The sequence below is a fragment of the Pongo pygmaeus genome, chromosome 12, assembly GCF_028885625.2.
Source record: "Pongo pygmaeus isolate AG05252 chromosome 12, NHGRI_mPonPyg2-v2.0_pri, whole genome shotgun sequence".
Classification (NCBI taxonomy): Eukaryota; Metazoa; Chordata; class Mammalia; order Primates; family Hominidae; genus Pongo; species Pongo pygmaeus.
In genome coordinates, this window is record NC_072385.2 from 39,365,938 (window position 1) to 39,484,644 (window position 118,707).

A 118,707-nucleotide genomic window follows, 5' to 3' on the forward strand; every position below is an offset into this window, starting at 1 on the left:
TGTGTCTGTCTGTGTTTGTGTGTGCTTATACAGTTAATAAGTACATTGCATTCTATTTACTGTAAAGTTAACAGAAGTAAATTCTCATTGCCCAGAATGGGAAACCTAGTGATGGTATCTAAAATATAAAAAATTACCTCCTAAGTAGGAAAGAATATTATTCCAAATGATGGAGACAAATGATAAAGGTACAAATCTTTCCAACTGGGAACCTGCATTACTTACTCATTGAGGATTATTAATATAGACATGTTTAAGACCTTCTCCAGACTTACTGATACTCTTTACTTGATGATCTTGGTATATTTTTGGTATACTATTAAAATATGAACGGTAAAGTAAGTCTCAGGATTACAATAAAATATTTTTCTGTAAGGATTCTGTTTAGATATTTTATCCCAAAAATTTAGGTTAATTTTACTTTATTTTGCATGCCACAGGAAAAAAACACACTTCCTTCTCAGTTGCATTATTTTGTAATGAACTCTCCTCAGATATTTCACCTTTGAAAATTGTCAGCAGTAAGGTAATCACAGTCATTTTAAGTCTTTGTCATTACAGATGGGTTTTTTGTTTTGTTTTGTTTTGTTTTGTTTTTACTCTGATGCTTCCCTGAAAACACTTGCAAATCACCTGCAAGCCAGAGTCTTCATCTTCAAAAAAAAGAACTTTCTCAGAGCTCCAATGTAAATAACTATACCAGGTACTCACAGGCACAGGCATTTGATGGGATCATCTGGAAAAATTTGAAACTATAGACTGGACTGGGTCAATATTTCCAGAACACTAGTCGAGAAGCAGATGAGTTTTGAGACTGCTAACCCAAGATGAGCAGATCAGTAAGTAATTACATAGGACTGAATGAACAGATGAAGAATGATTGTGAGCTTGCTTGGAATATTGCTGATGCTTTATTGTTGCACTTTGTAAATACAAGGAATCTTTTATCTGTTTTCGTAGGTCATCTATAACATAACAACTTAATGGACTTTGATTTTGCTAACAAAAATGAAACATTTATCGTTTTCCCCATGCCTGACCTTCCAGAACCCAGAAATTCTTATTTTCATGGCAATATAGTTATTTACATACATTTAGTAGGAGTCTGTTCTGGTTAACAGGATATAACTTAAAACATTGGTTCAAGGCCTTGCCTGAGACATTATATTTTAAAATGATAATCACTTACCCAGGTATGACCAGACATTTTTAAGGAACTAATGTTGACTTAATAAAGTCAGTACATTCAAAGCCCTCTTGGAAAAGCCATACATGACTTATAAATTCCCAAATGTATAGGTAAAAAATAGAGATCATTTCCTGGCAGTTTGAAGAAATTTAACATATTTTATGTCCTTGAGAAGAGAAGAATTCACCCAAAAACTAGAAGTACTGCTGATGAAGTGTAATGGCTTGGTTTTCAAGAAGGTTTAAAAATCTAATCTAAGATTCCTTATGGAAATTTCCTACAAAAAAGAAAAAAACAAACAAACAAACAAAAAACACTTTAAAAGTCCTTTATGGCAAATTGTCCTTTTTCCTGTATCTGTGAAATACTGAGGCCAAATCTAATGAGACCCGCCATGGGTTATTAGTTCGTGGTCAAGAATGATCTTTCTTTGAGATTGCCTTTGATAGAAAGGAGATATGGGGGTGACTGTAGGGATAAATGTTGTCTTTTAATAGAAGACTAACAAATTCGCATTCATTTCCTAGGGATGCTGTAACAAGTACTACAAAGTGAGTGGCTTAAATTTATTCCCTGGCAGCTCTGAGGGCTAGGAATCTGGAATTGTGTCAGCAGGTCCGTGCTCCCCCTGAGACTTAGGAAGAATGCTTCAGCGCCTCTTCTAGCTTCACATGGTATTCAGTAACCCTTGGCTAGTTTGACTTGTGAGACGCATCACTCTCATCTCTGCCCATCATCACATGGCCTTCTGCCCTGTGTGTGTGTGTGTGTGTGTGTGTGCGTGTGTGTGTGTGTGTAACCTGTTTGACCTTCTGTGCATTTGTGTCCAAATATCCTCTTATTTTAAGGACACTAATCATTGAATTATGGCCCATTCTAATTCATATGGTCCCATTTAACTTGATTACATCCTACAAAGACCCAATTGTAAACTAAATTATGTCCCCCCACCAAATTCATACTTTGAAGCTCTAAATCCCAGTGGAGCTACATTTGGAGGAAGAAAGTGATTAAGGGTAAAAGGGGTCATAACGTTGGCCCTTGGTCTAATGGGATTAGTGACCATCTAAGAAAAGATACCAGAGAGTCTATGCTCTCTCTTCACAAGCATACACCAAGGAAAGGCCATGTGAGGACACAGCATGAAGGTGAACATCTGTAAGCCAGGAGAAAAGCCCTCACGAGGATTAAAAAAACACTGATGATTTCGGGTTTCCTAACTTGGACTTGGATCCAAATTTTCCTTCTTTTCAAACATCGATGAATATCAGCTCAGAATTATGTTCTTATTAGGGTTCCTTCAGGGAAAAGGGAATCTGCTAACTAGTCAGTTCCAATAACTGATGCAAGATCATCTTCTGACCATAGCAAACCTAACAAGCTTGCTGTTTTCTCTGACTCAGTGGGGCATAGACCTCCTAATTACTGAATAATATTGCTCCGTTTTTTTTTTAAGTCGGTGAGATAAGTTTGCAGAATCAAAACAACACTGTTGCAAAGTAGGTATCTTCATGATACTATCAGCTTGGGGATATAGATGATCTTTGGGCTGCCCTCTTCCCTTTTATCATCTCCTTATCCATACTGCTTTTTGAACTTTCTGAACTCCTTAGCAGGTAGGCACAGTAACTTTAATGTGGCTTGGACTTCCCTTCCTCAAGAACTGTAAGAAGTACATTTCTGTTGTTTAAACACACCAGAATATTGTATTTTAGTGCAGACTAATACAGACACTACTTCTAAATAGGATGATGTTTACAGTCACCAGAGGTTAGGATTTGAACATGTTTCTTGGGGCACACAATTCAACCCACAACATCCTTCAGGGATATCAGATTCTGATCATATTCATTATCTTTAAGCTACTTTGAATATGTTTAAAAACGTAAATAATTGATGGATAAGCAATCTGTCTTGATTTCTCCCACTGTGAAAACAAAAGACAGTGTTATTTCCTACCTGTCACCTTGTACACACTATCAAGCTTTACCAAGTTTTCAGGACTTTCAGTTTCCTACAATATCTGTTTCCAACTGTCCAGACCAACATTTTAAATTTTTCTCTCTCCATCCTGACTCAGCATTACTGAGAACCATAGCCTGACCACACAGATCTCTATCAAGGCTCTAGGATACCCCGAAGCTGGCCTCTTCCCCAGGATCTGAAGAAGTCCCGAGAGTTGAAGCCTGACAACTTACTGAACCTGGAAAAAATGAAAACCACTTAAGACTGTGCTGGATTCACCCACAGACAATCCACTGTGTGAGCTCCCAAGGTGACTGTCTGGTGAAACACTTGCTTTTTTTAAAAAAAGGAAACCATACTGTGGACAACATCACCCAGAGCATTGGCTCTTCACGTCATGAAACTCAACAAGCAATGTGTATAATCCAAAGATTTCCATCCACAGACCTCCTGGGATCCAGTAGACTGGATACCCTTGGGGTTCAACTCCTGGCTGTTTATGTTACTACAACATTTTATGCTATATTTATATTTTTCACTTTAGGCATTCCACTTTTAAAATGCCTCATCTTAGGGACCTAAAACAGCTCACCATTGCTAGCATGCTCAACAGACGTTTCCACTGGTTTTCCAGGGACAACGCTCAGGAAACTCTGGCCCTGAAGTCTATTGCACTCAGCCATCTACAACTTCTAATTTCCTTTATCCCCGAGTTGCTCAGGGACAGTTTATCTGAGCCTGTATTTAAAATGAGGAGAGACTGACAAAGCTGCTCAAACTACATTTGACATAACTTGAGGGTGGATATACTGTGATGGCTGGCCTCAGTTTTATATGAACTTCTCTCATTATAACTTCTTTTGCTCTATCTCAGGGACAAACCTCTGCCCATGTACTTAAATGAAAATGAACATTCCCTACCTTCCTGTTATTGGAACACTTGACACAGTTCCTTAAGTATCAAGACCCCTCAGCATTTTTTAGTTTTTCTCTTCCCACAGTCATCGATCTCATGTCTTTGCATGTAAAAGCTTTGCTTGACCACCTATTCCAAGAGATGTTCTGGCATGGACCCTGAGCATTTCTCTGTTGCACCAACTGCTCTTAATAAAGTATTTTCTTTATTAAGAAAATCCGGAGATGTGTCTGTGCTTCCTTGACAGTAAATACAACTAATAGTTATCTTCCTAAGCTGCTAAGGGTGTACTGGGATAGAGTGGGCAGTTTCTGGGGGAAGGAGTAACAGAGTGTGAACATGTTAAATAATGTTCCCAAGGCTACAATGCTAATAAGTAATTGATTTAGGATTTATAATTTTTAATTAATATATCTAACTCAATAGCCCATCTTTTCTCAATATATTACGAGGAAGGAAGGCAGGAAGGCAGGAAGGCAGGAAGGCAGGAAGGCAGGAAGGCAGGAAGGCAGGCAGGCAGCTTGTCTTTCCCTGGGCCATATTACCTATAGTGTTTCTGTAATTGGTATGAGCCCCATCATTAAGCTTTTGAGCAGCCTGTCTCACTGAGTTTCCAAATGAAGTTGTGAGTCTCCCTCACAAATAATGAATTAACCATAATCACTGTATCAGTCTGAGCAGCCAGGAAACAGAAACCACAGCAGCAGTATTTTAACTGAGGGACTTTGATGTAAAAGACGGTTAACTAGATGTGGAAGAACCAGAAAGCAAAATAAAATAAATCTCTGGGGTACTCTAAAAGTAGCAACTGCAAGAAGCAGCTGCCACACCTAAGGGTGGTAGAACAAAAAGAGGGAGCTGAATTAATAAAATTTAAAAGCTTAAAGGAAAAGTCCCCTGGGATAGTAACCCTGGGCTGGGCAGGTTCTGACCTCTCCGAGTAGGGCCATGAGGAAAGCGTGCACTTATTGACAAACCCACTCACTCAGTCTAACTGCTGCTACAGGAAGGCCCTACTTCAGATGCTGTGACCAAGATTTTTGGGTATCACTCACAAGTTTGGAAGAGAGTCTGTCCTCTTTGCTCCAGCCTCCCAATATCCCTCTCTGCCTGTGTGGGCAGGGCCTGATTGGAGCCAGCTGGCAAACATAATGTAAAGTGCAGAGTCCTAGCTCCGACCTCACAAAGCAGAGCAGATGGGTGGTTTGGAAGCTAGGAAATGATAGGTTAATAACTGGCACCTTCACATTCCCCAATGGGTGAGCCTTCAATGAACTATACAAACTATTACCAGAATGTAGTGGCTTACAATTATTTACTATATTTTATCATGATTCTGAGAGTTGGCAATACGGGCAGTTCTGTTGGCCTCACCTGGGGTCACTCATGCAGCTGATTGGGATCCAAGGTGGCCTCATTCAGACTTTGGAATGCTGGTGCCAGCTGTTGCTGATGGTGTCTCACTTCTTCTCCTAGAGCCTCTCATGCTCCCATTGGGGTTACTGGGCTTCTTCCCAGGAGGCTGATGGGGAGCTGATGTTGGCATTGTAAGAGGTTCTAAGCAGAAGCTGCAAGGCCTTTGAGGCCTCCAGATCACACATCTCTCCAGCACATCCTATCAGATAAAGCAAGCCACAGGCCAGCCCAGTCTCAAGGAGATGGAGAAAGAGCATTTATCATTTGATGAAAGGGGAAGGAAAATCATTTTGCAAATAGAAGTGATCCAGGAAGGTAGACTCCTGGGAGCTGTGACTGCAACCATTCTCACAGGTGGAAGACCTTTTATTCCTTTAAGTCACCTCCTATTTTCTCCTCATCTCTTCAGCCCACCATCAGCCTAGCTCAGCACTTGAATGCAGAATGGTGCCTCCTTAACCCTCCTAAGTATCAGCTGGTCTCAAAGACACACAATCCCTGAGCCCCTGTTGCAGTCCTTTTTTTTTTTTTTTTTTCTAGCCTCCTTACTCCTCCCTATAATGTAAAAGCTCCTCTCTGGCTGACCTTAGAGACACTTGCCAATCTCATGTCTAGGGTCCTCCCTGTTGCAACAGTCCTCCTCTCCTCCCTCCTACAATCTGTTTGAATAGAGGCTCTATGCCCAGATTTGTTTTAATTGGATAGTGTCTGCTTGTTACTCGCAGCCCTGACTTTGAATGTACCATTTCCAACCTCCAAAGGAATACTGGGTAGCCTATTCACTGTAACTTGGTAAATGTGACAGGCTCATAGTGCTCAATTTCAAATGCAGGACATATGCACCCTATGGCCAGACATTCCAAACTTATCTCATTCCAGTACTATGCCAGGTAGTATGTCCCAAGGTGGGGGTGGATTTTTCAGCTGCAGATGTCATGGACTGCATCTCTTCCAAGAGCCTGTGTTGTGATTCGCCCATTGCATGTGCACTTACTACTGACACCCCCATGGGGAGTGTAGGTTTCACAGACCACGTGGCAGGGAAGCATCCACTACAGAATGAAGCTACTGCAGAGCCCTTTCCTGTCCCAAGGACCTGCTCCTAGCTGCCCATGGTCTAAGTCATCTGATGTAGAAGGTGTCATCTCTAGATCCCAAAGGACCTATCCAGGTGATCAACTTCCTTCTTTGTGGCAGGAGATGCAAGATGCAACAACAATTTGCTTGAACTCTGTAAGAAACATTCTACAAATCCTCTGACTTCTGGACACCTCAAAACTTTATTGAAGTGAGAAGTCCCTGAATCTTCTCAGAGTTTAGCTCCTGCATCCACCCTCTGGTATGCATGTGTCTTCCCAAGACCTCCATGGCTTCTTGCTTATCCAACCCAATCAGCATGACATCTCGACAAAGTAGACCAGCATAGTGTTCCGCACATGCACCAGATGGCTTTGTTCCCAAGTAGAGTAAACATAATTCTAGGGCAAGACTAGTAGGAACTATTGTCCTTTCCACATGAATTCCAATAAGACTTCTGTTCTGATCAGAAGAGAAGAGTGTATCCAACAATTCAGGGCTGTGCACCGTGTGCCCAATTGGCTGTTGGAATCGATTCTAAAAACAACTCTGTGTCTGGAGCTGAAGCTGCCATCAGAGCGGCAACTTGGTTGGTTGAGATAATCTTCAGTTCTCCTTCAGGAGACAACTTGCTACTAAAGCGGCTGCACTGAGGAGTTAAAAGGAAATGATACAAACCCCCACCACTCCGCATCCCACCACAAGCTTAAGGACTTTTAAAATGACACTCATCTCTTCAACACAACTCCAGCCCCCTACGAGCATGCACTATTGTTATTGATTTGCTATGTAGGTGACTTGGGTGGCAGTTTCAGCTGGTTCCACATGTCCTTCTTACTTGACAGGCCAAGGGCGCAATGCAGGAGCTACCCCAGTGGTCAAGTATATTAATCGAATTATCCAGTCAGGGACTGGGAAGAGAACTGCTGGGATGGTCTGCAGAATTTAACTGGAATTCACCCAGGACACTAATTATTACATAACCCTATAAGCTCCCACTTTAACAGGGGGCCATGATGATGCTTTGGCTCTTTGGGTGTCAATGTCACCTTAGACCCAGGTCCAACTGTCCTCAAATGTCAAGGGTCAGCAAACATATATTATAAAATGTTAATTGGTGAGTACTTTAGGTTTTGCAAATCATAACATCTTAGTTGCAATTATGGACTCTGCAATTGTAGCATGAAATCAGCCATAGACAATGTGTAAATGAATGGACATTGCTGTTTTCTAATAAAACTTTATTTGCAAAAACAGATGTCTGGCTTGATTTGGTTCTCAGTCCACAGTGTGCTGCCCCCTGCTCTAGGCAATCTCTTCCCCTTAATGTTAAGTCACCCAAGTAAATGTCTCTAAGTTCTATTTGAAGAAGAAGTGTGTACACACAGGATACCACAGAATACTTCAAGGTTTCAAGGTCCTTTCTCCTAGCAACAGAAATATTTCTTCAATCACTGCATTCCAGAAATGAAGACACAAAGACATCATGAGAATATAAAACTACACACTAACATCGCTTATGAATATAGGTGGAAAAATCCTCTACAAATACTAGAAAACAATCTAGCAGAATCGTAAAAAGAATTATATACGATGACCAACTGAGATTTATTCCAGGATTCGACAGAGGTTCAATAAATGAAAGTAATCAATCAGTGTAATATTCCACATCAATAGAATAATGGATGAGAACAACTACATAATCATATTGACTAATTGAAAAGATACATGTGAGAAATTCAATATCTCTTCATGATAGAAACACTGAAGTAACTAGGAATAGAATATTCAGCAAGTATAAATCCAAAGAGAACCACACGATGACACAATATAATTGAACTGTCTAACATCATTCACAATGGGAGAATTTTTTTTACTTGTAACTTTTGTTTTTATTTTATTTTTAAAATTATTTTTAATTGACAAAAAAGTATATATTTATTGTGTACAATATTATGTTTTAAAAATGCATACACTGTGGAATTGCTAAATTGAGTTTTTTAATATGTGCATTACCCTATGTGCATATATTTATTATTTTGTGTGTGTGTGGTGAGAACCCTTAAAATTTACTGTCAATGAATTTCAAAAATACAATATATTGTTATTAGCTGTGATCCACATTGTACAATAGATCTCTTGAACTTACTTTTCCTAGCTAACTGAAAAAATGATAATCTTGGAAGTAGCAAGACTAAACAATTTGCTGCATATGAAGGGCCTCCTTAAGATTATCATCCAATTTATCAGCAGAAACTTTCCAGGCCAGAAGGAGGTGGGGCAATATATTCCAAGTCCTGAAAGAGAAAAATTGTCACCAACAATACTGTGCCTAGCAAAACTGACCTTCAAACATGAAGGAGAAATTAAAGCTTTTTCCAAATAAACAAAAGCTGAGTTTGTTCCCATTAGACCTGCTCTGAAATAAATAATCAAAGGAGCCCTTCAAATTGAAAAGCTGGATGCTAGACAGCAACATAAAGCTGTATAAAAATATAAGGTTCTCTGGTAACAATAAATATATTGACAAATATAGTAACTTAGAGTTTTATGTATTCAAAACATATGGTTTGGAATTACTTATGTTTAGAAGAGAAGCAGAACAGAAAATTTTGTAAAATTTCAGAGCTGCTCAAGGTCAAGAGAACCCACCTCTTATATCCATGTGACCTGGAAATGAGACTTGGAGTCAAAGGAGTTCATTTTGGAGCTTTAAGGCTTGACTATCCTGCTGAATTTTGGACTTGCATGGGGCCTGTAGCCCTTTCGTTTTGGCCAATTTCTCCCATTTGGAATAAGTGTATTTACCCAATGCCTGTATCCTCATTAAACCTAAGAAGTAACTAACTTGCTTTTGATTTTACAGGTTCATAGGTGGAAGGGACTTGCCTTGTCTCAGATAAGACTTTGGACTGTAGACTTTTGAATTAATGTTGAAGTGAGTTAAAACTGGAAGACTGTTGGGAAGGCAAGATTGATCTTGAAATGTGAGGACATGAGATTTGGGAGGGGCCAGGGGAAAATAATATGGTTTGGTTGTGTCTCCACCAGATGTCACTTTGAATTGTAACAATCCTCACATGTCAAGGGCAGGGCCAGGTGGAGATAATTAAATCATGGGGACAGTTTCCCCCATACTGTTGTCCTGGTAATGAAGAAGTCTCAGGAGATCTGACGGTTTTTTCACTGGGAGTTTCCCTGCAAAAGCTCTCTTGCCTGCCACCATGTAAGATGTGTCTTCGTTTCTTGTTTGCCTTCCACCATGACTGTAAGGCCTCCCAGCAATATGAAACTGTGAAGCCATTAACCCTGTTTTCTTTATAAATTATGCAGCCTCAGGTATGCCTTTATTAGCAATGCAAGAAAAGGCTAATACACTGCATGAACTATTTATATGTAGAGTCTAAAATAGTGAAACTCATAGAAGCAGAGAACAGAATGATGTTTGCCAGTGGTGGAAGGAAAGGAAAATGGGAAGATCTTGGACAAAGGTTACAAAGTTTCAGTTATGCAGCATGAATAACTTCTGGAAATCCAATGTATAGTGTGTAACTTTAGTTAATAATACTGTATGACACACTCAAAATTTGTGAAAGGTCACTCTCATCACACAACAAAGAGAGAGAAAAGAAAATGGTAACTGTCTGATGTAATCAATATATTAATTATCTTGATAGTGGTGATGATTTCAGTGTATATTCTATCAAGACATCAACTTTTATACATCTTAAATATATGCAGTTTTAATTTGTCAATTATACCACAGAAAAGCTAAAGTAATAAAAACCTAAATGGAAGACCTAAAACTGTAAAACACCTAGAAACAAACATAAGGGGGAATACTCATGATACTGAATTTGGCAATGATTTCTTGGATATGACACTAAAAGCACAGTCAATGATAAGCAAACAGAACTACGTCAAGTTTCAAATCATTTGTCTATCAAAGGTTATATTCAACTGAGTGAAAAAGCATGGGAGAAAATATCTGTAAATTATATGTGTCATAAGGAGTCACTATCCAAAATACATAAAGGAGCCATACAAATAAATCCAACAACCCAATTACAAAACAGACAAGGGACTTGAATAGACATTTCTCCAAAATGAATACAAATAGCCAACGAGCATAAGAAAATACACTCAATGTCAAGCAAAACAATGACATATCACCTCACACTCAGTAGGGATGGTGACTATAAAAACAAAACCCAAAACAAAAAATGGCTCCTCAAAAAATTGAAAATAAAACTACTATATGCTTCAGCAATCCCATTTCTGGTTAGAATTGGAAAGAAGGGTCTCAAAATAATTAAAAGCAGGGTCTTAAAGAGATATTTTCTACCCATTTTCAAAGCAGGATTATTCACAATAACCAAATGGTACAAAGAACCCAAATGTCTATCAAGGAATGAACAGAGAAGCAACATCTGTTATACACATAAAATAGATTATTTTTCAGTTTTATAAAGAAAGAATCCTATCACATAGTTACACAGATGAGCCATGAGGATGTTACTCTAAGAGAAATAGGTCAGTCCTAAAACGACAAATATGATATCATTCTATTTCTATAAGGTATCTAAAGTAGACAAATTCATAGAATCAGAAGTTAAAATTGCGGTTCCTAGGAACTGGAAAGAGAAAGAAAACGGGAATTACAGTGTACACTTAAAAATGGTAAAGATGGCAGATTTCTTTGTGTCTTTTTTTAACCAAAAATAAACATAAGACTCAACAATGCTATTCCTAGGTATATACCCAACTGAATTGAAAAATAGTTCTCAAATACTTGAGCACAAATAGTCTGTTCACAGCAGCATTACTCACAATGACCACCAGCTGTAAACAGCCCACATTCCTGCCAATGGATGAATAAATAAACAAAATATGGCACATGCAAAAGAAACATTTTTCAGCCATAAAAGACTTAAAGTGCTATAACACAAAAGGTTACATATTGGATGAAACATCCCAGATAATTTGACTGATTCTGTAGAGGCATAAAGAAGGTTGGCAGTTACCAGATGCTGTGAGACGAGGGGTGAAGAGGGAGAGCTTCATCGAGATGGCACTTTCTTTAAGGGTGAAAACATTTTCTAATATGAGCTAGAGGTGATGGTGGAATGTACTAAATGCCACCAAAATGTACACCTTAAAATGGTTGATTTTATATTATATTAATTTTAATTTTAAGATTTTAATTTTTTATTTTTAATATAATTTTTTAAAGTTTTTTTTAAAGTTTTACATTTAAAACTTTCAATTAAAAAATAAACATTATAGGAGAAAAGATGACAAAATATATCCTAGAAAAAGTAAACACAATTCCTGAAAAAATACATGTTGTTGCTTATGATCAATATCTTTTTGCTTCTCATAGTTTGTTCGAAAGTTGCTACACCCCAAAGCTTATGGATAACTTTAAAAGTTTTTTTTAAAAAATAAAGAAGATCCATGTCACCCCCATGTCTATTTTACTTTCACTATCTGGTATCCAGTTAACTTGTGGTGATGACTAGTAGAGGGCACAGAGGGAAAGGCCATTGTGAAGCTTGGGGTGCCTACTTTCCATGCGGTAAAGAAGGGTAAAGTCTATTTCCTATTTGGTAAGATAAAGATACACAATGTTCTCAATGTTCAATTAATAAATGTTTGGAGCTATGTACCTTTTTGTGTGCTGTTCTGTTTCAGGAAATTTCCCATGACTCAAAAATGTTATCAGATGACACTACCCTCAAAAGGGACAGATAATGTTGACAGACAACACTGTTAATATAGACAATCTTGCATGAGAGACTGTGACTTTGAAACTATGAGGACAGTCTATTTGGAATCATCTATTTCTCAATTATTTGTATTTCTACAGATTAGATTAGAATAATAAATCTAAATACATAACAAGATTGTGTAGTAAGCCTCTAAGTGTCAAACACATTGACAAAGATTCTAACAAAATTAATATTGTCTATACTACATAGTTTATTTTGCTGAAAAGAATAGAGAGAATAATAAATTATATTTTTATCAAGTTGCTTAAAGACCGCTCAAAATAAATAAAATGTTCAAATATATGAAATGTTACTGACATAGTTAAGGTCTCTTTTTTCCTCAAAAACCAAAAACAGATTCTTTGGAATGACTAGTGGAATTGTAAAATATCTTGTAAGATTAACTGATAAATGCCAAGCACAAACAAAATTTTGCCAGTAATAAAAAGGAGGGCTATCATAAATTCCTGCAAACATCAAAGTAATAAAAGAATGTTATAATGGAAGCTATGCCAGTATATTTGAAAATATATACAAACTGGAAAAATTCCAAGAATGTATAATTTTTCAAAACTAACTCAAGAACAGATAGAAAATATCATCTTCTATTAAGTTATGGAAGTTTCCACTTGCCCCAATTGAGGAAGGAAATTAAAGAAGTAAAGAAAAATAAAAATTAAAAAAAAAAACAGAAAAGAAAAACAAGTCTTCTGTATTAGTCTGACTCATCCCAAAGGCAATAACAGGCAAAGCCCAGACCCAGGCAAAGTCTTTGATAACATTATCAAAGAAGCCAGGGCTCAAAGAAATGTGCTCTAGAGACTCTCCAGCACTCCCTCAACACAGGAAAAATAAAACAAATTTTCCTTTCCCCTATGATATGAGTAAACTTATGAGTTTATAGATTTCCGTTTTCTGTAACTACTAACTTCCAGTATTCTGTTTTATCTAAGCAGCACGTTGAAGGTTATAAGACATGCCTGAACAGGCCTGGGCTGCAGCCATCGAGGCCCCATAGTGAACATTATGAGATAAGCCCATGCAAGGCACTAGAGCAAGCCTAGATAACAGCCATCTGGGCTGCATAGCAAGAGCTGCATGTAATCCAGAGTTATGAACCTATCACAATTTGATTAACTGCCTTTGTTCTGCCTCGGTATTCTTGCTTTTGTGCCACTACACTTCACGCCATTGTAAACTTCTTTAAAGCTAGCCTACACCCTTTTAGAAGTGTGTATAAAAGTCAAGTGCTGTCTTTGTTCTGGGGACAGTTTTTGGATGTTAATTGACTGGCTCTGAGTGCTCTCAGTAAAATCCTCCTCTTTCATCCTGTCATCTCTCTGGTCCTCCTTCATTCCCGCGACAAGATGTTCACCACTACCTGGCAGTTATAGAAGTGTGTCAATTTTTCCAACCAAAATAATTTAAAACAATTCACATTTTTAACATTTTCATTTCCTTGAAGACTCATGCTATTGAACATTTTCCCATATGTTATTTGGACATCAGGTTTTCCTTTTCTGTGAATTGCTTACATGCATATTTATTGATTTTTTTCTTAGTTTATATTTTTGGTTTATAAAATATTTTTATACATTATGGATACTTATTTATGTGTGTATGTTCCAAATATTTGTTTTTTGATTATCAAAACTAATATAGAAGAATATTTTTTCTTTTATTACATGGAAATTTTATATTTTATTAATAATTTCTGCCAAACCTCATAGTAATACAAAGATTTTGTGTCCAAAAGTGGTAAAGATTTACTTTTTTTATATTTAGACTTTCATTTCTGTTTTGGATTAGATTTACCTAATAAGAGTCTCAACCAAAATCATATAGCAAGCAGCATATAGGAATCTAGATGCATTCACATTAAGATCAGAATTAAAAGAGAAGAGGCCAGAAATGCTTACAGGACATGGAAAAATTGAGAAAATAATAATTTTTTCAGGGAAAGACAACAGGCTGATCCTGGTTATATTGATGTAAGATAAATAGTAGGGCTGGGTGCAGTGGCTCATGCCTGTAATCCCAAAACTTTGAGAGGCCAAGGTGGGTGGATCACAAGCTCAGGAATTTGAGACCAGCCTGGCCAATATGATGAAACTCCATCTCTACTACAAATACAATAATTAGCCAGGTGTGGTGGCATGTGCCTGTAGTCCCAGGTATTCAGAAGGCTGAGGCAGGAGAATCACTTGACCCAAGGAGGTAGAGGTTGCAGTGGGCCGAAATCGCACCACTGAACTTCAGTCTGAGCAACAGAGCAAGACTCAATCTCAAAAAAAAAGATTTTTTTTTCATAAAAAGAGAAAGATAAATAGTGGGCCCTAAACTAGAAATTCTAGCAAGGTGGAAACCTCAGGTACAATTCTAAGCCTTTTGAAGTTGTTAAAATTGAAAAAAGCTAAAATGGAATAAGACCTAACAAAAGATACCACATAGACAGGGGATCAAATTGTCAAATATGTGCAGTGAAAAGAAACCACAGGGAGAGACAAAGAGATGCAAATAGACCAGGTGCTCTGCCCTTGGATCTTAACACATGCAGTTCCTCCCTCCAAAAGGAGACCAGAGACAGCACAAAACAACAGGCATACAGAGATGGTTTTGTGACTATTACAGCATCTGTTAAGGCAAGGGAACTCTGTCCAATAAAACCTCCCAGTTCTTCCTACACCAGCCCCTGGGAAAATTATCAAAATTGTTCTTGGCTTCAGGTCTGCCATGACAGTGTGACCAAATGATCCAATTGGACGGGGACTGTCCTTTTAGCTAGAAAACTCCCACTTCTTACCTTGACAGTCAATGTAATCAACAGAACCTCTTTTCACACTCACATTTTTCCTGTTGTGATATGTTCACCCCTTAAAGAAGGTCTACAGCAGGAGTGGTCATGTTTCACAGTGAGAACATTCTATATCATGCATATGTAATGGAAACTATAAAGGGAGCATTTTAATCCTCCTCCTCCACCAGGAGTTTTCACAAACAGACCTCATTTAGGTTTTCTGCAAGACATCAGCTCAGCAGCCAAGTGTAATCATGATATGAACCACCACACGCCTGGCATCCTTTGTCCTGGGCACTGTTCTGATGCTTTACATAATTCATGTCACATGATTCTTAAAACCAGCTTGCCAGATAATGGAGAACACAGCCATATGGCTTCAAAGTCACGTTCTAAGGGTCTGTTTTAGTGCTCAATCATCAGGAACAAAAGTTTAGAAAGAGATTAAAAAGCAATGACTTTGTCTCAAAAGTATAACTGAAATTGAAGATTGGGAACGGTCTCTGGGAGTCTTGCAAAACAGAGGACAGACCATGTAAACATGGAATTTTAACAATGAACTCTGTACAATATTTACTTAACTCTAGTATACTGAGTGTTACTATGTATAATAAAAAGAGTAAAATCAATAATTAGATCATCTCAACAGATGGAAATTTTATTAAGCACCAGGTGAGGGGTGCAAGATCAGAAGCTCTGGAGACCGTTCTCCCCTGCCCACACCCACTGACAACCACAGTGTGTCCCACTGCATCCACTAACCCTGACATTCTTGCCCTGAAATACACACACACACACACACACACATACACAGAGGGGGACATGGAGGTTTCATGGTTTTATTATAGGCCTTGTTGTTTCCTAAAATGAACTTTCTTCTACACCAATTTTAACTATGGATTCAGTAAAGAGGCAGTAGAATATATTTTCTACAGGGTCAAAGGGAACAGGATGAAATAATTGTGCAAGTTCCTGTCCTGAGAGCTGGTCTGGGAAGACCTTCAGTATAAATATGGGCTCCCTGGGATAATTAATTAATTATTGGTTTGTATTCCCTCATGTTGGACCTGTTCATTTACATTCTGAGTAGCTGGTATCAAAAGAGGAGCAGGGACCCTCAACTTTGTGGTATCTGCAGAGAGCCAAGCCAGGACTAGATTTGTACCTTGGTGAGTGCATCAGGATCCAGTGGAGGCAGAACACAGCAGCAGGTGCAAAGCCCTGCCCTGGCATCCCCCTACTGCAAGCCTTACCCCAGCCTGACACACCCACCCCACCCATCCTCCCAGGTTTATAAGCTCTGGACAGTCAGCACCATCCTCACCTGCTGTGCTCCTGCTTGCACAGTGTCCTGGAGCTGGACCTGGCTCTGGGTTTCCAGGAACCAGTTTGACTAAAGGCAGCAAGCTGCTTCCTCTGGTGCCTGAGATACCAGGTAAGCCTCGCCCGCTTAGAGACTCTCATCCTAGCGTCTGAAGACCACCAGGCCCTGGAAAAGGGTCGAGATATTCAACCCTTGTTAATCATATAAAAAATAGCTTTGGGGTCTTCAGACTTTGTGGCTCCAAATAAAACTCAGGTAAGTCGTGAACTGAATGCCTCATGCATCTTCAGATGGTATTGGGTCCTGAGGTAACACTGAAGCAGAAGTCTAACTCTATTTAGACATCTTTCCCTGATGGGCTGAGAGAATGAGATGCTAAATGCATTCAATAATTTTGATTTGATCTTTAAATACCTGTAACCTTATTGCAAATAGTAGAGTGAGTATAGCAATTCCCATAAGTGTGGTGGAGTAGATAATTTCCATCTAAAATTTTACTTACCAAGATATAGAATTTCCCTTTGGGGGTCTGTGAACTTTCTTGGTTTTATTTTCCCAAACAAAGAAATCTCCAAGTTATGGGCACCCTACTTACTTTTATTACTTGGCAGAATTTGCAGGATCATTGCCCAGAACTAGCATATTGATTTAGATTTTTACATTACCCATCCCTTTTTGTTTCTTCCAAGCTATAGGAGATACCACTTGATTCACAGGAATAAGCAGGGTTCATCTAAAATGTAGGCAAAAAGCTTAAAAACAATGAAAGAGACTAGGATTTAATGACAAATATATGATAACATTTGGAGCACAATTTCTCTCTCCAGTCCTCATTTTTTGTAAAAACAAATTATGATAAGACCATGTGTGCTGTGGGTAGAATACACTTTAGTCTTATACTTGGCCTGATTATTTGCATAATATGCAGCAAGAATGGTTACTTCTACATATGCCTTTTGGATTGGCTTTGATGAAACTCTGTTCCACAAGGAATTTCAGATAAGACATTTAAAGCCAAGCCCAGCCATGGGTTTGTATCCTCCATGAGTTCTGTGAGTCTTTCTCTTGAGGTCCCAAGATCAACGTGGGGTTCCCAGACCTGTTAGAAAGTGACATTCCTGACTGACCAGAGGTTAGGAACCCTGTGCCACACTGTGTAGACAAGGTATGAGGCCAGTTCTCCCCAAGAGGCTTTATTGGCTCTGCATGTCACGCTTGATTCCTTAAAGGGAAACACATCCTTTCAGTCAAGGCTTATGTAAAATAACCAGTTTTTCCAATTGTGCCCTGTTGACAAAGAAAAATGGATTATTATCACACTGATGCAAACAACCATATTGCCATAAGTTAAGAGTACTCACAGATAGTCTCCAAATTCTAGAGGAACCAGGCAGAGAAAAATAAACATACTCCAAATTTGGTTCACAGTATGTACCTTACTCAATTATTAAAAGTCATAAATGGTTAAAAATAAGTTTACTTGATGCTACAAAACAAAACAAGGATCAGCAATATTCCAAGCAAAAGTTTAAAAGCTTGCTTTGACTTTTTGAGTGCAGTCCACTTAGTTAACTCTTGTCTTGCTTGACATTTAAGGAACAAAGCAAGAAAACAATTGTCTGTGAATGACAAAATTTCCAGAATAGTTACAGTTAAAAACATGACTGGGGCAGGGCGTGGTGGCTCATGCCTGTAATCCCAGCACTTTGGGAGGCCCAGGTAGGTGGATCATGAGGTCAGGAGATTGGGACCATCCTGGCTAACATGGTGAAACTCTGTCTCTCATAAAAATACAAAAAATAAGCTGGGCATGGTAGTGGGTGCCTGTAGTCCCAGCTACTCAGGAGGCTGAGGCAGGAGAATGGCGTGAGCCTGGGAGGTGGAGCTTGGAGTGAGTAGAGATGGCGCCACTGCACTCCAGCCTGGGTGACAAAGTGAGACTCCATCTCAAAAAAAAAAAAAAAAAAATCACTGGAAAACCTGGTTAGTAAGCAATTTTAATTATATACCATGTGTAGATCCTAGGACCCAGACAGAAATGCAGATAAAGTTTGACTTTTCAGTGTCTAACTCCATGTGTCCCAGGCCTTACTTATCTGTAAAGCAGGCAGTATACAACCTGGGAACATTTAGCAACCCTGGTATCTAAGTTATATGATTCAGACCACCTATTGGCATTTTGATGACACTTATATTCTACCAATAATTCTTAAGAGTATTTTTAATTCTTAAAGCCATGTGAACTAAAAACATATTTGATTTAAGCAATTATTTTTATTTAAGCCAATCAATTAGAGCTCTTTTTGCAGACATTACACACAATACATATATAGCAGCACAGATAGAAGATTCAGCACGTTTTAAGATTTTTCATTTGCCAGTTTTTTAATTGGATTACTGGCTTTAGGTGGAGCCCTTGGAGGAGCAGGGTCAGGTACCATGCATTTTTTAGGGCCTAACAAGAAGACACAGCTGAAGGCAATTAGCCCATCCCCCATAGGAGTCTTAATTTTTAGTGGAGTGTGAGGATGTTTTCATATCTTTCAGGTGGCCAAGAGCATGCTTCTCTGATTTATTACTACTACTAGCCATCCCTTACAGTGTATTTTCTACCTGGTTATTAAACAGCAAATCTCTCTCATAATGTGAAGTAATGTGAAACCCCCAAAACATAAGCAGTGTATAACACAATACATAACAGAATAGAGTCTTTGATTTTGAGAGGAAACTATCTAATTTTAATTTTGGGGGTTTCGTGGGAAAAACAGAGGGCTTTTTATTTTCCCCAAACAGGGTCTCTGGCACCTCCTCTGTTTTTTCCAAGGAGTCCCATGCTACCAGAAGTTATCTTTGGGCCTCTCATGCATGCATTAGGAGTGGTAAGACAAAAAATAGAGAAAAATAATTCAGTCGACTGAGAGGAAAAAAGGCTTTTTCCAGAAAAACTTTTAAATATACCTATAACTTGAATATCCACTTTTAATTAAGTTGAGCACTCTTTAAGAAAATCCTTTTAAATCCCTTTTTACTCGACTTTAGCCATGCCAAGCAGTTAAGATTTTTGACTTTTCAATTTTACAAAAAGTAACCTTACAGGTGAAACCAATGAGCCCTAATTAGGTTATGATTTAACCGTGAGTGTGCAAGGCATTTTCAAAGGAGGGTAAGCAGCTTTTGAAACTATCATTGCAAAATTGTAACTGAGACAGTGAAAGAGATCTGACCTAAACAGCTCCATTTTGTTTCCAGCGCCCAAACTGTCCTTCCCCATACCTGCGCATAGGCTTCACCAACTTTGGGAGGAACCTGGTTTACAGTTTATACTTTAAAACAAAAATGGTAACAGCTCCTTCTTAAGATATGCTTCCAGGGCTGGGCGCGGTGGCTCACGTCTGTAATCCCAGCACTTTGGGAGGTAGAAGGCAGGTGGATCACGGGGTCAGGAGATCGAGACCATCCTGGCTAACACAGTGAAACCCAGTCTCTACTAAAAATACAAAAATTTAGCCAGGCGTGGTGGCAGGTGCCTGTAGTCCCAGCTACTTGGGAGGCTGAGGCAGGAGAATAGCTTGAACCTGGGAGGTGGAGCTTGCAGTGAGCCGAGATCGAGCCACTGCACTCCAGGCTGGGTGACAGAGCACGACTCCATCTCAAAAAAAAAAAAAAAAAGATATACTTCCCTCTTGCCTGGGGACAAGACCAAAAAACTAGCCAGAAGTCTTGGAACCATCCCTTAGGAGTCATGCAGCAAGAGACTATGAGATTTTGGCCCTCCCTAAACTGCTTTCAAGATCAGTGCTTAAGCTATTTTGTAATCTCTGCCCTTGATGAATCAGCTGGCACCATCCAGATTGACAAACTGGCTTATATGATTTTTTGGACCTTACCCAGGAACTGACTTAGCACAAGAAGACAGCCACCATTGTAAAAAGGCAGAGAGTGAAATATATTATTGCCATGTAGTTACAGGTCATGTATCCAGACATGAAACAGATGGAGGCCTGTAGCCAAGTTTGTTACTGTTATGCTGGGCTGCCTTGAACGGCAGACTTGTGGGGTCCTAGGCCTGCATCCTAACCTAAGGTACCCTTTCTTTGACAGAACCATACAGAAAGACATGCAAAGCACACCAAATTGTCTACAGGTTACGTTCAACCTCAAAAAATCCTTTTTCATTAATTATAAATTCACAGAGAATATAAACAATGATCCTTATTATCCCCTTTACTGGCTTGCACAGGGAGAGAGAAGCCAAAAGCCCAACTGGTAAGAAATTTTTACCCTTTTGCCAGCATATCACTCTTCTGGGTTCCCTTCCCCCAGCTCAACTCTAAGCCAAGCATTTTAAGGTTTGGAAAATTAACTTTTCCCAGGTTAAGGGAACATTATAAAAGAGATAGAAGCCATTATAAACCACAAAAGAAGAAAAAATACCATAGAAAGGAGTTCCAATTATGGTTGTTATGAGGTATTGCCTCTCTTCCTATTGGGAATGGTGTTTCACCTATATTTTTGCCTTCCCTATTTTTTTCTTTTCCATTTTGGCATACTATAGGAGACATATTACTTATTTCCAAAATTCTCTTATGCTTGCAGAGCTGCCTATTTTAGGTACAGTTAGGATTTGGCTTAGGAACAGCATACCTTTCCTCGATGAGAGGGCAAATAACTGAGTTAAATTTTGGAAAGCTTCTATATAGCTATCAGGGTGGTCAGAAAATCGGCCTAAGTCTGCCTTTATTTGTCTAAATTCCTGCAATGAGAAGGGAACTTGAAGGGCCCCCAAATAAGGGAATCCTCAGATGGTTCCCCAGGAACTTGCTTTTCTAATTTTGGGGAATTATTCTCTTTGGGTCTGTCTGATATGATTGCTAAAAGAGCTGGGTTGATTTTGCAATACTTGCAAAGGTCTAATAAAAAGGCCATACTCTTGTGCAAAAGAAAATAAGCCACTTTTTCTTCAAAGTTTCAACGACGAAGGAGTCACAGTGCTTCAAAATACACTCCAGGGGAGTGCATGTTGTAGATGATCTGTTACCCATCTAGAAAGAGAAGTGAGAGTAAAAGCATCCTTTTAGTCTCCTTCCTTTTGATATGTGATCCAGGATGGAGATGAAAACAGTAGAGGGCATTCCCCAAATATTTTCTCTCTTTGGCTCCTGAATCCTGGCACCCATTTAAATGTGCCACCCATGACTGCAGACATGACCCTCCAAGTCATGGCCCCAGAGGAATAAAGTTTCGGGCCTTCATTCCACTGTCCACAAGCAGTCTTAGTCTTCTGCCTTTTATTTTCCTTTGACCTCCTAGACTTGTGTGGCCTGTGTGCCTTCCAAAAAAAAATGAATTTCAAGAAAAATCACGTAATTGGGCAAGGCCCTTTTAAGGGAGGGGCATGCTAGATTGAACTCTATATCCTGCTATGATGGCCTATGCTAAAGCATTTCCCATAGAAAAAGGGTTCTGGTTAACTTTTGGACTGAGAATCCCTTTACTAATTAAGCACTGTCTGAAGAGGAGACAGAATAGGTGCCTTAAAGGAACACCGGAATCGAATGGCAATTTTCCTGCCAATAGGACAATATCAAGACTAAAATTTGGCTATAGAAGACATTTTACTGCTAACTGCTAAAGGCAGAAAATTCCCATTCCCAGAAGATGCCTGGAGCCTGATTTCTAGCAGTGTGAAAGGAGGCTGTGGTGTTACTGTGAAAAAAGAGGAACAGTGTGCCTCATGTAGAGGATTTTTTTTCCCACTAGGTGGCTTAGAAATATCATGTGCTCACCAGAGAAATCATAGAGAGAGAGACGTTTATTGAGTTACTGCCTGCTGTGATTCGTGATCTTTTCTAACAGACCTGTTTCCCTGAACTGTAAAGGTTACTGAACATTAGACACACAGAGAGGGTGTAAGAGACCGCGGATAAAAAGAGAAAGAAAGTTTGGCGACAGGATAGCTGGAAGAGAACCTGAGATTAAAGGACAGATTTGAAGTTGAGATTCACTCCATGCTTGCCAGCCTGATAAATGAATTCCCTTTCCCGGCCAATGCACCAAAATGATACAGCTCCAATGAGTGGAGGAACACCAGGGATCTTGTCTCACACCAATTAGATAAAATGACACGGACACACGTGGGGTGGTTTTAAGGAGCAGAGAGTTTAAATAGGCAAGAAAGAAGGGAGAAGACAGAGGAAAGAAGCTCCCCTGTACAGACACAGAGGGAGAGAGGCTCCAAAGTTGAGAGAGGAACCCCCCCCCCACACACCTAATAATTTCTTAGAAGTTTGTTTTGCTAAGGTTAAGGATGCATGCAGGAAAAAGCGACATATAACCACAGGAAACACCTGTTGCCCTGTGGTCCATGCTTTTTCCAGAGAGGGTGTTGGGGCTTCAGTATTTAAAGAGAAAACAGCAGGCAGCAGGGCAAAAAGGAAAGAGAAAAAAAGGAGAGTAGATAAAAGAAGCAAGAGTTGCATTCTGTTGAGTCTTTTGATTAGTTTCTCTGAATCCACATTTTTCAAGTGAAAGGAGCAGGTGGCAGAATAGTCAATGATGCAGTCATTTCATGAATCTGCCTTTTTACATAAGTAAAATGGGTGAATAAAATGATGAGTGAATAAAATAATTATACAGTGTAGGGAGCAGCCAGATAAGCATTTGTTTCAGGTGAGTGGAGGGATGACTTTCAGTTATGTCCTTTGCCTGTGAAGGCAACACTTAATTTGCATTTTCAGGATGAATTTCAACAGAACTGCCATAGAGTAAAGATCTTGGAGACCACAGGGAATTTTCCTCTTAGGAAAATGTGAGGGAAGTATGTAACTATCTACTCAGGAACAAAAGGGGAGAGAGGTCTGTGTGACCAATTTCCCTTTGCCTGATTTTTCCCTTTGGCTTAGTGACTTTGGGATTCTGAGGGTTTTTTTTTCCTTTTCACATTTTCCCCATTTTTTTTTTTTTTTTGACAAAGTTCCACCCTTGTCACCCAGGCTGGAGTGCAATTAATGGCACAATCTCGGCTCACTGCAACCTCCAGCTCCCAGGTTCAAGCAATTCTCCTGCCTCAGCCTCCCTACTACAGGTGTACACCACGATGCCCGGCTAATTTTTGTATGTTTAGTAGAGATGGGGTTTCACCATGTTGGCCAGGCGGGTCTCAAACTCCAGAACCCAGGTGATCCATCTGCCTCAGCCTCCCAAAGTGCTGGGATTATAGGAATCTGCCGGCATGCCTGGCCTCTCTTTTTTTGTTTTTTTGTTTTTTTGTTTTCTTGTTTTTTTTGAGAAACCATTTTAGAAGAAAATAAGTCTCTGGCCCCAGGTTCTAATCTGATTCCTTGTCACTAGGATGGTTTATTACCAGAAGTTCAGGCCCCACATTGCTAGGAAGGCTTGTTCCTAGGACATCATGTCCCATGTTAACAGGAAGGCTCATTTCTAAGAAGTCACGTCCCACAGAAATAAAAGAAAACAGGGAGGAATGGAAGGGAAAAATGGGAAGAGCTGAGAAAGGGAAAGAAATAGGGACTGAGGCCAGATTTACAGTGATAAAAGGAAATCAATCATGGAAGCTGGTTCTAACTAAGCTACTGCCTCCTCCATCCAAGCAACTGGATACAATTATTACTCTAACCTTTTCAGTTACCTAGTTGTAAACATATACCTGACTTCAATGTAAACATTGCAAGAAAAATGAGACAGACATAAATTATTATTACTATTCCTATTATGAGCATAGCTTTGCCATCAACTTCCACAGGATCCAAATCAACCACTCAACCATTCAATTAGTGAGAATTTTGGAACTGACAGTTTAGTTATTTGAGTTTTCTTATTAGTCACAGTTTGGGTTATGTTATTTGATTCTCCTGGAATATAATCACAAAATTCAGTTCTCGTGATGGTGCAGGTTCCCCCTTGGGTTGCGGTGAGTATATCTAGAGCCATACAGTTTCCTCATAAGTGGGACCTCATTGTTTACCAAAAAGATTCTCATGTGGTTATCATCCAGGGCCTTCTGGGAATAATTTGTTAAGGCCTCTGTATGCCATATGACATTTTCAATAGCTACTTCTGATACAAGTTAGAAGGTAAATTATCATACTCTTGGAATGAATACAGAACCTGTCTAGCAATATTGCAAGTGAAAAAGATTTGCTGGTTTGGGCAGTCTAAATTACTCTTCCTTGTCCCTAAACATAAACTAGGGAGTATCATCCTAACCATTCTGGGGGTAACCACAGCCATAAGTTAATGCCACATAGCCAATAGGTCCCATGTGGATTCAGCCAGTAAATACCTGGTCACTGCACCCAGTCAGCGGCATGCAGTCAAGTGTTTTGTAATATAATACTGTGGTCACCACATTCTCTGGGTATCTACCCAATATGTCTTGTACTGTTTGGCTATTGGTCCTTGGTGTGGTTTCTTTCTTGCCAGCATAAAGGGGCATTTTGTCTGAGTTGGCCAAACTAAGGGGTGAACTAGCAAAACCCATCTCAAATTTGCATTATCTCACTTTGAAAACAGGAAGTTACCTGACCTGAAAAGGTTATCATTACCTTTTCCTTTAGATGGGGGATGCTAAGATGAGAGCTAGTGAACTAGTCCTTTCCATTGGATAGCTTTTCCCATGTCCTTTGCTCTTCAGTGTGTTATTAATGAGCCAATGACATAGATTGTCTTTTGTTATTCTGGTACCAAGACTACCAGACCATTCCTGTGAAGTAACAGATGTTTGCCACTCTATCCAGTCCTGACCTTGGAAACACGATACCCATCATGGCAGGTTGGAGCCACTGGAAAAATTCATGAGTCTGCGTATCCAACAGGCAGCTTTTTGTAATCTCTTTGAGTAATCCTAAGCCCATTGTAGAAACAGATTTGTTTCATGGGCAATGTGGGGGGCAGTGGCAAGAAGGCATACAGACAGAGGATAAATAGAAGCAAGGTTATGAAATTTATTTTAACTACTAAAAGAGACATTAAAACAGGTGTCCTGTTCTGCCTAAGATAGCAATTGCCAACATCCCTAGGACAATAATTATAGTGGCCATTACACAATGAACATAGGCATTCATTTGTATACAGACCTGGTCCAGTGTCTTGTGTTAAAGCAGATCACAACAGCTGTCCTCTGCTTCTAGTTCCAAGTTGAAGTTTGTGGTTGTTTAATAAACTGGGTTGAAGATCTTTGGTGGGAGTCACAATCCACTTGGAAGTTTGTGCCTGTTGTTGGTTATTCTTGAAAAGGGACGATCATGAGAGATCTTCCTGCCAGGCCTCCCTTTTCTGTGTCTTCTGGAGGAAAGGCTGCTGTCAGGACTGGCAGAGAATGAGCAAGATGTGGGGTTTTTGAAGTTAGACTCCCTGATACCTCTGGTTGAGCAAATGGCAGATGATGTGTGAGAGATGGGAGACCGGAAAATGGAAGGAGGAGATAAGAAATCTAATCTAGGAAGCTCAGAAAGATCAGGATAGAGTGAAGATGTAAGTGGAGGTGGGGGAGGTGCTGGGGGGAGTAGGTGAACCTGAGGATGTGTTTAAAGGGATGAAACATTGGAGTTCTTGGTTAGCATCTCTAATCTTTAAGAGGTTTGCTGGCTTCTGGTAAAGAGCTGAGGTGGTCTTTCCCCTCTTTTCTACTCTCCAGGTACCATTGAAAGTAGCACTCTCATTCTGGCTGCTTAATTTTTGTGCCTGTGTTTTCCATCTTAGTTTGCAGGATACTAATTTGAGCATTTCAAAAGACCCCCATAACTTACAATCTGTTTTGGTTGTAGTGGTCCACTTAGTTAAATGGCATGATGATTTGCCGTAAGTATTTTGCATATAACCAGTTCTACTCTCTGCTGCTATGAGTTCAACTCTTTTATCTCCCACATGAAGGGAGATCATATGGTATTTGTCTTTCTGGGCCTGCCTTATTCCACTTGAGGCTGATTTGAAGATAAATTTCCATTGCTTGGGGAGATACTCAATTGCAAAGTCTTTCCTTCAGGACCGTTGGGAACCTGAGAGCAGTAAAGGAAGAGCTGCCTACAGCAGGTTCTGGTGTTTCTCACCACCCAGCAGGGCTGCCACAAATTCCAAGGTTCCCTCTGCAGCAGGAGGAGAAAACGCCCTTAGGAACCTCCAGACAGGGGACATGCCCACAGACCATTTCTGCATATCAACTTTGGGACGTAATTGTTCTGACTGGCTACTTCCTAATTTGACAAGTTTCAACACCACACGCTGTGCATTTATTAAAACAAAACACCACCCTCGACCACTGTTCTAGATAACAACTTCCAGGGAGTCCAGCTGGAGGGGAAGTCAATTTTTCTGGCTTCCGACAGGCCAGGAGGGGTCAACAGCCCCAGCATCCCAGGTCAGGCACCTTGATCCAGCACCCCTGGGTGGCCAAGCACACTGTTGCCTAAATGGGTTTGCTCCTGCTTAAGAAGCTCATATTCTACCTGCTGGGCTTGCCTCTCCTACCATCTAGATATCTGGGCCTCTGAGCTTCCTGGGTGGATCAGCACAAGAGAGAAACCCTCATTCAGAGCAGATTTTGGGCCTGGGAGTGGTCTATCTGACCAAAACCAGGACATGCCTCTGCTTAGTCTCGAGGGTACTGAGTCAGGGGGTCATTGCCTCTGATTTGAAGGGAGGAAGTTCGTTGTGATCTCAACACTTATCTAGGGCTCTGTGCTCTGGGGAACACATGGGAACCTTGCAATTCCTCCCAGCCTGACCTCGGTGATGCTGTCCTTTCCTGCTTCCCTGCCCTTCTCTGCTGGCTCCTGTCAGGGTATTATCTGGGCTCCTGTTCCTCTCCTGAAGCCTCTTCTTTGCTGACTTCTCAGCTACTACCATCTCATTAAGACAGCTCTGAGTTTATCACTGGGGACTCCAACATCAGCCTCTACAGAGCACCACACCTTCCTGATATCCAGGAACTACCCCATGCATGCTTGTCCTGCATGTTCTGCATGGAATTACTTTCAAAACAGAGTTCCTCCTGTCCCCACACCAGCCCGCCCTTCACAGCTGAGCTGTGTGCCTGAGCAGAGCCTCTCCCACTTACTCCACCTGGCTGACTGTGGCCCTTGTTTACCAGCTAGAAAAGAACCGCTCACAGCAGGTGTCCCTACATTTCAGCTACAGCTGCCTCTTGTATTTATTTCCAATGTGTCATCAGGATACCTTTACATATATTCCATTTTTACACTATGTTTTCCTTGCTTGTTTGTTTGTTTTGTTTTTTGTTTTTTTGAAACGGAGTCTCACTCTATTGCCCAGGCTAGACTGCAGTGCTGCTATCTCAGCTCACTGGAAGCTCCGCCTCCCAGGTTCATGCCATTCTCCTGCCTCAACCTCCAGAGTATCTGGGACTACAGGCGCCTGCCACCACACTTGGCTATTTTTTTGTTTTCTTAGTAGAGACTGGGTTTCACTGTGTTAGCCAGGATGGTCTCATCTCCTGACCTCCTGATCCACCTGCCTCAGCCTCCCAAAGTGCTAGGATTACAGGTGTGAGCCAACGCTTCTGGCCTACACTCTGTTTTGAAGTGTTTACTCCACTTTTGTCTTGGGGGACAAGGAATACAATTCTGAGCAATTTATAAAATGAATGGGTAAAAATTATTTCTTTATTTTCACTGACTTCTAAGAGACATGAAGCCTTCCCGTTAATTATAAATATAATGTTAGCAGCACCTGTGACTTCATTCCCATAGAAAGCATAGATATGTCTCACCACATTACAATTATAAAATACTATTCAAGTTCATGACTACTTTAAATTATGGTTGTTGTCATAGACTGGCTGCTAGATCTTGTTATTTAATATATAAATAAAGGAGCATTTAGATTGCTATGTTCAATATATTTCTTTATGTAATATTTTGATAATTATATGTCAATAATTTTCCCTTGAGGTTCCATGTTGTGTGTGTGTATATGTGTGTGTGTGTGTGTGTATATATATATATATATGTTTACAGATGTGTGTATGTGTTTGTGTGTATGCATTTAAATCATTATTTTGATAAGGCTGCATTAGACTTCACCAGACTACTACAGAGTTCTATGACACAAAATAATGAAAATCCCTTGTATTAGAACCTTCCAAATTTATAATTGATTTTTTTCTCTAGGATTTCATTCAATGAAATGAAGGCTTTTGCCTTTGTTCCTTATCAAAGATAGTCCCTGATAAGGTCTACACTAGTCACCACCTCTCCCAAAGAGAGGCATTCCTGAAGTCTGAACACCCTTGTTCCTGAGCTGTCCCGGCCTACCTGGGAGAAGGTGGGACATAGAAAGGATGCCAGTGCAAACATTTTCACAACTCTTTTCTAGGTGGGGTTGACATATTCTGACTTTTTGAGGTATTTCTCCAGAGTAAGCATCGTTGGCACATGAAGTTCCAATCACTACTCTTTTTACTCAGTGGAAGTATGGAAAGCCAGATTAGAGCAAACAGATGCCTCTAAAAGATTTGCCAGCATCCCATTTTCTCCTGTGTGGCAGTGGGTGGAGTTCGCTCTTTCCCAGACAGGCACTTTGACTGTTGTGTATAATTTTGGTTAACAATTCCCAGTCTATTCTTCCCACTGTCCTGGGAGAAAGAGTGAAATAATTGCATAACATGGCAGAGAATCTCGAAACTTCCTCAGATTTCCCATAGCTACCCTCCTCCTTCCTAGTCCGTATGTTGTAATGACGCTTTTCTTTACCAGTTATATTCACAGACTTTCATATAGTGCCTGGCAAGGTGTGGCTGTGAATGAGTGAGTAAATAAATGGATGAGAAATGAACCCGTAGGAGAGAGAAAGTGGACTTTTGGCTATGATAATTTAGAAATCGAGATTTTATGCACAACCTCTTGCCATAATATTCAGAAATTCTGGAAAGTATATGACAAATATCTCCTTAAATGAATGGCTAAAGTCAACCGCATAAAGAAACAGAAATCTCAAAATGCCAGTAACAAAGAACTAAAAGCCAGAATGGAAGGGTGTAAGCTGCTTCTGAAACTGCCTGGGCTGTGAGTCAGAAGGGGATGAGGAGTGTGGATTCCTGGTGCCAATTGTTTGGTTACCTTGAACAGTGCTTCTCCCACTTTAAGGTGCACCGAACCCCTGGAATCTTGTTAAAATGCAGGTTCTGAACCAGTAAACCTGAGACAGGTCAAGATTCCACATTTCCCCACAATCTCCCAAGGGATGTTCTTTGAGTAACAAGGGCAGGCTTGGCTGTAGTGAGCAAGTGGACACAGGAGATGAGACCTCATGCCCAAGCAATTCAGGGATTGAAACTAACCTCCCTACATTTTGCTGGAACCCTCACATTTGCATCATCACCGAAAGTATGAACTGCGAAAAAAGTGTTGACAGAGCAAGGAGATGGCAGTTTCTGTACAACACTTGTTGTGTCTCTGACTTCTTTGGTTTCTTGATTTTCTAAACTTAAAATATGACTTCATTTCTCCCTAATTAAGTTGAATTTCCTAAAAGTCTCCCTATGAATTTCTCTTTTCGGATATAAAGCTTATGAATTTCTCTGTTTGCTTCTTCTCTTGTTCCAGGTTGTATGCTATTTATTTATTTATTTATTTTTTCTGAGACGGAGTTTCACTCTGACACCCAGGCTGGAGTGCAATGGCATGATCTCAGCTCACTGCAACCTCTGCCTCCTGAGTTCAAGCAATTCTCCTGCCTCAGCCTCCTCAGTAGCTGGGATTACAGGTGCCCACCACCACACCCAGCTAATTTTTCTGTTATTAATAGAGACAGGGTTTTACCATATTAGCCAGGCTGCTCTCAAAACACTTGACCTCAGGTAGTCCACTGCCCCAGTCTCACAAAATACTGGGATTGCAGTCATGAACCACCATGCTCAGCCTGAGCATGTGTTTTACAAACTCAACCATCTGCCTCCTCCTGTCTAGTTAAAGTTACTGTCATCAACAATAACAGCAATAGCAACATTCATGGCAGTTATTTAGTAAAAGATGACATTTGGTTAACATCTGGTTCATGCCAGCATTCTGCTAACTTCTTTTCATCATTTTCTCTTGCAATCCTTTTAAATCCTATGATAAAGAATAAATACTAGCCTCATTTATAGATGAGTAAAATGATCCTTAGAAAAATTAAATAGGATGAACTTCTAAATTCCAGTCCAAGATGAAAGAAGCTTGAAGGAGACTCCTGTCTCTAGACCAAGAAAAAAATTGAACTGAATATCTAAAACTCCTCCTAAATTTATCAGAGAATCATGTTTATGGGGCAAACAGCTGTGCCAAAAACTGGACAGACATGTGAATACAGAGAATCTCAGCTGAACAGAAGAAGAAGCCCACAGCTACTGTAGGTGCAGGGATTGAACAACTTAAATTGTAATGAATAAATTGTTCTTGGAGGCTCAGGAGGCACTAGCTTGAGGGTTAATAATGTTTGTAGTGCTCAAGTGGGGGTGCATAGAGAATACATTCATGAATTTCGCCTCTTAGAGCCACACCAGGTACTCACTGCTAAGATTGGAGAAAAATGCTCTCATGCTTCTGGTAGAAATTAGGGAACTATAACCATTTTTTGAAATATGCCCAGAGGATTCCATTTTCACTAACAAAGGTCTGCTCTCAAGAGAAACTGTTTTATGAGAGCCAAAACAACATGGGGAAGAAATATGTCCATACCAATTCAACTCAAGCCCCTCTCATCCTCCTGTCTCACCTAAATGAGAAAGAGAAAAGTTGGAAGCATGTGTGAAGGTCAAACACAGCAGCCAGGCCCTCTGAAAGTCTGAGATCTGATCACAGATCTATCAGAGGAAGGATATTTCTCCTTCTTCTGCACCTCACCACGTTAGTGGGCTCATCCATAAAAAGAGGGGATTGCAGCTAAAAGAGCTGCAAACCTCAGGCCATAATAAGATGTAGTCTCTAGGGAAACCCAAAGAAAACAAAGGAGATAAAAATAAGAACACCCAAGGAAATTTTAGCCTCTGACATTAGAGCCACAGCAAATAAGAATCACAGTCTAACTCCTAGACAGATAAACATAAACATCACAACGAAGGCCTATTGACTTCAGTTTCTTTTACACAATACACCATGCAGATTTCAACAAAAAATTACAAGCGTACTAAAAGGCAGAAACACAGTCTGAAGAGATAAGAATCTGAACCTGACTCAGATAGCATAGACAGATTGGAATCATGAAACTAGAAATTAAAATAAGTATAAATAAATGCCAAAACCTTTAATGGAAAAGGTGAACAACAGGCAAACACAAATGGGCGAAGGCATACAGTGATGGAAATTCTAAGAAGTAATCAACCAGATATGCTAGAACTAAAAGTTAAAGATGAAAAGGTAAAAGAAGACAACCTGATATTTGCACCCAGATCTGGACCACCGTAAGCAAAACCGTACTTGTGAAATGCCAGATTCCAACCTCCTCTCAAAGTTTGACTGAAAGAGTGCTGCACATGGACACAACTGAGAGCAGGAGACACAGAGTGAGCAATGGAATGGTGCCCATCTTGGTAGGTTCACAGCCAGCATCAGCTTGGAATTTCTCATTGAAGTCTTCAATTTTTTAAATTTCAAATCCTAAGAAACAAATTTATCCTAAAGAGTGGCAGCATTAAAGGATTTTTCTCTCCCACTGTGTAAAGTGAATGGTGCAGCACATTGACATGCAAAGTGCCCTCTAGATCTCAAGTCCAGTGACCCCAGGTCCAGTCCCTTGCATCTCCTAACTTCAAAGCTGCTGTCACTGAGCACCAAGCTTAAGACAAAGGCACTGGGAGAGCCTCCCCTCAGCAGGAGGAACAGTACCATGGTGGGTCAGCGCCAGGCCCTATAACAGGACAGGGAGCCTGAAAGGTTTCCATACCTTCTTTTCAACGTGGAAAAAATACAGAGGAAACCAAATTAATCCAACAGAAAATAAGCAATGTGAAATAAAGAAATGTTAGGGCCTCAGGTAAGTACGTCTTCATCCACAAGCACTATTAGCTCTTAAACGACTGCTGCATCAGCTCACAAAATGATTTGACCTGCTCTGTGCAACTGGGCTCTGTACTGTTTTCTGTTAAAAAAAAAATTGTTTCTGAAAACTGAAACAGCTAATTTAAAGAATGTCCATGTTTTCAAACTGCTTTCATTGTTATAAGAATATGTTAAGGCAACACTGACTCCGTCTGTGCTCATAGAATCTCCAGGGGACTCAGATGAGCCATGGACATCCTACTGGCCCGAACCCTATTAGTTTTTTTTAAAAAGCAGAATAGTACCTTCCACCATGCTCTCCCTGCACTGAGAGGATGCAGGGACAAAGATGGCCATGGGGACCAGGACAACTTGGAAAAAGCAGGAGCAAAAAATTGTACATGGGTCCCTGTTGATCCTCTTATATAGGATGTTTATGAGTGGTTTTTTTGTGTGTGTTTTTTTACAGTTATTTAATATTTTTTTTACTGGCAAAACTGTTGTAACATACAAAAGTGTAATAAACAAATTTCATATTCACCCAGAGTTCTGAGACCTATATATGTCATCAAGATTTATTGAGCATCACTCTAGCTACTTCTATAAGTGTATAAAGAGCTCGAAGGAGAGCTATAAGTAGATACATTCCTTTATTCGACAAACCTTTAGTGAGCACCTGCAGGGAGCTAAGCACTGTGTTGGGCACAAGGCAAAGGATAAGAAAGGACAGGACAAGAAAGACCCTGCCCTCATGGCCTTAACAAAATAATATCAGGTTAATGGATGAATATGATATAGTAAGGGGTATATGAAGTAGGTGCTGTGAGGACCTTGGCTTTTACTTAGAATGAGAACGGAAGTCACTGGAGGGTTACAGCAATGGAGAGCTATAACATAACATATACTTTCATGATTATTCTGATTGTCCTATGAAGAGTAACTATGGAAAGCCTGAGTGGGTTGGGGCGGGAACTCTTGAGGCTATTTCAACAATACATGGAGAGATGACAATGATAGAGGTTTGATGGGAGGTAACAAGGTGGCCATATCAGAAAAATTTTTCTTTGGAGACAAAAATATGTACACGTGGAACTAATCTCCCTTCAGCTTCAGAGAAACCTAAGGATTTGACCACAGGTTGAACTCCTTGGAATACTAAGCTGAAGAAGATACATAGTCTACCAGGTCACAGGCAGATGAGGGCTGTGCTGAGGTCACTGTGTGCCTAGTGTCACTATCATGGCACACTCTTCCTGGATTCAGGATAGTTTACTGTGTAACTGGTAATACATGAGATGTAGCTACACTGAAGAATGGGGATAAATCACTAGCAAAGTGCTAAAACTAAGGGCTCTCTAGCTAGTGGCTTCCCTGAGCTGAAATGGTGGGCACTTCCTTACCTGATCTCACTTCTCATATCAGGCAAATACCCAGGCTTAATGACTGGGAAGATTGGAAGCTCTCCTAGGAAGTCAAAAGAACTATGATGCTGTTGCTATACATGCCCTGTTCTATGTCCTATGTTGTTTCTCAAAGCTAAGAAAAGTTGATGCTTGGAAAATCTGTTGTGTCTTGTGAGTTTGACACAGTAAAATCTTGAATCCCTCTTTGTTGTACAATTTTATAGGCAGAGTTTGCAGAGTTTGATGATAGATTGGATATAAATTGTGACCAAAAGAAAGGAGTCAGAGATGAGGAGGTCTCTAGGGTTTTCGGCCTGAGCAATTGAGAGTACAAAGCTGACATTGACCAAGATGGAAAATACACAAAAGGAACAGGGAAAGTAGGGCATAGAAATCATGATTCCAGATCCACCTGTCTTAAACTTGTCAATCTAAGGTAGTGAAAAGCGTCAGAATCTAGTTTAAAAAGAGTTTATTCAAGTGCAGAGTTTCAGAACAAGTTGCCTAGTAAGCACAGATTCCAAAGAATGGAAGTCAGTGTTGTGAAGCATAGATGTTTGGGATCGTTTATATAGACAAAGTTTAGGGAAGCTTAACAGAATTCCAACATCTTTGTATGTAAGGCTAAATGCATAGTTACAATGATTTGATTAGTCAACATAATCTTTTTCTTTTGAGAAAGGTATATTGAACATTCTACAATAAAGATGCAGCAGTCATGGGGTCTTGTGCACCTTCTGGTATAGGACGATGAAGGAGACAGTTATAACAAAGATTAATAATTGCAAGTGTGGAGGTCTGGTCTCTACTTCTTCCTAGAAATATAAGAATAAGAATAATGAAGAAGATAACTAATACATAAGTTGAGAAGCCAAATAGCATCATGCTATGTGACTCAGAATCCAGAGATTAACTTACCTCTTGGCATAATAAATTTAGTGTCCTGAAATTTTATTTTCTTTTACACTTCCCCCTTTTCTTCAAAATCATTTGAAGAACGCATTGGAGAAGAATCATGTATATAGCTTGTGTATTTAGGTAAGAATCCCACATCACGAGGAAGGCTCATTCCTAGGAATTTATGTCCCATCCAGGGGGAAAAAATTGGAAAGTACCAAGGCCAAATTATAAAGCAAATAAGGGAAAAGTGATCCTGGAAACTGATGCAGGCTACATGACTACTTCTTCAATCAAAATAATTATTTGAGCCACCATTATTCTTGCCTTTTCCATTGTGCTTTGACTCGATTGCAAACAAATTTAACAACAATGTTGACAAAAACAGGACAAAACACAATGAATGATTGTGTAATTCTTAGAATAAGTAATAGCTTTCACTGCCAATTTTCTCAAGGTCCAAAATAACTACCCAGCCAATAGCTTGGAGAGGGTGTTGGGTCTGAAAATTTAGTTTGTGTTTTTGTATCAGCCACTAATTTAGTGATGTTATGTGATTCATCTGAGATATAGACACAAGCTTCAGTTTTTATGGTAGAGCAGGTTGACACTTGGGCTGCAGTGAGCATATCTAAAGCAATATGGTTCTGTAATACAGCCTGCCTTATAAGAGCAACTTCATTATTTAATACTGAAATACCCATGTGGCTATCATTTAGGGCCTTTTGTGTATAATTGGTTAGAGTCTCTGCATGTCAAATAACAGCCTCAATACCTAGTAAAGAAACAAAGATGGAAGCTAAATGATTATATCAGTGAACACAAGAATGAACCCAATGAGATTGTAAATGAGAAAAAAAGTTGCAGGTTTTGATAGTATACAACCTAATCAAGCTTGTGCCCACATATAACCCAACCCAAGGAACACTGTCCTAACCATCATGGGGGTAATTGTGGCCTTAAACTAGTGCCACATAGCCAAAGGATTTTATCTGGAACAAACCAATAAATACTCAGTTGTTGTGGTATGCCAATCAGTACTTTGTAATATAGTTGTGTGGATATATCATTGTTTGGGTACTGTCCCATACCTCTACTGCTACTGGGCCAAGTATCTTTCTATTCCCAATGTAAAGGAGCAAGCTGACTGAGCTGACCAAAGCAGTGGGTAAGCTAGATGAGACTACCCCAAGTTTGTGTTAAACCATTCTGAGATTGAATTATTTTATCTTTCAAGTGAGGCATTGTCATTCCATCTCTCAGTTGGGGCAGTGACTGTGTTAAAGCTACTGAACTAGTTTCTTTTACCAAGAAGATTTTCCCATGCCCTTTATTCTATAAAGTGTTATTAATAGGCTGGTGATGTACATTATTCTTAGTCATACCAGTGTCAAGCACCAATGACTACTTTTAAGAAACATGGATATATTTCTGATATTCTATCCAATCTTGTCTTTGAGAGGAGACAGCCACCATGGGAGGCCAGAACTACTAGAAAGGGGCATGAGATTACACACCCAACAACCATGTTTTTATAGTCTATTAGTGTAATACTGGGCCCATTGCTTTCTAATACTAGGCCTATTGCAGAAACACTAGCTTTGTATGCAACAGCTAGTAATAGTAAAACCAAGGCATGTAATGAAGTATGAAAGGAAAGAAGTTTAGTAGGAGCTTGTAAAGGAAAATCTTTCACATTTATTAAAAATTGTTACTATTAAGCATTCGTTCAGATATAGGCCTAATACAGTCTTGGGTTTTAGCTGTCTCTATCAGATATCGTCACCTTCTCAATCTGGTGTTCACGTATTACGAGTCAGAGGTCACCTTCTGGGGAAATAGTACACTCAGGAAATGGAACCTTCTCTTGATGAGAAATGTGGATCCAAGACCATACTCCTTCTAAATTAATAGCAAAACAATTAGTAAGAAACACTTGGAAAGGGCTCTTTCATTTTGTTTCAAGAGAGTCTTTTTTTTTTTTTTTTTTTTTTTTTTTGACATGGAGTGTCTCTCTGTAACCCAGGCTGCAGTGCAGTGGTGCCACCTTGGCTCACTGCAATTTCTGCCTCCCGGGTTCAAGTGATTCTTTTGCCTCAGCAACCTGAGTAGCTGGCACTACAGGCATGAGCCACCATGCCCAGCTAATTTTTTTGTATTTTTAGCAGAGATGGGGTTTCACCATGTTGGACAGGCTGGTCTCAAACTCCTGACCTCAAATGATTAACCCACCTTGGCCTCCCAAAGTGCTGGCATTACAGGCCTGAGCCACCATGCCTGGCCTCAAGAGAGTCTTCTAAAAGATGTTTCCAGTAGACAAAAATCTCCTGGTTGAAGATGAAGGGCCTTGAATCCTTTGTGTCCTGGGAACCCACAAAGAAAATAATCTTTCACTAGGTTGCAATCTTTAGTTAATTGTTTCACAATGTTAAAACAATAAAGCAATATGCCTCCCGTTAAATTAAGGAGTTAGTTTCCTAGGAACAGATACATAGATCTGCCAATTATTATTCCAAATGGAGACATATCTTCCAATGTTAACTAATTTTTCTCAGTCCATTCCAGAGGGTCTGGCTTGCCTTATTTTCAGAAAGTGTATAAAGTTTGAGTTAAAAAAAAACAAAACTGGAATCCAATTTCTACAAGTATCATACTAGTTCCCAAAATCCTCTTAGTTGCTTCTTAGTTTGGGGGACAGGGAAGGCCAATATTCCTTTTCACCTAAGTGGATAAAAAAGATCCTCCTTTGATATTAGGTGACCCAAATATCTTATTTCCTTTTTAAAACGCTGAAGTTTTTTTTTTTTGAGAACTTGTGTCCGTTTGAGGCTGATTATTATAATATGTGAATTTCATCTTCTATATACAATTACCAACCCTCTGAGCAGAGACACAAATCATCTATATATTTTATCAAAATGGATTTCCTAAGGAAGTCAACATCACAGACATCTCCTTTTAATATTTGTGAAAAATAAGTTGGGCTCTCAGTGTATTTCTGAGACATGACTTTACATGTGTGTTATCTCTCTTACCATATGAAGGTGAAGAGAAATGACTGTTTATCCTCAGGAATTCTACTGAATACACTATATAAGTCCATCACAGAAAACAATTTGCCTTAGGTTGAAATGGCAGTAAGCCACAAATAGGGGTTTGGAACTACTGGATGCTGAGGAGAGACTATGTTGTTAATTGCTTTCAAATCCTGTACAAACCTCCATCCTCTATTGTTTGATTTTTTTATGGGAAAGATTGAAGTATTACATGGGCTTATACAGGAGATAACCAGATTTATTTTTATATAGTTTAGAACTATAGAACTCCTTCTAAATCTTCTTCTTTTAAAGGCTATTGGTTAAAGTTTGGAAAAGTTTTGATGAGTCCATTTGAATTTTGACTGGAACAACTAAGATTTTTTTTTCAATACCAGTGCATGACTTTGACAATTGATCAGGTGTTATCTTTAAGAGCTTTTGTGATTCTTCATTATTCAACAACTTGTTGCCCTCTATGGCAATAGGAGTTGCAATTTGTGAATTTAAGAGGATCATATTCCAAAACATTCATTGTATCTGGTAATTTAATTTTGTCTTCTAATTCTAATCACATTTCCCATTTTTTTGAAAAAAAAAAAAAAGAAAGCATGGGCATTATGTAGTTGTAAGAAGTCTATCAAACGAATGGGGGCTGAGGAAACTAAGACAAAAACCTGAGTTCCTTGTAAAGGTTCTAGCTGAAAAGCTACAGGCTAAGATTTATATGCCAGTATGGGGGTATTAGTAACCCAACATTTGAAGTGTTTGTTTGCTCCAAGGAGTGAGTCCTTGTAATAATGTGGGATTTACTACATTAAACCTAGTTTCAGTGTCAACAAGAGCTTGTGATTGTTCTCCATTTTAAACAATTTATATTTCTCTCATAGTGTTAGTAAGGAGGAAAAGAAAGTCTTTCAGTTGGTTAGAGAAACCATATCTTATCTCCTCTTCCTTTGCCTGTTGTTTTTCCCTCCACTGTAGTTTCTGACAATCTTTCTTAAAGTGTCCAGGTATTTTACGGTAATTACAAAGCAGAATGTGAAGTCCACTAGGAGATTTATTGGAGTATTTTGGAGATTCAGACTGGGTGGATAGTTGTTTTAGTTGCAAGTTCCTAATCTTATCAGCCTTATTTTTGTTTGTTAGTTTACCTTTTCTCTCTCTCTGTCTTCTTTAGTTAAGGCATGAGATAATTTATCAATAAGAGTAACCAAATCATAAGTTTGGGCAGGAGCCCAATGAACTTGTTATCTTTTTATTATTAATGCCAATTCTTTATGTAACCTGTTTAAGAAATTGGAATGGAGGAGAGTATCATTTTGATGATGGGCATAGCTCTTTTCAGAGAATCTTCAATATTGTTAGAATATTTTTCAGATTTATCAAAGTATGGCATTATTGACTCACCTGGATTTTGTTGACATTACTGTATTTTATCCCGGTCAACCACTCTTTGCAATACTACAGGGATGGCTTGGAGCAAAGCCTTTACAAACTCACAGGCATGCCTTTGGTCTTTTGAAAATTTATAAAAGCTCTTCAACAAGCTTCTCCAATTTTCCTTAACTAGGTAATCTTCAACTTTACTTTCTAATATATGCAATTGATGACATAACAGTCATGGGTTTTTGGGCAACATTTGATAGAGTTAGGTACAGGACAATAAAGAAGAAATTTAATCTATAATAAAGATCAGTGATTAGAAGTGGGGAGGTCTGGTCTCTACTGTCTTACAGTAATTTACAGAATTTACCAAAAAAATGACAAAGAGAGTTCATCTATAATCTAAGAAGCAAAATTGTAAACATACTATGTGACTCATTCTCCAGGGCTAAATTTGCCCCTTGCATAACACATTTAAATGGTCTTGAAATTTTATTTTCTTTTCCAAACCTGAGGTACTCAGCTAAACATGGTGGCCTGCTCATGTAGCCCCAGCTGCTCTGGAGACTGATGCAGGAGGATTGCTTGAGTTTGAGAGGTCGAGGCTGTGGTGAGCCATAATGGTGCCACTGCACTTCAGCCTGGGTGACAGAACAAAACTCTGCTTAAAAAGGAAAAATAATAGTTAGAAGTTAAATTCACTGAATTCTTCCATGGTTAATCATTTTGTTTATTTTCTTTATATTTGAGATGCAATGTGGTTACATATAAATTTCTTCAGCTGCACTTTCTTTCCTTGAGGTTTAAATACATTGATCCACTGCCTCCACCACTACATATTAGAATAAGAAAATCCAAAACCAGCTTAATTTTTTCTCCTCTTAAAAGGCTAATTTTTTCTGCATGCCTCTTTTTCTGCATGCCTCTTTTTTACTTTTGACATTTGGTGGCTTCACCAAGACATCACTTGGTGGTGTTCTATCGTGCTCCTCTAGGATGCCTGCAGACAATACTGCTTCCAAACTGGACCTGGTTTACTTCCTTGAGGATGGCCTGCAACTGCCATTTCATGCCTGAAACCTCCTACCCATCCGCTCTGTCAATATAAAGCAAATTCATCTTCCAGTTTTCAGCCCAAACATCACTTTCTCCAGCAACACTATCCTGACCCCTTCCACACCCATCACTGCTTTGTGTCCTTGCTTCATACTTTCCATCGTGCTTCTATATCCAGGGTATTTCTTGGTCTTTATGCAATTACTTATTCATTGTTTATCTTCATGACCAGGCTATAGATTTGGCGAAGGTGGTGGCCAGGTCCATTTTGCTCACAGGTCATCCTCAATGTCTTTCTTAGGCCTAACATACATCTATGTTTGCATGGTGTAGCTGCTTAAAAATATCTGTTGAATGGAAAAGTGAATTGGCATAACTATCAAGAACATCCTGCATCCCTAGTAATTACTAAGACTATTGATGATTTCTCTATCATGAAAAATGTCAGTATAAATTACCAACATTCTTTATGCCATTGAGTTTAAAATATTATAATTAATTATCTGATATCAACAGGAAGAGTCAAAGTTACTTCAAAAGTAAACAGCAATGTTGGGTCTAATTGACTTTGATTTTATGAAATGAGGATAAATTAAAATATTTTACTAATGTTTTCATTCTTTTTCTTAGACAATAACTACATGCTTTTAAATTATATATATATATATGTTTATTGTGGTCTCCTCAAAATGCTGATATATCATAATGATATATAAAATTTACATTCTTTCAGGTAACTCTAATGCTCAATTTGTTTAGCTTTACTACTGCTGTTAAATAAATTCCAGGCCCTCATCTAATTATTCTCTTGTTTCTTTTACACTCACATTTTCAGTGACTGACATCTTCTCTTAGATTCCTCAAAAGACATTTGTCTTGACAGAAAACATTTACCAAATTTGAGCTGGCAATCTAACCTCCTTTGAAATATTATTTTACCTAAGACCCAAACTATTACCCTCATTGTTCATTTCAGTAACACTGTAACCAAGCAAATTTCATTCTTTACCTGAAGAGGAATCTAATGGTTACTTAACCTCTGTTAGGAACAGAGACTTCCTTTAATCATCTGATTTAATTGTGCTTTGTGATATTTACTTTAAAAAAAATTAACTCCCCAAATTTCCAAACTGGCTATGCTGTCACAAACTTCAATTAACCTTTGACATTTATACTTCTCACATAAATTAAATTAGCTCAAATGTTTAAATTAATTGATGGAGCCCAAACCTGCTAACCAAAAATAATAAAAGAATAAATATCTATGTTCATAAAAGAACTAGGATTTGGGGAAGTCCAAATCTTCCAAAAACTTTTTAAACAAAGATTCCCTGGCTCTCAGGAAATCCAATAAAATAAATGTCCAATTAGAAGACCTTCATGTGTTTTACTATTATATTATCCTAGACAGTAGCCATGATTCAAGCAACAAATTGCATCAGAAGTTTGCCCATGTGACCAGATACACATTGTCCATGACATTGAAGGAGCATTGATGGGTAATCTTAAGCATCTGGTCAAAGATGCTTCCAGAGCATGTCCTGCCTGCCAATGAGACCACCTGGGCAGGACTGCAAATGTGAGACACTGTCAGGAACCCAAACTTACAGGATTCTGAGCACAAGTGGGCTGCATACATTCTCTTTATTCTGCTTAATGTATATTCTCTGGTGGATTGAGCCTTATACTTGATGAAGGACAGCTCCTAGTGTAATGATGGAAAGAAATTTTTTTTTATTTTGCATTCCCAACTTGGGAAATTAAGCAAAACTGACACTTGGTTCTGCTTCCAAAAATGATTAAGCATCACAAATACCACATTCACAGAAAAAGACACTTTGCACCTTGAAATGAAACCTATAACAGGTTATTCCACCTGGTTCTGGTACAAAAAATAAGTGAAATTATGTGTACTTCTTTGGATTGGATACAAGAGGAAAGGTTGGTTGAGTATGAGGCCAGGAAGCCACCTCAGGACTGCAGCCATCCACTGCATTTGCATATTCACATAGTCAGAATTACCCACAGTATATTCTCAAAAATTCAATTTCTATGAAAACTCTATTTTTAAAAAATAAAAGACTTATAGGACTTGAAAATGCTACCAACTAAATTCTCTTTTTAAGGATTCAGAATCACCACTGATGAGTTCAATATCCAAGACATTCTGCAGGAAGGAAGCCTGTTTCACTATTTCTCAGAAAGCCCTCAAGTTCATGTCCCCATGGAATCTACTTATTTCAGAAAACTGATTAACAAACTACAGAAATACATTTCTCTGGATATTTTGACATATGTTATTTTCTCTCACAATGAAAAATGGGGGATTAACATTTATTCAATGTCAACTATGTTAAAGGCATTGTACAATGAGAGTTTATGTATTTTTGCATTTATTATGTCACTCTCACCTGAAATACTTCTTTAATCTCAATGCATAAATTCTTTTATTCAAACTAATATACATCTGATCCTGAAAGGATTCCTTTTTTCCTTCCAAATGGGACAAAGAACCTCTATGTGTACAGCAAGAGTAAATGCTCCACGTATTTACTCTATTAGTCCACTTTCATGCTTCTGATAAAGACCTACCCAAGACTGAGCAAATTACAAAAGAAAGAGATTTAACATCAACATACAATCCCAAGTGGCTGGGGAAGCCCACAATCATGGTGGAAGGCAAGGAGGAGCAAGTCATGTCTTACCTGAATGGCAGCAAACAAAGAAAAAAAAGGGCTTGTGCAGGAGAACTCCCTCTTATAATACCATCAGATCTAGTTAGACCCACCCACCACCACAAGAATTCCATGCGAAAGACCTGCCCACATGATGCAATTACCTTACACGAGGTCTCTCCCACAACACATGGAAATTCAAAATGGGATTTGTGTGGGGACACAGCCAAACCATATCATTCCAACCCTGGCCCCTCCCAATCTCATGTCCTCACATTTCAAAACCAATCATGCCTTCCCAAATGTCCCCCAAAGTCTTAAGTCATTTCAGTATTAACTTGAAAGTACACACTCTAAAGTGTCATCTGAGACAAGGCAAGTCCCTTTCACCTATGATTGTGTAAATGAAAAGCAGGTTAGTTACTTCCTAGATACAATGTAGGTGCAGGCATTGGGTAAATATACCTGTTCCAAATGGAAGAAATTGGCCAAAACGAAGGGGCTACAGGCCCCATGCAAGTCCTAAATCCAGTGGGGCAGTCATATCTTAAAGCTCCAAAATGATCTCCTCTGACTCTATGTCTCACATCCAGGTCACCCTGATGCAAGAGGTGGGCTCCTATGGTCTTGGGCAGCTCCACCCCTGTGACTTTGCATTGTACAGCCTCCCTACTGGCTGCTTTCATGGGCTGGCCATGAGCATCTGCAGATTTTCCAGGTGCACAGTGCAAGCTGTCAATGGATCTACCATTCTGGTCTGGAGAACTGTGGTGGCCCTCTTCTCACAGCTCCACTAGGCAGTGCCCCAGTGGTCTGTGTGATGGCTCTGATCCCACATTTCCCTTCTGCACTGCTCTAGCAGAGGTTCTCCCTGAGGGCCCTACCCCTGCAGCAAACTTCTGCCTGGGCATCCAAGTGTTTCCATACGTCTTCTGAAATCTAGGCAGAGGTTCCCACACCTCAATTCTTGACTTCTATGCACCCACAGGCTCAAGACCATGTGGAAACTTCCAAAGCTTGAAGCCTGCACCCCCTGAACCCGTGGCCTGAGATCTGTGTTGGCTCCTTTCAGCCATGGTTGGAGTAGCTAGGAAGCAGGGCAACAAGACCCTAGGCAGCACACAACATGGAGACCCTGGGCCTAGTCCACAAAACCATTTTTTCCTCCCAGGCTTCCAGGCCTGTGATAGGAGGAGCTGCCATGAAGACTCCTGACAAGCCCTGGAAACATTTTTCTCATTGTCTTGGAGATTAACAATCAGCTCCTCATTACTTATGCAAATTTCTGCAGCTGGCTTGAATTTCTTCCCCAAAAATGAGATTTTCTTTTCTATTGCATTGTCAGGCTGCAAATTTTCCAAACTTTTATGCTCTGCTTCTCTTATAAAACTGAATGCCTTTAACAGCACCCAAGTCACCTCTGGAATTCTTTGATGCTTAGAAATTCATTCCACCAGATACAGTAAATCATCTCTCTCAAGTTGAAAGTTCCATAGATTTTTAGGGCAGGAGCAAAAATGTCACCATTCTCTTTGCTAAAACATAGCAAGAGTGACCTTTACTTCAGTTCCCAACAAGATTCTCATCTCCATCTGAAACCACATTAGCCTGGATTTCATTGTCTATATCATTATTGGCATCTTTGTAAAGGCCATTCAACAAGTCTCTAGAAAGTTCCAAACTTTCCCACATTTTCCTGTCTTCTTCTGTTCTAATCTCTGCCTGTTACCCAGTTCCAAAGTCAATTTTACATTTTCAGGTATCTGCAGTAGCACCCCACTCTACTAGTACAAATTTATTGTATTAGTCCCTTTTCACACTGCTGATAAAGACATACCTGAGACTGGGCAATTTAAAAAATAATGAGGTGTAACAGACTTAAAGTTCCATATATCTGAGGAAGCTTCACAGTCGTGGTGGAAGGCAATGAATGGCAGCAGGCAAAGGAAAAGAGAGCTTGTGCAGGGGAACTCCCCCTTATAATGAGTGGGGACACAGCTGAAACATATCAGACCCCAACTAAATTCCAAGTTTCCAGAGTTAGTAGACATGAGAGTTTTCAGGTACATGGGTACAAGAGAGTTTTTTCTGCTGTAATCCATGGCTGATATTTCAAAAATTATTTCATTAATGAAAAAAACACAACATGAAATTATGATTTTGAAGATTTTCTCTGTGAAAACTATTCAAGAAAATTGAGTATAGAATGCTCCTTAAAGCCATTGTTTTGAATTTTCTTCAATGTAATGGTCTCACTTCTAATTATACAAAATAATATCTTGAAGACAATGAAGCAATATATGACACATAACCCATTATATTCCCTATTAACAAGTAATATGGTTGTTAGGTCATGCCGTAGGAAAAAGACTATTTGGGTATAAATCTCAGCCCCAACAGGTATTGATTATTTTACTTTTATCAAATTATTTAAACTTATAATGACTTAAGTTTCCACATGTAGAAAACAGAAAAAACTATTACCTATTTTATGTGGTTGCTATGAAGATTAAATAATTAAGGTACATAGAGTAAGTTGTTAGCATGTTATATGTTAGCTTTCACTTATTTTATGCTATTCTAATCAAAAGCAGTAAGATGATAACCCATACTATGAACCATAAAACAACATTTTTAAAAATTTTAATTAGTATTGATCTTACCCATCCCAGATTCCCAATGGCAAAGATTGAGAAAAATGCTCCCACTATGGAAAAAAAGCCAGAAATGTTTAACATCATGGAAGTAGATAGAGTCCCTGCGTTGAAATTATCAAAAGAATGGTGGGAAAAAGTCTGTAATTTCCAAGCCAAGCCTGATGATCTTATTCTGGCAACTTACCCAAAGTCAGGTAAGGGTATCAAAACATAAAAATATTCAATATTTTCATGTGAAATTATTGCATAATCTGTATTGATCAATGAAGCATGATTGGGATTTGGAGATAAGCAATTCCTCATTATGGAGATCTGTTCTTTGGTGTTGCAGGACATTTAGCATTCCTGATCCCCAGGGCAACAATTTCCAATAGCACTCTCTGAAGAGAACAGAAAAGATTTCTAAATGCTTTGGTAGTAGGGCAGATAATGCTCCCATTCCAGAACCCATAGCATACATCAAATATAAGGTCAACAAATTGAAAGACCTATGGCTTTTTTAAACATCAACCCTCAAGACAGCCTTCTAAAAACATGTCCTACTCCAAATATTAACCTATTATCTCAGATATTAAACACAAATTGATTTTCTAATCCTCTAAAGCTCTTGGAGGATGTCAGCCATGAATTTTCTGCTCTGTACCAAATTAGTCTCATTCAGAAAAGCCCAATGATTGACCTTGATTTATAATGCCTTAGATTTCTAATTCTTCTCTAAAAATTACTAGACTAGAATACATGCTAGTATCAATGGGCACACCTAATGCCCAGAACTCACTTTTGATAGGCCATTCTCCATCAAAGTGAACCACAGCTATTAGAAGAATTGATGATCCCACTCTTGGGAATAGAATATGCAAGGGGAATGTACTACATCTTGTTTTTGAAGGAGTAAGCTACCAGTATATATTCCCAGAATTGTTTGTTTTTATTAAATGTCTGAAAAAATAAAGCACACATAATAACAAAAAAATTAATGGGGACATGTAGAAGGACACAAGAACCAATGTGAAGGGGCTCTCACAATGGCCACATTTGGGACAGTTTGAGCATCCAAAAGAATGATCTCTAACTGATTGGGAGAACATTAAATAAAAACCTCCTGGTCAGCCATGCTGAAGGGACAAGATTGGATGTGTACTCCAGCCATAATAAAAAAGGAAACTGGATAAAATATATGAAACCACTGGTTTCTGACCTTGGATGACAGTTGTCTCAATCCTCAGACTGAAGATGCTTTCTGAATAGGGTATAGTTATAGGGTGCAAAAGAAAAAGCCACAGCAAACTCATTGAGGTCAAGAGCCAGGTATAGGAGTTCTGAGAGGTTGAAGTGGCTGCTATTTGCAGGAAAGAGTACCAGACAGAAGGAAACTACACAAATAAATACCTTTAGATATCTTTAGAGAGGACCCTTTTAGTCTATTGTTGAATGGTAGACTGCATTTGCATAAAGCCTAGCTCCATGAGATCAGGCAAGGAACTACCAGAAAACTATTAGCCATATAATTCCTAGAGATTATACAAGCATGAGAGACTTTTGTGCTCCAATCAGGATAGGATGGACAGAATTTTGGTTCCCATGACATTAGTCCTCTGTTATTACATCTGCTGTTATTTCACATTACATTCCCAAAAGGATTTTGCAGTTGCTATTAAACTATCTAATCAGCTGATATTAAAATAGGGAGATTATTCTGGACTATCTTGATGGACCCAGTGGAATCATGTGAACAGGAAGTCAGACAGATGTGGCAGAGGAGAAAGTCTGAGAAATTTAAAGTGTAATAAAAGTTCACTGCATGATTATAGATTTAACAATGAAGAGAGAAAGTATCAACAAAACAGTTATCTCAATACTACAGCCACAAGCAACTGAATTCTGTCGGCACCTAGGAGCTTGGCAAAACACCCTGAAGTCCCAGATGAAAATGGCAGCCCTAGCTGATACCTTGATTTTAGCCTAGTGAGAACCCTAAACAGAGGACCAGCCATGTTAAGCCCAATTTCTAATCTACAGAAACTATGACCTAATATTCAGGTATTGTTTTAACTTAGGAAGCTTGTGGTAATTTGTTAACCACAAAGTCTTCAACCTAGTATTCCATATACCCAGTAAAAATAATATATTAAAATATTACTAAAAATAAAGTTTAAAGACTTTTTCTCTGACAGCAAAAAGCTGAATGTGTTGCCCACACAGCTGCACTAAAAATAAATAAATAAAAAGTAATATTAAAGAAATTTATTCAGAGTAACAGAAAGTAATAGTATACAAAACTCTATTATCTTTCAAAATTCCAGCAACACACAGTTGGAATATGACATTTTAAAAATACCATTGATAAAATAAATAGCACCTGAAAACATGAAATATTCAGAAATGAACTTAACAAAGCTGTGCATGATTTGAAAGTGAAAACACTATGAGGAGAAATTCTATAAGACTTAAATAAATAAGGAGGCATACCCTATCTATGGGTCAAAAGGATCAATATTTTTAAGAAATCAACTGTTTCAAAATTAACGTATAAATTCAATTCAATCTCAATCACAAACTGACAAATTGATTCCAAGATTTATATGAAAATGTCATTAAAAGCCAATATTTTTGATAGAAAGAGTAAAGTGGCGGGGTTTATATTAGCTGATTTCATGACATTTAACTCAGCTTCAGCATTCAAAAGACTGTGGTATTGTTGTAAGGATAGACATAAAGAATTGACCCTTACTTGGTGCCATATGCAAAAAAGTCAAAGTGCAATGCATCAGACCTCAAAAAATTAAAATTAAATCTCTAAAACTATGGAAGTATAGATAGGAGAATAGCTTCAAATTTTAGGTTAGGCAACAATAATTTGGGGAAAAAAATGGAAAGCACTACCCTTTATGGTTTGCATTTAACGTAAATTCAATATAAATTAGACTTCATCAAATTAAAACTTCTGTTCTTCTAAAGACCCAGTTAGGAAAATAAAAATATGTGACACAAATGGAGAGAAAATATTCACAATACATATATCTGGCCAGAAGGTATAAAGAACTGTTACAACTGAGAGCAAAAAACAAAAAAAAAATGTATTAAAATGGGCAAAAGATGTAAAAACGTATCACTAAAAAAGCTTTACTATTAACCAATAAACACAAGATATTCAACATCATTTATCATGAGAAAATGTAAATTAATACTATAATGAAATACCACTACACACCACTTCAAATGGCTAAAAACCTGAAAATACTAAGTGTCGATAAGGACACAGAGCAAATGAAATTCTCATGAACTTTTGAGGAGAACCTAACATGGTACTAATGTTGAACAGTTTGTTATAAAAGTAAACATGCACCTACCACACAACCCAGCAATTCCAATCCTAGAGATTCACCCTCACCCCCAAAATAGAAATCTATGTTCATATAAAAACTTGTACACAAATACTATAGCAGACTTATTCAAAATTAGCCCAACACTGAAGAAAACCTAAATTTGTATTGTCATATAAATGAATAAACAAATCATTGCTTATCCATAAAATTGAACTGTTCTCACTAATAAAAAGAAATGAACTACAAATATATACAAGAACATAAATGAATCCCAAAATAATGAGGGTGTGTGAAAAAATTCAGACACATGAGGACAAACTGTATGGTTTCATTTATATGAAATTCAACAATGTGTAAAACTAACTTGTATTGACAAAAACATAGATCAGCAGTTCCGTGGAGTCAGAAGTGAGGAAAGGAATGACTGATTGCAATAGACACAAGGTTCTACTCTTATCTATGGTAATGGCTACATACATTTGTCAAATTTCCTTAAACTACACATTTATAACAGGTTCATTCTATTCTATGTAATTTTTACCACATTGAAGTTTATTTCAAAAAACATGATTCCATAATGATGAAAGATACAAAAAGAAAGAAAAACTTATGTATTATGATTGAAGATAACTGTTATTCATCTCTTAGACTAAAAAGAAGTAATTAAGAGAAAGAATTTAGAGGAATTGTAGTTCTTCCCTAATTTATGAGGGAACGTTCTTTATATGAAGACCTACCTAATAAATAGAGGAGAAGTGAGGAGATTAGAAAATAAACAATTTGAAACCCATAATAAAAATTAGGTAAAGTAGGATCATTAATGAATGAATCTTAAAATAATTAGATAAAATCTGAGGAGAACTGGCTGGTCACATGGTACTGAAATGTCACCATACAGTTTTATTCCTAAAAGCAAATGGAAATATGGGCCTTTACAATGAGCGACCTGGTGGTCACCTACAAAACTGAATGATGAACAGTAGTATCACTAGTAGTGAGGCAATCAGACATATGTACTTCTTGGCATGGTGCAAGAAGTACCAAGCACTGCCTGAGAAATCTGCCAAAAATGTTCACCAGAACCTAATCAACACCTGGATTCCAGTTTATGGCAAATAGAGGAAATAGAGGAACAAAAATGTACTGTGAAGAAATAATCAGACAAATCCAGAATGTGGGGAGTACTATAGGACAGCTGGCTGATTAGTTCAAAAACCAATGTCAAAGTAGAACAAAAATCAGTATCATTAAGAAAAAATATGGAAGGATGATTCTAAGCTGAGACAAAAAGGATAGCAAAAGTAATGCAGCCAATGCATCTTAACTGGGCAAAAGTGATCAATAACATTATGACACAATGGAAAAAAATTAACATAGGTTGAGTATCTCATGTTATTAAGGATTTATTATGAACTAGAGGTGATGAGAAACATTTACCAGCCATGATAAGAGAATGTCATATTGGAAGATACAGCATTTTTGGCATGAAGTGTCATCATATAGGAAATGTAGAAATGGTTCACTCAAACATGATAGTTGAGAGATTAAATACTAAAAGATGATAGATAGATAGATAGATAGATAGATAGATAGATAGATATAATAGGAAGATAGTAGATACATACATATATACATACACACATACATACTTAGATACATAGATAGATACATAGATACATAAAGAAACATGATAGATGAGATAGGTAGATAGATGATAGACAGATAGATAGATAGATAGATAGATAGATAGATAGATGCAGATATAATACAACAGTTTTCATTTCTGCCTTGGCAACATTGATCTAATTTTAAAGTGCTCTCATGTTGCTGCCTTTCTTCAAAATATTCAATAACTTAGAATGAAAGTTCAGTTGACTAAAATTAAAGAACTGTTTCAAATATTTTCAGGTACAACATGGATGCATGAAATTTTGGACATGATTCTAAATGATGGTGATGTGGAGAAATGCAAAAGAGCCCAGACTCTAGATAGACATGCTTTCCTTGAACTGAAATTTCCCCATAAAGAAAAACCAGGTGAGTAATATGCACCAAGACAGAAAGGACTTTCACTTCAAGTTTCCAGAGCAATGTGTACTGTCTCTGATAGAACATCTGAGGCAGCCAGAAGTAACCTATATCTTTCATGAGGTCTATTTGTTCTCAGGCCAACAATCAAACTCTAGATTGGGTCTTCAGGGCTTCCTCCTGTTCTTAGCTGGTGGCCTTTATCTTCCCAGTAAGATATTCATTCTCTTTCTCATATTTCTCCTACCCAACGTTATGATAAAGAAGACTCCCTCTGCTTTGTATTCTCCTTCATATGTTTGAATCAGTGGAAAGGCCAGAAATTAGCAATCAGCTATTGTAAAAGGACAGGTATGATTTCTGAAGAAAAAGGAGGAGAAGTAGGGGGGACACACCATGGACATTCCCAGAATTAACTGGGGGAGCTGAAAAGGTTTCCTCAGAGTGTAAAACCCAGGGAGTAACATGAAATAAAGGCAGACTTCCTAGAGGTCTTTCTTTCCAAGAATGACAACCTATTGTAAAAAAATGGATGTGATTTCTGAGAAACAAAAGAGAATGAGAAAAAGAGAAAGGAAAAAAACAACCAGATATAAAACAAACATTCCCAGAATTAATCAAGGGTGAAAAAGAGCTTTCCTGAAAGTCTAAAAGCTGAGAGAATAAGAGGAAATAAGCAAAAGTCTCCTAGAAGGTTAGGCAGGATTGGATGCTTTGTATGTCCTTGTGGACAAAAAATTACTATTTCCAATGGATATAAACCAAAATATAATCACTCTATAGACAAAGATACAAATAGAATTCAAGTATTTTGGCAGAGTGGCAAGAATAAACAAAGAATATAAATTGTTTCTTGCTAGATTTGGAGTTCGTTCTTGAAATGTCCTCACCACGACTGATAAAAACACATCTCCCTTCACATCTGATTCCACCATCTATCTGGAAAGAAAACTGCAAGGTAAAAAGAGCGGGCTTTTCAAACTTCTCTTAGCTTGGTGATATAAACTATACAACTGAAGATGTCTTTCAAAATAATATACTTTGAAAAATATTTTCCAAAATATAATTTCCTATTTTTCTTAGATGGAGTACTTAAAATCAAGGATTACATAAATTTGAAATCTGCAAACATCCGTGTTTTCTAAAATTAATTGTCCTCTAATGCTGTTTCATGAAAAATTCTTGGTAAGATTTTCCAAAATTGAGTCTGTGTTGCTACAAATCAGAGAGTGTATTGGAAGCTAGAATGGAGGGAAACACATTTAAAAATAAAACCCTCTTGCTTTGCTCTGCCAAAGTACTAGAAGATATTCTCCTGGCCTCAGAAGCAGAAGTATAGAATCTGCTCTTGTCAAGGCTTCCACACCTCCATAATCTACTCAATAAACTAAGCTCAAACCTGTCTTCATTTTTATCCCCCTCACCTCTATGTCTGATCTGTCACAAAGTCCAGTTCATTCTTCCCATCCTTCTAATCTGTGCACTACACTGCATCACTACCACCTGTACCCAACTCAGCTCACTGCTCTCTTTTGCCTCCCACTTTGTCGGCCTGCCTCTAGACCTGCCCCCTCCAACTCCTCCTCCATATAACCTCTATTCTTCCTAAAACACAATCTGACTAAGGCATTTCCCTACTATAAACACTTCCACAGGTGGATGAAGATGCCTCCATATCCTCTATATGACTTCCATGCCCTTGACAGTCTGCACCCTGCTCCATCTCCTCCCCAGGGTCTTCCCATACCTGATCCTCACTACAGTCCTGAAATCCTGCAGGTCCTTTCACACATGGAGCATCCACACACTTTCCACATCCTCTCATCTGACTCAAGCATCTCCTCATCTTTACTTGCATAATTCCTACTTGTTCTTCTGGTCTTTTCATAGAGGGCTCCTATAGAAAGCTTCTGTGACCCCGTGGCTGGGTGAGTTTCATGTATCTATATTGGGGTATCTGTGCATGTGTTTCCCTCATCATTTTGTTCACCACATTGCATTATAATTTTCTCTCTTCTTACCTCATTGATCAGACTGTGAGCTCCTGACAGGCAGGGACTTGATCGTGCCCAATTTGTCAAGTTAAACAGTGTCTGGCACATAGGAAGAGTTAACATCTGTTCTGCAATTGTTGACTGAATGATACTGAATTTCCAATCATCACATCACCATGCCTCTCTGTCCTAACCATGTGAGATGTGTGTGTGTGTATATATATATATATATATATATATATATATATATATACACACACACACACACATATGCTATATATATATACACACACACACATATGCCATATATATATACACACACACACACATATGCTCTATATATATATACACACACACACACATATGCCATATATATATACACACACACACATGCTATATATATATACACACACACACACATATGCTACATATATATATACACACACACACATGCTATATATATATACACACACACACACATATGCCATATATATATATACACACACACACGTATGCTATATATATATATACACACACACACATATGCTACATATATATATATATATATCACTCTAATCTTTGAGAACCACTGTCTGAAAAATTCCTTGTGTGAGTCTCATACAAATATCAAGGAACTAGCTCTGGACTCAGTGTCCCAATTTTTCTGACCAGGCATGACCCACTCGTGTACGAAGCATGCATTAGTGGTAGTGCCTCCATTCCTCTGAGGGTCATTTACTTCTTCTATTGAAGTATACCACCTGTTCTCTCCTTACCTAAATCTGACCCTAGTAGGAGCCAAATGAGATGGTATGCACAAAAATGATTTCTCACTCTCTAGTCTTTCCCCTGTTGTAGGAATCTGGAAAATTTCTCTCAACTCATTGAGACACAGCTGAAACTCACCATTTCATGGCCCGTTCCCTGAATGCCCAGGAATGCTTTGTCACTGGCTCCATGACTACTCAGCATATCACATCATATTCCAACCATGATTGACAGTGCTGTCCTAATAATGTGTTCATCTTCCTGCATAACCAGGAAGAGTAGTTCCTCGTAACCACTCTGAAGTGGGGCGCTCTCGTTTGTCTTTGTGTTCTCCATGGCTATCAGGGTTGCAGACTCAAAAAGACTCCATTTATTTAATGTTTTAATTCATAACTAATGTATCTAATGCTATAAACTTATAGGATATAGTTACCATTGTATTGAAACACTCACTTAAGAGTATTTCATGTCAGTCTATTTTTCTCTCCATGGCTTCCTTTCCTCTCCTTGATTTCAGATTGTCTCTGTGGCCAGAAATCCCAAGGATTGCCTGGTGTCCTACTACCACTTTCATAGGATGGCTTCCTTTATGCCTGATCCTCAGAACTTAGAGGAATTTTATGAGAAATTCATGTTGGGAAAAGGTGAGTTCAAACTGATTTTTTTGGTACCCTCTTTCAGGTGACTCTAACAATAAGCACCTCTGTAAACTGCAGGAGAAGGTTACAAAAGGCCATCCTGATTGAGGAGGTCCTATCTTGATGATCCGGGACTGGAGAAGCCAGGTAGAAGAGCTATTTTTCCAAAATTGAATACAAATGTAAATTGAGGTCAGCTGGGGTCATAAGTTTTGGGACAAAGGTAAAAAGCCCCAAATCCTTGACTTGAGTTTCAAACAACCAACTTCAAAATAAGAAGAGGCAACATTTCGTATGGAAAGACCTGACAGTGGGAAGGCATGAGATGATATCCTGTGGTTTGATTTAGCAGTGTTATTGGATGGCCAGGCCATCACGTATAGTTACAAAAGTCATACACTGCACAGCCACAGAGAGCCTTTCTCATAGGTCATAGGCCACAATCTTAAACCTGTTCACCTGCAGGAACCTCACATTAGAATTAGCAGCCATGAACCCTCACCCACTTACAAACAAGATCACACCTTCCAGAGAAGCAGTGAACACATTAGGGACATACTTTTCAAAATAGCAATTGACTAGATTTGACCAGGTGTCAAAACAGATTGGCAAGGATCTCAAACCCTTCACAGAAGAATATCTTATGAAAACAACAATCTCTAGACAGAAGAAAGACAAGAAGGCTACATAAAGTGATTTAGGATGTAAGGATCATCTTTACATATTTGTATGAGCATTAATGCAGAAGCATGATTATAATATTTCACTATAACTGCAGTGAGCAGAACCTAGACAAATGGATAAAAATTACACGGTGTCTCCACAATTTCATTAACGTGTCTCAAATAATTAAAACTTCCATAAGCAAAATGGGTGAGTTGTGATGCTGAGAGCTACCAGTCCTGGAGCACCCTAACTATCCCTGCGCAAGTGTGTTAGGGACCTGAGCTTCATTATAACCAGTCCTGACATATTCATATTCATATTCTTTTGAGTAAAAAGAAAAATCAAAATGAAGTGACTTCCACAACATGACCTGAATAAAAACAGATATCTGTGGAAAAGTCAATAAATAATAATTTCCATCAAGCATGTCTCTCCAGTGAATCAAGAGAGATAACCTCATTAGAACATTTTCTCTAGAAACATAAATTAAAAAGGACTGACAGATGGAAATAAGAAAAATAACAAATCTACATAGGACTCCAGGTGAATAGATTTCCAATATTTATGCAGAGAAGTTTTGAGAGCAGGAAAAGTAGGAGGAAGCAGAGGAAGAGAGGATCCAAGCTTCATTTCTTATATGATTTTTCCCAAGGCCTACGTTTTATTACTGTTTTTTGTGTCAATTTGGCTTGATTGTGACACCTACTTATTTTATCAAACAACAATCCTGTTCTTTCTGTGAAAGTGTCAGTTGTGTAGTTGTGATTTACATCTATAATCAGTTGACATTAAGAAAAGGAGATAATGTTAAATATTAATAATATGGGTGGTCCTTATGCCATCACCTGAAGGTCTTAAGAGAAAAAAAAAAAACCTCAGGTTTCCAAAAGAAAGGATTCTGCCTCAAGGATGTTATATCAAATCTTTCCTGATTTTCCAGCATCCCCTACAGATTTAAAACATGCCAAGACTCACAACTGCAGGAGTCAATTCCTTTAAATAAACCATATATACATAATATACATTATATATGTACATTTATCTATATATGCATATTACATAGCCATTGCTTAAAATAAATTATATGTGTACACATATATATTATGCACATATATAAAACATGCACACACATACATATACATGGATGAGTCCCCTTTATACTTGGTTTCCCTTTCTGCAGTTTCAGTCACCCAGAATCAACCCCAATCCAAAACTATTACAGTATTTCAAGAGAAAGAAGGATAGAGAGAGGGAGATTACATTCACATAGATGTGAATATATTACAGAATATAGTTATAATAGCTCTGTTTTATTATGTTTTCTTGTAATTCATTCACAGTGCCTAATAATATATAAATTAAACTAACATACACATGTATGTATAGGAAAAAACATATACACTATTATAATATAATTTGGTACTATCTGTGGTTTCAGGCATCTGCTGGGGGTCATGTGATATATCCCCTGTGCATAAGGATGAACTAATGTATTCTCTGGATTTGCCTATTGCTCTGTTTCTCTGGAGAACCTGGCTGACACAGATGCCAGTCACCATGACACATGCTATGGTTCAAGTCACTGCAAACTTACATCTTTGTTTGTCGTGATTCAAAAGAGAGCATTTCACACACTTGCTCACTTGGTCTGTGGTCATTTTCCTCTGGATAATGTTTTCCATCATCCTTCAGACAAATCTTCACGTCCACTTAGCACAATGCTTGCAACATAGCTCACCCTGAATAAAGATAGCTTCTGTGTTTATAATGACTGCCCAGAACCAAACCAGGAAGCTGCCAGAAGTTACAACCTATCAGGGACACTAAAACATCCCTGGGATAAAATATGGTGCTGGCTAACTCAGGTGTCCACTCATTCTCTTACCAACTGGTGAAAAGAAAATGCATCCCATGTTTACCACATAGATGCAGCCTCAGCTGGAAATAGAAGTTCTCCTCAAGGGCACCTCTCTTTCTGCTGCTGCTGCATCTCTTTCCGAACAGAAACCTGCAAACTGCATAGCACAGCTATACAGGGAAAGCAGCAGGAGGACCCTATCCCTTTATCGGATGGCCTGAATCTTAGTTGAGTTTGAAACTAAACACGGTTCACCCAGAACAGGGGAAGTATTTTATTGCCTAATATTTTAAGGCATTTCACAAGACATAGTCAACGTGTGCAAAGTCACATATAATAAATGTGCACTCATCATTTTTTATGGCTGCATAGTATTCCATGGTGTATATGTGCCACATTTTCTTAATCCAGTCTATCATTGTTGGACGAGTTAATGGGTGCAGCACACCAGCATGGCACATGTATACGTATGTAACTAACCTGCACATTGTGCACATGTACCCTAAAACTGAAAGTATAATAAAAAATAAAATAAATTAAATTTAAAAAATGTGCACAATAAATCTCTGCTTTACACCATAAATATAGGCAAATTTTCTCAGTAGAAAATTATTTCCACTTCATTAAGGAACCAGAATGAAAGTTACAGAAGCTTATTTCAAAGGAGTGCTAATTTATTTTATAGCCTTGGGTTTTGTCCCGGTACTGGGAACTAACAGTGCTCTGACTTCTTCCAGTTCTTAATGGGTCCTGGTTTGACCATGTGAAAGGATACTGGGCTGCAAAAGACACACACCAGATCCTCTACCTCTTCTAGGAGGATATAAAAAAAGTAAGTGGCACTGAGACTTATAGGTCAGACCCAGAAACCCTCCTGACAATGTTATTCTGTTAAACAGGGTGTTGGTTTAATTGGCCAAGATCTTCTTCTACCTTTCCTCTTCACTATGCCTTTTTCTTCCATGGTCAGAATCCAAAACAGGAGATCCACAAGGTGTTGGAATTCTTGGAGAAAACTTTGTCAGATGATGTTGTAAACAAGATCATCCACCATACCTCATTTGATGTAATGAAGTATAATCCGATGGCCAACCAAACTGCGATACCATCTCACATATTCAATCACTCCATCTCAAAATTCATGAGGAAAGGTTGGTGGCATTTCTTTCACTGAACTCAATTCTAAAAAATTTTCTGCGCAGTATTCCATGGTGTATATGTGCCACATTTTCTTAATCCAGTCTATCATTGTTGGACATTTGGGTTGGTTCCAAGTCTTTGCTATTGTGAATAATGCTGCAATAAACATACGTGTGCATGTGTCTTTATAGCAGCATGATTTATAGTCCTTTGGGTATATACCCAGTAATGGGATGGCTGGGTCAAATGGAATTTCTAGTTCTAGATCCCTGAGGAATCGCCACACTGACTTCCACAAGGGTTGAACTAGTTTACAGTCCCACCAACAGTGTAAAAGTGTTCCTATTTCTCCACATCCTCTCCAGCACCTGTTGTTTCCTGACTTTTTAATGATTGCCATTCTAACTGGTGTGAGATGGTATCTCATTGTGGTTTTGATTTGCATTTCTCTGATGGCCAGTGATGTTGAGCATTTTTTCATGTGTTTTTTGGCTGCATAAATGTCTTCTTTTGAGAAGTGTCTGTTCATGTCCTTCGCCCACTTTTTGATGGGGTTGTTTGTTTTTTTCTTGTAAATTTGTTTGAGTTCATTGTAGATTCTGGATATTAGCCCTTTGTCAGATGAGTAGGTTGCGAAAATTTTCTCCCATTTTGTAGGTTGCCTGTCCCATTTTGTAGGTTGCCTGTTCACTCTGATGGTAGTTTCCTTTGCTGTGCAGAAGCTCTTGAGTTTAATCAGATCCCATTTGTCAATTTTGGCTTTTGTTGCCATTGCTTTTGGTGTTTTAGACATGAAGTCCTTGCCCGTGCCTATGTCCTGAATGGTAATGCCTAGGTTTTCTTCTAGGGTTTTTATGGTTTTAGGTCTAACATTTAAGTCTTTAATCCATCTTGAATTGATTTTTGTATAAGGTGTAAGGAAGGGATCCAGTTTCAGCTTTCTACATATGGCTAGCCAGTTTTCCCAGCACCATTTATTAAATAGGGAATCCTTTCCTCATTTCTTGTTTTTGTCAGGTTTGTCAAAAATGATGAGTTCGTGTCCTTTGTAGGGACATGGATGAAATTGGAAATCATCATTCTCAGTAAACTATCGCAAGAACAAAAAACCAAACACCGCATATTCTCACTCATAGGTGGGAACTGAACAATGAATACACATGGACACAGGAAGGGGAACATCAGACTTCAGGGACTGTTGTGGGGTGGGGGGAGGGGGGAGGGATAGCATTGGGAGATATACCTAATGCTAGATGACGAGTTGGTGGGTGCAGCGCACCAGCATGGCACATGTATACATATGTAACTTACCTGCACGTTGCGCACATGTACCATAGAGCCTAAAGTATAATAATAATAATAGTAATAATAATAAATAATAATAAATAAATAAATAAATAAATTTTCTGCTCTATAGGCTAAAATAATTTTCAACCTAATTTTCAGGAAGAAATAACTCATTTCAGTTAAATTTTGAACCTCTGCTCCCTTCACCCTGCCTGTTTGCTGAAAGCTAATGTCAGTGGTTCTGAAACCTTAGTCACATTAGAACCCCTGCAGACCTTGCCAAAGCTTTGATTGCTGGTCCCTGCTCTGAGATACTGATTCCATAGGTCCAGGAGTAGCCCTCAAATTTGCCTTTCTCCCAAGTACTCAGGTGATGCTGTTGGTGCTGGTCACTTTGATTAGAATACCCAGCTCAATCATGAACTTCCCCTTGAAGCCTCATGCATCCTCTGAGCAGCTTTGAACACTCATCTTTAGTCCATCACTGTAGTTCAAAACCCTAGCTAAGCACTTAGTACTTAGATTTGTAACTATTGGTATTCATGTCTGTCTCCAAAATTGGACAATAAACTGTCCTGAAGAGAATGCTTTGTTCAGTATTGTTCCACTAGAACCTAGTATAGAGACTCATACCTCAAAAAAACTCCATAAAGGCCTGTTGTGTGAGTGTATGGATAAATAAACATTATTTCTGTCCTCAACAAGTTAACATTCTTGATACATGCAAAAATAGCTGCAAAAAGTTATAAACAAGAAAGTAAAGTAGAAGCTATACTAGGAATCCCCTAATACCAGTTCTCCTGACTGTATCAAAATTACCTTTAAAAACAGTGACCCGGCCAGGCGCGGTGGCTCATACCTGTAATCCCAGCACTTTGGGAGGCTGAGGCGGGCAGATCGCAAGGTCAGGAGGTCGAGACCATCCTAGCTAATATGTTGAAACCTCGTCTCTACTAAAAATACAAAAAATTAGCCGGGTGTGGTGGCGGGCACCTGTAGTCACAGCTACTCAGGAGGGTAAGGCAGGAGAATGGCGTGAACCTGGGAGGTAGAGCTTGCAGTGAGCAGAGATCATGCCACTGCACTCCAGCCTGGGCTACAGAGCAAGACTCCATCTCAAAAACAAAACAAAACAAACAAAAAAAAAGTGACCCCATTCCAGAACATTCCAATTAACTAGTTGCAAGTTGGACTCTAGAATTTGATATTATGGGCAAGCATTTCAGATTAATCCTCTTGTCAAAGGGTAGGAAACAAGTAGAAATAAAGTACTAGGATAATTTAGAGAAACAATTCATTAGTATAGCATTTGTTGGGCTGACAAGGTACAACAGTGTGCAGAAGATCACTTGTATCTAAGTGTCACTTCTGGTGGATTTACTCTTTAATTTTACCCAACAAGTAATATCTTCTACAGTGAGGTTACTTACATCTTGTAAGGTCTTTCACTGTCCCTCTTAGAACAAGATAGGATGTCCCCCAGGAAGTCCATGATGGTAACCAGCTGTAGACTTTGGGTTGGGTACACTAGAGCCAGGAGTGTACCCTGGAGCAGAATATTGACACCAGTGGGGCACCTCAGTGTGGCCTGCCACATTTCAGGAAGGAATGTAAGGATGCTGTCTGCCTTGTGGTAAGAAGGCCAAGTGGAGGGAAAATAGTGGAAAGACCAGGGGGAGTGGGATTGAGGGACGTCACTCATGGGAGAATCATGTGGGTAGGCTTAGGAACCATTCACTATAGAAAGGTTAGGTGGAATGGGTGCAGAGTCTGTCATGAACTTCTTTGATGTCCTACAGGGATGCCTGGAGACTGGAAGAACCATTTTACTGTGGCTATGAATGAGAAATTTGATAAGCATTATGAGAAGAAGATGGCAGGATCCACACTGAACTTGTGCCTAGAGATCTGAGAGGAACAACAACAAAATAAGAGACAGAGACTATGTCAACTATTTTGCCTTTTATTCTGTTGGGCAAGGAACTGTGACTGAACTACTCCAGTAAATAAAATAAGAGAATTAGAGAGCAGAGTCTGTCTACATAAGTTTTTTTTTCTAAGTACTGGTATGTTTTACTGTGCATGACAGTTGCATTATGCATTCCCATGTGTGATTCCCAAGTAGATTTCACAACAAAATCATGCATAGGTTTCACAAGCCCCATTATTAAGAGCAAATGTAACAGCTTAAAGTGTACATTCTATACTTTTATGTATAAATAATACCTTCCAAGAGAAAAGAGCTGATAAGTACGTTTCAGAGTCACCATTTCTGTAATAGAATGATATAAAAATAAATTACTATTGCAAAATAGCAATCAATTGCAAAATGATTACTCCTCTAAATTTGGCTTGTAACTAATCTTCTTAATGAAAAGAGTTTGAGTTGGAGAAATCAGGCAGTGAGTACCCCTGTAAAAAATCTTCCCATGATATAAATAAAATGCTTAATGTACCTAATCTATAAATTGAGATCTGGGACAATTGTACCATGACTATGCGTTGCCATTCTGTTAATAAAGAGTCTCTGTTGCATCTGTTGCATCACTCTAACAATAGGTATGACCTCAGATTTAATATAAATTTAGTGCTTCAACCATGCATCAATGAAGACCTGGCTTTTTATATGACCAAGTACAATTGTCTTATTAGAAGAGAAGGTCCTGAGAGGCCTTAGTGAGTGGGTGGATGCCAACAGGGCTGATGGTCTCAGAGATGACAGCATGGAACATGTAAGAAAGGGGGGAAATTTGGAAAGACTGAAACTCACAAAAAAATTAAAAGAAATGTAAAAAGGTATTTCAATTAACATCTTGAAAGGGAATCAGGAACAATATACAGAGCTCCCAATGCACAGAGAAAAGTAACCTCCCTGTGGTTGTGATCATTGTCTCCACCTTATCGTAGTGACAAGGCAGTGATATTGTTACCCCAGGCAAAGGGGAAATGACATCCTATTCTCTAGTCAACTGGATGGAAGACAAACTCAAAGGTAAAAAATAGATGATGAGATTTTAAGAAAGGAGAGCAGCTGGTCCCTAAGGCCTGCTGTAAGGAAGCAGAGAGGATGAAGATGGGGGGATTTGAATCAGCCCAGAGGGGACCCTGGGGTGAAAGTTCTCCATCAGGCATCACCCCACTGCCTCCATCCAGCCAGGTAACCCAACCACCTCAAATACTATCCTTATATTTAGTTGGTGATCCAGAGAAGACATTTCCTCTAGTATTCCTTAAAGAGATAGCAAGAAAAAAATAGATTCCTTGATCACTCCTGCCTTGTCAATGCACTAGAAGGTTGGTTCACAGGGCTACTGTTCTTTGCAATTGGAGACATGAGAATCCATAATGAGTAGAGAGCTCTGGGCCCCAGGTACTGTCAGAGTCCAAAGTCGACCTCAGAGAGGAGGAGGCAGATTAAAGGAAAAGCAAATTTCATTTTCCTTCTCAGAAATGATTTTCTACTAATTGAAAAGCAATTGAATGCTTTTAATAAAAACATTTCCTGTACTACCCTTGGACACAGAGTATCGATGACCAACTATACAAAGGTTATTTCCTTCATGCAATGGATGATACCTGCCTGCCCTTGCAGGTATTAAGGGGTATGATGCTGAGAGTCCAGGTGTAGAAGATGGGATCATGGGTTTTGGGCAAGGCGTTTTGGATTCTTAATGTTAAGAATTGTAAGGTTTGAGAATGCCTTGATGAAAGTTCATAAAAGCTACAAGCAGAGTTGCTGTGCATTTCTACATGGAGGCTGTGAACTGCTCTTCATCTTCTAGAGCCATATTTTGGCTACAGGCTGCTAAGATTCAGACAGTTGACAGATATAGTGTGCCCCATGGCCTCCCCTAGAACTTTCCCCAATGTGACTGTTCCTGGACTAAACTGAGGGTTGGGCTGCTATTTCCTGTGGCCCAATAACAAGATGCCGAAAAACTGGGAAGGAAGAGAGTTTTTATTTCTGTAACTGGTTACATTCAGAGGGCCTGGAAATTATCACCAGACCAACTCAAAATGACAAAGTTTTTCAGAGCTTATATACCTTCCAAGCTATATGTCTACACGTAACTGTGCATTCCATTTAAAGACATATGCGATTATCTTATTTTAATTTATAACTAAGATCTGAGTCCTGAAGACCTTCCTCTGGTGCCCCATGAAATGTGCTTAATTTAAATGGGTCTCCAGGTGCTGGGTTGATCACCCTTATCTTGTCTCCTGTTAAACCATTGAGGTTTGGGGAGTTCCTTCAGAAGTCCAATAAATGTGTTTGTGGAGGCCTGGGGAGTTTATTCAGAGCCCCAATAAAACTTATATAATCCTTAATGGGTACTGTTATGAACTCCTTCATTATTTTGTCATGTTGTAAGGCCCAGGAAATGCCTAGGCAAATCTCTGGATGGGCTTTTGTTACATTTCAGTCTTTGGATAAGGGCACTGGCTTTTTTTAATATTTAACTTAACCACTCATAGAATACTGAAACAGTGGTGATGGAGGCCTGCATTAATGCAACCTGCCTGCCACAATCCCCACTGTCAATTTGTGCATAATTCCTATCATACTTGTATATTAATTTATCACGAGAATTGTAGGGATATGGGGCATTGTAATATTTCTGGCTACTTCCTGCTGAGTGTCATTGTTACGGGGTACCAAATGCAGCACTGCAGTTGGGGAGGTCTATTTGTTCCCATTAGCACTCTTTGTTTCAGGGGCTTAGAGGCAGCACCTGCTGAAACATTTAGTCTTCAGTTCACAGGGGTTTAAGAAAGCACGGCTTAGGTTTCAGTGATTTCCAGTTAGGAAAAATGGGGAAAAAAGAAAAGAAAAAGAAAAAAATTGAAAACATTGCTTTGGAGACTTGTAGCCAGAAAAATTAGAATTTAATCCAAACTGTAGAAAATAATAAAAACTGAAAAACATTAGGCAAGACTGGAATTTAACAATGAGTATACTATAATTTTGAAATATAGTTTTTTCTCTCCAATTTTCCATTTTTATTAAAAGGCAAATTATGGTAGGACTGGTTTGTTTATTATGCTTGGATAGGTTATTAGTATGAAGTCCAGAAAGAATAACAATTTTTCACATAGGCCTTTTAAATTAGCTTTGAGGAAACTTTGTTTCATAGAAGGAATCTGAGATAAGAAATTTTTAAAGCCAAGCCCAGCTATAGATTTGTACCATTAAATACCTATGAGTTTGGTGAATTCCTCGCCTCTTGAGCTTCCAACTTGGAGTTCCCAGTCTGTGAGAAAGTGACATTCTTTACATAGCACAGGTCAGAAACCCTGTACAGGGACTGTGTACACAAAATATGAGGCCAGTTTTCCAAGGGCTTTATTGGCACCACAAGTCAAGTTTCATTCCTTAAAGGAAAGCATGAAAATCCAGTCAAACCCGTGGTAAAAAAAAAAAAAAAAAAAAAAAAAAAAAAAAAAAAAAAAAACCAGGATTTTCGATTGTGTTCCATTACAAAAGAAAATGCATTCTTACTTCATGTGTGCAAATAACTATATTGCCATAACTTAAGAGTACTCAGTTTCCAAATTCTGGAGAAAATCAGGTAGAGAGAAGAAAGTATGCTCCAAATTTTGTTCATGGCAGTATACTAAGTTGTTCAAAGTTGTCAATAGCTCAAAGGAAAAGTTTCTTTGACTTTGAAAAGCAAAACAAAGGATTAGCAATACTTTAAGCAAAATGTCAAAATGATCACTCCAGTCTCCTATTAGTTCAGTTCAGGCAGTTAATTCCTGTCCTGCTTGATATTAGTGAACATTTTAGCTCTTCAAATGTCCTGAACATTTTTCTTCTATTCTGATGTCACAATCTCCAAAGTTATCAGAAACCTGCATTACACCTGTTAGAGCTTTATAGCTGATTATAAAACCACCTTCTAAAGAGGACTAAAACAAGACAGCAATTCTTTATGGGTTGTAGGGAGACCCCCTGAAACTACGGCTACAGAATAAAAGATGAAATGCTCCTGATTATTGTAAATACAAAATTGCATGCAGGATTGTGTAAAGACAATGCCAGTTGGGACTGTCAGAAGGAGCCAACAGCACGTGATGTGCTTCCCCCTGCAGAGAGCCTACGAATGGACATGCAGTCAGGGAGGTTTCACATCACCAAGATTCCTATCCCAGAAAAGCAGATGTTCATAGCTCTGGGAATGGAATGGGACCTTTGTGGAGAGCCTATAAATGTATTCATGGCTGGTGCCTGGCCATATGGATAAGATAAGGCTATAAATGCCCTCATCTTGCCAAGACTCTTCTAGGCCTCTTTAGGGTGAAGGCATATTCCCTTCTGAGAATTTCTGGTCTAACCAGTTGTCTAGCTCCACATCCTGTTTCTGTGGATTCTTTGTAACCAGCTTTTGCTGCAACTGTTACTGCTGATTAATATCTTGCTAATCATAAGTTATGGAAAGATTGTGTTTCTGTTTTAAGGCTCTGTTAGAAATTACTGATGCACACACTATATTGTAAATTCTTACCTCTGTATACTGTACTTCTACATACAAGTGTTATGTTAAAGAATTACTTCATCCCCATGTGACCATCTCACCTCATAATCAAATGACCCTAAATCCCTCACTAACCTATACCCGCCCTCACTAAACTTAATAATAAATGCTGGTATCCAATGCATTGTTGGCACTGCGGGACCAGAAGGCAGTGACCCCCCTGGACCCAGCTTTCAGTATCTTGTGTGTCTCTATTATTTCTCAACCTGCCAATACACCTAGGAACAAAGAGAGAGACCCATTGCATTGCAAGCTGCTGGCCAGATCCTGCAATATCTGGTGCCATAAATTTATGGGGACGTGATTTACTGCAACAATGGGGGGTTGAGATATCTATCCTTTTATCAAATTATAGTGAAGCTAGCAAAAACATAATGTATAAAATGAATTTTGTTCCTGGAAAAGGATTGGGAGTTACTGCAGAGGGAATCAAAGAGCCCTTGAAACCCTCCCCAAAACTTAATAAATCAGGACTTGGATACCCTTTTTAGGTGTGGTCACTGCTGAGCCTCCTCCACCAATTCCTTTACAATGGATGTTTGAGTCACTTGTTTGTGTAGAGCCATGGCCACTGTCCAAACACAAGTTGGAGGCTTATGAAATTGTTAATGATTTACTACAAGCAAACACTATTGAGCCCTCCTTGTCTCCGTGGAACTCGCCTGTGTTTGTTGTACAAAAAAAGTCAGGAAAATGGAGGATGGTAACAGACTTAAGAGCTGTTAATGCAGTTATGAAACCTATGGGGGCATTACAACCCAACATTCCCTCCACCTCCATGATTCCTAAGGAATGGCCTTTAATTATCATTGACCTTAAGGACTGCTTTTTTCATATTCCTTTAGACAACTCAGACTGTGAAAAATTTGCTTTCGCTACACCTTCCATTAACAATTCATCTGCCCCAGCTAGATATCAATGGAAAGTTTTACCTCAAGGAATGATTAACAGTCCTACTATTTGTCAGTTGTTTGTTGGTACTGTGTTACAACCTATCTGACAGACTTTTAAAAATAATTACATTCTTCATTATATGGATGATATACTAATTGCTGCCCCCACTAAAGATGATTAATTCAATGTTTTACCTCTTTAAAATTAGCTGTTGTCAATGCAGGACTCCCCATTGCTCCTGATAAAATTCAACAAGCCACTCTTTTTCTGTACTTAGGAATGCAGCTAGAAGCTCACTCCATTAAGCCCCAAAAAGTCCAACTTCATACTGACAATTTAAACACCTTAAATGATTTTCAAAAATTACTAGGTGACATCAATTATCTCAGATCAACCCTAGGCATCCCTACTTATGCATTATCTCATCTATTTGCCACATTATCAGGAGATACAGATTTAAACAGTCTTTACTCTCTATCTGAGCCAGCAAAACAAGAGTTGTCTTTTGTAGAACAAAGAGTGTGAGAGGCACAAGTCTCTCGTATTGACCCAAATTTGCCTTTACAATTTTGTTTTTCCTTCCATCCACTCTCCTATGGGACTTATAGTACAAAATGATTCTCTAGTTGAATGGGTATTTCTTCCTGATTCAGCCTCTAAAACTCTTTCAATATATCTTGATCAAATAGCCACTTTGATTGGGTTAGGATGTCAACATATCACTAAAATTTCTGGCTTTGATCCAAACATTATTGTGGTCCTTTTGTCAAAAAATGAAGTTAAAAATGCCTTTTCTACATCTTTGTGCTGGCAGACTAATCTGGCTGACTTCATTGGCACTATTGATAATCATTTACCTAAGTCAAAATTCTTTCAATTTCTAAGAAATACTTCCTGGATTCTACCAAACCTTACTCATTCATCACAACTAGAGATAGCCGTTACCATTTTTACTGATAGATCCAGTAATGGAAAGGCAGGGTATGTAGGACCAAAAGATAAAGTCATTTCTACTCCATACACTTCTGCTCAAAAAGCCAAGTTGTTTGCTCTTATCTGTGTTACAGGATTTTGATCAGCCTCTTAATATTGTTTCTGACTCAGCATATGTAGTCCATGCCACTAAGGCAACAGAAAGAGCTATCATCAAAAATATTGCTGACACTAATCTGTTTTCCTTGTTCTCTTTGTTACAAAAAACTGTCAGAAACTGAAACCACCCTTTTTTCATCACTAGCATTCATTCTCATACTAACTTGCCTGGACCTTTATCCAGTGGTAATCATAAAGTTGATACTCTAGTTTCTTTAGCCATTACAAATGCAGAACAATTTCATCACTTCATGCATACTAATGTCTAAGGTCTTAAACATAAATATTCTCTCAGTTGGAAACAAGCTAAACAAATTGTACAACACTGTTCTCAATGTCAGGTTCTTGTCCCACACAATCTCCCGGAGTTAATCCCTGAGGCCTTTCTCCTAATGTTATCTGGCAAATGGATGTTACTCATCTTTCTTCTTTTGGAAAATTAGCTTATGTACATGTCACAGTTGACATCTTTTCCAATTTCATCTGGGCTACCTGTCAAACCAGAGAAGACAGTTCTCATGCCAAAAAATGCATGTTTTCATGTTTTGCAGTTATGGGAATTCCTAGTGAGCTCAAATCAGACAATGGTCCAGCATATTGCCATAAAGCTTTTAAAAATTTTCTTGATCAGTGGCATATTAAACATATTACTGGTATTCCTTATAACCCACAAGGCCAAGCTATTGTAGAAAGTAGTAACAGAACTTTAAAATTACAATTACTTAAACAAAAAGAGGGGGATAAGGAGTTGTCTACCCCTCACATACAACTAAGCTTGGCATTGCTCACATTAAATTTTCTTAATATTCCTAAATCTAGTTCTGTTACTGCTGCCAAAAAACATTTCTCTGGTAACCGTCCTACGGTAAACCAAGGTATGGTGGAAAGATGTTCAATCTAACATGTGGTCACAAGGTTCTATTTTAACGTGGGGAAGAGGCTATGCTTGTGTTTCCCCAGGTGAACATCAATCTCCTGTTTGGATTCCTGCTAGACGCCTGAAATTTTGTCCTGAAAATGCATGCAACAACGAGACACAGAAATTTCCTGAAAAAGCACCATAGCAGAAAACAACTAACACATCCAATCATCAAAAAGAAGAAAATGACCATGCTAACTCCTTTACAACAGACAATCCAGTCAGCCATCCTGAACCACTTGTCTCTGGTGATCCAGGTCTGGCTCAACCTCTGCCTCCTCCTGATGACACTGATCCTTCTACCCTCTGTCACTCCACAGGCTGTTAAAAACTATACATATTGGGCTTATATTCCTTTTCCTCCTCTTATTTCAGCCATGGCATGGATGGACGCTCCTATCAAGGTCTATGTTAATGATAGTATCTAGATGCCTGGTTCTGTAGATGATCGTTGTCCTGCCCAACCTTCAGAATAAGGAACCCCTTTCAATATCACTTTAGGTTTTAGGTATCCACCTTTGTGCCTGGGACCCACTAATGGATGTCTCTCATTAGATATTCAAACTTCAGTGGTCACACTACCATCTGGTCACTCTGTGCCTCCTTTAGGACACTTGGTATCAGGGCTCTCATTAAAACCTCTAAGGCAGATCAAAACAGGAATTACTGATTATATTCACACATCCCAATATAAGCCTTTAGGACCTGCATATCCCCTCAACTTGTCTTCAAATGCTGACAAATTAATATGGAAGGATTGTGTTAATTCAGAAGGAACTGTGTTATTTAATTCTTCTCACTACACCATTGTTGATTGGGCTCCTAAAGGTCATATTACTAATGATTGTTCTCAAGGTCACAGAGATTGTCAACATTTTCTCTATGATATTACTTATCAAAAAAGTAGTGACAACCCTCCCCTATTATATCATAGATTTAACTTCTTTTTTCCTCTTAGGTGGAAAGGGGCAGGGGTTGCCCCTCCAAAGCCAAGGCTCATTCCCCACTTAGGACCTGAACATTCAGAATTATGGAGATTAACAATAACTATGACTGGTATGAGAGTTTGGGCTGGAGAAAGTGTTATAAGTAAATCCAGCTTGTCACCTTGAAAACTAAGAAAACAGATTGATTTACACTACTATTTCCACACAGCCAAAAATATCACTATGGCAATCATCAAAAGGTCAATTCAAAGATGGGACAGTAAAGATTATGAGGACTTATACCACCCCATTGCTAAATTCCCCTCACCACCTCCCATACAACCTATTGCCCCCACCCCACTTTCACAAAAAAGAGTACCATCCCAAAATATGTATACTATCTATATGGAGTCCAACAAAACTGTACCACTTAAAAGTTGTGTTAAACCACCATATATGTTATTAGTAGGAAAGATGCATATTAGTTCAAAAATCAACATAATTACCTGTGTTAATTGTTACTTGTATACTTGTATTGACTCATCCTTTAATCAATATCATAGTATTTTAACAGTCAGAGCCACAGAAGGTATTCATTTTGTTCATTTTGTGGATGAATGTTCATTTTGTGGATAAATGGAAAAAAAATTCTACTCAAATGTGGAATTACCAGTCAGGTATTGATCAAAAATTGGCCAAATTAATGATCTAAGACAAACTGTTATGTGGATGGGAGATAGAATTATGAATTTAGAACACAGATTACAAACGCAATATGACTGGAATACTTCTGATTTTTGTATAACTCCATTTCAATATAATGAGTCTGTTCACAATTGGGAATCAGTAAAATGCCATTTACAAGGAAGTGAAGATAATTTAAGTTTAGACATAAGCAAGCTAAAAGAACAGATTTTTGAGGCCTCTCAAGTACACTTAACTGCTTTACCCAGTGCTGAAGTTTTAGATGGTATCTCTGAGAGATTATCCAATCTCAACCTCATTCAATGGGTAAACTCTTTGGGAGGATCCAGTATTGTTAATTTTGTTCTGTGTATAATTTGTGCTATTGGTTTATTGTTCATGTGTAAAATTGGAAAAAAAATTCTTCAATTGAATCGTGATCAGTGCCAAGCTATGACTGCTATCGTTCATTTAAATCAGAGAAAAGGGGGAGATGTAGGTAGACCCCCTGAAACTATGGCTACAGAATAAAAGATGAAATGCTCCTGATTATTGTAAATACAAAATTGCATGCAGGATTGTGTAAAGACAATGCCAGGTTGGAATCCCAGAATGAGCCAACAGCACGTGATGCACATCCCCCTGCAGACAGCCTATGAACGGACATGCTGTCAGGGAGGTTTCACATCACCAAGATTCCTATCCCAGAAAAGCAGATGTTCATAGCTCTGGGAATGAAATGCGACCCTTGTGGAGAGCCTATAAACGGATGCATGGGGGGCACCTGTCCATATGGATAAGACAGGGCTATAAATGCCCTCATCTTGCCATGGCTCTTCTAGGCCTCTTTAGGGTGAAGGCACACTCCCTTCTGAGAATTTCTGGTCTAACCAGTTGTCTAGCTCCACGTCCTGTTTCTGTGGATTTTTTGTAACCAGCTTTTGTTGCAACTGTTACTGCTGATTAATATCTTGCTAATCATAGGTTATGGAAAGATTGTGTTTCTGTTTTAAGGCTCTGTTAGAAATTACTGATGCACACACTATATTGTAAATTCTTACCTCTGTATACTGTACTTCAACATACAAGTGTTATGTTAAAGAATTACTTCATCCCCATGTGACCATCTCACCTCATAATCAAATGACCCTAAATCCCTCACTAACCCACACCCGCCCTCACTAAACTTAATAATAAATGCTGGTATATCCAGTGCATTGTTGGCACTGTGGGACCAGAAGGCGGTGGCCCCCTTGGATCCAGCTTTCATTATCTTGTGTGTCTCTATTATTTAGCAACTTGCAGATCCACCTAGGAACAAAGAGAGAGCCCTGTTGCATTGCGGGCTGCTGACCAGATCCCGCAATAATGTGTGACAAAAAGTTTTAGGGTAGCCATATTGTGTTACAGACACAATTGACAAGGAAACCTGTTATCTCTGTGACACACAATAATTTTAACATAACAATATAATTATTACTAACAACATACACTAAGATATATTGGAATTATAGGAGTTCCCCATAACTTTAGAACACATACAAATAATGTATTTATACAAATATAGCCCAAAGAAAGCCAAACTCCATTTTATATTTGACAATGTTTACCATATAATTTTTTTTACCAAATAAGCCAAATTTCACTTTCACATTAGTGTACTATTAATGTTAAACCCACTTCTTAATAAATCCTTATAGATGTATTTACCCAATTTTAATGTTTGACCATAAGGTAAGATTTGTGCACACTTTTTATAGCCCTTTACAATTTTTGTTAAAGAGCAGGTTAGTGCTCCAAGAGAAACCCATTGTGCTTTTATTTTAATGCTCAATTTACAGAAAAACTGGAGATACCCCTTTAACTTTAGCCAATATGTTTACACCCAGAATTTCCTTCACAATTAACCTTCCACAATTTGTGTAAAACTTTACTTTTATTTTATCCAACTCAAAATAAGCTTTTAACTTTTTAGTCTAGGCAAAAACCTACATTCTTATAACTCCTTATGATCTTTTTACCAAAAGTATATTTTAGTTTCCTTATACACCTTGCATGTAAACAGTTTCTTTAATAGTCACAAATACACACTACACTATTAACTCTTAGCAACCTTTACTTGTGGTGAAAACCTTGGTATTTATGTGATTTTAATTATGTACTAGGTGTGGAGCCTGGGACCTAGGCAGAAGTGTAGATAAGGTCTGACTTATTACAGAGTCTAACTCCATATGTCCCAGGTCTTACCTAGCTGAAAGCAAGCAAGTTGTACCGCTGAGAGTCATAGTAATGTTTCATAAAGCATTTAGGAGGCCTAACCACCTTTAAATTGTACAACATTTCCTGCGTAAATTCCTTTTCATAAGCCCTTTCATGACTTATACAATCTTTGACATGCCTTGACTTTCTGATTTGTCCTAAACATCCCTCTCTTTAAGGAACCACTTATTTTACTTTAGGACAATAATTTACCATACAAGATCCTTTCTTATATACATTCCTTTTTCTTTAATACCTTTTTGCGTAGCTACGGGGCATGGCTAATTTAACATGTTCACAGGCCTTATCTAGAATTTAACACTGCAAACTAAATTGAAAAATTTTTAGTCAAAGAAGCAGGTTATGACCTAAAGCATTTAGCAAACCTAATATTTGACCTGCATAATATAGACCAAATGTTTACATTTTGAAGATAGTTTTATTTTACCAATAATCTTTAAAACTCTCTTTATTTTTATAACTTTCCTTATATCTCTTTCATGTCCTGGTTTCTTTTACCTGGTTTTATATAGAACCAATAAATAAACTTTGAATTAGACAAAAATTAGTTACTCTTTAAAAAGGACACAATTTTTAGAAAGAATGTTTTCCTACAATATATTTTTATTGGAAAATACACAAATAATGAAATATCTGTTGTTTAATATAACTTTAGATTCTAAATTATAACAAGTTTCTTTACGAGCATTTATCTCATTACATTTATTTAATTATTTATTTTAACCATTTACCTAGAATATTTATGAAAACTGAGATAGTCATCATTTAAAGTTGTGAAACCACCATTGCAAAATTATAACCGAGACTGTGAAAATGATCTGACCCAACTGACTCCATCTTGCTTCTAACTACCAAGCTATTCCTGTTTATTAACATAGTTTGTGGTTTAGCTTAGAAACAAAGATGATAACAGTCTTTTCCCAGAACAAACTATTTTTTGTCTGTGGACTAGCCTGCCTAAGGCCACAAGATTAGAAGTTAGGGTATTTCAAGATATGGCTATCTTCATTAAAACAATATCAATTTTTCATTTATTAAAAAATACACAAGCAAAGATTATTCTGTTTTGGGCTAAGTTACAGTTTTGTAGACTCTGTCACATTTTGACACCTTATAATATTTGGCAGAGATAAGTATGAAATTGCTTGATCAATGAATGCAAACAAAAATGTATGCTGGCAACTCTTAAGACATTTCTAATATTACTTTATCAATCATTTCTTAAAACTTGCTTATTTATTAAAGATTTTACTTAAGTTACATAAACTTGGAAAAGCTTTTGACTACTCTTATTTTTCTCTGTTAGAGTATTTAAGTGCTTTTATTTTTCTCTGAGCCAATTAATTAAATCTCTTTTATATTTTTTAGTAGTGAAACATGGTGTACACAAGACAGAAACATATAGACGTATTAGGCAAGCCAATAGAAGTACATTTTATAAATCATAAGACCTCCATTTTCTTATTTTTTAACTGGATTGTTGAGCTCTGGGCAAAGCCCACACCAAATCCTGGATTTTCAAAAAGCGAGAATTATTACGAGGCTTGACCATGTAATACTTTCACAGTGCACTTAAAAAAAAAAGTTTTTTCCAAACAAAGACATTTCTAAGTATCTAAATTATAACTTTCTCTTAAAAACCTTACAGTAGCTTCTGTTGCAGTAGCTATTAATAAAGAAAACAAAATTCAGTCCGCCGAGATAAAAAAAAAAAAAACCCTTTGCTCAAAAAGACAAGGCCCTAGGAGAGAAATAAATGAAAATAAAAACATAAAGCCCTTTTAAATACAAACATGAACACATAAATATACACATCTTGGATGTTAGCTTTTAATTAAGCTGAAATTTAACCATTGAGCTCCTAAAGAAATTATTTTTCCTTCCAAGGGGCCTCTCAGCAGGAATGGACCCAATACTTCCCATTTTCAAGTTCACATGGCATTAAAAGGGATAAGACAGATACATAAACAAGTCAAGACAAATTTCAGACAAACACAAGGGGGAGTGCACTCAGGCAAAACAGACTCAAAACCAACTCAAAACCGGATCTCAACCAAAATGCAAAGTGGGTGTATGGATGAGCCTTATTGCTTCCCTTGGTGGTACCGGACAAATGGCTTAACAAGTCCAGACAGGAAAACAATAGTCTCCCAGCATATGATACGGTTAACTCACTTTTTGAGCTTGTCTGTACCTGGTATCTGTTCTTCCCCAGTAGTGAAAGGGACATGCAATTTTGTGCATGGGACAGCCTTTGAGAGGGTTCCTGGAAAATCTCACCAACAGCTGCTGGGATCCTCCTGAAGACTGTCTCACAGCAAGCTGCTGGCCACTGAACACAGCACCATCCCAGTCTCTTCTGGCTGGCTCACTGAATTTGTTCCTGGACCAAACTGAGAGCTGGGCTGCTATTTCTCTGGCATAATAATGAGATGCAGATGAACTGGTGAGGAAGAGAGTTTTTATGTCTGTAACTGGTTACATTTGGAGGGCCTGGAATGTATCACCAGACCAACTCAAAATTACAAAGTTTTTCAGAGCTTATGTACCTTCTAAGCTATATGTCTACATGTAAGTGTGCATTCATCTAAAGACATAAGTAATTAACTTCTTTTAATTTATAAGTAAGGTTTGAGTCCTGAAGACCTTCTTCTGGAGCCTCAGGAATTTTGCTTAATTTAAATGGGTCTAGGTGCTGGGAGGATTACCCTTATCTTGTCTCCTGCTAAATCACTGAGGGTCGGGAGTTCCTTCAGACTTCCAATAAACTTCTTTGTGGAGGCCTGGGGAGTTTCTTCAGATCCACAGTAAAACTTGTATAATCCATTTGGTTACTGTTAAGAATTCCTTCATTATTTTGTCATTCTTTAAGGCCCAGGAAAGGCCTAGGCAAAACTCTTGATGGGCTTTTGTTACATTCCAGCCTTTTTATGAGGGCACTGGCTTTTTTTTCTTAGCTTTTAATATTTAACTTAAACAGTCATTGAATACTGAGACAGTTGTGACAGAGGCCTGCATTAGTGAAACCTGGCCTGCCACATGGCCTGCCATGAGGAGCAAATGAGAACACCACTTTTCCCATACCATTCCCAGCAATTAATATTATCAATGTTATTTAATTTTTGCTAATCTGAAAGCCAAAAATATTCACTAATTTTTGTTTTGTGTTTATATTCTTTGGTTTGTTCATATTATTGTGTACCATTCCTGCTTTGGAGTTTCTGTGCATGTGTGTGCAGGTGTGTGTGAGGAATTTTCCTGTTTGTACCCATTACCTGTAACCTTTGGAGATGGTCCTCCTTTTATATTGATTTGTACAGTACAAATATGTTTATATCAGTGTGTATCAATTTAATTTCACCTAATTTTCTTTCTTTATATTTTAACTTTGTTTATTCTACATGTTATCATGCAAAATAATTTTCTCTTTCCAAGTTTGCAGAATTTAAAATCAGATTCTAACATCATTTTCTTTTAGGATTTCTGGTATTTATTTCAAGATTAAGAAAACATTTCTCTATCTCTTGGATATTTGTAGGCTAAATATTCAATCCATTCCTAATTATGTAGATATCCAGCTAATTTTTTTCCCAATATTCCCAATAACATTCCTGAAATAACCCCTTATTTCCATCCAATTTGAGATTCTATTTTCATTCTTTCTAAAGCTAGGAATACGTACATTGTCTTCCACAAAGCTACTTATCAATGACAATGCAAACCTTTAAATAGAATAAATTTTCTCTTCCTTTATTTTTCTTTTTCAAGTTGATACTTATAAAAATTATTGTCTAATATGAATTTTGGAATGTTTGTCAAGATTTTGGACAATCACAATTTGATTGCAATTATATAATACACTATTTCTATTTTAGCCAATTAATTGATACATTCTTGATATATTTACAACAGTAAATCTTCATTTCCAGAAATATGGAATATTATTATATATTTTTATGTTGTAAAAAGTTTCATTCTAATAATATATTTTGTATTTATATAAAGATTTTTGTTAATGTTTCATTTTGTATTTTTGTTGCCATTATATAAGTAATCTTTCCTCTATTTTCCAACTCTTCCCTTTAGTGTCAAGGAAAGTGATTTGATTATATATACATTTTTGGGTGTGTATGTGTGCTCATAGACACACAATATACATGGACATGGACACAAAAAGAGATGTATGTATATATAGTGACTACAATACCAATCTCCTTCATCAGTTCTAATACTTTTCAGTTGTTTTTATTTTCTTTGGACATAAGCAACCGCATTTGGGTATGCCAAGAATCCTTCATAAGACAGGAAGTTGCCTGTGATTGGTTTATCTGAGAGGTGAGGTTTGCCCCAGCAGAGAAATGGGTACATGATTTGAGACAGGAAAGGGAGAGAGTGAAACTCAACCAGCGCCAAAGAGGGCAACAAAATTTGAATCCTGCAAAGAAACTCTGGGGAACCTTGCAAAACACATGCTTTGAGATTTTCATACTGAAGGGTTAAAGAGGCAGAGTTCATAAGTCATTACTACCTGAAAGTTACTTCTAGCGAGAATAACTTCTGGGGCACTTCCAGCCTGACACAATTATAGGTAAAGCAGCTTTCCAGAAAATGCCCTCAGACACAGGACACCAACACTGGAAGTTGTTAGCAGAACAGAAAGGACTGGGCACTCGCCAGTGTCTACTACAATCCCCTTTGCAGCAGAGAACCACCTACATCCCAGGTAAAATGGACCCTGCCTTTTCATTCATCTAGGTCAGCAGCAGTTTCTAGACATTAAAAAAAAAAAAAATCTTGGCCCTCAAGATAGCTAATGGGACAAGCTACAGCCCCTGATGCTGCAGTTTGTCCCTAGCACATAATAAATCTTTCTACTCTCTCTCCTATGTTGCTCCTCAACTTTCTCTTAACTTCTGCCGAGTGAAGGTGCTTGCATAGTAGGATAACACAGACCTGCATCCCTGAAGAGTCTGAGCTCCCTGTTGACTTTGTCTTTTGAGGCTGTGGTTGTTGCAATTGCCTATTTTTTGTTAATACTGGAAATGGAGGCACCAAGAGGGGCCTCAGTAAATCTCCCAGCTCCAGACATATTCTTCCCAGCCCCCATTATGTGACACCAAATCCATCACCTCATGGTAAACGGGGGCAGCCTCTGTTAACATAGTAACTTCTGCCTTTGCCTGCTGTTTTACACAAATAAAGAGGCAAAATTGAACTTGTAGCAATCCCAGGTTTAACAATATAAAAATGTCAGTTCTTCTGAAATTCATACAGAAATTAATGTAAAGCCAATTTACAGCCAAATATACTAACATTATACTAAAATATATTTTTTGTATAGAAATCCAAATAATTGATAATATCAACAATTTTTAAGGATGCTGGGAGGTGTTGCAGTCTTTTTAGATATTAAAACAAATTATAAAGCCAGAGTAATTATGGTGTTGGCATAGGAATAAATAAACAGATAATCAGGGAAAATTTTGAGGAAATATATTAGTTTCATGTATTTTAAAAATCTGTTTAATCTTTTTTAAGTGACAGGGTCTACAGTTTTATATATTTTACATAAGTATTAAATTTAATCATTAAAAATAATTATTTAGGAGGAGAGCAGAGCAACATGGTAGGATAGAAAGTGCCACAAATGGTCTTCCCCACCACCATGAGGACAGCAAATTAACAACTATCTACACAGAAGAAAGCACCTTAATAAGAACCAAAAATCAGGTAAGCACTCGCACTACCTCGTTTTGACTTCATTTCACTGAAAGAGGCACTGAAGAGAAAGAAAAAACTGTCCTGAATCACCAATGCCACACTCCCCAACCTGAAGCAAGGTGCAGATAGCTCTCTGGGCACTGGGGGAAGGAGAACACAGGAGTTGTGAGGCATTGAACTCAGTGCTGTCCTATAATACAGCTGACACCCGCGCATGGAGGGAGCATTTAAACTAGCCCAAGCCAGAGTGGAATTGCTGATCCCAGCAGTTTGAACTTTAGCGTGGGCTATAAGAGTGTGCTTCTCAGTCTTGTCCAGCAGCTCCCACACCACTGAAGGCAAATGTCCACTGAGGAAAGGCACATTTTGTGCTTCTTCATTGCCTCTGCCTCATCCCTACTTATTGGAGCTTACTCTTAAGTGTCATCTACAGGACTGCAGCCTGAATTCTACAACCAAATGAAATTATCTCTCTATGACCATTAGCATCTGAGAAAGCTACAAACCTAACTGAAACCAAGAAACCCATCCAGATCCTTGGCATTCTGAAATCACCCCAAAACAAAGCCATTTCATCACATACAATATACATCACAATAATATCTCCAGGGGGGAAAAAAGAGTAAAAAAGTCAAGAAGCCCCATTCAAACAGTAGCAAATTCAAGGAAGAAAGAAGAAGAGAAGAAGGAGAGGGAGAAGGAGAAGAAGGAGGAGAAGGAGGAGAAGGAAAGTGTCAGCTCGTCCAATAGGAAGGAACCAACGCAAGAACTCTGGCAAGACAATTTTTAAAAAAACAGAGTGTTTAATCAGCTCCAAAGGATCTGACTAACTACTCAACAATAAATCTTAACCAGAATGAAATACCTAAAATGACACATATAGAATCTACAATATGGATGAAAATAAATTCAATGAGATCCAAGAGAAAGTTGAAAGGCAACACAAAGAAGCCAGAAAAATGATCAAAGATTTGAAGGACCTAACTGAGTTAAAAAATGACTGAACAAAACTCCTGGAATTAAGAAGTTCAAATTTTTTTGAAAAAAATTTCCAACTATCATTTGAAGTCGTAACAACAGACTAGACCAAGCAGAAGAAAAAAATTCAGAGCTTGAAGACTGGTCCTTCAAATCAACCCAGTCAGACAAAAACAAAAAAAAAATTTAAGTAAACAATCCTTCAAGAAATATAGGAAGAGATCAAATTATGAATTATTGGCATTCCAGAGAGAGAAAGGAAAGTAAGCAACTTGAAAGACATATTTGAGTATATAATTTAGAGAAATTTCCCCAATCATTCTACAGACATCAACATGTACGCAGAAGAAACCCAGAGACAACCATCCTCAAGACATATATTTATCAAATTATCCAAGTCAACATGAAAGACAAAATCTTAAAGGAAGCTAAACAAAAGGGTTATATTACTTATAAAGGGAAATCCATCAGATGAAAACAGTGGGCTTCTGAGCAGAACCTTGACAATGCAGAAGAGACTGGGGACTCATTTTTTGCATTCTTAAGGGAAAACAATGCCGGCCAAGAATTTTATGTTCTGCAAAACTAAGCTTAATGAACGAAGGAGAAAAACGTCTTTCCCAGACAAGCAAATGCTAAGGGAATTCATCACAAGACTGGCCCTACAAAAGATGCTTAGGGGAGTTCTAAATATGGAAACAAAATGATGATACTTGCTACAAAAGCACACACAAGCACATAGCCATGGACACTATAAAGCAACTACACAATTAAGACTACAGAGCAATTAGTTAACAACACTATGACAGGAACTAAACCTCATATATTAAAATTAACCCTAAACATAAATGAACTAAACACTCCACTTAAAAGAAATTGAGTGGCAAGTTGGATACAAAAACAAGTTCCACCCTTCTGTTGTCTTCATGAGACCTGTCTCACATGTAATGACACCTATAGGCTCAAAGTAAAGAGATGAAGAAAAATCTATCACATCAAAGGGCAACAAAAGAGAGCAGAAGTTGCTATTTTTTTATCAAATAGAATAGACTTGAAACCAACAACAGCAAAAAAGGAAAGCGAAGGGCATTACATAATGTTAAAATGTTTGGTACAACAGGAAGATTTCATTGTCCTAAATATATACACAGCCAACACTGGGGCATGCATATTTATAAAACAAATACCTACAAATGTCAGAAAAGGTTTTGATAGCCAAACAATAATAGTGGAGAATTTCAACACCCAACTGCCATCACTAGGGAGATCACAAAGACAGAAAACTAACAACTTCGGGATTTAAATATGGCACTTGAATTGGACCTAATAGACATCTACAGAATAATACACCTAATAATCAAAGAATATACATTCTTCTCATCTGCACACAGAACATACTCTCAAATTGACCATATGCTTTGTCATAAAGCAAGTCTCAACACTCAAAAAACTAAAATCATATCAACCATCTTCTCAGACTACAGTGGAACAGCAAAAACAAGCCAATACCAAGAGGAACTCTCAAAACCACACAAATACATGGTAAGTGAAAAACTTGCTCATGAATGACTTTCGGGCAAACAACAAAATTAAGGGAGAAAACAAAAAATTATTTGAGACAAGTGAAAATACAGACATAACATAGCAAACCTCTCAGAAAGCAGCAAAAGCAGTGTTAAGTGGATAGTGTACAATTTACCTGTATCAACAGGATAGAAAGATTGCAAATTAACAACCTAACCTCATACCTAAAAGAACTGGAATTACAAGAACTAAGTAAGCCCAAATCTAGCAGAAGAACAGAAATAACTAAAATCAGAGCAGGATGTAAATCTCATTTACACCCTAAAAACCATATAAAGGGACAATACAATTAAACAAATAGTTGATTCTTTTCAAAGAATTTTTGAAAAGGTTGACAGACTTCTAGCTAAATTAATGAAGAAGAAGAGATGATACAAATAAGCACAATCAGAAATAACAAAGATGATATCACACCTAATCCCACAGAAATACAAAATATCCTCAGAGACTATTATAAACATCTCTATGTACACAGACTAGAAAATTTGGAGGAAATGGCTAAATTTCTAAAAACACACAACCTTCCAAAGTAGAACCAGGATGACACAGAAATCCTGAACAGACAAATAATAAGTATTGAAATTGAATCAGTAATAAAAAACCTACCAACAAACAAAAGCTCTGCAGCAGATGGATTCGCAGCCAAATTCTACTAGACCTGTGAAGAAGAGATGATATAAATACTGCTGAAACTACTGAAAATTGAAGATGAGGGACTGCTCCCTAACGCATTCTACAAAAGCAGTATCATTCTGATACCAAATTTTGGCAGACACAACCAAAAAAGAAAACTACAGGCCAATATTCCTGATAAATATGAATGCAAAAATCCTCAACAAAACACTAGCAAGTCAAATTCAGCAGCATGTAAAATAGTTAATTCACAATGACCAAATGGGCTTTGTTCCTGGGATGCAAGGATGGTTCAACATACACAAATCAGTAAATGTGATTCACCACATAAACAGAATTGAAAAAAAATGATCATCTCAATAGAAATATAAAAAATATAATAAAATCTAACATTCTGTCATGAAAAAAATCCTCAACAAACTAGGCATCAAAGGAACATATCTCAAAATAATAAGACCCATCTATGAAAAACCCATATCAAACATCATAACGAATGCACAAAACCTGGAAACTTTCTCCCTAAAAATTAGACCAAAATAAGGATGTCCATTATTCAACATAGTAGTGGAAGCCCTAGTCAGAGCAATCTGAAAGGGGAAGAAAATAAAATAATCAAAATAGGAAATTAGGAAGTCAAATTATCTCTCTTCACTGACATTATGATTCTACACCAAAGAAAGCCTCAAGACTCTGCCAAAAGACTCCTAGTTAAGTGACTTAAGAAAAGTCTCAGGATGCAAAATTCAGTTGCATTTATATACACCAATCACATTCAGCTGAAACCAAATCAAGAATTAAATACCATTTACAATAGACACATACACACACACACACACACACACACACACACTGAGAATACATCTAAACTAGGAGGTGAAAGACCTCTACAAGGAAAACTATAAAACACTACTGAATAAAATCACAGACAACACAAAATTATAGAATAGTGTTATGTGCTCATGGGTTGGAAGAGTAAATATCATTAAAACATCCATATTGCCCAAAGCAGTAATAGATTCAATACTATTCTTATCAAATTACCAACATTATTTTTCACAGAATTAGAAACAGCTATTCTAAAATCCATAAGGAACCAAAAAAGACCCTGAGTACCCAAAGCAATCCTAAGCAAAAAGAATACATCCAGGGGCATCACATTACCTGACATCAAACTATACTACAAGGCTACAGTCAACAAAACAGCAGAATGATTCTGGTACAAAAAAAAGACACAAAGAACAAATGAAACAGCACAGAGAACCCAGAAATAAAGCCACACACCTACCAACTGATCTTGCACAAAGTCAACAAAAATAAATGAGGAAAGGATATCCTGTTCTGGAAATGGGAATAAGAAAATGAGCCAATTATATGCACAACAAAGAAACTGAACCTTTACCTCATATCGCACCATATGCAAAAATTAATTCACAGCTAAACATAATGGCTCATGTCTGTAATTCCAATGCTTTGAGGGGCTGAGACAGGAGGATCACTTAAGCCCGAGAATTTGAGACCATCCTGGACAACATAATGAGGCTTCATCTCTATCAAATGTTAGAAAAAATAGCTGGGCACGGTGTTATGTGCCTGTTGTCATAGCTACTTCAGAAGCTAAGGCAGGAAACATGCTTGAGCCAAGCAGTTCAAAGTTCTAATGAGCTATGATTACTCCACTGCTCTCCAGCCTGAGTGACAGGGCAATACTCTGCAAAATAAATAAATAAACCTTAAATATAAGACCTCAAACTAAAAAATCCAGAAGAAAACCTAAGAAATACTCTTGTAGACATGGGCCTTGGCAAAGAATGTATAATGAAGACCCCCAAAGCAAATGAATCAAAATCAAAAATAGAGACATAAGAATTAATTAAATGAAAGAGCTTCTGAACAGCCAAAGGAACTATCAAAAGAATAAACAGGCAACCTACAAAATGAGAGAAAATATATGCAAAATATGCATTTGACAAAGGACTAATATCTAGAATCTATACGGAACTTAATGAGATAATAACAAATAACCCCACTAAAAACTGGGCAAAGGGAATGAACAGACGCTTCTCAAAAGAAAACATACAAGCAGGCAGCAAACATATAAAAAATACTCAATATCACTAGTCATCAGAGAGATTTATATCAAACCACAATGAGATACCATCTCACACAAGTCATAATGCTTATTATTAAAAAGTAAAAACAAAACACCTTGTCAAAGTTGCAGAGAAATGGGAATGTTTATACACTGTTGGTGGGAATAAAAATTAGTTCAGCCAATGTGGAAAGGAGTTTGAAGATTTCTCAAATAAGTAAAAATAGAAATATCAGTCAACCCAGCAATCCTAGTAGTGGGTGTACACCCAAATGGAAATAAATTATTCTACCAAAAAGACACATGCACTCATATATGTTCATCATAGCACTATTCATAATAGCAAAAACATGAAATCAACCTAAGTGCCAATCAATGGTCGATAGAATAAAGGAAGTGTGGTACATATACATCATAGAATACTACATAGTTATAAAAAACAATGAGATTATGTCCTTTGCAACAACATGAATGCAGCTAGAGGCATTATCCAGAATGAATTAATGCAGAAAAATGAAACCAAATACCGCAAGTTCTCACTTAGAAGTGGGAGCTAAACATTGGGTACACATGGGCATAAAGATGGCAACAATGGACACTGGAGATTCCACAAAGGGAGAAGAAGGGAGGTAAGCAAAAGTTGAAAAACTACCAAGTGAATACTATGTTCACTACTTGGGTGACAGAGTCATTAGTAGCCAAATCATCTGCATCATGCAATATATCCACATAACAAACCTGCACATGTACCTTCTGGATTTAAAATAAAAATAAAAAAATTTTAAAAGATATTCCATGCACATGGAAAGAAAAAGAAAGCAGAGGTAGCTACATCTATTATTTCAGAAAAAACAGACTTTATGTCAAACACTGTTAAAAGACACAAAGAAAGTTATTATATAATGATAAAGCAATTAACTCATCAAGGGAATATAACAATTATACATATCCATGCACCCCAAATTGGAAGCACCTAAATATACAAACTAAACATTAAGAAATCTGAAGAAAGATATAGATTGCAACACAGTAATAGTAGAGGATTTTAGTATCCCACTTTAAACAATAGATTATACAGTCAGAAAATCAATAAGAAAACACTGGATTTGAACTATACAGCAAATGTATCTAACAGATATACACGGAGTATTCCACCCAACAGCAACAGAATACACGTTCTTTTGAAGTATACACCTATCATTCTGCAAGTTAGATCATGTTAGGCACAAAACAAGTCTTAACAAATTTAGGAAGATTAAATCATTTTAAGCATCTTTTACAACCATGATGGTATAAGACTAGAATTCAATAACAGGATGAATCCTGGGAAATTAACAAAAATGTGGACATTAAACAATGTGCTCTAAAACAAGTATTGAGTCAAAGAAGAAATTATAGGCAAAAATTAAAAATATCTTTAACACACAAAAATAGAACACAACATATCAAAATTTATTGGGTGCAGCAAAAACATTTCTAAGAGGGAAACACAGCAATTCTTTTTCTTCCTAAAAAAAATAAAAAACAATCCCGTGTGCAATGGTGCATGCCTGTACTCTTTCCTACTCAGAGGGAGGATCAATTGAGCCTGAGATCAAACCCAGTGTGGGCTATATTGTAAGACTTTGCCTCTAAAAATTATACTATTTAAAAAATAAAAAGAAACATCTCAAACAACTCAGAGTTACACCTCAAGGAAATGGAAAAAAAAAGAAAGAACAAACTAAACCCAAAGTTAGCAGAAGGAAAGAAATAACACAAATCAGAGCAAAAATAAATAAAATAGACACTTAAAAACAAAAATAGTTAAAGATTGATGAATCTATGAGTTGGTTTTTTGAAAAGCTAAACAAAATTGACAAAACTTTAGCTACACAAACTGAGTGCTCAAAAAAATCAGAAATGAAAGAGGAAATATTACAACTGATAACATAGAAATACAAAGATTACTGTATATGCCAAAAAACTTAATAATCTGATAGAAATGGGTAAATTCCTAGAAACATAACCTAGCAAGACTTAAACACAATAAAATAGGAAATCTGAACAGAACAATAATGAGTAAGGAGATTACACAAGTAATTAACTCTCCCATCAAAGAAAACCCCAAGACCTCATAGCTTCATGGCTAAACTCTACCAAACATTTAAATAAGAACTAATACCAATCCTATTCAAATTCTTGCAAACCCTGAAGTGCAGGAAGCACTTCCAAACTCACTTTACAAGGCCAGAATGACCCCAATGCCAAAGCCAAAGAAAAACACTATAAGAAAAGAAAACTACAGACTACTATTCCTAATGAACACAGATAAAAATATTGACAACAAAATACAAGCAAACCATATGCAACAGTACATTAAAAAGATCATTGACAATGATCAAGTGGAATTTATCCTTGGGAGGCAAGGATGATTCAATGTACCAAGTCAATAGATGCAACATAATTTAGTCACAGAATAAAGTACAAAAACATATCAATATCTCAATTAACACACACAAAAAGCATTTGACTAAATTTCACATCTTTTCATGATTAAAAAAACTCTTAATAAATTAGATATAAAAGGAATGTTTCTCAGCACAATAAAGGCTATACATGATAAGCCCACAGTGAAGATCATAACCAATGTTGAAAAGTTGAAGGCTTTTCCTCTAAAATCAAAAACAGGACAAAGATGCCTCTTCTCACCACTATGTTTACCATAGTACTAGCAGTTCCAGCCAGAACAATCAAGCAAGAAAAAAAATAAAAGTCATGCAAATAGAAAAGGAAGAACTGAAATGTTATGTGTGCTAATGATGCAATCTTATATAGAGAAAATTCTAAAGACTCCTCCCAAAATCTCTTAGAACTGCTAAAGAAATTCAGTAAAGTTGCAGGAAACAAAATCAGCTTACAAAAACCAGTTGCATTTCTATACACTAACAATGAACTATCTTTTTAAAAAATAATAAAACAACCCAACCTACAATAGCATCAAATATAAAATAAAATACCAAGAATGTGAAAGATCTACATACTGAAAATGGTAAAACATTGATGAAAGAAATTGAAGATGACACAAATAAACTGAAAGATATTTTGTGTTAATGGATAGAAAGAATATTTTTAAAATATCTGTACTACCTAACACCATTTATAGATTCTATGCAATGTCAATCAAAGTCTCAAGCTCATTTTTCAAAGAAATAGAAAGAGAATTTATAAATTCACATGAAACCACAAAAGGCCCCAAACTGCCAAAGCCATCTTGAGCAAAAAGAACAAAGCTGGAGGCATCACACCACCAGATTCCAAAATACTTTACACAGCTATAGTCATTAAAACAGCATGGTACTAGCATAAAACAGGTACATCATCCAATGAACTAGGATACAAAGTTCAGAAATAAACACCCACAATTACAGCCTATTAATTTTTGAAAAAAGTGCCAGTAACACACAATGGCAAAAGTACAGTCTCTTCAATAAATGGTGTTGGGAAAACTGGATATCCACATGCAGAAGAATAAAAGTAAACTCTTTTCTTACTCCTTATACAGAAATCAACTCAAAATGGGATAAACACTTAAAATATATGAGCTGAAACTGTAGAACTACTAGAGGAGAACAGAAACATAGTGGTAAAGCTGCATGGCATAGGTCTGGAGATATGTGAAATCACTATGATTGATAGACAAAAATAGACAAATGCCATTGCATTGTTCTGAAAACTTTCTACACATCAAAGGAAACAATTAACAGATTGAAAAGACAACCCACAACCTGGGAGAAAATATTTGCAAATCACAGATTGGATGAGAGGCCAATATCCAAAATATGCAAGGAACTCATAGAACCCAATGACAAAAAAAAAAAAACCCTATTTAAAAATGGACAAGAATCCAGATAGACATTTCTGAAAAGAATACACACAAATGGAGTACAGATACAAGAAAAAGTGCTGAACCTCTCTAATCATCAGAGAAATGCAAATTAAATCCACAATAAAATATCATCTCACATAGATTATCATCAAAACAACAACAAATAACATGTGTGGGGAGGGTGTAGAAAAAAGAGAACCCTTGTACAACATCAGTGGCATTGTAAATAAGTACAGCCTCTTTGGAAGGCAATATAAAGGCTCTTCAAAAAACTAAGAATACAATTACTAATGATCCACAGGTTACCAAAAGGCCAGGAGTTCAGTGTAGGTCCTGCAGCTTACCACAAGAAAGCCAAAGATTAGGATGATGAGTATTGCCAAGAAGAAGAATTTAATAGGGTGCTGCAACCAAGGAGATGGGATATCAGTCTCAAATCAATTTCCCTGACCAACCACAACTAGAGGGTTTTATGGCATGGATGAAATCTAACAATGTGTAAGAAAGCAGGACCTAGAGAGGGGCAAGAAAACAATCATGATGAACAAGGAAGCCTGCATCTCATTGGATGTGGTGATGGGTGAGTTTCAGTTCTTCGATACTTTTGTTTAGAGGCCTGATGGTCATTTCCTGGGGAAGGAATGCAGATAAAATGAGTGTAAGTTTCAATCTTTAAGAACAGAAAGGTCAATTTCCATATTTATCAGAAAACTTGCCTATGGGACTATTAGGTGGGTTTCACAGCTCTGCCACTACTGGATATACAACCAAAAGAAATGAAATCAGTAAGTTGAAGAGATAGCTGCATTCCCAAATTCACTGCAGCAGTAGTCACAAGAGCCACAATATGGAAACGACTGTAGTGCCTATCTGTGGGTGAATGTATGCAAATATTTGGTGTGTAAACACATTGGAGTGATACTTAGCCTTTAAAAACATGAAATTGTGTCATTTTCAACAATATGGATAAGCCTAGAAGACATAACGTTGATTGAAATAAGTCAGGCACAGAAGGACAAATACTGTATGACATCACTTATACATGGAACGAAGAAGTCAACCTCAGAGAAGCACAGAGTAAAATGGCGGTTACCAGGCATACGGGGAGGGGAAGTAGTAGGTGAGGAAAAGGGAGGCTGTGGTTAAAAGTTACAAAGTTTCAGTTAGACAGGAGGAATAACTTCTGGTGATCTATTGCATAGCATGACAACTATACTGAATAAAAATGTACTCTATTTCACGACAGCTAAAAGACAGGATTTAAAATGTTCTCACCACAAAGAAATAATAAATATTCGAGGTGATGGATATGTTTTTTAGCCTGATTTGATCATTCCGCAGAGAATACATATAATGAAACATCACATTGTACCCCAAATATATACACAATTATTAACTGTCAAAGTAAAACTTTAAAAAACAGATAAATTCTATAGTGTGTGTTATATTTCAATAAACTGATATTTAGCAAAACACACACACACACACAAGAAAAGTCACAAACCATCAGTGTACAACCCAGTGAATTTTCACAGTGAATACACCCATGTAACCTGCACCTAGATCTGGAGCTAGAATTTATCTAGCGTGCCAGAAGCAGCCTTCCTACTGGTTCTAGTCAATATTTCCACTCTCTCCTGGCATCATAAATTTTTCGTAATTTGACCTTCAAATAAACAGAATTATAAAGAATATACTTTATGTCTGGCTTAGCCTATTATTGCTCAGCATTATATATGTCAGATTATTTCAGACTGCAGCTTGGTTCATTCATTCTCATTGTTTTGTATTATTCCATTGTATAAATACACCAAACATCATGCATTCTACTCTTGATGCATATTTAGGTTGTTCCCAGATTGGGGCTATTGCAAATAGTGCTGTTGTGAATGTTCTTATAAGTATATGTGGTATTTTTTATGAACATGTGTATGTATCTCACTTGGCTATATTCCTGGGAGTGGAATTACTATGACCAATGTTGCACATATGCTCAGGTTTGGCTGCCAGTTTTCTGAACTGGTTGAATTCAGAAATTTACATTCTGGCAGGAGTGTATGAAAATTTCCATTCTTGCACAACCTTGCACATGTTTTGTTGTGTTTATCTTTTTAATTTTTATAATGCCTTTGGGTGTATAGTGGTTATTACTGTAGTTCAAATTTGTATTTACTGCTAAAAATGAAGCTGAGAATGTTTTATGTAACCATTTCCTTATAAATTGCAAAATCAACACATCAATTTATACACAGTGCACAGACACACACACACACACACAGAGAGAAGAAATTTGATCAGAATTGCATTGAACCAGTTTTGATAAATTGACATCTTGTCAGTATTTACTCTTACAATTTATGAATATGGCATATCCCTCTGTTTAGGCCTCATTAATTCCTCTTAATAATGACTTGCAAAGATTAATATGAGTCTTGTTTCTTTTATTAGTTCATTACTAGGTGTTTAAAATGTACTAAGTAACAAAATTCCTTTGTGAGAGAACATGTATTAGTCAGAATCTCTGACTAATAAGAGGGTATACTCAAATTAGGATAAAAAGGTTTGGGTTTTTTCTCACAAGATTTTTTTATAATGGTGTGAGTATGTATAGAGGATCTTCAAACATAGTACAGTAACTAACAGCTGTTACTTTTGTCAGAAAATAACATGACAGAGTGATTCCAAGTATCTGAGAAGAGAAATTTGCCGTAACTCAGGGGTGAAGAACTTACTGACAACTGTTCTCTCCTCCTTTATCATTTATGGGCACATCTCCCCATAATTCTCTTATACATCTAATCATGCCTTTACATCTACATCTTGAAGGACCCAATCTGGTGTGATGATGAACATATTGGAACTGAGTTACTGTATTCCTCTGTGTGACAGACGATAAGTTTTGCATTACCTTGTCATGTGGAATCTGGGAATCTTTGGGGAGGAATGTGGGGCATACAAAAGAACTTGGGATCTTGGATGTTACTTATGAAAGAAATGGTACAGAGATGTTTTAATATTTTAACACAAGGAAAGCCAATGCCATGTACAACAACTAAATATCATCACTCCATTCATTGATTTCCCATTAACTTATTCATTTTAAAGGTATCACATTTATTCATCAAATGCTTTCAATAAAGCTCTCTGACCTCAGGCAGAGGGACCAGTATCTACAAAGTCATGAAGAGAATGGGGCTTAGTAGGTGGATTCAAGAAGATCAATAAAGGCAGTGCTGAGTAATGGTGAGTAGGAGACAGGGCCAGAGAGGAAGCCATGAACCCAATCACATAGGACATTGGCAGCTATGGTAAGAACTTCCAGTCCTATGCTGAATATTTTGGGAAGCCAAAGAAGGCTTTGAGCATGAGAATGACATGATATAATTCATGTGAAAAGCTTACTATGCATAGAGAATAAACGAAAGAGCAGGAAGAGTGCAAACTGGAGGAAAATGATTGATTGCAATATACTACATAATAAATGATAGTGACCTTAATTGGACATTTCACCATGTAGCTCCATTATTCTGAGTTAAAAAACAAATAAACAATAATCAAAACAAAACAGAAAAAGTATAATCTCTACTCCCACTTGAAGTTAGAAGATTTTCTCTTAAGTATGTGACTGTAAGAATTCTTTTCCTGAAAGTGAGGTTCTTCTACATTTCAGGACCCTAAAAGATGTCTAAAAAATGCTCTACACAATAATACAAGTTTTTACACATTCTTCTCAAATGCACAAAGAACATTCTTCAGGATGGGTCACATATTAAACCATAAAACAAGCTTCAATAAATTTTAAAGGATTGAAATAATACAAGTGTTTTTTAATCATAGTGTATTCAAACTAGAAATGAGTAACAGAAGAAAAACTGGAAAATTCACAAGTATTAAACAACATACTCTTAAACAACCAATGGGTCAAAGAGGAGACCACAAAGGAAATACATTGACATAATAGAAAATAAAAATAGGGAATCCAAAACTTACAGGATGCAGTGAAAACAAGGATAAAGGAAAAATTTACAGCTACAAAAATACATTAAAAAAGAAGATCTCAAATCAATCATGCACTTATACATATTAAGAAATTATAAAAATAAAGGCAAACTAAACTCAGAACTAGCAGAGGGAAGGAAATAATGATTAGAGTGGAGATAGGTAGAATAGAGTATAGAAAAAAGAGAAAATTAATGGAAACAAAATTTGGTTATTTGAAAAAATCAACAAAATTGAAAAACATTTAGCCAGGTTCACTAAGACTCAAATTACTAAAATCAGAAATGAAAGTGGGACATCACTACTGATTTTACAGAAATAACAATGAATATGGAAGAATACTGTGAACAACAGTACATCAACAACTTGGATAGCATAGATGAAATAGACAAGTTCCTCGAAACACACAATATACTAAACTGACTTGTGAAGAAATAGAAAATATGAACAGACTTATAGCTAATAAAGAGAACAAAGACAAGCCTAGAACTAAATAGCTTCAGTGGCATATTCCACTGAATATTTAAAGGTGAACAAAAACCCCTCTCAAACTCTTTAAAAAATAGGAGACAGAAAAATACCTCACTCATTTTATGACTCACCCAGAATGTCGTATTTCTGGAGACAGAGAGTAGAACTTACCAGAGATTGGAGGAGAAGGTAATAGAGACATTTTTAGTGAGTATAGTTTCTGTTTGGGATAATGAAAAAGTTCTGGAAATGGATAGTGATGATCGTTACATAACATTGTGGATGTACTTAAAGGTACTTAATAGTACACTTAAAAATATTAAAATAATAGTGTATTGTATGTTACATATATTTTACAATTTTAAAATGCATATAATCTTTGTGGTTATTACTCCACTACCATAGAATACACACATACACACACACACACACACACACACACACACACACACCCTCTTTTAGAAAAGTAATACTTTTCTAAATTTTCTCCCAATCACTCAAAATACTTTGATACTATGCCAAAATATCAGGAAATTTCATGTTTGTTGGAATATAAAAATTATATTCCAACAAACATGAAATTTTTGTTGTAATATAATGTAATGAAAACTTTTGATAGTAATTGAAATGCTCTCGTATTTAACGACGTGTGTGACTTATTATTATTATTTTTTTTTGAGACAGAGTCTCGCTCCCTATCCGAGGCTGGAGTGCAGTGCCGCCATTTGGGCTCACTGCAAGCTCCGCCTCCTGGGTTCACGCCATTCTCGTGCCTCAGCCTCCCGAGTAGCTGGGACTACAGGCACCCGCCTACCACGCCCGGCTAATTTTTATATTTTTAGTAGAGACGGGGTTTCACCGTTGTCAGCCAGGATGGTCTCAATCTCCTGAACTCGTGATCCACCCGCCTCGGTCTCCCAAAGTGCTGGGATTACAGGAGTAAGCCGCCGCGCCCGACCGTGTGTGACTTTTAAAATGTGTTTTCAGTGGACTCTGATAATTTTATAAAACTACACAAACCCATAGGAATTATTTATTCCATGATGTCCGGTAATCGATTGATTGCTTCTTGGTCCAAATTCACTGTCTGCCCGCTCTGCGAAACTGAATCTGAACCCTTTCAATATTTTTCCTTTGCCAGCTGCTGTGATGTCAAAACCTTGTCAGCAGAGAGCACTGGAGAGACATTGCAGGAGGAAAGAGTTTTGCTTCCTGGTTCAGCGTTTTCACTGGCCAGGCTCCCGTGGTTCTTCTCCACTGTGACAGCTCCTCCAGGTCCCACTCCTGCAGCACACATGGCTTCCCCAGTGTCCAACTCCTGCGGTGGGGGCGTCCAGTGCTTCCCCAGCTTCCTCCCGGGATGCTTTTGTAGTAGGATGCCTCCAGAGAGACACATCCTTGTGAACAGCTTTCCCCACACCCTAGAGGGTGGATTTCCTGCAAGTTTCAGAGGGTAGAGCAAGTTCTTCCAGAACTGAACTGCAGTAGCTTCTCTGTTGTCCCATGAGTCATGCCACGTCCTCTCCCGTAAGGTCTGGGTCTCAGTCCTGGTGGGCATGGGAAGACAGGTTGTTTTCGGAGAAGCTCTTGCTCTATCTCAGCCCTAGGGATAGTGGCTCTTCCTTATATTTGATATTCCTATATTCTTCAGAGTTTTACTTCTTACTAGCCAACACCTCGTTACTTACTCTCACTAGTTAATCATTCTCTATATTAAACTTTTCTTGTTTAAATTAAGGTGGTTTCTCTCTCCTCTCTCCCAAAAATCCTGTGTGAGCATTTGAAATGCTTTTATTTGTGATACATCTCTTCCAAACTTTCACAGAAATTTGAACATGCTTTCTGACATGAATAATTGATTTTGAAATGTAAACTAACATGAGGTTTGCATATTCTCCAATACTATTAATAATTTTTGAGTTATGTTAAAGATTTACAATAAAACATTCAATGTCCTTCACAGATAACTTTGTGATTTACTTCTAAGTGGCTTTATTATTTCCATATGCAAATATGTAATTTATTTCTTTGTCCATCAGCTATTAATATTTTTGACCTTTTACTTTTTATATAGCAGGAGATTAAAAGAACATTTCATAAACACTCAAGTGTACCTTTAAATGCTGGGTAGGTCCAGTGGCATAGTGGAATATAGATATTGAGGAACATTATTATGTGTTTTTGTAAAACTAGAGAGTGGACGCATTAGAATCATGTGGCAAAGAAATTTTAAAAATAACCCTGATAAAAGAAACATAAAAACAGAGAAAAAGGCTTAAATAGTATTACAGTTTTTATGTTACTTCTGCTTTCTCTTATTTCTCTGGCTCATTTCTTAGATAATCTTATTCTCTCACATGGATTTTAAATTTCTACAACATGGTACCATCTTCCAAATTTTTATCTCCACGTCAGATCTCAACCCTGAATTCCTAAATTGTCAGCCCAACTGCCTCCTTCATATCTCTACTTCCTTGTTTTATATACATTTCAAACAGAAAAAGTCAAACCCACAAACCTAATTCACCCACAGTCTTCCTCATCTCAATTAAAAGGCAACTCAGTCTTTTCAGTTGCTCAGCCAAAGCTTATTCTATTTCTCTCTCTCTTGCACACTACATCCAATCCATATATCATTTGGCTCTGGCTTCAAACTGTATCCAGAACATGACCTCTTCTTATCAACATTACTGTTACCACCCTCCTCTGAGTCACTGGCATGTCTTCCCTGAAGAATTGCAATCACGACCTAATGAATGTCCCTCCTTCTATGTCATAATTACCCAGTCAGCATATGATCCTAAATGGATCACATCATTGAGCTGATCAAAATGCTTCAGCAGTGCCCCATCCCATTCAGTCTAAGCTGAACTGTATCACGGCCTCCAGTCCTCCACCACCTGTCCCCAGGTCCCTTTCTAACCACCTTCTACCCCTCTGCACACTCACTTCTCTTCAGACCTAGTGACTTCCCACTCTTCCTTGAACTCACCTAGTGTAGTCCCGCCACTGAGACTTTGGCCTGGCCTTTCCCTCTGCCAAGAATGCTCTTCCCTCAAACAGCTACATGACCCACTCCTCATCTCCTTCAGTCTTTACCCAGAAAGCATCATTTCAGTCATGTCTTCCCTGATCATTCTACTTATAATCCAGGGCTTCCTGATTCCCTTTATTCTGCCCTAATCATTTCCATGACAAGTATCATCTCTTCTAACATACGCTACACTTTGCTCACTATGATTACCTGTCCATCCTAAATTGGAGGCTCCAGGAAGACCATTCTCAGCCTCTGCCCATTGCTCAATGATCACACGGCCAGAAGTAGAGATGATTTACAAAGGCAACATTCAAGGCCTCCCACAGGTATCCAGTGGACTGAATCTCAGAATTCTACCAGCATTGTTTTCTCACAAGACATGCCTAGGTTATGGTTGGATCTCACATGGAAAAATATACAGGATGAGTATTCCCTGGGAAAGAGATTGCCATGGTTTGGACATTTGTCTCTTCCAAACCTTACGTTGAGATCTGATTCTAAATGTTGGAGGTGGGGTCTAACAGAAGGTGTTTGGGTGATAGTGGGAGACCCCTCAGGAAGAGATTAATACCCTCCCCAGGAGTGAGTGAGCTCTTGCTCTATTCCTTCCCACAAGAGTTGGTTGTTAAAAAGAGCCTGGAAACTCCCTTCTCTTGCTTCCTGTCTCACCATGTGATTTTTGGATGCACTGACCCCTTCACCTTCTGCCAGAAGTGGAAGCAGTCTGAGTCCCTCACCACGTGTCCAGTCTTCCAGCGAGCAGAAATATGAGCCAAATAAACATTTTTTTAAAATAAATTTCCCAGCCTCAGCTATTCCTTTATAGTGACACTAAATTGTCTAAAGACAGGGGTGGTGGTCAAAATTCAAGCGTCTTTCACCATAATGAATTGAATGTGTTGTTCATGAGTGAGACTCTGAGGACAATCTGACTTTTGACAACTTGGGTAAAAGGTATGCAAATTTAACCTTAATCATTGCACTTAACGGACAGACTTTTTAAAACCATGAGTTTAAAAGTGTGATTCTTAGGGAGCTAGCCTGATTCCCCCTTAGAATTTTTCATAAGTCACTGTGACAACTGCAAAATATCACCAGCACAAAAACAGAGCATAAAAGTTATTTACAAATACATGTCCTTAAAGGAAATAAATTCACTACTTTCTTGTCCAAGATTATGGCTAAAATTACAGCTCATTGGCACAGATTTTATATCTATTTATCTATCTATCTATCTATCTATCTATCTATCTAAAACACTGATGATATGAAAAACATGGAACAGTATCTGGTCCAAGGTAGCTGCTTAATAAATGTCTGATGAATTGAATGGAAACTGGAAGACTATCATTTATTATATGAGTCTTTAAAGTAACAATGAAGTTTCTATTTAAATGTAATTTTTAAAGTTTTGTAAATTGTGTTGTCTGTACTGACAACAATAAAATAACCAAGAAATAATATATGAGTGCTTATTGATGAAGAAATAAATTAAATGCATTCCAATTAAGTACCAGACAAGAAAGTAATGGGCTTAAATTCTTACGAATATTATAATAATTTTCAACTAAAATACTTCCACCCATCGCCGTGTACTACCATGAGTACCACACACTGAATTGCAAATAATTTCAACATTATTGCACCAACATCAAAATAAGAAAATGCAGAGAATCATGGCCTTTTTTCCAACTTCATGGCAGCTTAAAAAATATATCTCACCTTTAACGCATTCTAACCATGGGCCAGGCTCGGGTGTGAGAGCTGCTACACAGACAGAACTAATTAGTCAATACTTTATGTATGGGATGTTGGACTTTGAACATAGCAGCTTTTGGTACAATCAGAGATTTATCCAAGGCAGACACTGAGAAATATAACAAATTAAGCTTTGAATAAGTCAGGGTTTTTTTAATTTTTATTTTTTCTAACGTCAAATTCTTTTTTTTCATTTTATTTTATTGTTATTATACTTTAAGTTTTAGGGTACATGTGCACAATGTGCAGGTTAGTTACATATGTGTATATGTGCCATGCTGGTGTGCTGCACCAATTAACTCGTCATTTAGCATTAGGTATATCTCCTAATGCTATCCCTCTCCCCTCCACCCACCCCACAACAGTCCCCCGAGTGTGGTATTCCCCTTCCTGTGTCCATGTGTTCTCATTGTTCAATTCCCACCTATGAGTGAGAACATGCAGTGTTTGGTTTTTTGTCCTTGCGACAGTTTACTCAGAATGATGATTTCCAATTTCATCCATGTCTCTACAAAGGACATGAACTCATCATTTTTTATGGCTGCATAGTATTCCATGGTGTGTATGTACCACATTTCTTAATCCAGTCTATCATTGTTGGACATTTGGGTTGGTTCCAAGTCTTTGCTACTGTGAATAGTGCCACAATAAACATACGTGTGCATGTGTCTTTATAGCAGCATGATTTATAGTCCTTTGGGTATATACCCAGTAATGGGATGGATGGGTCAAATGGTATTTCTAGTTCTAGATCCCTGAGGAATTGCCACACTGAGTTCCACAATGGTTGAACTAGTTTACAATCCTACCAACAGTGTAAAAGTGTTCCTATTTCTCCACATCCTCTCCAGCACCTGTTGTTTCCTGACATTTTAATGATTGCCATTCTAACTGGTGTCAGATGGTATCTCATTGTGGTATTGATTTGCATTTCTCTGATGGCCAGTGATGGTGAGCATTTTTTCATGTGTTTTTTGGCTGCATAAATGTCTTCTTTTGAGAAGTGTCTGTTCATGTCCTTAACCCAATTTTGATGGGGTTGTTTGTTTTCTTCTTGTAGATTTGTTTGAGTTCATTGTAGATTCCGGATATTAACCATTTGTTAGATGAGTAGGTTGCGAAAATTTTCTCCCATTTTGTAGGTTGCCTGTTCACTCTGATGGTAGTTTCTTTTGCTGTGCAGAAGCTCTTTAGTTTAATTAGATCCCATTTGTCAGTTTTGGCTTTTGTTGCCATTGCTTTTGGTGTTTTAGACATGAAGTCCTTGCCCATGCCTATGTCCTGAATGGTATTGCCTAGGTTTTCTTCTAGGGTTTTTATGGTTTTAGATCTAACGTTTAAGTCTTTAATCCATCTTGAATTAATTTTTGTATAAGGTGTAAGGAAGGGATCCAGTTTCAGCTTTCTACATATGGCTAGCCAGTTTTCCCAGCACCATTCATTAAATATGGAATCTTTTCCCCATTGCTTGTTTTTGTCATGTTTGTCAAAGATCAGATAGTTGTAGATATGTGGCATTATTTCTGAGGGCTCTATTCTGTTCCATTGATCTATATCTCTGTTTTAGTACCAGTACCATGCTGTTTTGGTTACTGTAGCCTTGTAGTATAGTTTGAAGTCAGGTAGTGTGATGCCTCCAGCTTTGTTCTTTTGCCTTAGGATTGACTTGGCAATGCGGCTCTTTTTTGGTTCCATATGAACTTTAAAGTAGTCTTTTCCAATTCTGTGAAGAAAGTCATTGGTAGCTTGATGGGGATGGCATTGAATCTGTAAATTACCTTGGGCAGTATGGCCATTTTCATGATATTGATTCTTCCTACCCATGAGCATGGAATGTTCTTCCATTTGTTTGTATCCTCTTTTATTTCCTTGAGCAGTGGTTTGTAGTTCTCCTTGAAGAGGTCCTTCACGTCCCTTGTAAGTTGGATTCCTAGGTATTTTATTCTCTTTGAAGCAATTGTGAATGGGAGTTCACTCATGATTTGGCTCTCTGTTTGTCTGTTATTGGTGTATAAGAATGCTTGTGATTTTTGTACATTGATTTTGTATCCTGAGACTTTGCTGAAGTTGCTTATCAGCTTAAGGAGATTTGGGGCTGAGACAATGGGGTTTTCTAGATATACAATCATGTCATCTGCAAACAGGGACAATTTGACTTCCTCTTTTCCTAATTGAATACACTTTATTTCCTTCTCCTGCCTAATTGCCCTGGCCAGAACTTCTAACACTATGTTGAATAGGAGTGGTGAGAGAGGGCTTCCCTGTCTTGTGTCAGTTTTCAAAGGGAATGCTTTCAGTTTTTGCCCATTCAGTATGATATTGGCTGTGGGTTTGTCATAGATAGCTCTTATTATTTTGTGATACGTCCCATCAAAATCAACAGAATATACATTTTTTCAGCACCACACCACACCTATTCCAAAATTGACCACATAGTTGGAAGTAAAGCTCTTCTCAGCACATGTAAAAGAACAGAAATTATAACAAACTGTCTCTCAGATCACAGTGCAATCAAACTAGAACTCAGGATTAAGAATCTCACTCAAAACCGCTCAACTACATGGAAACTGAACAACCTGCTCCTGAATGACTACTGGGAACATAACAAAATGAAGGCAGAAATAAAGATGTTCTTTGTAACCAATGAGAACAAAGCGACAACATACCAGAATCTCTGGGACACATTCAAAGAAGTGTGTAGAGGGAAATTTATAGCACTAAATGCCCACAAGAGAAAGCAGGAAAGATCTAAAATTGACACCCTAACATCACAAGTAAAAGAACTAGAAAAGCAAGAGCAAACACATTCAAAAGATAGCAGAAGGCAAGAAATAACTAAAATCAGAGCAGAACTGAAGGAAATAGAGACACAAAAAACCCTTCAAAAAATTAATGAATCCAGGATCTGGTTTTTTGAAAGGATCAACAAAATTGATAGAAGGCTAGCAAGACTAATAAAGAGGAAAAGAGAGAAGAATCAAATAGATGCAATAAAAAACGATAAAGAGAATATCACCACCAATCCCACAGAAATACAAACCACCATCAGAAAATACTACAAACACCTCCATGCAAATAAACTAAAAAATCTAGAAGAAATGGATAAATTCCTCGACACATACACCCTCCCAAGACTAAACCAGGAAGAAATTGAATCTCTGAATAGACCAATAATAGGCTCTGAAGTTGTGGCAATAATCAATAGCTTACCAACCAAAAAGAGTCCAGGACCAGATGGATTCACAGCCGAATTCTCCCAGAGGTACAAAGAGGAACTGGTACCATTCCTTCTGAAATTATTCCAATCAATAGAAAAAGAGAGAATCCTCCCTAACTCATTTTATGAGGCCAGCATCATCCTAATACCAAAGCCTGGCAGAGACACAACCAAAAAAGAGAATTTTAGACCAATATCCTTGATGAACATTGATGCAAAAATCCTCAATAAAATACTGGCAAACCAAATCCAGCAGCACATCAAAAAGCTTATCCACCATGATCAAGTGGGCTTCATCTCTGGGATGCAAGTCTGGTTCAATATATGTAAATCAGTTTTAAATGGATGGCTCACACTTTTTAACGGTTGTGAACAGAAGCCAAACAGCAAATCTGAAAAAAAAATCTAAACTCTTGTTCAGAGAAGAGATTAATCTAAATCTGTTGGGAGGAAGGAGGAAAGGGGACTCAGAGCTGCAGCACCTGTGGAGAGCCTGGGGCAGTCTCCTGAGGCACAGGCCAGTGTCCTGTGCCTCCATCCAACCTTGTTAGCCCACGTGGCACAGGAACACCAAGGGCCTGGTCAATGGCTCAAGGCCTTTCCTGCTCATTCCCCCTCACTTCCTGCTAGATGCAGCTATCAACAAACCAGACTCTAGCTCTGCCCCAGTGTCCACCAGACTTCAAACCAGTCTCAAAATGGAGCAGTTTAGCCCCAAAAGGCATTTTAAAACTTTTTGCCATGTTTTTTTCCTCCCTAGTCTCAAGATGTAAACTTGAAGCAAACTGACAAACATATTCACAGGTTCTGGTGACTAGGATATGGATATCTTTGGGGGCCATCATTCCGCCTATCACAGGCCTTCAACTATAAATTCTCAGTATAAATATTATAGCTTTACAGATAAGGCTTGACACAGGGAGACTTGGACCAAGTCTAAGGTGCAGAGTGTTCCTGAGGTCAGATAACACTCCATCCTCACTGAAAGGATAGTGTGTTCATTGGACAGGTACACAATGAATGGTGGTTGATTAAAGGTGGTCACGTGTTGTCAGGCCACTGTGCTCCAGCATCCAAGCAGCTGGCATAGGAGAAGGAAGAGGCCTCCCGCTGCTCCTGGAAGGACAGCATGGCCTGGCTGTTTAGAGCTGAAACTTGGGTTTGAGGCTGATTTTGCTCTGCCACATACAAGCCCTGTGACCTTGAAACCACCACTTCATCTGTCTGAGCCACAGCTGTTTCACTGGAGACACAGGAGTCATGATATTAACTGCTTTATATAGCTATTGGAAAAAGTGAGGTCTTGTATGTACACTAGGTTAAGCATGTCAATAAATACAACGCATTATTGTTATAAATAATATAATAAGACGGAAAATTAGTCTAATTTTGATTTGAACAAGAGCCTTTTATTAACTCAGGAAGGGGACCTGCACTGATTCCTGAAGTCTGAGATTCAGGACAAGTCTGCAGAGTGTTGAAGAAGCGGCAGCAAGACAGTGGGGATAGAAGTCCCAGCTGTGCAGGTCAGGAGGTAGGATTGGAAGGATAACACTCTTCTCTGAAGAAATGCTGGAAAGGTTTGCGAAAAAGATTCAGATTTGGTCAGACCCCTGTGAAGCACCTCATTATGGGATTTGAAAATACAGTGTCCTGAATGGGACACTGAGCCCAAGTTAAAAGGCTGCACACTTCGCATTTAGCATGAAGGAACAAACTATCACCTAGCTTTGTTCCTCCACTGGTCCCAGCTCAGGGATAAAATCCTCTACTGGTCCCAGCTCAGGGAAGGCTGCCAAGCACTCACTGGGCACAGCAGGACACAGGGTTCCCAAGGGGAGAGTAACCAGGCTACGGAATCTGGGGCCCACACACATACCAGACCTGGCCTGGTCACAGCTGTCAGGGCAGCCAGCAGGGAGGGCTCCAGGCAGGCTCCTGCTCTACTACTTCTTTCTGGAAGCCCAGGCCTGCCCACTCTGTGGACAGTTCTGGGCCTCTAGGCACCCTAATGGTTGCTGCAAGGTGACTTTCCTGAGGACACAGGGAAGCAACAGATAGCACAGGACGTGCATGGCCACAGGCAGGCTTTGGGCTCCATCCCTGCCGGGGGACTGGAGCTGATCCTGGCCAATTCTCAGAAGTCACCTGAGATGCCCTCTGCAGCCTCAGGAGCCAAAAACATGGTTGCTTTCCCAGACACCCCATGGTTCAGGGCCTGAAATCAATACACTCCTTCTTTAAATAGGGATTACTTTTTTAAATCCAATTAAATAATACAGGTGAAAATGCTTTCTTTATGCTCTTAAATATTATAAAAATGGGAATTTATACTTTTTCATTAATAATAGTTCAAACATTGAAGATTCTGCTATGTCATCTTCATTGAAGGCCCATGAAGTCTCATTGTGAATGAAAAGCAGTACAAATGATGAAAAGCCTAGCAGTGCCAAATAACTGTCATAATTTGTGTTTGCCTACTGGTATTTGCTTACCAAATGCTTTATCTACTAAGATTATCTATCTTACTGAGTTCTTCCAATAACCCTGGGCGGCACATGAGGATTGCACATTTCTCCTAATTCCCTTAACTTAAAACTGATATTTATTCCTCTCTACTTAATATTGGGCAGGCTTGGCCCTCTGGGTGGACTTTTTCTCCTGGATGCTGTAACCTTTTGCCTCCGTTGGCCCCACTCCCATTCTCCTCCTTCCTCTTAGTCCTCCTCATCTCAGCCCTCCAGTTTTTACCTACCAGGATTCTGTGTCTGAACCCCAGAATACAAAAAATGAGGGCTCATAACAGGATGATTTTTCCCAATTTTCTGAAGGTAGTACATAATTAATACCATTCTCTGCTGCATAGGAATGAAGTCAATTTATTGCATATAATGGATGCCTTAGGGATAATGTTCTCAAAGTGGGGGCCCGAGATCAGCAGCTTAGGCATCACCTGGAGACTTCTTAGAAATGTTAGAAATGCAACTTCTTGGGCACACCCACTCCCACCAGAATAGAAGCTCCTGTTGTGGGACCCAGCAACCTGTGTTTTGACAGGCCTTACAGTGGTCTAGATACATGTTCAATTAAAAAAACCATTGCCTTTAGGATATTCAGACATAATTCTCCCTGGGATGCTCAGTGGAGAAGTTCTGGCTGGGTTCCCGTTCTTCTCTTGTTCGTCTTTAAGCCCATTTTCCATGCCTCTGTCTGAGTCCTGGCCAATCTTTGACTCTATCACTTCAAGTGCCATTGAAGTGTGCATAATCCCCAAAGCACAGGCTACTTACTACTGAAAATTCCTCCTTACATCTTTCTCCACAGACCCTCAAACTCAATATGCCCTGAGCTCCTGCACTGGCTCTGTGTGTGTGGATGCTTGACCCCTTCTACCTCCTGTCATGCATGCCCCCGTCCCGTGGTCCTGGCTTACTTCTCCTTCTTCTCGGAGTCTTAGCCAAGCAATTGCTCTGCTAGGAGGCCTGAGTTGTCCTCTGGTTTAAACACCTTTTCTTGATTCCCATATCACTCTGTAGAGCTCTATCACAATTCTCTCATAACAAAATCTATTGTGATTCCTTTAGATGCTCCTCTTCTCACTATAGTGCAAAATCCTCACAATCAGGGATTATTATCTTTTATCCCCAAATTGAAATCATATTATGCATACTAGATTTGTATAAAAATATTTTGGTTTTATACTATATATTGGCTCCATACCCTGAAGTGTGAGAACATTAATTTGCCTATTAATCTTCTGCCTCCCTACACCCATGTCTCAATATCTAATTATAATATTGTTTGTGCCATGTCTATGTTTAAATCATTTACATTTTGTCTTGTGATTCCAACTTGAATTTCATATCATGTCTATATGTCAGTGCACTCGAGGCTCACCTCCAGCTTCCTTGTTACCCAGGTTTATAATGGCTCTTCTTCTGCCAGGTTAGAATCAGCCTGGTTTTGCAGGAAGTTCCACAATAACTCAATGGCCAATTAAATGCTCTCTGAATTCACAGTTTACTGTGAGGACACACCAACAGTCAGGCAAATATATTCAACACACACGGGCAGTAATAAGGGTATGAAAGGAACCACAGTGAATAGAGTAGCTCAGGAGACCAGCAAGCTGCCTGACCAACAGGTCCAGTTTTCCCTTTAAATGCAGACCACTGAACACTGTGGGGGGGGGGGTAGCTCCTGTTTTCTCAAAAGGGCTTCTGGCGGCCCAGCTAGCCTTTTCCAATGGAAAAGAGGTCTCAGAGTTCTCAGGAACAGAGAATCTGCAGATGCCTCAGCCATGATGAATTTCTTTGCTGCTTTTCTTGCCCTCTTCAAGAGTTTCTGTGATCTTTCTCTACCTTTTGGCTTCATGCTCTTGACAGTTCTTGGTGCCTCTCCACAGAAGGCATCATCTTATTGATGTAGGATGTCCTGGCAACTGCAAAAGGGTGCCACCTATGGGTGTCAAAGTGGCTTTCACCCATGTTAACGGGGGGCCTAGGGAGTGGGAATATCCACTCTTACCCACGTACACCCCATCTCCCCTACTGTTAGTAGCCTTCAAATTCCCTAGACCTCATTTATACCATGGATACTAGCTGAACTATGTCTATGAAATGGAAGGTTTGGCTTATTTGGCAGGAATTAGTCATGTTCATCTGTGTTGTGCCTTTTAACTTCTATTATCATCTGCCTCTGGATCCCTCAGATCCAGTTTTCTTTCCTAGGGCTTTGACCCAAAGACTGGAATTGAGTGTGGGACAAAAATGTGTCTCCGAGTGAGGAGAGGTTCAATGGTCTCCTTATTATAAGTGGAATGCTAAGCTGAAACTGTGGAATTGAGTCCTCCACCAACAAGAAAGCTGAGTCATGTGACACACTCAGGTAACTGGTGACTATAGTTATGCTTGCTAAGATATGGATGCATGCAGCTTGGCTTTGGTCAGCTCCCTGGGTCTTACTTCCCCAAAAAAGTAACCTCTGGGTGATGGGCACCCTATTTATTCTCACGACCTGGCAGGATTTTCAGGATAATTGCTCAGAACTAGAATATTGATCCAGATTTTTACATTACCCATCCCCTTTTGTTTCTTCTGAGCTGCAGTAGGCAATCACTGCTTGCTTCACAGGAGTAAGCAGGGTTAGTCTAAAATGTAGGCAAAAACTTAGAAACAACTATTGAGTCTACAATTTGAAGACAATTATGAGAAATTTTGAAACGTAATTTCTCTCTCTCCAGTCCTTCTTTTTTTTTTTTTGAGATGGAGTCTCGCTCTGTCATCCAGGCTGGAGTGCAATGGTGCAATCTCAGTTCACTGCAACCTCCATCCCCGGGATTCAAGCGATTCTCCTACCTCAGCCTATCCAGTAGCTGGGATTACAGGCACATGCCACCATGCCCAGCTAATTGTATTTTTAGTACAGAAGGAGTTTCACCATGTTGGACAAGCTGTTCTCAAACTCCTGCTCTCCGGTGATCTACCCACCTCAAACTCCCAAAGTGTTGGGATTACAGGCATGCACCACTGTGCCTGGCCATCCTGTTTTTTTTTCAAAAACATATCATGAAAACATTGAATTGTTTGTAAAATAGACTTTAGTCTTATACTTGGCCTGTTTATTTGCATAAAGTATAGTAAGCATTATTATTTTTACATAGGCCTTTTAGATTGGCTTTGATGGAAATCTGTTCCACAAGGAATCTCAGGTAGGACTTTCTAAAGCAAAGCCCAGCCATGGGTTTGTATGTTCAAATACCTGTGAGTTAGGTAAACTCCTCTCTTCTTGAGGTCCCAAGAGCATAGGGTTCCCGGGACTGTTAGAAAGTGACAGTCTTTACTCACTGCAGGATAGGAACCCTGTATGGGGACTGTGTAGATAAGATATGAGGCTGGCTTTCCCAATGGGCTTTTATTGGCTCTGCAATTTGAATTGGACTCCTTAAAGGGAAGCATACCCTTCCAGTCAAAGCCTTAGTAAAACAACCATTTTCTACAATTGTGTCCTGTTGCAAAAGAAAAGGGATTATTATTGCACTGATGCAAACAACTATATTGCCTTAAGTTAAGAATACACACAACTATCTTCCAAGTTCCAAAGAAACCAGGCAGAGAGGGAGAGACAAATATGCTCCAAATTTGATTCACAGGAGTATACCTTAATCAATTATTAAAGGCCATAAATAGCTTAAAATAAGTATCCTTGACTCTAAAAAACAAAACAAGAATCAGCAATGTTCCACACAAAAGTCAAACAAATTGCTTCAGTTTTTTATTAGTTCAGTCCATTCCGTTAACTCTTGTTTTGCTTGATGTTTCTGAACATTTCACTTCTTCAGGATTCCTGTACATTTTTCCTTTATTCCAATGTCACAATCTCCAAAGTTATCAGAAACTTACATTTTATAGCACCTATTAAAGTTCTATAGCTGATTATAAACCATTTATTGAAGAGTATCAAAACAAGACAATAATTGACTCTGAATAATAAAATGTCTAGGGTAGTTACTGTCAGAAACATGATTGAAAAGGGAATTTGGTTAACTCTATGGTTTACAATAACTTAACATAACAAAGTTAATTGTGATTGATAGCATATACTCAGACATTAGAATTTTAGAAATCCCATACAATTTTGGAACACACATTAATATTATCCCCTAAAATATAACCTAAAGAAGATTAAACATAATTTTGGCAATCCCATGTGCCTAAACATGTTAACTAATCCTGTTCGCCCATCTTCTGGATGCTCTAGGAGTTTTCTGTATCATCCAAAAGCCAGGTGTCAGAAAAGAGAATTTTGAAACTGAAGTTTGATTTTTGGAAGCCTGTTAAATATGTTAGAAGTTTAAAACACTTGATGTTACAAAACAGAATTCCAGATTACCCTAAGTTATTTATTTTTCCAAAATGATGATGCAGAATTTTTTTTAAAAAACAAAAACCTTGTATAACCCTTTAAAAATGTTGCCAAACAGCACATTCGTCTCTTAAGAGTACCTTGTTTTGTTTGTTTGTTTTTTTTTTGTTTTTTTGAGATGGAGTCTCCCTCTGTCACCCAGGTTGGAGTGCAGTGGCACGGTCTCAGCTCACTGCAAGCTCCGCCTCCCGTGTTCACGCCATTCTCCTGCCACAGCCTCCTGGATAGCTGGGACTACAGGCACCTGCCACAACGCCTGGCTATTTTTTTTTTTGTATTTTTAGTGGAGACGGGGTTTCTCCATGTTCGCCAGGATGGTTTTGATTTCCTGACCTTGTGATCCACCCGCCTCAGCCTTCCCTCATCATACTTTTATTTCAATGCTCAATTTACAGAAAAACAATATCATAATACCCTTGTCAATTTAGTCACTACGTTCACACTTGGAATTTCTTTTGCAAGATAAGACAATCCTCTAGAACTTGTTTTAACTTTATCTTATTTAACTCAAAATCATCCTTTAAACCTAGGCAAAAATTTACATTTTGATGACATCTGTTTTTTACCAATAATCTTTAAGGCTAATTTTATTTCTCAAAGATTAAAGTCATGTGAACTAAAAGGTACTACAGCTCTTATCTTCCTTTAGAAAAATATTTGATCCAAGTGCTTATTCTTCTTTAAGTCAATTATCTAGAGCTCTTTTTAATAGAAGTTACACACATAACACATATATAACTACACAGACAGGCAGGAAAGGATCCAGTAGCTGTAAGATTTTTTGTTTGCCAATCTCCTAATTGGATTCTTGCCATCTTGGTGGAGCCCTTTAAGAGCAAGATTAGAAAACATGCAGTCTCTAGGGCCTAATAAACATGGATAGCCAGAAGACAAAAACAGATTTTGAGAGGGATCCACCTACCTCTAATTCCTGAGGCTCCATGAGGAAAACAGAGGTCTCTCTTCTCTCACATCTGCATTGAAAGTGGCAAGGAAAAATGGAGAAAAATAATTCAGTCAGCTGAGAAAAAGCCTTTTCCAGCAAAACAAGATCCAAGAAGAGAGGAAAATAAAGGCCTTTATAATATGCTACAACTTGGATATCCACTTTTAATTAAGCTGAGGGTTGTTTAAGAAAATCCTTTTAAAACCCTTGTTACCTGACTTTAGCTGCACCAAGTAGCCAATATTTCTAGCTTTCAAACTAAAAGTGACCTCCCAGGTGCTCAGAGAAAGGGAAAACCAAGGCAGTTCATGGAGTGGAAGAGAATAAACAAATAGCAAAGGTCCCACAGATATCAAACCAGAAAGAACTCATTTCCTAAGCCAGGATTGAAACTGGGCTGCCATTTTAAAATGGTGGAGGCCAAAATAAACACTTCCACTGTGGTTACAGGTCATGTGTCCAAGGACATCAAACAAGATGCAGGCCTTCAACAAAGTTTGCTACTGACCATACAGAAAGACATGCAAAACACACCAGATTGGCTACACCTCAAGTCCAACCTCACAAATCTTTTTCCATAATTAAAACTGTACAGAGAACATAAACAGTAGTAGTTGGGGTCCTGGGCTAGTAAAAAGTTTTCCAAAAGGAAAAAAAAATCTCTGACTTAAGTGTTAACCCATGACCTGTTGAAGAAAAGAAGAAAAGCTTAAAGTGCAAGGCTCTTGCTAACTACCCACAGGGTGGAGAAAAGAAAAAAAATAAAAGCTTAAAGTGCAGGGTTGGAAAGATGCCTGGGGAAAAACCTTTTATTGTTTTGTAAATGGATTCTTCCAACTGGGAGAGAAACCTAATTGCTGATAGAGCTGGGCTCCTTGGCTAGGGGAGGGGAAAACAGCATGGACGCATGGGAGGAACACTTGCCAGCCTGCCATATGGGAGCCCTTGGCCATAGCCACTGCTTGCTTGTTCATCCTGAAAAAAGAAAGAAAATGCCATAGAAGGCTGGTTTGGACCAACACTGACATTCCTGATCCCTGAGAGTAACAGGGCAGGTGGACACACTTTCCTCTACCCTCAGAAGAAGTCCAAAGACAAAATGGCTTAGAAACAAAAGGGAAAAAGATTTTCTTTATTTGCATCTTACTCACCCTTCCTCATGTACCCATACAGGCTGCCAAAATCATGCAGGATTTTTTCTCCTTAGTTCACTTAACACCGGGTTCTTGTCACACTACCAGGAAAGATTAGGCATACAGACACATTGAAGGTGAGGAGACCAGAATTTATTTAAAGGAAGCTCTCAGTGAAAAAGGAAGGGGTCCTCCTAACAGGTTCCCACTTCAAATATTGAATACCAGGCAACCACACACCAGCTGAAGAGGCCAGGCTCCTTGCCCATGCACAAGGTGAAAACTTCCTCCCAGTGCATAGGTGGGTCGCCAGTCCATTGTAGGCTTGCACAGACAAGACCCTGGGTAGGTTCCCTCATCTTCACAAAAGCATCTGATGTAAACACTTGTGAGGTGGGTTGGAGATTCTCCAGGGAACCCCCCTTATCTGCCTCCTGCATGTATCATTATCACCTCAGTGCTTATCACTAGGAGGGGTCAACAGTTTCACTGTGGGCTGAGTCACTCATCATAAGGGACTCCATTTGGTGATGTTTAGGATCCAAAATCATTATTATATATTAACTGTTCTTTGGGTTGACTGACTCATTGTTTATGATAAGAGCTCATGACCATTATTTGTCTCAAATTAGTAAATGTTTGAGAAGTTCTGTTTCTCTGTGAAGATCTTTTTTTGACTTAAAATTCTGGGGTCACTTTTTAAAAATGTTTCATGATGGCAAAAAGTTTTCTACCTTTAAGAGAGCATAAGTAGTAAACTGAGGCAACAGTTTGGCACACAAATTACCAAAGCTGATGCAGTTGGTTGCAGAGCAGTAGAGTGTAAATCATACAGAGTATAAACAGATGCAGAGGATAATACCGTGAACAGCTGCAGAAACCAAAAGTAAAATACTAAGCCCTCCCACTGACTGAATGGACATGCTTTTAGCCAAGGGAACCCTAGAGCAATGTGAAAAACTAAATTTCAGGCCATGACAGGTAGGTAGGTTGAATACACCTCATTATACCTCATCCCTGCTGGAGGTTAGCCACAATTGACTAGCATTAGCATTAAAAAAGAGATATTAAGACTGACCAAACAGACTCTTTGTAGCAAAAAAAATCCCATCCCAATCTGACTCTGATATAGCATCATGTGACAGATAGCAGGCCCTAAAGGAAATCAAAATATTTTACCACAAAATATACTCCCTTAATATATTTTGAAATGGCACTGCAAAGCCATTTTTATTGTGGAAATTTGCATCTGTAGAACATCTGCTTACCTTTCTAGGTCTTTCCTGTAATTAAGAGAGAATAAATGAGAATCTGACACCTTTAAGGTCTAAATAGAGACATTTGCCATCTATTCTCTCAGAAGCCTGCTACCTGGAGGCTTCAGTTTTATAACAAGAACCTTGGCTTCCATAACACCCCATCTTAACTCAAGCATTTCTTTCTACTGACTTCAAATCTTTAAACAAATCTTAACTCTATTCCCCCACCCAACTTTAAAACATCCCACTTTTTCAGGCCAAACCAATGTCTATTTTATGCACATATTGATTTGTGTCATTGCGTGTAACTTCTGTTTCCCTAAAATGCATAAAACCAATCTATAACCCGACCATCTCAGGCACATTTCCTCAGGACGACTTAGGATTGTTGCCCTGGCTGTAGTCACTCATATTGGCTCAGAATAATCCTTTTAAGTATTTTACAGAGTTTAGCTTTTACAGCTTCACTCCCACCAACCAGTTAAAGATGTACAATATTAAGAATATCATTAAAGAAATATTAAGACTATCATTAACAAATCATGTTATTAATGTAAGAGTTAAAGAAAGAGGAAAGAAACATGAAAAGTGGCTCCACAGTCAAAGACAGGTTTATTTTAGAGGATAAACCTGAGAAGGGCTTCTGGCCAATTTTGGTCAGAAGCACTCTCTTTTTTACAGACTAAGTGTATTTATGGGTTTTAGGGGCCAATTTTGGTCAGGAGCGCTCTCTTTCTTACAGACTAAGAGTATTTATGAGTTTTAGGGTGAGAGAGATTATCTTGCAACCCAGGCTTGGAATGTCTCTGTGTGGGGGAGAAGTTAATGGAGGGTTTGGAATGCCTCTGGTTGGAGGGGAGGTTATCTGGGGTCTGGCATGTCTCTGGTTGGGGAGGGGATTGGAAGGTTTCCGGTTGGAGATATCATTTGTGGTTTATGGTCATGCTGACCTTAGTCATTAGGCTGATGCCCTTTGGATTTAGGTGGTTTTTGATCAAGGGAACTTTAAAATGGTAATGCTTGTCCAAGATGGTGATACTCCTGCTCTGTCAGTTAATCCTGAGTAGCTCCTTCCCATCCCTCTCTCTGACTTCAGTTTATCATGTTCTTGCTTTTCATCTTAGTTTTATTCTACATTTGTTTTTAAAAATTATGTAGTTGTACATTTAGTGTTTGTTAAGGACCTGCTTTTTCCACACTCTGTTTCTCAGGTGTACTCATGTGGAAGTTAATAGCCATTGTGTGCTTCTTTTTCATGTATTGTATGAATATGTTGCACTGTATGTATTTATTCTGTTGATGGGGAAACTTTAATATTTTATATTGTAAAAATGCTTCTGTAAATATTCTTATACATGTCCCCTGGTGACTTTTGAAAGAGCCTTCTAAGTTATGTACTGAGATTTGGCATTCTTGGGTCACAGGGGACATATCTCACCAATTTTACATGAGAAGTCTGGACTGTTTCTAAAGTGATTTTTACTCATTTTTCAGTCCTACCATCAGTGGGTAAGTATTTCTATTGAATCCCTTCCTCACCAACACATGGAATTGTTTCATTATTATCAATCCAGAAACTGTAAAATAGTCCTCCATTGGGATTTTAATTTGTATATCCCTGTTTACTAGTGAAATTGAGAATCTTTTAAACATCACACTCTACTCAAGTTTCCTCTCCTGTGAAGTATGTGTCCACCTCATTGGCTCATTTTCCAAGTGGGACAGTACTTGTTTCTGTGTCCTCAAAATTGAATTTCTCAACAACTATGAATATCATATGTATCTTCTTCCAGGCTCTGGCAGGCTTACTCACTTTCTTTATCAGTTTTTGGATAAACAAAAGTTCTCAGTTTTATTGAAGTTGAATTTGTCTATCTTTTTTTATGGTTTCAATTTGGTTTAGGAGAGCCTGGCTTTCTTCAAGGTCAAATTCTTCTCTATTTTCTCCCAAAAACTCTTAAGTTTCTACAAGTGTTGATTCATGGGGAATTTATTTTTGTCTATGCTATAAAGTAGAAATTCAATTTAACTTTTAGCTAGGTAGCCAAACATCTCAGTGCATATGTTAAATGGTTTCTTTTTTCCCTGCTTATGTGTCAAATTAGCTCTTTTAAAACTCAGGTGTGTTTCTATGGTCATGCTTCAACTCCATTAATCTACTCGTCTATCACTGGGCCAATACCATATATCTTAATTATAATTTTGTTTTGTTTTGTTTTGTTTTTTGTGACAGAGTCTCACTCTGTCACCCAGGCTGGAGAGCAGTAGCACAATTTTGGCTCATTGCAACCTCCACCTTCTGGGTTCAAGTGATTCTCCTGACTTGGTTTCCCAGGGAGCTGGGACTACAGGTGCCCTCCACCACAACCAGTTAATTTTTGTATTTTTAGTAGAGATGGGGTTTCACCATCTTGGCCAGGCTGGTCTCGAAATCCTGACCTTGTGATCCACCCACCTCAGCCCCCCAAAGTGCTGGTATTAGAGGTGTGAGTCACTGTGCCTGGCCAATAGTTTTATATTTATTTTTTCTGTTAAGATGTGACATCTTGGTATTTGACAAAACAAGTTGGCCCACTTTGTTTTCAATCAGGGGAAACTAATGAAATTTTGTTATGTGATCTCAGTTTCTCCTTCAAATTTTATTAACTTTGCTTTATATATTTATTAACTACATGTAATATTTGAGCATGTGTATTATCTTCATCAATTTATTCTTTGATCGTACTACAATATGCGGAGTACATCACTATAGAATCCCTTCACCTAGAATACTCAGCCCAGCCTATAGAAACACTGGGCCTGTAAGAAGCAAGAATAAAGAAGAGAGAACCAATGACACCAAAAGGGCACCTATATGGGGCTGACCAACTGGTGAGATAAAACAAGACAAGGGGAAGTAAGAAATAGTCACATTAAAATTTTTGAAGCATTTTAAGACACTGGAAAGGGAACCCAAAGTGAATAAAATGAAATGTAAGTGATGAAAAGATAAAATCAGGAATTTTTCCACCCCACATTCACACCCACTCACAGACACACACAGACCCAACCTAAAAATAAGGATGCAAGCTGAAGTATGGGCAACTGAATAAGTCCAAACCTCCCAACACATCCCAGAAATAATACACGAGTGGAAAGATGGAAACACACACACAAAAATAAGAACAAGTACAACCATACAAGACCAAGAGCAGAACAATGGTTCCCAGAATCTTGGGGACTGGGGAGATGTTGATAAAAATACAAAATTTCAGTTAGACAGGAGGAATAAGTTCAAGAGATTTGTTGTACAACATGGTGACTATGGTTAATAACAAGGTATTCTACTGAAAATCACTAAGAGTGTAGATTTAAGTGTTCTCATCACACACACACAAAAAATTGTGAGGTAATGCATATGTAAATTAGCTGAATTAAGCCATTTCTAAATGCATGCATATAATAAAACATCATGCCATACATGATATATATAGATATACAATATTTCTATTTGTCAACAAAAATTAAATTTAAAAAATGACAGAAGACCTTTCACCTTCATCGTAGCTAGAAGACAGAGAACCCTCAAACTTCAAAATGCTTGTAAGTAGAAAAATAAACAATACAGGCCAATGAGCTGTCTCCTGCACTCTGAAAAATGCTGTGTGTGAGAGAAAGGAGTTAGTGGGTAGCCTAAGCATTGACCTAAAAAATCACTTGATGAAATGCTATGTGACTTCAAACTATACTGCAAGGCTACAGTAACCAAAACAGCATGATACTGGTACCAAAACAGATATGTAGACCAATAGAACAGAACAGAAGCCTCAGAAATAACACCACACATTTACAACCATCTGATCTTTGAGAAACCTGACAAAAACAAGCAATGGAGAAAGGATTCCCTATGTAATAAATGGTGCCAGGAAACAGGCTAGCCATTTGCAGAAAACTGAAACTTGACCTGTTCCTTACACCTTATACAAAAATTAACTCAAAATGGATTAAAGACTTAAACGTAAGACCTAAAACCATAACAACTCTAGAAGAAAACCTAGGCAATACCACTCAGTACATAGTCATGGGAAAAGGCTTCAGGACTAAAACACCAAAAGCAATTGTGACAACAGCCAAAATTGACAAAGGGGATCTAATTTAACTAAAGAACTTCTGCATAGCAAAAGAAACTATCATCAGAGTGAACAGGCAACTACAGAATGGGAGAAAATTTTTGCAATCTATCCATCTCACAAAGCGCTAATATCCAGTGTCTACAAGGAACTTAAACAAATGTACAAGAGAAAAACAAACAACCCCATCAAAATGTAGCCCAAGGAGATGAACAGACACTTCTCAAAAGAAGACATTTATGTGGCCAACAAATATATGAAAAAAAGCTCACCATCACTGGTAATTAGAGAAAGGCAAATCTAGACCACAATGAGATACCATCTCATGCCAGTGAGAATGGCGATTATTAAAAAGTCAGAAGACAACAGATGCTGGACAGGATGTGGAAACTGGAATGCTTTTACCATTGGTGGGAATGTAAATTAGTTCAACCATTGTGAAAGACACCTCTGTTGTTTTTTATTTAAGACAGAGTCTGGCTCTGTCACCCAGGCTGGAGTACAGTGGTGCAATCTGCAAACTGCCTGCCAGGTTCAAGCAGTTCTCCTGCCTCAGCCTCCCAAGTAGCTGGGATTACAGACACATACCACACGTCTGGCTAATTTTTGTATTTTTCGTATAGACAGGGTTTCACCATGTTGGCCAGGCTGGTCTCGAACTCCTGACCTCAAGTTATCCACCCATCTTGGCCTCCCATGGTGCTGGGATTAAAGGAATGAGCCACTGTGCCTGGCCTCACAGGTCCTCTGGATCGCACTCCCCATGTCTCTTAGATTTCCTGTCCTCTGGGCTGGCGTCATCTTCAGATTGCTCCTTGCAACATGATGCTTTGCCCCAGCATACCAGTAACTGTGACATAAATGAGATCCCAACACTCTGCCCCATAAGTTCTGGAAAGCCACTGAGATAACTCTTTTATGAAGGAAAGCACTCTGGCCACTGGCTGATTGCAATGTGGGTAGTTTAGAAGGGGTGCTAGCCATTTCTTCATTTTTACCATCAATTCTTGAGTCTTTTTCAATTGAGTAACTCTTCCCCAGCCTTCTGTCTTCCATTTCCCCTGTTCCTTGCACCAGCAATTTGTCTTCTGTGGTTGAGATTTGTGAGATTGCAATTCCTGGCTCTTAGCCAAGAGAGCAACAGTAGATAGTAAATAGAGTGGAGCATCTCAGAGGAAAACAATTTTCTTCCTTGCTAGTAATTTAAAACATCTCAATATCAGCCTGTGTTCAAGTTATTCATTTTAAAGATTAAAAATTTTATAAAATAATTCCAGCATATTGACAAGTACAGAAAACAAAAATTTGTATATACCACTACTCAGATGCAAGCAATGTTAGCACTTTTCCATAGCTGCATCAATTTTTTCTAGGAAAAAATTAGATATTTCAAGGAAATTGAAGGCCTAGCTGCCACATCTTGGTTTCTTCACCTTGTACTTCCCTACAGTTAAGGAAATCTACCCAAGTAGACCAAACAAGGCATCAAAATTGGTATGTTTATATTCTTACTGGATTTTTATAACATTGACACATATGAATAAAAGTGTAAACAATATATAATATTATACTGATTTGCTAAGGAGTTTCTTCTCCATCCCTGAACAAGCCAAGCAGTTTATCTCCCCTCTTCAGCATTCATAACTTTTGCTGAAAAAGTGGAATTCAATTAGAGTATTTCTTTGTCATTCCCAAAGCCTGTCAGGGCAATTTCGTACAGAAAAAAATCAACTGCTTAAGCAAGAAAGAATACTAGTTCACTAAAAAAAAATACATGTAAGAAATAAAACTGTGGAAAGGAAAGCCTTTCCCAAATGTGTGTTTATAGAGGCTCTTTCTGTTCACAGTCGCCATTTTCAGCACTGTAGTGGAGTATGAGCTCAGCTGTTACTGCATTTCCCCAGGAGTACAGGTTAGCCCCACTCGCTAGGTTTTTCTTCCGAGCAGCAACCACTCTAACTTCCCATTATGCACTGAGTGTGATGCAGAAAAGGAAGCATGGCCATTGTGCTCTGTGTATGGAGAGGATGCAAACGCTGACAGAAAACCTGTCTCTAGGATCAAAAAGCAAGAAGAGAACAGAAGTGGGAATAGCAAAGGACCCTCATGGGTCTGAGCATTTAGGACAACGTTTGTCTTATATGAAAAAACTCTGTTCCATATATTTTATATTTTCATTTACATGAACATGCAAAAGAAGCTATAGGATTTAGCATGAAATTGTTCTGGAAGTTAATATCATGATACAGGTGCCATCTTCATTTAATACTGGACTATCACAATGCATAACTTCTCTGTTTGATGTATTTCACCATCTATCACCAAGACATAGCTTTGGAACACAGCCCAGAAACATGCTCTGTATCCGAAGGATGAGAGATCATCGTGGCATAAATCCCAATTTTCCACCCCAGGGGTAATGTTGCATTATTCAACACTAAGCTTGTGCTTGGTCTGATAGAAATGAGGTCCGATATTATGGTGCTCTTTTTTGTAGAAATAAATTAGTACTACATGTTGCTGGTTACACAAAGGAAATCAGTAAAGGGGATCTGTGAGCTACTGCCTATGATTTTATAGGCTTGTAAGCGTTTAGCTGAGACCAGTGTTTTAAGGGCCACAGAATGAGAGGCAACTTGTATCATGCCCATTCTTCAAGTTACCTAACTAATGGTCTAAATTTACAATTTTCCCCATCTGAGCTAGTGCAGTGCTTCATTACAGCTTGCTTAATCATACAGATTGCTGAATCATTCCTTAAGTTCTGAATGCTGACATTGACACAGTCCTGCAGCATAAAGTTCCTGTGCACCAGTCTGTATCTCCTGATCCTTAAGGAAAAAGTGTAAGGTAATGAGAAAAAACAGCAAGCCTACCCCTCCTAGATTTCTATATTTCTTTATGGCATGGTCACCTACACATAACACTTGACTCAGAAGCTCCAAAGCTTTTGCTAAAAAAATGATTTTTTTTTTATTCCTCAGAAGTTTTGAAATGACTTGTTGTAAAACAAAAAGGATAATTTAGAGGAATGCTAATGTAAAACTTTCTGAAAAACAGTACCAGTTCTGAAATTCATTGGAAATTAGTAATTTGAGACTGAGTGTAGCATACTAAAATAAAGTCTCTATGGCAAAGGACGAAACAGCACTATTGTTATCCATTTATGTTTCCATGCTGTAATTTCAGACAAAATTTAGTTAGGCAAAATTGGTCTTGTTTGAGCTGTACCATTGGATCCTCTTTACCTAAGGTCTTGAGAGACAGGCATTTCTTTTATAATCCATGACTCTAATCCCCTGAGATTCCTAAGGTGCTTATTACCCACAGCCCTACAACATCCCTTCATTGTATTTCTTTACTCCATTCAGGCCATCCAGGGCCTCCTGTGTTTAATCTTTTTATGCTTACAAAGCCCTTACTTGGACTAGGAGCACAGCATTATCTACTTGAAGGTTGGATCTATATTTTCCCACCACTAGAGAGTAGCCCCTGGGCAAAAGATTGCCGTACTACTTAGCTAAATCAGTAAATAATGATCAAATATATACAGGCAGGCATGTTAAAAACGACACCTGCACTTATCATCTTCTCCACGTAGATAAAAAGCCAATCAAAATATTGAAGGGAGAGAGCTGTGTTTAGAGAATCATCAATTTATGTCTCTTATATGATACTACTTCACCTCCCACAAAAGTGAATGAATTAATCCCAGCCAGAAACTTCCTTATTATCATAGACATCTAAGAATAGAATAATATTTAAAAGGAAACTTTAGAGAATAAGAAAGTATTCTTTGAAATTAAGACACAGAGAGCAGAAATTAAAAATTCAAGAACTAGGCTATAAGAAAAAATCTTAGAAAAGGAATGGAAATAAGAAATTCTCCCCAAAATAGACCAACAAGTCAAATAAATGGAAATTAGAAAAGTTAGAAAAGGATATCATCAATTCATCATGTTAAGCAAAACACTTAAGAAGCCAAGAATGAAGGAAAGGGAAACAATCAAAGAAAATATACAAGAAAACACTGTAGGATAAGATTGTACTGACTGGAAGACATAGAATGCCTGGCATCCTAAAGCAAATAATCAACTTCAGAACTCCAGAAATAAGGGATGATCTTAAAAACATTTATATCAAGAACATATTTAGGCATCAAGTCTAACACAGGACGTTTTAACAGTAATGCTGAAAGTTAGAAGATAATGAGATGTTGATGACTTCTGACCTAGAATTCTAGCAGCTAAACTCCCAATCATCTGTAAGGAGAAAGACAGGCTAAAAGAAAAGCTTGGGAAATTTCCAGGAGGCTATCTGTGCAGCAAGCTTAGAGAGCTGCCCATACAGACAAATGAAGGATATCTTCAAATTAAAAAGTGGAACTGA

At 38.1% G+C, this 118,707-nt stretch overlaps 1 protein-coding gene and 1 long non-coding RNA gene across 5 annotated transcripts; one reads left to right on the forward strand and one right to left on the reverse strand.

Moving 5' to 3' along the window:
- Positions 1–16,450: 16,450 nt before the first annotated feature.
- On the forward strand, positions 16,451–61,541 carry LOC129030535 (sulfotransferase 1C3). Of its 3 annotated transcripts, XR_010123271.1 has the most exons (9): positions 16,475–16,566; positions 45,572–45,750; positions 50,791–50,919; positions 51,771–51,868; positions 51,994–52,095; positions 54,190–54,316; positions 57,572–57,666; positions 57,805–57,985; positions 61,061–61,541. XR_010123271.1 is itself a non-coding variant. In XM_054475934.2 (7 exons), the coding sequence occupies exons 2-6, from the start codon at positions 45,579–45,581 to the stop codon at positions 57,649–57,651; spliced, it is 606 nt and encodes a 201-aa protein (XP_054331909.1). In that variant the 5' UTR covers positions 16,475–16,566; positions 45,572–45,578; the 3' UTR covers positions 57,652–57,666; positions 61,061–61,541. The 3 variants fall into 3 exon arrangements, 1 of the variants encoding a protein (XP_054331909.1); XR_008500694.2 differs by lacking the exon at positions 51,994–52,095 and having other exon boundaries at positions 16,451–16,566; XM_054475934.2 differs by lacking the exons at positions 51,994–52,095; positions 57,805–57,985.
- LOC134737870 (uncharacterized) lies at positions 34,244–74,986 on the reverse strand. Of its 2 annotated transcripts, XR_010123273.1 has the most exons (4): positions 74,873–74,986; positions 39,679–39,829; positions 36,980–37,110; positions 34,244–34,665 (listed from the first exon to the last, which is right to left on the reverse strand). It is a non-coding gene; the product is annotated as an uncharacterized LOC134737870 (long non-coding RNA). The 2 variants fall into 2 exon arrangements; XR_010123272.1 differs by lacking the exon at positions 74,873–74,986 and having other exon boundaries at positions 39,679–39,949.
- Positions 74,987–118,707: the final 43,721 nt, after the last annotated feature.

What these genes read in the sequence shown, in the direction of transcription:
- LOC129030535 (XM_054475934.2), top strand. Translation starts at nt 45,579, where the DNA reads ATGGCAAAGATTGAGAAAAATGCTCCCACTATGGAAAAAAAGCCAGAA. An exon ending in GGCAACTTACCCAAAGTCAG is followed by an intron (nt 45,751 to 50,790) that starts GTAAGGGTATCA and finishes AAATATTTTCAG; the next exon opens with GTACAACATGGATGCATGAA. An exon ending in TCCCCATAAAGAAAAACCAG is followed by an intron (nt 50,920 to 51,770) that starts GTGAGTAATATG and finishes GTTTCTTGCTAG; the next exon opens with ATTTGGAGTTCGTTCTTGAA.